This window comes from Opisthocomus hoazin, chromosome 13, assembly GCF_030867145.1.
Source record: "Opisthocomus hoazin isolate bOpiHoa1 chromosome 13, bOpiHoa1.hap1, whole genome shotgun sequence".
In the NCBI taxonomy this organism is placed as follows: Eukaryota; Metazoa; Chordata; class Aves; order Opisthocomiformes; family Opisthocomidae; genus Opisthocomus; species Opisthocomus hoazin.
This window is the reverse complement of record NC_134426.1, coordinates 9,170,423-9,311,815: the sequence shown is the minus strand read 5'-3', so window position 1 is coordinate 9,311,815 and position 141,393 is coordinate 9,170,423. Positions and strand designations below refer to the sequence as shown.

General features: G+C 51.1%; 1 protein-coding gene across 2 annotated transcripts; it reads left to right on the top strand.

Moving 5' to 3' along the window:
* Nucleotides 1-31,123: 31,123 nt before the first annotated feature.
* Nucleotides 31,124-75,086, top strand: LOC142363027 (medium-chain specific acyl-CoA dehydrogenase, mitochondrial). Of its 2 annotated transcripts, XM_075434834.1 has the most exons (11): nucleotides 64,851-64,963; nucleotides 65,686-65,783; nucleotides 65,894-65,963; nucleotides 68,166-68,266; nucleotides 68,358-68,438; nucleotides 69,230-69,360; nucleotides 70,866-70,974; nucleotides 71,342-71,482; nucleotides 71,559-71,654; nucleotides 72,861-73,109; nucleotides 74,999-75,086. In XM_075434834.1, exons 1-11 carry the CDS (start codon nucleotides 64,867-64,869, stop codon nucleotides 75,068-75,070), a joined length of 1,245 nt encoding a protein of 414 aa, XP_075290949.1. In that variant the 5' UTR covers nucleotides 64,851-64,866; the 3' UTR covers nucleotides 75,071-75,086. The 2 variants fall into 2 exon arrangements, with proteins under 2 accessions (XP_075290950.1, XP_075290949.1); XM_075434835.1 differs by lacking the exons at nucleotides 64,851-64,963; nucleotides 65,686-65,783 and adding an exon at nucleotides 31,124-31,129 and having other exon boundaries at nucleotides 65,892-65,963.
* The last annotated feature ends 66,307 nt before the right edge of the window (nucleotides 75,087-141,393 follow it).

Genomic DNA, 141,393 nt, shown 5'->3' with positions numbered 1-141,393 from the left:
GTTGATTTGTTAAATTCCTTGTTCTGTCAAGGACACCGTGTGCTAAGCTTAAAATGGATTTTCTACAACAAGCAATTCGGTCGAGCCTTGCCATCCCCCCACAGGCGCCGGCACGGAGAACCTAAGCTACGTTTGAAGTTTGAGGGGGTAAAACAAGCAAGCAGCCACAGTCTCTGTGCCTCTGTACGAGCAGTGCCATGGGCAGATGAGGCTGAGCAACAGCTTTAGAGGATAGATTTTCTGGCTGCGATCTATATGCAGACGTTCGCATTTTAAGCAGCGGTGAAGCAGACACATTGCCCGGACCACCAAAGCTAAATTTGAAATTGGAGGTGGCAAGACAAGCAAGCAGCACCAGTATCTGTGCCTCTGTGCGAGCAGTGCCATGGGCAGATGAGGCTGAGCAACAGCTTTCCAGGCTAGCCCCTTCTGCCTGCCAGCTATCTGCAGACGTTCGCACTTTCAGAGCAGGGTTGCCGGAGGTGCCCTGCACGGACCCTTAAAGCAACGTTTGAAGTTTGAGGTGGCAAGACAAGCAAGCAGCCCCAGTCTCTGTGCCTCTGTGCGAGGGGTGCCATGAGTAGATGAGGCTGAGCAACAGTTTTCCAGGCTAGCTCTTTCTGGCTGCGCGCTATCTGCAGACGTTCGCATTTTCGAAGCAGGGCTGCCGGAGGCTTCAGGCAAGGACCACCTAAGCTACGTTTGAAGTTTGAAGTGGCAAGACAAGCAAGCAGCCCCAGTCTCTGTGCCTCGGTGCGAGCAGTGCCATGGGCAGATGAGGCTGAGCAACAGCTTTCCAGGATAGATTTTCTGGCTGCGAGCTATCTGCAGACGTTCGCATTTTCAGAGCAGGCATGCCGCAGGCCCCCTGCACAAACGCCCAATGGTACTTTTGAAGTTTGAGATGGCAAGACAAGCAAGCAGCCCCAGTCTCTGTGTCTCTGTGCGAGCAGTGCCATGGGCAGATGAGGCTGAGCAACAGCTTTCCAGGCTAGCTCTTTCTGCCTGCGAGCTATCTGCAAACGTTCGCATTTTCGCAACAGTGCTGCCGCAGGCCCCATGGACAGACCCCAAAAATGCGTTTGAAGTTTGAGGGGGCAAGACAAGCAAGCAGCCCCAGTCTATCTGGCTCTGTGCAAACAGTTCCATGGGCAGATGAGGCTGAGCAACAGCTTTCCAGGCTAGCTCTTTCTGGCTGCGAGCTATCTGCAGACGTTCGCATTTTCAGAGTAGGCCTGCTGCAGGCGCCGGCACGGAGAACCTAAGCTACGTTTGAAGTTTGAGGGGGTAAAATAAGCAAGCAGACACAGTCTCTGTGCCTCTGTACGAGCAGTGCCATGGGCAGATGAGGCTGAGCAACAGCTTTCCAGGACAGATTTTCTGGCTGCGATCTATATGCAGACGTTCGCATGTTAAGCAGCGGTGAAGCAGACACATTGCCCGGACCACCAAAGATAAATTTGAAGTTGGAGGTGGCAAGACAAGCAAGCAGCCCCAGTGTCTGTGCCTCTGTGCGAGCAGTGCCATGGGCAGATGAGGCTGAGCAACAGCTTTCCAGGATAGCTCTTTCTGGCTGCGAGCTATCTGCAGACGTTCACATTTTCAGAGCAGGCCTGCCGGAGGCGCCCTGCACGGACCCCCAAAACTACTTTTGAAGTTTGAGATGGCAAGACAAGCAAGCAGCCCCAGTCTCTGTGTCTCTGTGCGAGCAGTGCCATGGGCAGATGAGGCTGAGCAATAGCATTCCGGAATAGCTCTTTCTGCCTGCGAGCTATCTGCAGACGTTCGCATTTTCAGAGCAGGGCTGCCGGAGATGCACGGCACGGACCACCTAAACTACGTTTGAAGTTTGAGGTGGCAAGACAAGCAAGCAGCCCCAGTCTCTGTGCTTCTGTGCGAGCAGTGCCATGGGCAGATGAGGCTGAGCAACAGCTTTCCAGGCTAGCTCTTTCTGGCTGTGAGCTATCTGCAGACATCCAAATTTTCGGAGCAGGCCTCCCCGAGTCCCCAATCACGGACCACCAAATTTATGTTTGAAGTTTGAGGGGGCAAGACAAGCAAGCAGCCCCAGTCTCTGTGCCTCTGTGAGAGCAGTGCCATGGGCAGATGAGGCTGAGCAACAGCTTTCCAGGCTAGCTCTTTCTGCCTGGGATCTATCTGCAAACGTTCGCATTTTCGCAACAGTGCTGCCGCAGGCCCCATGCACAGACCCCAAAAATACGTTTCAAGTTTGAGGTGGCAATACAAGCAAGCAGCCCCAGTCTATCTGGCTCTGTGCGAACAGTGCCATGGGCAGATGAGGCTGAGCAACAGCTTTCCAGGCTAGCTCTTTCTGCCTGCGAGCTATCTGCACACGATCGCATTTTGATAGCAGTGCTGCCGGAGTCCTTATGCACAGACTCCCAAAGCTACGTTTGAAGTTTGAGGGGGCAAGACAAGCAAGCAGCCCCAGTCTCTGTGCCTCTGTGAGAGCAGTGCCATGGGCAGATGAGGCTGAGCAACATCTTTCCAGGCTAGCTCTTTCTGCCTGCGAGCTATCTGCAGACGTTTGCATTTTCAGAGCAGGCCTGCTGGAGGCCCCCTGCACGGACCGCCAAATCTATGTTTGAAGTTTGAGAGGGCAAGACAAGCAAGCAGCCCCAGTCTCTGTGCCTCTGTGCGAGCAGTGCCATGGGCAGATGAGGCTGAGCAACAGCTTTCCAGGCTAGCTCTTTCTGGCTGCGAGCTATCTGCAGACATTCGCATTATCAGAGCAGGGCTGCTAGAAGAGACCGGCATGGACCACCTAAGCTACGTTTGAAGTTTGAGGTGGCAAGACAAGCAAGCAGCCCCAGTCTCTGTGCCTCTGTGCGAGCAGTGCCATGGGCAGATAAGGCTGAGCAACAGCTTTCCAGGCTAGCTCCTTCTGGCTGCGATCTATCTGCAGACGTTCGCATTTTCGGAGCCGCTCTGCCGGACGTCTCCCTGCACGGACCCCTAAAGATACGTTTGAAGTTTGAAGTGGCAAGACAAGCAAGCAGCCCCAGTCTCTGTGCCTCTGTGCGAGCAGTGCCATGGGCAGATGAGGCTGAGCAACAGCTTTCCAGGCTACCTCTTTATGGCTGTGAGCTATCTGCAGACGTTCGCAATTTCAGAGCAGGCCTCCCCGAGTCCCCAATCACGGACCACCAAATTTATGTTTGAAGTTTGAGATGGCGAGACAAGCAAGCAGCCCCAGTCTCTGTGCCTCTGTGCTAGCAGTGCCATGGGCAGATGAGGCTGAGCAACCGCTTTCTAGGCTAGCTCTTTCTGCCTGCGAGCTATCTGCAGACGTTCGCATTTTCAGAGCAGGGCTGCCGGAGGCGCCCGGCACGGACCCCCAAAACTACTTTTGAAGTTTGAGGGGGTAAGACAAGCAAGCAGCCCCAGTCTCTCTGCCTCTGTGCGAGCAGTGCCATGGGCAGATGAGGCTGAGCAACAGCTTTCCAGACTAGCTCTTTCTGGCTGCCAGCTCTCTGCAGACGTTCGCTTTTTAAGAGCAGGACTGGAGGAGCAGCCCGGCACCAAACACCTAAGCTACGTTTGAAGATTGAGGTGGCAAGACAAGCAAGCAGCCCAAGTCTCTGTGCCTCTGTGTGAGCAGTGCCATGGGCAGATGAGGCTGAGCAACAGCTTTCCAGGCTACCTCTTTCTGGCTGTGATCTATCTGCAGGCGTTCGCAATTTTGGAGCAGGCCTCCCCGAGTCCCCAATCACGGACCACGAAATTTATGTTTGAAGTTTGAGAGGGCAAGACAAGCAAGCAGCCCCAGTCTCTGTGCCTCTGTGCGAGCAGTGCCATGGGCAGATGAGGCTGAGCAACACCTTTCCAGGCTAGCTCTTTCTGCCTGGGAGCCATCTGCAAACGTTCGCATTTTCGCAACACTGCTGCCACAGGCCCCATGCACAGACCAGCTAAGGTACATTTGAAGTTTGAGGTGGCAAGACAAGCAAGCAGCCCCAGTATCTGTGCCTCTGTGCGAGCAGTGCCATGGGCAGATGAGGCTGAGCAACAGCTTTCCAGGCTAGCTCTTTCTGCCTGCGAGCTATCTGCAGACGTTCGCATTTTCAGAGTAGGCCTGCTGGAGGCGCTGGCACGGAGAACCTAAGCTACGTTTGAAGTTTGAGGGGGTAAAACAAGCAAGCCGCCCTAGTCTCTGTTCTTTTGTGCTAGCAGTGCCACGGGCAAATGTGGCTGAGCAACAGCTTTCCAGGCTAGCCCTGTCTGTCTGCAAGCTATCTGCAGACATTAGCATTTTCAGAGCAGGGCTACTGGAGGCCCCCTACACAGACTTCCAAAGCTACGTTTGAAGTTTGAGGGTGCAAGACAAGCAATCAGCCCCACTCTCTGTGCCTCTGTGCGAGCAGTGCCATGGGCAGATGAGGCTGAGCAACAGCTTTCCAGGCTAGCTCTTTCTGGCTGCGAGCTATCTGCAGACGTTCGCATTTTCAGAGTAGGCCTGCTGCAGGCGCCTGTCGGGGCGATCGGCTAAGTCCTGCCCCGAGGGTCGTGTACCTGGAGAAGCGGCGGAAGAATGCAGCCGACTCAATGTGAGTGATAAGCAAGCTTCGTTTATTACAGTTTGGTTACACAATTTATAGAGTGATTAATTAGCTACTACATATTGCAAAGTTAGAGCTCATTATTGGCTAGCCAGCTAAATGTCAACTCCGCCCATACTCCCTCATTCTTCTCCAGCTGCAACCTGTTTTTCACATTCTTGCTAACCGCAGAGTTGATTTGTTAAATTCCTTGTTCTGTCAAGGACACCGTGTGCTAAGCTTAAAATGGATTTTCTACAACAAGCAATTCGGTCGAGCCTTGCCATCCCCCCACACTTCCCCCTTTTTCTTTTTAAATTGCGATAGGGCTCCTAATAGATGAGAATTTGTTAAAAATACACAAAGGTCAATAGGGAGGTCGGGGTCACGACGGTGGACGAAACGTGAGGCAATCTGGTCAGCAATTTGAGAGAGGATACGCTGCTGTTCCGACGTAAGTTGCACCGGTGTGGTTGGGTCTGTCCCACGTAGTAACGGTCGAAGGCTGTCCAACTGTGCGTTGGATATTCCGACGACAGGACGGATCCATTGGATGTCTCCCATCAGCCTCTGGGCATCATGTAGCGTGTTGATTGACGTGTTGAGTTGTAGTTTTTGTGGTTGAATCTGAGAGTCAGCAATCTTCCAGCCTAGATATAGCCATGGCGCTTTCGTTTGAATTTTTTCAACAGCTATTATTAAGCCATTCTCTCTCAGTGTCGTATGTAATAGCTGAACTTGTTCGGCGCTGAACTCCGACTCCTGCGCGAGCAGGATATCATCCATATAATGATAAATTAACGTGTGTGGCCATAATTTCCTAAAGGGTTGTAGTGCATTGTCCACATACAACTGGCACAGCGTGGGACTATTCTTCATCCCTTGTGGTAATACTGTCCATTCAAAACGCTGTGCTGGCGCCTCTTTGTTAACAGAGGGCAAAGTAAACGCGAAGCGTTGCATATCTTGCTCGTGTAATGCAATAGTAAAAAAGCAATCTTTTAAGTCCACTATCAACAGTCTCCAATGCTCTGGTAACATAGCGGGGTTAGGTAGTCCTGGCTGCAGCGCTCCCATCGATTGCATTTGAGTGTTAACTGCCCTTAAGTCATGTACTAGCCTAAATTTTCCAGATTTTTTCTTGATCACAAAAATTGGGGTATTCCAAGGGCTTGTCGATAACCGCAGATGTTTTTGGTCTAGTTGTTCTTGCACTATTTGATGAGCGGCGGCGAGGCTTTCCTGCTTTAACGGCCACTGCTCGACCCACACTGGTTCGTTCGTTATCCACTGCAATGGGATCGGGAAAGCCCAGGTTGCAGTGACCGTTACTGAAAAACCTTCTCGGTGGTTAGCACCACCCCCAATTGGTCAAGAACATCTCTTCCAATTAGACCATTCACTCCAGTCGGGAGGGGCATGACAGTGACTGGCACGGTTGCATGTCTGTTGTCTATGATTATCAAAATACGGTCCACGCTCCGTTTTACCGGAGTGTATCCCCCCACTCCTTCAACTCCTCGCTCCATTGGTTTCGTAGGCCATGTTTTAGGCCAGACCCCTTCTTCTACAATAGTTAAGTCAGCACCTGTATCCAACAGCAGCGAGAGGTGGACCTGTTGACCCCGGGCCTCTAGCGTAGCCATCGTAGTCGGTCGACGGTTCATAGACATGGTCAGAAATACTCCTGCTCCCGTTGAGCCAAATCCTCGATCCTCCCGGGGGGTGGTGATTTTCGGGGAAATACCCGCAGTCAGGTGCGGCAGCGGTACCAATTGGGCAATTTTGCTGCCTGTTGGAATATGTATTGGCGGAAACGATGTCTGGACAATGATGCTAATAGTCCCGGTAAAATCGGCGTCAATGAGTCTTGGGATGACCGTCAAACCTTTTAGGCTTGTGTCCTGGGTTTGGCCAGAACAGGGTTAATTTTCACCGGACTCCAGGAAGGGGCACAGCCGGGGGGTGGGGGCTGACCCCACCTGGCCAAACAGAGCCCGGTATTCCATACCATGTGACGTCACGCTGGGTTCCGGTGGGGGGGGGAGCGGCGCGGCGGGAACGCACTCGCGGCTTGGGCGGGCGCAGCGCCGGTCCTGTTTCGGGAGAGCGGCTGTTGTACGGTTCGTGGTTGTGTTTTCACCTTATTTGTATCGTTGTTGTTCCTGTTTTCCCTCTGTTTGCTGTTCTGTTAAACTGCCCTTATCCCGACCCACCAGTTTCTGCCTCTTTCTTTCCATTCTCCTCCGCACGCCGGCGGGGGGAGGGGCGGCCGCGTGGCCCTTTTGTTGCCGGCGGCAGCCGAAACCAAAACAGCTTGTTGACGAGCGGCCGAGTAATAACGTTTCACATGCTTGTTTATTAATAATCACTGGTCCCTTTACATTGCTTGGTACTCGTTGGGGTCTTTGATCCAATAGGGTGACAGTTACTGCCGTTGCCAGATCCATCCCGAGGCTGCCGGCTGTTGCTGGTTGCAACTTGTCGCTGACGTCGTGGTGGGCGTTGGTAAGCTGGGAGCTTCTTGTTGCACTGCTGGAGCTGCTACTTGTGTCGGGGCGCGGCGACTCGACGCGCTCATCCGACCGTTTCCCGACTTGAGGCATATCTCGGTATTGTGATTATTCGTACGACAGTTCTCACACCACACCCTCGTGGCTTGACAATTTCGCCTCATATGTCCTTCTCGCCCACATCGGTAACATTTAAAGCTTCGTGGCGGCTTCGGTCGTGCCTCCGCAGCATTAACTCGAAGGGGTTGCAGAGCGGCGAACACTTGCTGTTGAAATTGCTGTTGGGCTGTGAAGGCCTGTTGTTGGTCTTGAAGGATATCGCTTCCTAACTGTTTCATAGCCTCGACCAACATAGCTTGTGGTCCTACCGGTACCCTACTCATTCTATCCAACATCAGTTCTACTGTGGCATCAGCGGGTAAAGAACTTATGATGTTTCTGGTTTGAGTATTCGAATTCTGAATAACACACTGCCTTAGCAAAGCTGCCCTCATCCACTCCGGTACATCTGACTGTTCTATGGCACTAGTGAGGCGATCAATAAAGCGAGCAAAAGTTTCCTCCCTTCCTTGCTTAATGCCCATATAGGACGGCGAGGGCTGTGCGGTTTTAACGTGTTCAAGAGCAGCTCTAGCCGTACGCATAGCCTCCAAGCATCGCTGCGGCCCCATCTGCAGTTGTGCCCTGATTGTGACAAAAGGACCTGCCCCCATCAGTTGTTCTACTGTTACGCCTCGCAGCGGATCGCCCTGCTCCCGCGGCGTTTGAGCGGACGCTTCACAATATCGCTGCCAATGGGCCTGCCACAACAATAACTGCGACTGAGTCATAATCATTCGCGTAATAACCTTAATATCCTCAGGACAAAGCACAGCACCCCCCCATATATAATTCAACATCTGCTTAGATGGCTCGCCGTGCAAACCTGATTCATTCACCGTGTTCCGTAACTGTGACAACAATTTCCAGCCTAACGGAGCATGATTACCATGATAATCCCCATGCGCATCTTCTTCAAACGCTACCGGAAAGGCCAAGGGGAGAAATTCCCCTGCCTCAGACGCTTCGTCTGCCACCTTCCTCCAATTAATACCCATCGGTCTCCTACAGGTCCCACTATCCTTTCCCGTTTCTTTATTCCCTTGCTCCCCCTTTCCTTGCTCCATCCCTTGCTGCTCCACCTTCCGCCCTATCCCTAACTCCTTTTCTTCCTCAGCCTCTTGATTGTTACTAGACCCTTCCATCGTCACCTTCACTTTTTCCCAGCACGGAGGCTCCGGGACCTTACTTGTACTAAATAATAAGGCATTGTCTCCAGGGGGTGCCGTGGTTCCACTAGAAAACAAGGAACATCCCGCCTCCGGCGGGGGGGCTGACGGCTCTACCTTTTCCAACTTCTGAGTAACAACGGCCGCAAGGTTTTTCTCAACTTTATACCTCTTAATGCAATTGATAACCTCCCGCCACGGCTTCATTAACTTTTTACCTATCTTGTCATCATCAATCACCATATCCCATAACACGTCTCCAAAATCCCTCCACTCCTTCTCCTCAAATAACGAATCTGGAGTCTTAAAAAACCCCTTGAGCTTACCGGTTGCCACTAGTCCCGCTAGCTGTTTAATACAACCAAGCTCTACTCCCCGCTTTTCTAAAAAGCGCTGTAATAACTCTAGGGCTACTTCCTTATCCATACCTTTAACAATAAGCTTTATCCTTTAACCACAATTAAAAACATATACCTGCCGAAGCGATATCCTTGCAGCCCTTAACCTGTAGCCCTTGCGGTGGCGAGCGTACGCAAAATCACGTAGTCAGGCTCCTAAGTCGACACACCACAGCGCAGTGTTCGGTCGCTTCTGCCCCCTGGTCGCTGCTCCCAGTGCCCCGCTCCTTGCCGCTGCTCCAGGTCGCTGTTCGGGCGCCAAATGTCGGGGCGATCGGCTAAGTCCTGCCCCGAGGGTCGCGAACCTGGAGAAGCGGCGGAAGAATGCAGCCGACTCAATGTGAGTGATAAGCAAGCTTCGTTTATTACAGTTTGGTTACACAATTTATAGAGTGATTAATTAGCTACTACATATTGCAAAGTTAGAGCTCATTATTGGCTAGCCAGCTAAATGTCAACTCCGCCCATACTCCCTCATTCTTCTCCAGCTGCAACCTGTTTTTCACATTCTTGCTAACCGCAGAGTTGATTTGTTAAATTCCTTGTTCTGTCAAGGACACCGTGTGCTAAGCTTAAAATGGATTTTCTACAACAAGCAATTCGGTCGAGCCTTGCCATCCCCCCACAGGCGCCGGCACGGAGAACCTAAGCTACGTTTGAAGTTTGAGGGGGTAAAACAAGCAAGCAGCCACAGTCTCTGTGCCTCTGTACGAGCAGTGCCATGGGCAGATGAGGCTGAGCAACAGCTTTAGAGGATAGATTTTCTGGCTGCGATCTATATGCAGACGTTCGCATTTTAAGCAGCGGTGAAGCAGACACATTGCCCGGACCACCAAAGCTAAATTTGAAATTGGAGGTGGCAAGACAAGCAAGCAGCACCAGTATCTGTGCCTCTGTGCGAGCAGTGCCATGGGCAGATGAGGCTGAGCAACAGCTTTCCAGGCTAGCCCCTTCTGCCTGCCAGCTATCTGCAGACGTTCGCACTTTCAGAGCAGGGTTGCCGGAGGTGCCCTGCACGGACCCTTAAAGCAACGTTTGAAGTTTGAGGTGGCAAGACAAGCAAGCAGCCCCAGTCTCTGTGCCTCTGTGCGAGGGGTGCCATGAGTAGATGAGGCTGAGCAACAGTTTTCCAGGCTAGCTCTTTCTGGCTGCGCGCTATCTGCAGACGTTCGCATTTTCGAAGCAGGGCTGCCGGAGGCTTCAGGCAAGGACCACCTAAGCTACGTTTGAAGTTTGAAGTGGCAAGACAAGCAAGCAGCCCCAGTCTCTGTGCCTCGGTGCGAGCAGTGCCATGGGCAGATGAGGCTGAGCAACAGCTTTCCAGGATAGATTTTCTGGCTGCGAGCTATCTGCAGACGTTCGCATTTTCAGAGCAGGCATGCCGCAGGCCCCCTGCACAAACGCCCAATGGTACTTTTGAAGTTTGAGATGGCAAGACAAGCAAGCAGCCCCAGTCTCTGTGTCTCTGTGCGAGCAGTGCCATGGGCAGATGAGGCTGAGCAACAGCTTTCCAGGCTAGCTCTTTCTGCCTGCGAGCTATCTGCAAACGTTCGCATTTTCGCAACAGTGCTGCCGCAGGCCCCATGGACAGACCCCAAAAATGCGTTTGAAGTTTGAGGGGGCAAGACAAGCAAGCAGCCCCAGTCTATCTGGCTCTGTGCAAACAGTTCCATGGGCAGATGAGGCTGAGCAACAGCTTTCCAGGCTAGCTCTTTCTGGCTGCGAGCTATCTGCAGACGTTCGCATTTTCAGAGTAGGCCTGCTGCAGGCGCCGGCACGGAGAACCTAAGCTACGTTTGAAGTTTGAGGGGGTAAAATAAGCAAGCAGACACAGTCTCTGTGCCTCTGTACGAGCAGTGCCATGGGCAGATGAGGCTGAGCAACAGCTTTCCAGGACAGATTTTCTGGCTGCGATCTATATGCAGACGTTCGCATTTTAAGCAGCGGTGAAGCAGACACATTGCCCGGACCACCAAAGATAAATTTGAAGTTGGAGGTGGCAAGACAAGCAAGCAGCCCCAGTGTCTGTGCCTCTGTGCGAGCAGTGCCATGGGCAGATGAGGCTGAGCAACAGCTTTCCAGGATAGCTCTTTCTGGCTGCGAGCTATCTGCAGACGTTCACATTTTCAGAGCAGGCCTGCCGGAGGCGCCCTGCACGGACCCCCAAAACTACTTTTGAAGTTTGAGATGGCAAGACAAGCAAGCAGCCCCAGTCTCTGTGTCTCTGTGCGAGCAGTGCCATGGGCAGATGAGGCTGAGCAATAGCATTCCGGAATAGCTCTTTCTGCCTGCGAGCTATCTGCAGACGTTCGCATTTTCAGAGCAGGGCTGCCGGAGATGCACGGCACGGACCACCTAAACTACGTTTGAAGTTTGAGGTGGCAAGACAAGCAAGCAGCCCCAGTCTCTGTGCTTCTGTGCGAGCAGTGCCATGGGCAGATGAGGCTGAGCAACAGCTTTCCAGGCTAGCTCTTTCTGGCTGTGAGCTATCTGCAGACATCCAAATTTTCGGAGCAGGCCTCCCCGAGTCCCCAATCACGGACCACCAAATTTATGTTTGAAGTTTGAGGGGGCAAGACAAGCAAGCAGCCCCAGTCTCTGTGCCTCTGTGAGAGCAGTGCCATGGGCAGATGAGGCTGAGCAACAGCTTTCCAGGCTAGCTCTTTCTGCCTGGGATCTATCTGCAAACGTTCGCATTTTCGCAACAGTGCTGCCGCAGGCCCCATGCACAGACCCCAAAAATACGTTTCAAGTTTGAGGTGGCAATACAAGCAAGCAGCCCCAGTCTATCTGGCTCTGTGCGAACAGTGCCATGGGCAGATGAGGCTGAGCAACAGCTTTCCAGGCTAGCTCTTTCTGCCTGCGAGCTATCTGCACACGATCGCATTTTGATAGCAGTGCTGCCGGAGTCCTTATGCACAGACTCCCAAAGCTACGTTTGAAGTTTGAGGGGGCAAGACAAGCAAGCAGCCCCAGTCTCTGTGCCTCTGTGAGAGCAGTGCCATGGGCAGATGAGGCTGAGCAACATCTTTCCAGGCTAGCTCTTTCTGCCTGCGAGCTATCTGCAGACGTTTGCATTTTCAGAGCAGGCCTGCTGGAGGCCCCCTGCACGGACCGCCAAATCTATGTTTGAAGTTTGAGAGGGCAAGACAAGCAAGCAGCCCCAGTCTCTGTGCCTCTGTGCGAGCAGTGCCATGGGCAGATGAGGCTGAGCAACAGCTTTCCAGGCTAGCTCTTTCTGGCTGCGAGCTATCTGCAGACATTCGCATTATCAGAGCAGGGCTGCTAGAAGAGACCGGCATGGACCACCTAAGCTACGTTTGAAGTTTGAGGTGGCAAGACAAGCAAGCAGCCCCAGTCTCTGTGCCTCTGTGCGAGCAGTGCCATGGGCAGATAAGGCTGAGCAACAGCTTTCCAGGCTAGCTCCTTCTGGCTGCGATCTATCTGCAGACGTTCGCATTTTCGGAGCCGCTCTGCCGGACGTCTCCCTGCACGGACCCCTAAAGATACGTTTGAAGTTTGAAGTGGCAAGACAAGCAAGCAGCCCCAGTCTCTGTGCCTCTGTGCGAGCAGTGCCATGGGCAGATGAGGCTGAGCAACAGCTTTCCAGGCTACCTCTTTATGGCTGTGAGCTATCTGCAGACGTTCGCAATTTCAGAGCAGGCCTCCCCGAGTCCCCAATCACGGACCACCAAATTTATGTTTGAAGTTTGAGATGGCGAGACAAGCAAGCAGCCCCAGTCTCTGTGCCTCTGTGCTAGCAGTGCCATGGGCAGATGAGGCTGAGCAACCGCTTTCTAGGCTAGCTCTTTCTGCCTGCGAGCTATCTGCAGACGTTCGCATTTTCAGAGCAGGGCTGCCGGAGGCGCCCGGCACGGACCCCCAAAACTACTTTTGAAGTTTGAGGGGGTAAGACAAGCAAGCAGCCCCAGTCTCTGTGCCTCTGTGCGAGCAGTGCCATGGGCAGATGAGGCTGAGCAACAGCTTTCCAGACTAGCTCTTTCTGGCTGCCAGCTCTCTGCAGACGTTCGCTTTTTAAGAGCAGGACTGGAGGAGCAGCCCGGCACCAAACACCTAAGCTACGTTTGAAGATTGAGGTGGCAAGACAAGCAAGCAGCCCAAGTCTCTGTGCCTCTGTGTGAGCAGTGCCATGGGCAGATGAGGCTGAGCAACAGCTTTCCAGGCTACCTCTTTCTGGCTGTGATCTATCTGCAGGCGTTCGCAATTTTGGAGCAGGCCTCCCCGAGTCCCCAATCACGGACCACGAAATTTATGTTTGAAGTTTGAGAGGGCAAGACAAGCAAGCAGCCCCAGTCTCTGTGCCTCTGTGCGAGCAGTGCCATGGGCAGATGAGGCTGAGCAACACCTTTCCAGGCTAGCTCTTTCTGCCTGGGAGCCATCTGCAAACGTTCACATTTTCGCAACACTGCTGCCACAGGCCCCATGCACAGACCAGCTAAGGTACATTTGAAGTTTGAGGTGGCAAGACAAGCAAGCAGCCCCAGTCTCTGTGCCTCTGTGTGAGCAGTGCCATGGGCAGATGAGGCTGAGCAACAACTTTCCAGGCTAGCTATTTCTGGCTGCGAGCTATATGCAGACGTTCGTATTTTCGGAGCAGGCCTTCTGGAGCCCCCCCCACTTACCCACAAATTTATGTTTCAAATTTGAGGTGGCAAGACAAGCAAGCAGCCCCAGTCTCTGTGCCTCTGTGTGAGCAGTGCCATGGGCAGATGAGGCTGAGCAACAGCTTTCCAGGCTAGCTCTTTCTGGCTATGAGCTCTCTGCAGACATTCGCAATTTCGGAGCAGGCCTCCCCGAGTCCCCAGTCACCGACCACCAAATTTATGTTTGAAGTTTGAGGGGGCAAGACAAGCAAGCAGCCCCAGTCTCTGTGCCTCTGTGCGAGCAGTGCCATGGGCAGATGAGGCTGAGCAACAGCATTCCAGGCTAGCTCTTTCTGCCTGGGAGCTATCTGCAAACGTTTGCATTTTCGCAACAGTGCTGCGGCAGGCCCCATGCACAGACCCCAAAAATACTTTTCAAGTTTGAGGTGGCAATACAAGCAAGCAGCCCCAGTCTATCTGGCTCTGTGCGAACAGTGCCATGGGCAGATGATGCTGAGCAACAGCTTTCCAGGCTAACACTTATTGGCTGCGAGCTATCTGCAGACGTTCGCATTTGCGGAGCAGGGCTGCCTCAGGCCCCGTGCACGGACCAGCTAAGGTACGTTTGAAGTTTGAGATGGCAAGACAAGCAAGCAGCCCCAGTCTCTGTGCCTCTGTGTGAGCAGTGCCATGGGCAGATGAGGCTGAGCAACAACTTTCCAGGCTAGCTCTTTCTGGTTGCCAGATATCTGCAGACGTTCGCATTTTCAGAGCATGACTGGCGAAGGAGTCCGGTACCAACCACCTATAGCTACGTTTGAAGTTTGAGAGGGCAAGACAAGCAAGCAGCCCCAGTCTCTGTGCCTCTGTGCGAGCAGTGCCATGGGCAGATGAGGCTGAGCAACAGCTTTCCAGGCTAGCTCTTTCTGCCTGCCAGCTATCTCCAAACGTTCGCATTTTGAGAGCAGTGCTGCCGGAGTCCTTATGCACAGACTCCCAAAGCTGCGTTTGAAGTTTGAGGTGGCAAGACAAGCAAGCAGCCACAGTCTCTGTGCCTCTGTACGAGCAGTGCCATGGGCAGATGAGGCTGAGCAACAGCTTTCCAGGCCAGCTCTTTCTGGCTGCCAGCAATCTGCAGACGTTCGCATTTTCAGAGCAGGGCTGCCGGAGGCGCCCTGCACGGACCCTTAAAGCAACGTTTGAAGTTTGAGAGGGCAAGACAAGCAAGCAGCCCCAGTCTCTGTGCCTCTGTGCGAGGGGTGCCATGAGTAGATGAGGCTGAGCAACAGTTTTCCAGGCTAGGTCTTTCTGGCTGCAAGCTATCTGCAGACGTTCGCATTTTGAGAGCAGGCATGCCGCAGGCCCCCTGCACAAACGCCCAATGGTACGTTTGAAGTTTGAGGTGGCAAGACAAGCAAGCAGCCCCAGTCTCTGTTCCTCTGTGCGAGCAGTGCCATGGGCAGATGAGGCTGAGCAACAGCTTTCCAGGCTAGCTATTTCTGGCACGAGCTATCTGCAGACGCTTGCATTTTAAAAGCAGGCCCACCGGAGGCGCCCTGCACGGACAAACTAAGCTACGTTTGAAGTTTGAAGTGGCAAGACAAGCAAGCACCCCAGTCTCTGTGCCTCTGTGCGAGCAGTGCCATGGACAGATGAGGCTGAGCAATAGCTTTCCAGGCTAGCTCTTTCTGGCTGCCAGCTATCTGCAGACGTTCGGATTTTCTAAGCAAGTCTGCCGGAGACCCCACGCAGAGACACTAAAATTACGTTTGAAGTTTGAGGGGGCAAGACGAGCAAGCAGCCCCAGTCTTTTTGCGTTTCTGCGAGCAGTGCCATGGACAGATGAGGCTGAGCAACAGCTTTCCAGGCTAGCTCTTTCTGGCTGCGATCTATCTGCAGACGTTCGCATTTTCGGAGCCGCTCTGCCGGACGTATCCCTGCACGGACCCCTAAAGCTACGTTTGAAGTTTGAGGTGGCAAGACAAGCAAGCAGCCCTAGTCTCTGTGCCTCTGTGCAAGCAGTGCCATGGGCAGATGAGGCTGAGCAACAGCTTTCCAGGCTACCTCTTTCTGGCTGTGAGCTATCTGCAGACGTTCGCAATTTCGGAGCAGGCCTCCCCGAGTCCCCAATCACGGACCACCAAATTTATGTTTGAAGTTTGAGGGGGCAAGACAAGCAAGCAGCCCCAGTCTCTGTGCCTGTGTGTGAGCAGTGCCATGGGCAGATGCGGCTGAGCAACAGCTTTCCAGACTAGCTCTTTCTGCCTGGGAGCTATCTGCAAACGTTCGCATTTTCGCAACAGTGCTGCCGCAGACCCCATGCACAGACCCCAAAAATACGTTTCAAGTTTGAGGTGGCAATACAAGCAAGCAGCCCCAGTCTATCTGGCTCTGTGCGAACAGTGCCATGGGCAGATGAGGCTGAGCAACAGCTTTCCAGGCTAGCTCTTTCTGGCTGCGAGCTATTTGCAGATATTCACATCTTCAGAGCAGGGCTGTCAGAGACGACCTGCGCGGACCTCCAAATTTACGTTTGAAGTTTGAGAGGGCAAGACAAGCAAGCAGCCCCAGTCTCTGTTCCTCTGTGCGAGCAGTGCCATGGGCAGATGCGGCTGAGCAACAGCTTTGCAGGCTAGCTCTTTCTGCCTGCAAGCTATCTGCAGACGTTCGCATTTTGAGAGCAGGCATGCCGCAGGCCCTCTGCACAAACGCCCTATGGTACGTTTGAAGTTTGAGGGGGCAAGACAAGCAAGCAGCCCCAGTCTCTGTTCCTCTGTGCGAGCAGTGCCATGGGCAGATGATGCTGAGCAACAGCTTTCCAGGCTAGCTATTTCTGGCACGAGCTATCTGCAGACGCTTGCATTTTAAAAGCAAGCCCACCGGAGGCGCCCTGCACGGACAAACTAAGCTACGTTTGAAGTTTGAAGTGGCAAGACAAGCAAGCACACCAGTCTCTGTGCCTCTGTGCGAGCAGTGCCATGGGCAGATGAGGCTGAGCAACAGCTTTCCAGGCTAGCTATTTCTGGCTGCCAGCTATCTGCAGACTTTCGCATTTTCAGAGCAGAACTGGCGAAGGAGCCGGGTACCAACCACCTATAGCTACGTTTGAAGTTTAAGGTGGCAAAACAAGCAAGCAGCCCCAGTCTCTGTGCCTCTATGCGAGCAGTGCCATGGGCAGATGAGGCTGAGCAACAGCTTTCCAGGCTAGCTCTTTCTGGCTGCCAGCTCTCTGCAGACGTTCGCTTTTTAAGAGCAGGACTGGAGGAGGAGCACGTCATCAAACACCTAAGCTACGTTTGAAGATTGAGGTGGCAAGACAAGCAAGCAGCCCCAGTCTCTGTGCCTCTGTGTGAGCAGTGCCATGGGCAGATGAGGCTGAGCAACAGCTTTCCAGGCTACCTCTTTCTGGCTGCGAGCTATCTGCAGACGTTCGCAATTTCGGAGCAGGCCTCCCCGAATCCCAATCACGGACCACCAAATTTATGTTTGAAGTTTGAGGTGGCAAGACAAGCAAGCAGCCCCAGTCTCTGTGCCTCTGTGCGAGCAGTGCCATGGGCAGATGAGGCTGAGCAACAGCTTTCCAGGCTAGCTCTTTCTGCCTGGGAGCTATATGCAAACGTTCGCATTTTCGCAACAGTGCTGACGCAGGCCCCATGCACAGACCCCAAAAATACGTTTCAAGTTTGAGGTGGCAATACAAGCAAGCAGCCCCACTCTATCTGGCTCTGTACGAGCAGTGCCATGGGCACATGAGGCTAAAAAACAGCTTTCCAGGCTAACTCTTAATGGCTGCGAGCTATCTGCAGACGTTCGCATTTGCGGAGCAGGGCTGCCTCAGGCCCCATGCACGTACCAGCTAAGGTACGTTTGAAGTTTCAGGGGGCAAGACAAGCAAGCAGCCCCAGTCTCTCTGCCTCTGTGCGAGCAGTACCATGGGCAGATGAGGCTGAGCAACAACTTTCCAGGCTAGCTCTTTCTGCCTGCGAGCTATCTGCAGACGTTCGCTTTTTCAGAGCAGGGCTGTCAGAGGTGCCCTGCGCGGACCCCCAAAGCTACGTTTGAAGTTTGAGGGGGCAAGACAAGCAAGCAGCCCCAGTCTCTGTGCCTCTGTACGAGCAGTGCCATGGGCAGATGAGGCTGAGCAACAGCTTTCCAGGCCAGCTCTTTCTGGCTGCCAGCAATCTGCAGACGTTCGCATTTTCAGATCAGTGCTGCCACAGGACCCATTCACGGACCACCTACGCTACGTTTGAAGTTTGAGGTGGCAAGACAAGCAAGCAGCCCCAGTCTCTATGCCTCTGTGCGAGCAGTACCATGGGCAGATGAGGCTGAGCAACAACTTTCCAGGCTAGCTCTTTCTGCCTGCGAGCTATCTGCAGACGTTCGCATTTTCAGAGCATGACTGGCGAAGGAGTCCGGTACCAACCACCTATAGCTACGTTTGAAGTTTCAGGGGACAAGACAAGCAAGCAGCCCCAGTCTCTGTGCCTCTGTGCGAGCAGTGCCATGGCCAGATGAGGCTGAGCAACAGCTTTCCAGGCTAGCTCTTTCTGCCTGCGAGCTATCTGCAAACGTTCGCATTTTGAGAGCAGTGCTGCCGGAGTCCTTATGCACAGACTCCCAAAGCTACGTTTGAAGTTTGAAGTGGCAAGACACGCAAGCACCCCAGTCTCTGTGCCTCTGTGCGAGCAGTGCCATGGGCAGATGAGGCTGAGCAACAGCTTTCCAGGCTAGCTATTTCTGGCTGCGAGCTATCTGCAGACGTTCTTATTTTCGGAGCAGGCCTTCTGGAGCCCCCCCCAATTACCCACAAATCTATGTTTCAAGTTTGAGGTGGCAAGACAAGCAAGCAGTCCCAGTCTCTGTGCCTCGGTGCGAGCAGTGCCATGGGCAGATGAGGCTGAGCAACAGCTTTCCAGGCTAGCTCTTTCTGCCTGCGAGCTATCTGCAGACGTTCGCATTTGCGGAGCAGGGCTGCCAGAGGCGCCTGGCACAGACCACCTAAGCTAGATTTGAAGTTTGAGGAGGCAAGACAAGCAAGCAGCCCCAGTCTCTGTGCCTCTGTGCGAGCAGTGCCATGGGCAGATGAGGCTGAGCAACAGCTTTCCAGGCTAGCTCTTTCTGCCTGCGATCTATCTGCAGACGTTCGCATTTTCGGCGCAGGGCTGCCGGAGGCGCCCGGCACGGACCACCTAAGCTACGTTTGAAGTTTGAGGGGGTAACACAAGCAAGCAGACCCAGTCTCTGTGCCTCTGTGCGAGCAGTGCCATGGGCAGATGAGGCTGAGCAACAGCTTTCCAGGCTAGCTCCTTCTGTCTGCGAGCTATCTGCAGACGTTCGCATTTTCGGAGTAGCGCTGCCACAAGCACACGGCATGTACCACCTAATATACTTTTGAAGTTTGAGGGGGCAAGACAAGCAAGGAGCCCCAGTCTCTGTGCCTCTGTGCGAGCAGTGCCATGGGCAGATGAGGCTGAGCAACAGCTTTCCAGGCTAGCTCTTTCTGCCTGCGAGCTATCTGCAGACGTTCGCTTTTTTGGAGCAGGGCTGCCGGAGGCGCCCGGCTCAAACAGCCAAAAGCTACGTTTGAAGTTTGAGGGGGCAAGACAAGCAAGCAGCCCCAGTCTCTGTGCCTCTGTGCGAGCAGTGCCATGGCCAGATGAGGCTGAGCAACAGCTTTCCAGGCTAGCTCTTTCTGCCTGCGAGCTATCTGCAGACGTTCGCATTTTCGGAGCAGGGCTGCCGGAGTCGCCCGGCACAGACCACCTAAGCTACGTTAGAAGTTTGAGGGGGCAAGACAAGCAAGCAGCCCCAGTCTCTGTGCCTCTGTGCGAGCAGTGCCATGGGCAGATGAGGCTGAGCAACAGCTTTCCAGGCTAGCTCTTTCTGCCTGCGAGCTATCTGCAGACGTTTGCATTTTCGGAGAAGGGCTGCCGGAGACGCCCGGCACGGACCACCTATGTTACATTTGAAGTTTGAGGGGACAAGACAAGCAAGCAGCCACAGTCTCTGTGCCTCTGTACGAGCAGTGCCATGGGCAGATGAGGCTGAGCAACAGCTTTCCAGGCCAGCTCTTTCTGGCTGCCAGCAATCTGCAGACGTTCGCATTTTCAGAGCAGGGCTGCCGGAGGCGCCCTGCACGGACCCTTAAAGCAACGTTTGAAGTTTGAGAGGGCAAGACAAGCAAGCAGCCCCAGTCTCTGTGCCTCTGTGCGAGGGGTGCCATGAGTAGATGAGGCTGAGCAACAGTTTTCCAGGCTAGGTCTTTCTGGCTGCAAGCTATCTGCAGACGTTCGCATTTTGAGAGCAGGCATGCCGCAGGCCCCCTGCACAAACGCCCAATGGTACGTTTGAAGTTTGAGGTGGCAAGGCAAGCAAGCAGCCCCAGTCTCTGTTCCTCTGTGCGAGCAGTGCCATGGGCAGATGAGGCTGAGCAACAGCTTTCCAGGCTAGCTATTTCTGGCACGAGCTATCTGCAGACGCTTGCATTTTAAAAGCAGGCCCACCGGAGGCGCCCTGCACGGACAAACTAAGCTACGTTTGAAGTTTGAAGTGGCAAGACAAGCAAGCACCCCAGTCTCTGTGCCTCTGTGCGAGCAGTGCCATGGGCAGATGAGGCTGAGCAATAGCTTTCCAGGCTAGCTATTTCTGGCTGCGAGCTATATGCAGACGTTCGTATTTTCGGAGCAGGCCTTCTGGAGCCCCCCCCACTTACCCACAACTTTATGTTTCAAGTTTGAGGTGGCAAGACAAGCAAGCAGCCCCAGTCTCTGTGCCTCTGTGCGAGCAGTGCCATGGGCAGAAGAGGCTGAGCAACAGCTTTCCATGCTAGCTCTTTCTGGCTGCCATCTATCTGCAGACGTTCGGATTTTCTAAGCAAGTCTGCTGGAGACCCCACGCACAGACACCAAAATTACGTTTGAAGTTTGAGGGGGCAAGACGAGCAAGCAGCCCCAGTCTTTTTGCGTTTCTGCGAGCAGTGCCATGGGCAGATGAGGCTGAGCAACAGCTTTCCAGGCTAGCTCTTTCTGGCTGCGATCTATCTGCAGACGTTCGCATTTTCGGAGCCGCTCTGCCGGACGTATCCCTGCACGGACCCCTAAAGCTACGTTTGAAGTTTGAGGTGGCAAGACAAGCAAGCAGCCCTAGTCTCTGTGCCTCTGTGCAAGCAGTGCCATGGGCAGATGAGGCTGAGCAACAGCTTTCCAGGCTACCTCTTTCTGGCTGTGAGCTATCTGCAGACGTTCGCAATTTCGGAGCAGGCCTCCCCGAGTCCCCAATCACGGACCACCAAATTTATGTTTGAAGTTTGAGGTGGCAAGACAAGCAAGCAGCCCCAGTCTCTGTGCCTCTGTGCGAGGGGTGCCATGGGCAGATGCGGCTGAGCAACAGCTTTCCAGACTAGCTCTTTCTGCCTGGGAGCTATCTGCAAACGTTCGCATTTTCGCAACAGTGCTGCCGCAGACCCCATGCACAGACCCCAAAAATACGTTTCAAGTTTGAGGTGGCAATACAAGCAAGCAGCCCCAGTCTATCTGGCTCTGTGCGAACAGTGCCATGGGCAGATGAGGCTGAGCAACAGCTTTCCAGGCTAGCTCTTTCTGGCTGCGAGCTATTTGCAGATATTCACATCTTCAGAGCAGGGCTGTCAGAGACGACCTGCGCGGACCTCCAAATTTACGTTTGAAGTTTGAGAGGGCAAGACAAGCAAGCAGCCCCAGTCTCTGTGCCTCTGTGCGAGGGGTGCCATGAGTAGATGAGGCTGAGCAACAGCTTTGCAGGCTAGCTCTTTCTGCCTGCAAGCTATCTGCAGACGTTCGCATTTTGAGAGCAGGCATGCCGCAGGCCCTCTGCACAAAAGCCCTATGGTACGTTTGAAGTTTGAGGGGGCAAGACAAGCAAGCAGCCCCAGTCTCTGTTCCTCTGTGCGAGCAGTGCCATGGGCAGATGATGCTGAGCAACAGCTTTCCAGGCTAGCTATTTCTGGCACGAGCTATCTGCAGACGCTTGCATTTTAAAAGCAAGCCCACCGGAGGCGCCCTGCACGGACAAACTAAGCTACGTTTGAAGTTTGAAGTGGCAAGACAAGCAAGCACCCCAGTCTCTGTGCCTCTGTGCGAGCAGTGCCATGGGCAGATGAGGCTGAGCAACAGCTTTCCAGGCTAGCTATTTCTGGCTGCCAGCTATCTGCAGACTTTCGCATTTTCAGAGCAGAACTGGCGAAGGAGCCGGGTACCAACCACCTATAGCTACGTTTGAAGTTTAAGGTGGCAAAACAAGCAAGCAGCCCCAGTCTCTATGCCTCTGTGCGAGCAGTACCATGGGCAGATGAGGCTGAGCAACAGCTTTCCAGGCTAGCTCTTTCTGGCTGCCAGCTCTCTGCAGACGTTCGCTTTTTAAGAGCAGGACTGGAGGAGGAGCACGTCATCAAACACCTAAGCTACGTTTGAAGATTGAGGTGGCAAGACAAGCAAGCAGCCCCAGTCTCTGTGCCTCTGTGCGAGCAGTGCCATGGGCAGATGAGGCTGAGCAACAGCTTTCCAGGCTAGCTCTTTCTGCCTGCGAGCTATCTGCAAACGTTCTCATTTTGAGAGCAGTGCTGCCGGAGTCCTTATGCACAGACTCCCAAAGCTACGTTTGAAGTTTGAAGTGGCAAGACACGCAAGCACCCCAGTCTCTGTGCCTCTGTGCGAGCAGTGCCATGGGCAGATGAGGCTGAGCAACAGCTTTCCAGGCTAGCTATTTCTGGCTGCGAGCTATCTGCAGACGTTCGTATTTTCGGAGCAGGCCTTCTGGAGCCCCCCCCAATTACCCACAAATCTATGTTTCAAGTTTGAGGTGGCAAGACAAGCAAGCAGCCCCAGTCTCTGTGCCTCGGTGCGAGCAGTGCCATGGGCAGATGAGGCTGAGCAACAGCTTTCCAGGCTAGCTCTTTCTGCCTGCGAGCTATCTGCAGACGTTCGCATTTGCGGAGCAGGGCTGCCACAGGACCCATTCACGGACCACCTACGCTACGTTTGAAGTTTAAGGTGGCAAAACAAGCAAGCAGCCCCAGTCTCTGTGCCTCTGTGTGAGCAGTACCATGGGCAGATGAGGCTGAGCAACAACTTTCCAGGCTAGCTCTTTCTGCCTGCGAGCTATCTGCAGACGTTCGCATTTTCAGAGCAGGGCTGCCGTAGGCGCCCGACACGAAACACTTGATTTACTTTTGAAGTTTGAGGGGGAGAGACAAGCAAGCAACCCCAGTCTCTGTGCCTCTGTGCGAGCAGTGGCATGGACAGATGAGGCTGAGCAACAGCTTTCCAGGCTAGCTCTTTCTGGCTGCAATCTATCTGCAGACGTTCGCATGTTCGGAGCAGGGGTGCCGGAGGCGCCCGGCACGGACCACCAAATCTACGTTTGAAGTTTGAGGTGGCAAGACAAGCAAGCAGCCCCAGTCTCTGTGCCTCTGTGCGAGCAGTGCCATGGGCAGATGAGGCTGAGCAACAGCTTTCCAGGCTAGCTCTTTCTGGCTGCGAGCTATCTGTAGTGGTTTGCATTTTCAGAGCAGGGCAACCTTAAGTTTGATCATCGAATCGTAGAACCATCGCATCATTTAGGTTGGAAAAGATCCTTCGTATCATCAAGTCCAACCGCAAACCCGACACTGCCAACTGCATCACCATTCCGTGTCCCAAAGCGCCACGTCCACACAACTTTCAAATAGCTGCAAGCATGCTGCCTCAATCACTTCCCTGGGCAGCCTGTTCCAATGCTTGGCAACCCTTTCGGGGAAGACATTTTTCCTAATAGCCCACCGAAAAATGTCTCCTTCTCTGGAGATATTCAAGACCCGCCTGTACAAGGTCCTCTACAGCCTGCTGTAGGTGACCCTGCTTCGGCAGGAGGGTTGGACTAGATGACCCACAAAGGTGCCTTCCAACCCCAACCATTCTGTGGTTCTGTGATTCTGTGTAAAACCTCCCCTTGCGGGAGTCGGCTGGGCCGAGGGTGGTCTTGATGGTCTTGATGGAATAGAGTAATATCTCTGAGCTAATTATTTTGCGCACCTGTGGTTGAAAAACAGGAGGAAAGGAGCGAAGAAACAGGATGGGAAAATCCACCTCTTTGATAAGCGTGAAGGTCATGTGAACGGACACATGATGACCAATCAGAAGAACAAAGGAGCGACATGCCAAAAGACCCTCACCAGTGAGGCTCTGGGGGTGGGGAAAAAGGGGATATAAAAATGTTATGATTAGCCATTACAGTGCTTCTGCTGCTGCTTCTGTTTGCTTTTGCTTGCCTTGTGACTGCCGTAACTTCTTGTGGCGTGTCGCCACAGCTAACGATGACACGAAGTTTGGGCTCAGCAAGTAACGATTTGCATTGTGCAATTAGGACTTGAATTACAGGACACAAGCTGCGTTTCAGGCCCCTTCCCGCGTCCACCCGTGGCTGGCAGGATGCTGCCTGGAACCAGGAATGAACGGGTTTTCCCTGCCGACAGCAAGCGGCCCCGTGGCACCAAGCCTGCCTGCGTACTCCGCAAGGCGATTTGGCTCCAAGGCAAGCCACAGAACTCCCGCGACACCTCCCCAGCCTCCGCGCATCTCACTACTGAATCACCTTTTAACTCACATACAATGTAGTTTGTAATGCTGCAGTATCACCTCCTGTTTCCAAAACAACATTTTCAATTTTCTTGTGTCCTGCACACTCCAGAAAGTCCACGTCACGACGAAACCCGACCTAAGGAGCAGGTTTTCTTGTGCTTATGAGCAGGCTGGAACTCACACTGCCTTCTCCTCAAGCCTGCAAGGAATTCATAGCCTAGCCTGCTATTCGCACCGACCTCTTTTCATAAAACTCGCGGGAAATGCACTACCTTGGTGAAGATTCTCTCTTCTCACCACTTCAGCTGATTTTGGCTGATGAGTTCAGCAGTTTTGGGGGCCAAGTTAAACACACAGTGACCAAACGCAGCCCTTCTCAGAAACCAGGTTAAAAAGGCAATCCCTAAGGAATTACCACTATTTACCTTCTCGATAGTCTTCTTTTTCTTGGCCTGATTTCAGCTTTGCCAACTGCCTACATGAAGAAAGAGGACAGAGGAAAGGAGAAAAGAATTCTTGTACAGAAGTATTCTGTCGCATCATGCTGTATTGCATTGCATAGTTCCCCCTTAAGGCTGGGAACTTCACCAAGTTTACAACCCGGTGCTCCAGGTCATCCCAAGAAAAGCCTGGAGACAACAAAGAGGGTTCAGATCCCAAGTCTGCTGCGTACCACACACACAAAGTTTTCTCAGGACAGACATTCCCCAACCTGCGTGTCTTCCAGTCTCAACAGGGCAAGTAATATCTCGGTACCCAAAGTGGTGGAGAGATCTCCAAGCACTTGGGAGAAGATGCATGTTTTTTATACAAGCACAAGATTTTGATGAAGAACAGTGATTCTCGTTCCGAGACACTGGCACTGATATTAACATGATCGTACTCCCCTGCAGAGTTTTAGCTGTAGATTTATCACCATGTGACTCCTTGGGCACGCTTTCGCTTTTCCTTTTCATTCTATAAATCCAACAGAGATTAAACACTTAGAAATACCTTGTAAAGTGTCTTTGCTGGACATTTTCACTTAATATTTCCATGCTTTTGTCAAAGCTAGAGTCTGTACAGGGTGGCATGCTTTTTCTCATTGATCTTAAACAGTGTCCATTGAAACATTCAGTTTTGACAACGAATGTTTGGACAAACACATGAGGCAGAAGCAAAGAAAACGGAAACACACCTCCAAAACCAAGCCCACACGGAGGGACTGCACAGTTTGGCATTCAGCGTCACCGCACCTTGCGTATGGGAGGTGGCCTAACGCAACAGCCATGGATCCTGCCACACAGTTTATGGCAACTGAAAGAAAATTTGATTCTCATAAAATTCAACTTTGCTTATGCTGTTATCAATTTTTTAAAAAAATAACTGTCAAATGAACTGAGAGACATTTTCTCTGCTCAAGAGGCATGCAGACATCTTCAAAACAGCGTACTGCTTTGCTTTGACTTAAATATAGTTACCACAATCCTCCAGCATCAAGAAGATTGTCACCGTTACAAGCAAGACTCAACTTTACCTCAGAAAGTTACAGCAGTCAGTCTCGCTTTGTTGCAAGTCCCGTTGTTTTGACAGGCAAAAATATGCCATCGCAAAAGCTCTTCTGTTTGTGGAAAAAGGGTTTCTCCGAGATCCCGTCTTGAGATGGTGGATTCTGTGAAAGCCACCTGAGGTGCTACCAGGTCATTAAAAGAAATCACCTCTGAACTGCATGAAGAGGTTTCTAAAGCATTGACTTTTCACACGCCTAAATGAGATTGCTTGAAAACTTTGATTTAATATGCAGTGGACTGTCCAGCACCACAGACCACTTCAGAAAACTCTGTCGCCACAAGCTGAAAACAATGATAAAAGTTCATCAAGTTTTCCATCGTCTTCTTCTAAAGAGAGGGACTGAAACCTCTGGGAGATGTTCAGGTCTGCAGCGTTCCAAAGGCAATCACAGCGAGATGTCTCATAAAAATATGTACCTAGCTGTCGGACGAAAATATCAAATAAATGCAGCCAAACGTCTTCAGCTTTCTTAATAAATTTTAATATATATTTGGTATCTGTATAAATAAATATGTACAAGTAATCTATTGAATTCTGCAGATAACAAACAGTGCGTCACGAAAAGAACACCTTCCAGAGCTGAAGTCAAGTCTGCTGAAATCCACTGTCACTGTTTGCTCATGAAGGCTGCAATTTCTTTCTTCATTTCCTAGTAAGAAAAACAGACAAGCCAGCAGTCAGCGTGAAGAAAAGCTCAAGCACCCTGTTTATTTCTTCATCAAAAGAATAGAAAGTCTGTACATACATACAACTGTTAGGAGCATTTAGCAAATACATGTACTCCCACCACCAGCACAGTGTCCTTCCAGCGTCTCTCTAGCTTCAAACGCGTCCTTATGCATCCAAACTAGAGAGCAGGCCAGAGGGAGTGGAGGGATCTGTATCAGCAGTGGCTTCAACAATTGGAAAGAGGAGCCAGTTCCTGAAAAGCCACAGCTAAAAGCTGGAAATTCTGTTTTTTGCATTCTGAATAATAATAAGAGAGACTTGTTCAAGTCTCTCTCTTTGTACGCTAGAGCTTGCCCCTGAGCGACTTGCGCAGTCAAGGATCTGAGGATCCTGAATCGGAAGGCCGAAGATCCAACCCATCTAAATCGACTCAGTACTGGGAATGCCCGACTGGGACCACAGGTGCCTCTGCAAGATTTCTGCCGCGTTCTGACAACTCAGAAATCCTCTCTTACAGGAAGAGATCCCAGCATTTGACTCATCAGCATTAAAGCGGCATGGTTTTGCAATAGGGACCAACTTCTTCCAGACTGCAATGAGAAAGTCTTGAAACACAGGCACCTGAGCAGTACAGAGGAACGCTACATAGGCGTGACGTGCGGAGCGCACGCGTACATACCCGTAACACACACATGCGTCACAGTGATGGAAAGGGCTAGAAGACAAAAAAAATTTACCTTCACCAATTCGGTTTTGTCATCATCTTTCCGATGGCGGTAAATGCACTGACTGAGAATAGTGTACAGTCTTTCCAACTGAACTAGAGTGAAGTTGTTTGTTGTCTCAGTGACAAAATGCAGCAGTTGCTGAAGAAAGAAAAATGGAAACTGCAAGTTTAGAATAGCACAGGATCCTTTGAACAAGCTCGTCATGTTTTCCAAAGCTAAACAATAACAGTACAACACAAGGGACATCCTGCTTTCTTATATTGCTAAATAAAATAGGAGTGACACTTCAGAGAACAGATGAAACCTCTCACAAGATGTAACGGGAGAAAATGCGTTCATTTTTCGTACTTCAGAGAAAAGGATGGCTTAAATTGCAGACAATATTTCATTACAAATCAATCAATCACATCAAGCATCGTCCCTGCAAATCAATGGCTGCCAGAAGAGCAGGCAATGACACAACCCACTTGGTCGTAGAGTCGCTGCCACAGCAAAGCCACTGTTGAATTTCGTTGGAGTCACTGCTGCTGCAACGCAGGGCACCGTCAAAGGGATCTTTGGGAGGGAGGCTACACATCCTCTAGCTACAGCTGTGCTGGCTGGAAACGGAAGCATCCGTAGGTGCTCCCCGCTCCCCGGGAGCGGAGCGCGTCCCGTGCCTGCAGCTCTGCTAGCGGAACGCACCACCCAAGGGGCTGAGGCAGGTCGGGAGGCACAGCTGGATCAGTCAGCTCCTACCTTTCACCTGCCGAGTGGATACAGCGGCAGAGCGGCTCTGCCTGTAGCAGATCACCAGCTGTCACACAGTCCTTTCTGGGCCCAAAGCTGTGAATGGTATCGCCTCTGGGAAAGCAACCCCAACAAGCCAGCGGCAGCACCTGCTTCCACTGCAACCGCTGTGCAGTGGCCACGTGTTGTGTGAGGCCATAAAGACGGAGCTCAAGAGAGCAGCCACTCCAAAGGAAAATATTACTGCCTCGCCGCTGCCTGTCATCAAACTCTGCCTCCCTCACATCAGCCAGCACAGAACCTGAGTGTTCCCCTCAGCTTCCTTCTACACAACATGCAGGTTAAGACGCACACAAAACACGCAGCGTGCTTTCAGCTGCTGCAAACAGAAAAGGCAGGCTGTGACAGAGGCGTATGGTCAACGTCCCACAGGAAACTAGTTCTAACTGCTGCCACACAGACGACCGCATGCTCTTCTCTATCTTCCTAAAGTTCTAGTCCTACTGCCAAGAAAAGAAACAAACAAACCCCCCCCCCAAAAAAAAAAACCAAGCAGCTCCATTTTGGGAGGTTCACCTCGCTTATTCACTGCAGGCAAGTTCCAAAGAGGCTGTCTGGTACGAGCAGCTAGTTCCAGCGGCACCCATGTTAATGAGCAAAGTTTTCTAAAAGCCGCGTTTCCTGACTGTAGCTCTGCTCAGAGCTGAAAGCTATAGAAGCTGAAACATATATAATACGGGCTCTACCGTAGCATTTCTCCAATGCAAAATTCTAACACTGGATTCTGAAAGAATTTCAGAAAAGGAGATAGCAGTATTTTCTCCTGCTGACTTCAGCGTTGAAGTCACCACTGCTAGAAATAAAGGCCCTTTTCAGGTTCTCAATACATGAAAACACGCAAAACCCAACCTAAACCCTCAAAGCCGTCATAAAAACTGTCACCACATTAATAACCAACACTACTAGTACTACTAGGCTGTCAGTGGGCTCTTTGAAAATTCAACAAGCCCTTCTAAATTAACAATCAGCAAGACAACCCAGTCTTCTCAAATGTAGTTCTCCAAAAGCAACAACAGCAGTCTGCACCAGGTGTGCAAACACAACACTCATAGGCCATTACAGGCTGACTTCTTTCACAAGCTCTATATCCTTCCCATACACTGTTTTAAATGGCATTGGTTAACAACTGACTTCATTTACAACTCTCCATGGAGCAAGAAAACATTCTTCAGTATTAACAAAATTGAAATGAGACTTACTTTCAGCTGGGTGAGAATTCCCTGTGCTTTCTCCACACCCATCACATGTTGCTCTTTCATGCAAGAACGTCTTGCCCGAGCCACACAGCGTACCCACGAGTCTGGAACGACACACAGCTCTTAGGCAGGGATTTTTGTTTCTCTGCCGTACAGCATCAGTGAAGTGTCCTGCACCTGGAATGCAGTCTCTCTCTGCAATGACAGACAGAGACCACTTTTTTCCACTGAGAAATCCCTGACTTGTACTTTCTTTCTGGTAAAAGTCCCTGTTCCATCAAAATTCCAAACTCGGACACAAAAGAAAACCCACCAGAGAAAAAGGCAGGGCAAAACCAGGAAAAAAAAAGACAGTCCTGTTGCCATTACAGCACTGCATGGTAAAACTCCAAGGTAATTTCGGTTAGGAGACACACCCTATCACAGAATCCCAGAATGCGAGGGGTTGGAAGGGACCTCTGTGGGTCACCTAGTCCAACCCCCCTGCCGAAGCAGGGTCACCCAGAGCAGGCTGCACAGGACCCCGTCTGCAACCGTGTGGACATAAGTCTCCTATTCCACAGGTGACTCTGGACCCACACTGCTGCTTGAAGGACGTTTCCATTTTCTTCCAGAGAGGAATCCTGGGTGGACCCACCTTCAGTGAAAGTGGTCTTAGGAACATGTTTTTCTGAAGGTTCGTCCTGACTCTCGGCTTCATTTTGGTCTTCCGGAACATTCTTCTCTTTCTTGAACTGAAAATTCCTCCTCTTTGCTGTAATACCTGAAGATCTTTTGTTCATTCTGCGCTTTCTTTTTGACCTATCTACAAAGAGATATCAGAAAAAGTAAGCCATCACATTACGAAAACAGTCCTTCCTTCAAAATCCACCATCCTCATCTATGGTAACTCATCAATTTAGAAGCCTTTAAAAGTCAGCTAGGCCGTCAAGGCCAGGGTCTCACACCGTAAAGCAACCACGGCACTTGAACTTCATAACCATCTGGAATGAATCGCCTCTGGGGCTTTACCTCACATTTTGAAACTTTTAGTCAACTTACGGTACTCGGATACAAGCATATGAAAAAGTATTGATTACCACCAAAGCATGTACTTTCTAGCTGTTAAGTCATCATTAGCAAAGTTTTATACGTGGAATACCCTCACCTGCGTTGCTTTTTGACGCAGGACTTTTAGCAGCTTGATTGATAATGATGTCCTCAAAAAACATTCTTCTTTCTTCCTTGGTAGGCAGCTGGATTTTGAAAACTTGTCCATAAGCATCCAAAAACAATTCTTTGATCTAAAGCATGAGGAGAAAATGTATTTCAGATAGAAGGCCACACAAATTCATATTCTATTCCAAAAAGATCAGTATCTCTCTACGTTAAGCTGAATAAACATCTGGATAAGACAAACTGGGAACAGTTATCTTCTTGGCCTCAAAAGGTGAATTAAAATATCTTCTCAAAGGAACACCTCAAGAGAACACGCTGCTCTGAGAAGGGACCTTATCATACACTGAGGAAGTGGTGACAGTCACCACCTCCAAGACTGCTTATTTTGTGTTTACCTGCCTCGCTGTCTTTTCGTTTCAATCGTTATGGCAGCTACAGAGGGAAGAGGCAGGCTTCAAACAAGTGCCAGGGCCTTTTGGTAAGGTGGCTTTTTGGTCTGGGCTTTGTTTTTTCTTTTTTTCAATGAATTACTTAAAATGATGTGTCTGAAGTTACATACTTCCAAGTTTTACTCCCATTTTTCAATCTCTACTACCATCAGGTCTGGAAGGAATTCCAGTACTTAGTTGAGAAGGCATTTATTAGCAGCATGAAAAACTTCTGCAGAAAGTTAAGCTAACGTATCTTTCACTTTTCAGAAACAATGTTTTCGGTCCAAATATACCGTATATTCCTAAGTACATACCGAACCACCTTGAGGTCACTGCAATTACTGTCTCAAGTCAATTTAGACATTTGTCTCCTAAGCATGATGGTGTGAGAAGGGGAGAAAGCTGGGTCAAAGCCAATCTCTTGACTCAGAAAACACTTCAGACACACGCTTTCAGCACTCTTTTGTCTACGGAAATTTGAAAAGACCTGGTGAGGGTGCTTGAGTAATACCAGCATGAATTTGCTGAAGAGTGCACTGTACTCCAATACTTAAAGTATTTCTCCACTAACAGGAAGTCGAAGAAAAAAGCAAGAAAAGTATCGACAGAAATACCTCTTCTGGGAGATCTGCGTGAGACACATCAGATGTTGCAAGCAGCAAAACTGGAGCAAAAGTCGGGATGTTCTGCAGTAGTGTCATAAAAGTAGGTCTGAGTGCAATTCCAACAGCCTCCCACCACAAATCGATATGGGGGATATAAATTATGCTTGGTGTCGTTCTTTGAGCGTCTCGCATCAACTGGGAAAATGAAAGCTTGGATCAGAACACTAAACCGTGTAGAACAGGACCTACGTATCGGTCAGACCTGAATCTCTGCCTGGTTTCAAAACTGCTTAGGAGGAAGATAACTCCTGGAGAGCCTCACAACTCAGCCGGTGTGGTGGTCTGCCTGAAAGGACAAGACTGACCCTTAAGCAAGACCTAGACGTGGTAGTTACATGACCGCAGATGCAAGCATCACAGAACAGAAAAGGGATTACTCCTTTGTGTGACAAAAAGAGTATCCAGCCATGTCATGTGTCTGTCCTTACTCGTACAGCTCTCAAATGCTGCTACAACAGGTCAAAATATTTGAATACAGTGATGCCATCCAGGGAAATGCATTTCCTGCCTAACAGGAAAAAAGAAGACAGCACTAATTCTGCTTCGATTTCCTTTTCCTAGTTAAGAAAAACACACTAGTGTACAAAAGGCCCATCAGTTTTAATGCATCTACTGCATATACTGCAGCAATACCAGCTGTACAGTGTTCAGATAAGAAACACTTCTTTTCCCCAGAACCTTCATTGCCTTAGAAATACAACAAAAAAGAAGGCTACCAGAAGTGCCTGACCCGCACCGCAGTCAGGCTGATGCACAGCCATCTACTGGGAGCACAGAGCCTTAAAAAGCAATGAAAACAACCTGCTGGGTCCCAACAGGATGGGCAGCATTTCTTGCCCATGAAGAGCGGTTTATCAGCAGCACCTCCCAGCTTCCTGAGCTGCTAGCAGCATCCTCACCGTTTCATTTGGAATGGAAAAAATGCGCATGTAAAGCATCCTTACTGGGTGTCATTCAGTCTAGAAGATAAGCGGATTCCCAGGACTAAACCTAACAGCACACTCAAACCAGGCCAACTCCATGAACAATGACTTTTCCTTACTCTACAGACAGTTCATTCATCCCATGGGATTAAAGAGAGAAAAAAAGATACCTGTGCACATGTTTCTTCCGGTGATGTGGTGCTATCAAACAAAATGGATAGGCCTAGCGTATAAACGGGGAACTTCTCCAGGGCATGTATTGCTGCAGGTGCCAGATGAGACGCTTGCCCATATTCTGCCTCTCCAACTAGTAAGAACCGTGGCTTCCAGGACGTTGGCTGGTAATTAGCGTTTCTAGAACAACAACAAGAAAATACGTCTAAAAATGAAGTGGAAGTGATCAATAGGCACACAGATCTTCAAATGTTTTTCCTATCTATCTATCTATCTATCTATTGAAATACTCTCCATATTCCAGCACCATATTAATATCCAGACGACTATCCGAGCCCATTTTGTTACAAACTTGTACCATACCTCCCCGAAGAAATCCTGCCTGGGTGAAGTAACAGCTCTCAAATCACACAGGGGGATTGTCCAGCTAAACACACACACGACAAGCGGTCAGGAGCCTGAGATGGGCAAGAATAACAACTCTCTCTCTCTCTCTCAACACACCCCAATCTGGATCTCTTCACCGCCCGTACACACCAATTTTCAGTAGGTCGTGAGCTGAAGTAACTGTGAGATCTCTACACCTGTCAAGTGTAGCTCAAATTTGGCCATGGAGCTAGTGGGACGCAAGGAGCAGAACAACATTTCTAGAGAAAAATCACCGTGGGCACTGAAACACGTTTGCTGTATCTGAAGAAGTACACAAATGGATTGGTTGAATTTGAGCAGTACTCTAAATAGGCAGAAGACTTATATCTATTCAGTCAGAAATTCTAACTGCTTAATCTTTGAAGCGTGTATTCATTTCCTACTCCTCTTGCTCGACTAGCATGAAACACATTTGTGAAGAGCACTTGTTTTTTCCACCACAATACTGTTGGACATTTGCTGGCTGAAATCCAAGATCCTACAGACCTATTGAAGCTCTGCACGTCAGAAGATTTTCTGGACAGCACAGCAATAGATACTGAGAAAAAGAACTGACCCAACAGTGATGACAACATTCTATTTCTTCAACCCTTGGCTTATATGACTTCCACAGTAAAATGTCAAAAGATTAACATCAGCTTAGGAGGCTAAAGGCACAAACCACAGACATGGTTTAGGTTTTTCTCACGCTGTTGTAACAAACCATTTCTCTATTTTGTTTCTGCTACAGAATTGATGAATGCTTCAACGATCTTGGGAGGCAGAAGGGCAAAAGATGGCTACACAAATCCATACAGCTTTTATCGTTAAAAGGACAGACAGCGCACTTCTTTGGTCTTGAGTCTTTCAAGGAATACCATGGATCAAATCAACACGTTAGAATGGTCTGTGGACCACTCTGACTTTGGAGGAGAGGGCTGGGCCGTTCACTTGGATGGTTTCTGGCCATGTACTCCATTAGAACGTTAGCACCCAGCTGGATCTCCACACTTACTTCTTACAAATAGTGATCAACGCACACGCACACATTTTACTCCTTCAGCTACCACCCATCACACCAAAACTGCTTTCAGACCCAGCCATCTTTCAAATGGAAACATATAGCTGACAAACCTTTACCTGCTAAAATGGAGGCATTTTTTCTGCTGTGTACCAGGCACTTGATGTGTTGCCTGACCTTCAAAGATTGATGGTGATTTCTCATCACTGTCAACTGCACCGTTTCTTAAAACATCATGGAAAGTGTCTGAAAGACAAGAGAGGTTGGTTAACTTTCCTGAATAGTCTGTATCTGGCTCCTGCATTAATACAGCTTCTCAGTCGGTGCTGGAGACCCCTTAGCTTGTAGTTCTTCATTTGAGGGCACATGTTGATTACTGAAGAGTTCATCCTACCACAGATCTAAGGAGATTGCACAAGTCTCCACAAAGCTGTCCTGCATCCCGTGATTTGCTTAAGGTGTATCTCGCTGGTGGTGAAAACTTGGAGGATTCTTCCTTAGAATAAAAATGACTGCGGACAAGGTCTGTAGTTCCTAGACACCTGAAAAACTCCACAAGGCCACTTCCTTCTGGAGCAGGCTCGCCCACTGGAAGTCGGGGAATTAAGTGAAGGTGGTGGCCGCAGACTTCCATTTGTCTGCGACTGGTGAGTCAGAACATACAGACCAACCCATCTTCTAAAGAAGGCTCCTCAAAGATCACCGGGCAGGGAGATAACGGAAGGCGGACAACGGAGAGGGGACACAGTTACCAATCCGCCGGCCTCTCTGCTTTTATTTTGCTGGTGGATTTCTGCCTCTCTTTTACCAACGCAAACCTGTCTCCCAGCTCTACTGCGGTTGACACTGGTAGGATATTCTCAAGGGATCAGCATCAGAACTCCTCAGGGATCTCCATTAATCAGCAGTGGAGTGAGCTAAACAACTTATTTGCTCTCACCAACAGACAGACTAAACCTGATCCCGGCTGATGCAGTTAGGAGCGTGAACTCACATGTGCTATGCAAGCCAAGCCCCAGAGTACGCACTACTAAAACATTTGGAGCTCACATGCAAGTGCACAGTGTGATCCACAAACATTTAAACGACGAGAATGTCGTTAAAAATCATGAGAGCTAAAACAGTATTTAGCTGAAGCCATTTAGATTTGTATTGTGGTCCTGACATTCTCCAGACAGGAATTAGAAGTATTCCTGGAAAGATGCCCTTCTCCCCCCCAATTTAGGTATTTGTTTTGAAGGAGGTGCCTCTCCTACATGAAGCCTTAAATCCCTCTCTACAAATGATACATCTCAGCTGCTGTCAGAAACAGGGTGCTCTAGCACAGAACGCATCCTTCTCTGCTGCTTTTTGCGAGGCATGTACAGCTCCCACCCAGCACTTCAGTGCAGAATCCAGCACAAAAACTAGGCACGGTGTTCCTGAAATAAAGGCGTGCACACACACGCGATAGAATTCTACTGTCATCGCGCCTGGGAGGTTTGTGTATGTCAGTTGCACCAGTCAGAAGTTTTTGCTCTGGCAGAATTTGAAAGAAGTGGACGTTACTGGTCTACCTTGCTGTTGGTTCTTCTCTAGCGCAAGCTCTGTGTGAGGAAATACTCTCTGCAAGGCTTCTAAAATTCTTGCTAGTGTGTTTTCCAGCAGTGGTTTTGACATAGGTGGTAGCGCTCGCCCAGCTGAAGCCACAGCCCTCTGTGAAGCTGGAACAGTCTTCTGCATCGCCATCACAAAATCCTTCGCTCTTATTTCAATAGAAGCGACATCTACCTGCAGTTTCTCACGACTTTGGTAGATCTGAGGACAGTGCCGGCGCAAAGCACACAGGGCAGCTTCAGCACACAAGGCTTTAATATCAGCGCCACAGTATCCTAATAAACAAAACAGGAATCAAAGGTTACGTTGGTCTCAGGCAACACAGAAGCCAAGGTTGCCCAAGTGAAACACTGAAAGATTCTGTATGCAGCCACAAATTGAGAGGTTCAGAGAGAACTGACAGAGTTACTGCACTGCAGAGAAGTTCTGTTACGGGGCTCGCAGCCTGAGACCCAGCACCTTGGAAGCAGCCTCCTAAGCAAAGCTCTGCTCCTGAGGAAGATGCCCAAAACCCATTCAATGTTCTGAGAGACAAAGAAAATGAAAAGAAAAGAAGCATCTGACTTTGTCTGCCCGCAGGGCGAGCCAGCTGCCTCACTGCCTCGCCCTGCGGCAAGGCACAAGAGCTCGGGGGCTGCCCGGTAGAAGCTCAGGTTCCCGAGGACTCAAGTCACGCGCAGCAACTCACTTGGTTTTCCAACTTACCAACGCATTTTTCAGCTAGCTCTTCCAGAAACGTGTCCAAAGGTTTAGGGGTCCAGTCTCGTGTGTGAATCTTGAAAATATCTTTTCTAGCCTGGAAACAAAATGGTTGCCTTTGAGCTTGTCCTAAGTTTTCCCTTCAAATCCAATCATTCTAAACTTGTTACAGTCAACTTTTTTCCTGGGGGCCTGCAGCCAAATAAAAGGCATTTATAGCTTCCATAAAATTTCGTTTCCACAGGTATCAAACTTAATGATCCTGAGGAAAAAAAACTGTAGTCAAAAGCTTCTCTGCAATCAGCGGTTTTTCCTCACAGAAAATTCTCTCACATTTCTCTGATCTTAACAAGACTTTCACTGAAGGATTTCTTGCTACACAGAATAATTATGGCAGATTTCTAGAATTCCTCCCCAGCAGGGAATCACACTACTACATCTGTTTCATGGCACCTCCTCTGCTGTCCCGGAAACCAGATAAAAGCCGGGGACAAAGGTTTGTGTTAAATACACTCCTTGGTGCACTTCTACTGGCCTTCAACCCAACAAGCGGTAGTAAAACAAGTAGCAGTGACAGCCAGAGAATAACCACAAAAACAGGGTTCCGGTTTCGCACAGTATCTTCTCCCCCACACGTATTTTTTGCTTGCTTGATACATATTTTTTCATTGCTTAGCTGTCGCCATTGAACTAGAAGCTTCCCAAACCCTGCACCTGGGCAGTGTACCGCATCCTTCTCCAACTCCCTGTTAGGAAGTGCCAGCGAGAAGGTCAGATCCGACAATACGTGATTGGGGAATGAAAAATTTGAATTTGCTCCAGCACCAGCCTCAAGAAGAGTTCTTTGTCAGCAAAAAGGAATACTTGTGCACACACCACGCCTTTCATTTTCAAGATGAGACTGCAGTAATTGATAGCTAATTCAGACATTCATCCTTACTTACACATTTCAGGGACTAGCAGCATCCCATTTTCCTGGCTGGTCCCAATCAAACCAAAACTAGTTCTAAAACCAACTCCCTGTTGAAATCAGCTGAATCCTACATACTCAGTACCAGATCTGCCCTCCACAGTACGACACCGTCTCTCCAGATAGCCCTCCTTTGCCCAAGTTGCGCAACACTGATAGTGACTTTAACTGCTCCATGATACTGCATTGTCAGGTAGCTCTAGCATAAAGGTGGACTTGGCCACGTCAGCATTAAGGCTGAGCTGAAGTTCTGACCTCTTTATTCGGAAATCTGAAGAGGAACTCTCGATCAAAGCGTCCGGGTCTTCGCAAAGCCGGATCTATAGAATCCAGTCTGTTGGTGGCTCCGATGACCACAATTTCTCCTCTGCTGTCTACACCATCCATAAGTGCCAGAAGTGTTGATACAATAGAACTAACAGAAAAATTACTAGTTTAGTAAATTTTGTTCTGTTCTACACACCACCTTCTCCAGTGATCTCTCAAAAATGACAAGCTTTTATTGATGAGACGCTGATTAGTGAAAGATTCATTTTAGCACTTGAAAAAACCAGACAAGGTAACACAGAGCGCATGCTGTTATCAAGCTTAGTGAATTGTGTTCAATTATTGCTTAAAAATCATCTGACATTTTGTAGCACTCAGTTACTAGTTTTCAGGAGAAACGAGTGGGTCACATTAAGCTAAATAGGTTGGGGGCTTCTTTTCACAAAGATCAAGCAGCTTCTGTGTAGATACATAAAATGTACTACTTGTGAATGTGGTCTTGTCTACTGGACCGCACCGGAGCAAGACCATCTATCTCATCAAAGAAAATAATGGAAGGTCGCATCTGGTAGGCCTAGAAGGAAAACACAGGAATATCGACTCCAGTAAAACAGCGCCATTTGAAAGAGAAAATGCATAGAATACATGATGGTTGGAAAGTCATTGGAGCTAGATTTTTCACACTAGCATCAGGGATCTCTACTCATTGAGCTAATGCAGTAAGTGGCATGAGTAACACAAGACAGCAGCCTCTGTCAGCCCGCTGAGATGGGGTGACAGGGAGCAAATCACACCAGCAGTTCTTACAGCCATTTGGCAACCGCCGAGAACAGAGCCGGGACTTCATTCAATTACAGCTTCTGGAAGCAACCAAACAACCCTGCTTTTAGCCTGCATCTCTTTCCCTCTGATCTAAGGCCACCATCTCCTGCCTCCTGCAGCCTTTTTTGTGGCTGGACTGTTGGTTTGGGGTTATTTTGTGGCTGGGGGAGGGGGTTGCTTTGCGAGGTTTTCTCATTGGTTTTATTAACCTTTCCCAATACATCTGGAGATTTCAAGCCCCTAAGAACTCACTGAAAAACAAAACCCTGACAATCCCCTTTCAGTGACAAGAACCGGAAAAACACAAAAAATGAGTGAGTTCTCCTTAAAAACACTGACCACAGAAAAGGACAGTTACGACTTGGACAGAACACACAGCGCATTTTGGCCTTACCTTATCAAATAATAAACGAAGCTGTCGTTCAGATTCTCCCACCACTTCATTCAGGCAGTCGGCACCTTTTCTCATAAAAAAGGCTATTCTCCTGGCACCTTGGCTACATTCATTAGCAAGGGCACGAGCAACCAGTGTCTTTCCAGTCCCTGGTGGGCCATGGAATAGACAGCCTCTGCAATTGAAAGAAAAAAGATTCACCTAGGAAAAAAGCCTTGTGGAAAAGTAGCTCTTACTACCTCCACCCCTAAAACACCCAACTCTTCTCTCCTAACCGAAGCACTTCATGCATTAGACAGTGGTAGCAGCTCAAGTGTGAGAAAAGTCAAAACAGATGGAGGTTTTGTGTTCCTACACAATTCAAGAAGGCAGCAAACAAAAAGAGCACAGAGGACAAGGCAGATGTAGAAAACCTCGAGAATAGATGGCAGTGTCCCAGAAGGACCCTTCCAGAGCTGCTGACAAACTAACAGGGGTGCTTACAGCACCGCGGAGCCAAACAGGAACAAACGGCAGCACAGAATCGGAGACTGGGCTAACTCGCGAATCAGCAGCTCACTCTTCAGCGAGACACTGCCCATTCATTCGTGTGTCACAAAAGGCAAGATCTGATAGCGAAGCATTGAATTCTCCCTTGAAAACCTTGAAGTTGCTGGATTTGGTTTCCGCGGAATTCTAAAACTGGGAAGGTATTCTGCATTTCCAGATAAATATAGCCATAAACTGGAAAAGCCAATGCACTGCTGTTTCAAAGAGCATTTCAACCAATAACAGAGCAAAACACAGATTTCACTGTTATTTGCAATACTTTGAATGTTACTGAAAGCAAAGAATTTAAAGTTGCATCTCCATATACCGTGATTGAGTTTCTCAATCCTACTCAACCCAAGCACAACAAACACTACAAGGTCCTATCCATTGGAAAACTGATACTTCCACACTTCAAAAACAGAGTTGGTGGGAGAGCCAAGTGGACTTCGAAGAAACCAATTACAGTTGACTACCAGGAGATAATTCCAATTAGAATTTTTAGTTTTAAACAATCTCTGTTACCTTGGAGGCTGAAGTTTGAATCTCTCAAAGACTTCCGGGTAAAGCAAGGGAAAAACGACCGTCTCTTTTAGAGATGAAATGTGGTCAGAAAGGCCACCCACGCCATCAAATCGTACCTAAAGATAAATTCAACAGAACACATTGGATAAGTTAAAGAAAGCTGCAACCTCGATAAGGTTGCATCAGAAATTATCTGTCAGCACAAAGGAAACGTCCTGGGCAATTTCCAAATTGCTCCAGAGAAAACTGTAAACCAAGGCATCTGTAGGCAGCACGCTACTGAAGGCTTTCACCAACACTGACACAATGAACTAGAAATACTTACCGAACGATCTATTTTCATTGGATCCACATCAGCCAGACTTGCTCCGATTTCCATTTGATCCTGGTGAATTCCCTTTAACTCCTCTTCCCCAAAGTTAAGTGGAAGACACCTGATTTCAATGAAGGACAAAGAGAAAGGCACTTTCTAACTTCAGATTTTTGCTTTCAGCATCATGGCAAGGGAATGCAGAAGACCTTATAAATGAGCATAAACTTCCCAAATAGTTCAAAATACCTTCAGACTCTCTTGCATTTAATGTCCATGAGTAAATACAAGAAAATAAAATTGCTCCAGACATTAAACTGAGTTAATGATTTTAACACGAATAGCCATGCTAGTCAGCACAGTACACGCATGAATGCAAGCTTAGAACAAGTTCTTCCGGATGCGGAGACCGTGAACTGACATTGCTTTGTGTGATGGAAGAACCCCCCCAAAACACACCGACATCTTTTAAAGATTTTTTGCTCCTCCATTCAAAAAGTTACAGCCCGAGTGGATACTTCTTTCATGCGAATTAATATCGTACAGGCTGCCAAGCACTGCTGGTGCGTCCTGAGAACTCTGGGGTGTGTGTGCCAGGGGACACACGTCAGAGACATCAGCCAGAAAGCTTCTTTGTTAAGTCTGTTATCAACATACTTTTTCTAGAGCATTTGTTAAGTAACAAAACCTCCATCATTTCCTCTATAACATTTTCTGTTATGGTGGTCTTCTTTCTGAACAAACTCAATCTAAAGCACAGGAGCAGTAGAATTTCACATTAAAAAACTACATAAACGTTTTCCTCCCCCTATTGCCACTTATCAATCAAACTGCTGATTATCAATCAATTCTAAAAATCCAGTTGTAAAGAGTCCAGTTACAGCTGTCAGTGCTGACAGGTATGATTAAATATTGCCACAATGTAGAAAGTGTACAAGAGGAAAGTGTACAAGAGGAAGAGAATAACACACAGGGTTAGGCAGATGCAAGCTCCTCCCAGGTAGACCCCTCCCTCCCCTGTTCTCCAGTTTCATGAACCTCCTCAAAACTCTGCTGCGGCTGCGCTTCCTGCGCCTCTCCAAATGCTCTTCATCATCACATGAGGAAGAGGATGTGGAGCCACTGTTGTGGACTCTGTGTCTCTGTCCGCAAACATTTAAACAAACAAAACTTAATTTTTCTTAGGAAGGTAGAACGTTTCACTGTTTCCCAAAAAAATTTCAAAAAAATACCTACTCATTTTGTCCCATCCCTTCCTCTCACACACACACACAAATACAGAACCACAGAATCACAGAATGGTCGGGGTTGGAAGGGACCTCTGTGGGTCATCTAGTCCAACCCTCCTGCCGAAGCACGGTCACCTACAGCAGGCTGCACAGGACCGCGTCCAGGGAGGGTCTTGAATGTCTCCAGAGAAGGAGACTCCACAACCTCCCTAGGCAGCCTGTGCCAGGGCTCCGTCACCCTCAGAGGGAAGAAGTTCTTCCTCATCTTCAGACGGAATTTCCTCTGCTTCAGTTTGTGCCCGTTGCCCATTGTCCTGTCACTGGGCACCACTGAAAAGAGCTTGGCCCCATCCTCCTCACACCCACCCTTTAGATATTGATAAGCATATATTACGTCCCCTCGCAGCCTTCTCTTCTTCGGGCTGAACAAGCCCACCTCCCTCAGCCTTTCCTCATAGGGAACATGTTCCAGTCCCCTCACCATCCTCATAGCCCTCCGCTGGACTCTCTCCAGTAGCTCCTCATCTTTCTTGAAGTGGGGAGCCCAGAACTGGACAGAGTACTCTAGATGGGGCCTCACTAGGGCAGTGTAGAGGGGAAGGAGAGCCTCCCTCGACCTGCTGGCCACACTCCACCTAATGCATCCCTCGCCCACCCCAGCCTCCCCCCGGACGCATACTCACTGCTGGCCAAGACTGTACTGGGGCAGTGCTGTTGGCTGGTACCCTTCTATATCCACCCCCATTGTGACGCGTCCCCTGTGATGTCACGGGTGTCTTAGCGCATCACAGTCTCGCCCGCCGGCCATTGGCCCCACCCCGGCTCAGCGACCCACAGCTGCCCTGGTGTACTGGTTGAGGCTGGCCTGCAGATCATGTTCTTCACAGGAGCTTGCACTATGCTTCATTCTGGAGATGTTATCACCTGCCTGCCACTTGGAATCTCCTAATCATAGAATATTCTGAGTTGGAAGGGACCCACGAGGATTCCGAGTCCAACCCCTGAGTCCACACAAGGCAACCTTAAGTTTGATCATCGAATCGCAGAACCATCGCATCATTTAGGTTGGAAAAGATCCTTCAGATCATCGAGTCCAACCGCAAACCCGACACTGCCAACTCCATCACCATACCGTGTCCCAAAGCGCCACGTCCACACAACTTTCAAATACCTGCAAGCATGCTGCCTCAAGCACTTCCCTGGGCAGCCTGTTCCAATGCTTGGCAACCCTTTTGGGGAAGACAGTTTTCCTAATAGCCAACCGAAAAAAGTCTCCTTCTCTGGAGATATTCAAGACCCGCCTGGACAAGGTCCTCTACAGCCTGCTGTAGGTGACCCTGCTTCGGCAGGAGGGTTGGACTAGATGACCCACAGAGGTGCCTTCCAACCCCTACTATTCTGTGGTTCTGTGATTCTGTGTGAAACCTCTCCTCGCGGGAGTCAGCTGGGCCGAGGGCGGCCTTGATGGTCTTGATGGAATAGAGTCATCTCTCTGAGCTAATTATTTTGCACATCTGTGGTTGAAAAACAGGAGGAAAGGAGCGAAGAAACAGGATGGGAAAATCCACCTCTTTGATAAGCGAGAAGGTCATGTGAACGGACACATGATGACCAATCAGAAGAACAAAGGAGCGACATGCCAAAAGACCCTCACCAGTGAGAATCTGGGCGTGGGGAACAAGGGGATATAAAAATGTTATGATTAGCCATTACAGTGCTTCTGCTGCTGCTTCTGTTTGCTTTTGCTTGCCTTGTGACTGCCGTAACTTCTTGTGGCGTGTCGCCACAACTAACGATGACACGAAGTTTGGGCTCAGCAAGTAACGATTTGCATTGTGCAATTAGGACTAGATTTACAGGGCACAAGCTGCATTTCAGGCCCCTTCCCGCGTCCAGCCTGTGGCTGGCAGGATGCTGCCTGGAACCAGGAATGAACGGGTTTTCCCGGCCGACAGCAAGCGGCCCCGTGGCACCAAGCCTGCCTGCGTACTCCGCAAGGCGATTTGGCTCCAAGGCAAGCCACAGAACTCCCGCGACACCTCCCCAGCCTCCGCGCATCTCACTACTGAATCACCTTTTAACTCACATACAATGTAGTTTGTAATGCTGCAGTATCACCTCCTGTTTCCAAAACAACATTTTCAATTTTCTTGTGTCCTGCACACTCCAGAAAGTCCACGTCACGACGAAACCCGACCTAAGGAGCAGGTTTTCTTGTGCTTATGAGCAGGCTGGAACTCACACTGCCTTCTCCTCAAGCCTGCAAGGAATTCATAGCCTAGCCTGCTATTCGCACCGACCTCTTTTCATAAAACTCGCGGGAAATGCACTACCTTGGTGAAGATTCTCTCTTCTCACCACTTCAGCTGATTTTGGCTGATGAGTTCAGCAGTTTTGGGGGCCAAGTTAAACACACAGTGACCAAACGCAGCCCTTCTCAGAAACCAGGTTGAAAAGGCAATCCCTAAGGAATTACCACTACTTACCTTCTCGATAGTCTTCTTTTTCTTGGCCTGATTTCAGCTTTGTCAACTGCCTACATGAAGAAAGAGGACAGAGGAAAGGAGAAAAGAATTCTTGTACAGAAGTATTCTATCGCATCATGCTGTATTGCATTGCATAGTTCCCCCTTAAGGCTGGGAACTTCACCAAGTTTACAACCCGGTGCTCCAGGTCATCCCAAGAAAAGCCTGGAGACAACAAAGAGGGTTCAGATCCCAAGTCTGCTGCGTACCACACACACAAAGTTTTCTCAGGACAGACATTCCCCAACCTGCGTGTCTTCCAGTCTCAACAGGGCAAGTAATATCTCGGTACCCAAAGTGGTGGAGAGATCTCCAAGCACTTGGGAGAAGATGCATGTTTTTTATACAAGCACAAGATTTTGATGAAGAACAGTGATTCTCGTTCCGAGACACTGGCACTGATATTAACATAATCGTACTCCCCTGCAGAGTTTTAGCTGTAGATTTATCACCATGTGAATCCTTGGGCACGCTTTCGCTTTTCCTTTTCATTCTATAAATCCAACAGAGATTAAACACTTAGAAATACCTTGTAAAGTGTCTTTGCTGGACATTTTCACTTAATATTTCCATGCTTTTGTCAAAGCTAGAGTCTGTACAGGGTGGCATGCTTTTTCTCATTGATCTTAAACAGTGTCCATTGAAACATTCAGTTTTGACAACGAATGTTTGGACAAACACATGAGGCAGAAGCAAAGAAAACGGAAACACACCTCCAAAACCAAGCCCACACGGAGGGATTGCACAGTTTGGCATTCAGCATCACCGCACCTTGCGTATGGGTGTGGATAGTTAGGGCCTGGCGGTCGGAAGATGTCGCGCTGTACGGAAAGGTAGGACCCCCCCTCCTCTCCTGATAGCCAGTAGCGTTTAGCCAATGAAGTAAGCAGACGGAAGTGACGCTGTAAACCTAAGCTATATAATGCTGTGCTACTTATCAATAAACACCATTTGCTGTCCACCACATTGGTGTCTGCGAGCTGATGGCCCAAGCGGCTGGGGGATAGGTTGCCATGCCGTTCCTGAACCAGGTCGCCACGCATATGAAGGCAACATATGGGAGGTGGCCCAACGGAACAGCCATGGATCCTGCCACACAGTTTATGGCAACTGAAAGAAAATTTGATTCTCATAAAATTCAACTTTGCTTATGCTGTTATCAATTTAAAAAAAAAATAACTGTCAAATGAACTGAGAGACATTTTCTCTGCTCAAGAGGCATGCAGACATCTTCAAAACAGCGTACTGCTTTGCTTTGACTTAAATATAGTTATCACGATCCTCCAGCATCAAGAAGATTGTCACCGTTACAAGCAAGACTCAACTTTACCTCAGAAAGTTACAGCAGTCAGTCTCGCTTTGTTTCAAGTCCGGTTGTTCTGACAGGCAAAAATATGCCATCGCAAAAGCTCTTCTGTTTGTGGAAAAAGGGTTTCTCCGAGATCCCGTCTTGAGATGGTGGATTCTGTGAAAGCCACCTGAGGTGCTACCAGGTCATTAAAAGAAATCACCTCTGAACTGCATGAAGAGGTTTCTAAAGCATTGACTTTTCACACGCCTAAACGAGATGGCTTGAAAACTTTGATTTAATATGCAGTGGACTGTCCAGCACCACAGACCACTTCAGAAAACTCTGTCGCCACAAGCTGGAAACAATGATAAAAGTTCATCAAGTTTTCCATCGTCTTCTTCTAAAGAGAGGGACTGAAACCTCTGGGAGATGTTTAGGTCTGCAGCGTTCCAAAGGCAATCACAGCGAGATGTCTCATAAAAATATGTACCTAGCTGTCGGACGAAAATATCAAATAAATGCAGCCAAACGTCTTCAGCTTTCTTAATAAATTTTAATATATATTTGGTATCTGTATAAATAAATATGTACAAGTAATCTATTGAATTCTGCAGATAACAAACAGTGCGTCACGAAAAGAACACCTTCCAGAGCTGAAGTCAAGTCTGCTGAAATCCAGTGTCACTGTGTGCGCGAGAAGGCTGCAAATTCTTTCTTCATATCCTAGTAAAAAAAACAGACAAGCCAGCAGTCAGCGTGAAGAAAAACTCATGCAGGCGTTCGCATTTTCAGACCAGCACTGCCAGAGGCCCCCTGCACAGACTCACAAAGCTATGTTTGAAGTTTGAGGGGGCAAGACAAGCAAGCAGCCCCAGTCGCTGTGCCTCTGTGTGAGCAGTGCCATGGGCAGATGAGGCTGAGCAACAGCTTTCCAGGCTAGCTCTTTCTGGCTGCGAGCTATCTGTAGACGTTCGCATTTTCGGAGCAGGGCTGCTGGAGGCGCCCGGCACGGACCCCCTAAGCTACGTTTGAAGTTTGAGGTGGCAAGACAAGTAAGCAGCCCCAGTCTCTGTGCCTCTGTGCGAGCAGTGCCATGGGCAGATGAGGCTGAGCAACAGCTTTCCAGGCTAGCTCTTTCTGCCTGCGAGCTATCTGCAGACGTTCGCATTTTCGGAGCCGGGCTGCCGGAGGCGCCATGCACGGACCCACTAAGCTACGTGTGACATATGAAGTGGCAAGACAAGCAAGCAACCCCAGTCTCTGTACCTCAGTTCCGAGTACTGCCATGGGCAGATGAGGCTGAGCAACAGCTTTCCAGGCTAGCCCCTTCTGCCTGCGAGCTATCTGCAGACGTTCGCATTTTAGGAGCAGGGCTGCCAGCGGCACCCTGCACGGAGCCTGAAAGCTACGTTTGAAGTTTGAGGTGGCAAGACAAGCAAGCAGCCCCAGTCTCTGTGCCTCTGTGCGAGCAGTGCCATGGGCAGATGAGGCTGAGCAACAGCTTTCCAGGCTAGCCCCTTCTGCCTGCCAGCTATCTGCAGACGTTCGCATTTTCTAAGCAAGTCTGCTGGAGACCCCACGCACAGACACCAAAATTACGTTTGAAGTTTGAGGTGGCAAGACAAGCAAGCAGCCCCAGTCTCTGTGCCTCTGTGCGAGCAGTGCCATGGGCAGATGAGGCTGAGCAACAGCTTTCCAGGCTAGCCCCTTCTGCCTGCCAGCTATCTGCAGACGTTCGCATTTTCTAAGCAAGTCTGCTGGAGACCCCACGCACAGACACCAAAATTACGTTTGAAGTTTGAGGTGGCAAGACAAACAAGCAGCCCCAGTCTCTGTGCCTCTGTGCGAGCAGTGCCATGGGCAGATGAGGCTGAGCTTTCCAGGCAATCTCTTTCTGGCTGCGAGCTATCTGCAGACGTTCGCATTTTCGGAGCCGCGCTGCTGGAGGCGTCATGCACGGACCCACTAAGCTACGTGTGACATATGAAGTGGCAAGACAAGCAAGCAGCCCCAGTCTCTGTGCCTCTGTGCCTCTGTGCGAGCAGTGCCATGGGCAGATGAGGCTGAGCAGCAGCTTTCCAGGCTAGCTCTTTCTGCCTGAGAGCTATCTGCAGATGTTCGCATTTTGGAAGCAGGGCTGCCGGTGGAACCCGACACGGGGACCCAAAATTACGTTTGAAGTTTGAGGTGGGAAGACAAGCAAGCAGCCCCAGTCTCTGTAACTCAGTTCCGAGCACTGCCATGGGAAGATGAGGCTGAGCAACAGCTTTCTAGGCTAGCTCTTTCTGGCTGTAAGCTATCTGCAGACGTTCGCATTTTGGGAGCAGTCCTGCGTGAAGGCCTCCTGCACAGATCGCCAAAGTTACGTTTGAAGTTTGCGGTGGCAAAACAAGTAAGCAGCCCCAGTCTCTGTGCCTCTGTGCGAGCAGTGCCATGGGCAGATGAGGCTGAGCAACAGCTTTCCAGGCTAGCCCTATCTGCCTGCCAGCTATCTGCACACGTTTGCATTTTCGAAGCACGGCTGCGAAGGAGCCTGACAGGGACCCTCCCCGTTCCCAGGCTACGTGTGAAGTTTGAGGTGGTAAGACAAGCAAGCAGCCCCAGTCTTTGTGCTTCTGTGTGAGCAGTGCCATGAGCACAGGAGGCTGAGCAACAGCTTTCCAGGCTAGCCCTTTCTGCCTGCCAGCTATCTGCAGACATTCGCATTTTCGGAGCAAGGCTGCCAGACGGAGCCTGGCAGGGACCCCTGCAATTCGCTGTCCATGTTTAACGTTTGAGGTGGCAAGACAAGCAAGCAGCCCCAGTCTCTGTGCCTCTGTGTGAGCAGTGCCATGGGTAGATGAGGCATGTGTCTTTGCCTTTCCATGTGCCCTAAGGACTGGCGTGGGCCTTTCGGGACAAACGAGCAGCTGCAAAAGGGTATTTTGGTCCCTCCCAAGGACCTCCATTTCTCCTTTTGTGCTTTCCAAGCCGCTCTGTTTGCCCTCTGGTGTGGCTTGCAGCTCTACGGGTGCCGTTTGGTGCAGCCCACAGCTCTCCGTCTGCCCTCGGTGACACCCAGAGCCCTCCCTCTGTCTTTCTCTGTGCCCCACGAATGCCTTTAGCCTCTTCTCCCCTCAGGATTGGCTCCAGTGGCCTCCCACCCTGTCCTCAACAAGAAGAAGCTGGGGGACGCACAGTGCACACACGGCGCTTTGGGTCTGGGGCGGCCCCCGGCGGGCGATTCCCAGCGCTGCCGGCTCCACCCCGCGCCCGTCCGCCGGGGAGCGAGGGCCCTGCTCCCGCCGCGCAGCCCCGGGCCCGGCTCCCCTCACGGGCGCTGCCCCCCCTCGCGGGGTCCTTCCGTGCCGCGGGGTGCCCATTCCCATCGCCTGCATGCGGCGCCGCCTCGGAGCGCCGGCGCGGGTCAGGCGAGCGGCGCGGGCAGCTCCGGCGGGGTCCTGGCGGGAGGGGTCCTGGCTGGCACGGCGAGGCGGGAGGTGGCGGGGCGGGAGGGCTCTCAGCGCGGAATGGCGCTGGGCCCGGGCTGCGGTACCGGTGGGGTAGGGTTTGTGCCGGCAGCAGCCGCGCCTCCCGCCCTGGGGGGGGTGGTGATGTGATGAACCGCGCAGTCCCTGGACGTGTCGGACTCGAACCCTCCCTTCTGCCCCGACCGCCGCGGTGCCTGGCGCTGGTTACCGACAGCCACAAATTAGCTCGTCAACGCGGTAAGAACATCCCGTCACAAAACGGGTTTCATTCCTTAAAGTCAGCAACGCTAACCTGGGCTGAAGTGTGGTTTTTTTTAGTAGCAGCTATAAATGTTCTGCTATTTATTCTTTTTTTAATATTACAAACAGTGTTCCAGCGTTTGCTGCTGAGCCGCAGAATCACAGAATGGTTGGGGTTGGAAGGGCCCTCTGTGGGTCACCCAGCCCAACCCCCTGCCCAAGCAGGGTCACCTGCACTAGGTTGTAGAGGACCTTGTCCACGCGGGTTTGGAAGGAGACTCCACAACCTCCCTGGGCAGCCTGGGCCGGGGCTCCGTCACCCTCAGAGGGAAGAAGTTCTTCCTCGTGTTCAGCTGGAGCTTCCTCTGCTTCAGTTTGTGCCCGTTGCCCCTTGTCCTGTCGCTGGGCACCACTGGAAAGAGTCTGTCCCCGTCCTCCTGACCCCCACCCTGCAGATATTTAGAGGCATTTCTAAGGTCCCCTCGCAGCCTTCTCTTCTCCAGGCTGAACAAGCCCAGCTCCCTCAGCCTCTCCTCGCAGGAGAGATGCTCAAGTCCCCTCACCATCCTCGTAGCCCTGCGCTGGACTCTCTCCAGTAGCTCCTCATCTTTCTTGACCTGGGGAGCCCAGCACTGGACACAGCACTGCAGATGGGGCCTCACAAGGGCAGAGCAGAGGGAGAGGAGAACCTCCCTGGACCTGCTGCCCACACTCCTCCTGATGCACCCCAGGATCCCATTGGCCTTCTTGGCACCCAGGGCACGCTGCTGGCTCATGGTCACCCTGTCGTCCCCCAGCACTCCCAGTCCCTCTCCACAGAGCTGCTCCGAGCAGGTCCGCCCCAGCCTGTACTGGTGCCTGGGGTTGTTCCTCCCCAGGTGCAGGACCCTGCCCTTGCCCTGGTTGAACCTCATCAGGTGCCTCTCTGCCCAGCTTTCCAGCCTATCCAGGTCACGCTGAATGGCAGCACAGCCTGCTGGTGTATCTACCACACCTCCCAGTTTGGTGTCATCATCAAACTTGCTGAGGGTACATTCTAACTCTTCATCCAGGTTGTTGATGAAGAAGTTAAACAAGACTGGGCCCAGTACTGACCCCTGGGGCACACCACTGGTTACCGGCCTCCAACCAGACTCCGCGCCGCTGATGCCGACCCTCTGAGTTCTGCCACTCAGCCAGTTCTCAACCCACCCCACCGACCACTTGAGCGATGTTCTGCTGTGATAACTGTAAGCCTTGAAATGCACGTTGACAGATCACCAAACCAAACCTCAGAGTATCGACATCCTGCTGAGCAAACGAGCACGAATCCTTCCTGCTTCGTGCTGGACCAGCATGACCAAATGAGAAAAGAAACTGATCCACAACGCGGAGGAAAACTACAACCTTCATTCTCACGACCCCCAGAGGGACCACGATGACCCCCTCGCAACAGTACGTGCAGCCGCAAAAACAATATACCAGGATGTGCCACATAGAGCCCGGAACCACTACACTATAAAAAGAGACTCTGCTGGGGGGTGGGGTGCGTACCGTTGGCGGAGCAGGAGGCTCCCCGGCCGCCCAGCGCTGTTTTGCCTGCTTCATTGCTTGCTTAAATAAATTCTATTGCTAATAAGTTCACAACTGATTAATTAACAATTGGCTGCTCAATTTGAATTCGTCACGGGAGGCGAGCTTCTATAACAGGTATAAATGTTTTACAATTTATTTTTTTGAATATTACAAACTGTGTTCTAGCATTTGCTGCTGAGCCGGTGTTTCAGCGAGGGCAAGGGCCGGAACGTCACGCAGGGGCTGATGCAGCGCAGGTCACTGAAGCTGCTGCCGCGAAAGAACATCGCAAAATTCCATAAAAATATTGCCAGGTATGTTTTCAGCTTGTTTCATTCCTGACTATCGCAATTGTTACTTCATTTCAAATTTTCAATCTGTTATTCTTTTAATTCTAAAGCCGTATCTGCTCAAAGGCTCAGGGCTTTTAATTTGGCTGCTGTATGTAAACACATCAAATACTTTGTGCAACTGGGTTACATCTCTACAGCTGCCGAACGGGAGCTGTGAAGAAACAGGCGGGGCAGACGCTGCACACGCTGTATCGTCTCATCGCATCTTTTTTAACCTGTCTCTTAAAACCTCGTCTGAGCTCTGCGTAACCTCCCGCTCGGGGCCGTGCGCGTGCCGCAGGGACGAGTGCCAGCTCTGGCGACACCTCCCTGCCCCTCGCTGGAATCCGGTGCCAGCAACGGGAGCCAGACCCAGGGCGTGGGTGCCCCGGGCTGGGGGGCAGTGGGAGTGGGGTCCCAGTGCTGCTGCTGGGGCCGGTGGGCTGCCCGTGCAGCTGTGGGAGCAACTGGGGGTCTTTAGCTTCCAGCCACTGCAGCAGGGACAGTCTGGGTCCCCAAAACCAGCTGCTGGGGGGGACTGGCGTGAGTGAGGGGCTCTGTGCCTGGGGCCGGGGGGCCAGGGTCCGCGTCCCCCCGAGGCAGCGGGGCGGGGGCTGCAGGGGTACTCACCGGGGAATCGGTACCCGGGCTGGGGTACCGGTCGGGCAGGGTCTGTGCCGGCAGCAGCCGCGTCCCCCGCCCTGGGCAGAGACCGCGGCTCCCGGGGGTCCCGGCCGGCTCTGCTGGAGGCGGTGGCAGCTCCCGACAGCCCGCGGCGTCCCGCTCTGCAGAGCTATAAATTATCTGTCTGCATTGCTGTCATGGCTGCCACAAAGACACGATTTCGTTGCCTGTGGCAGGATACAGGGCAGCAGCACCTTCTGTTCGCTGCCCTGCTGTGCGCTGAGCGGGCGTAACGGGGGAGCACACAGCTGAGATCAGGCCGTGCCAACATCTGCCTTTCTTTGCAGAGCATTCAGAAACCTCGAGGTACCCTAAAAGTTTGTATAAATAACAAAACAACTCTAAATATCCTATTATTTATGGAAAGTTTTTGATTTTTGCCTGACAGCTCCTTCCAACACCGACATGTCAACAAGAATCTGTATGGCTATGTTGCCCCCCACCCTCTGTTCCCTCTCTGAGAGCAGAAACGGGTGCAGGGACGGAGTGTTCGCACAACCCCCCAGCTCTGCCCGGGTCCCAGGACCCCAGCGCAGCTCCCGCCGGGCAGGGCCGTCTCCTCCGCAGCACCGGCCCCGCTCCCTCCCCGGCCGCCCTGCTGGATGAGACCCCTACGGGATCGTCCCTGGGCATCAGCGGGGAGCGGGATGGCGCGGGCAGAGCCGCAGCACACAGCCCTCGGCACCAGCTCCGTCCCGCTGGCAGGGCCAGGTGCCATCGAGGTGGCGGGGACGGCTGCGGGCCGTGACACCGGGGCTGAGAGCAGCCCCGGCTCGGGGATGGCCGCCATTCCTGCTCTCCAGACGCCCCGCGCCCTCACCTGACGTTCCAGGGCTGGGGCTGGAGCTGGACGTGAGCGTCAGTCTGGGCACAGCGGCGCGGCAGAGCCCCCAGGCAGCTCTCGGACCCCTCGGGAGTCCACCCGGAATCACGGAGGGTGAAGCAGAGCTGTGCTGCCGGCATTGCCACCCCGTGAATGCTCCCCGACCTCTGCAAATGGAGGCATTTCCCAGTTGTCACAGCCTGCCAGTGTTTCTGCCCAGAAACCTCTGTTACACGCTGCCTTTCCTGGGGGTCTCGGCGGAGATCTGCGCTCCCAAGTTCCCCCGTTCAGTGAGCAAGCAGCCGCTCGCTGGCGGCTTTCCGCACGGGGCCGTTCAGCAGGGATTTGCAACAGCTGCCGGGTGCTGCTTGCAGACACGAGTGGGAAAAGACAGGGAAAACCTTGGGTTAAAATTCTTCCCATTCTGCTCTTCGAGTGCCTCTACCCTGTCTTGGGCTGCCTTTAAGCCTGAGCCCTTCATTCCCCGTCGCAAGTCTCTCGCTGAAGGGAAGGAGAGCAAATTGTGACGTGCCTAAGAAGAACCCGTGCCTCAGTACGAGGGACACTGGCGATACTGGAGAGAGGGAGACCTTGTTGCGGCCGCCAGTACTTAAAGGGGGGCTGTAGGAAAGCTGGGGACAGGCTTTTCAGCAGGGCCTGTTGTGACAGGACAAGGGATAGCAGTTTTAAACTGAAAGAGGGTAGATGTAGATCAGATCTAAGGAAGGCATTTTTTTCGGAGGAGGGTGGTGGGACAGTGGAACAGGTTGCCCAGAGAAGCTGTGCAGGTCCCATCCCTGGCAACGTTCCAGGTCAGGTTGGACAGGGGCTTTGGGTAGCCTCGTCTCGTGGAAGATGTCTCTGCCCGTCTCAGCAGGATGTTCTGACTGGGTGATCCCCGAAGGTCCCTCCCAACCCAACCCATGATTCTGTGGCTCTCAGCCTGTGGATGGTGGTAAGTGCTTCTGAGGTCACTCGTGCCCCGGTACGTGGTGGGCCGGCAGCAGGCGCAGGGGGTGGGCAGGTCTTGTCTCCTTGCAGGAAAACCCTGAAGCAGCTCCAGACTGGAGCGTGAGGCCGTACGTCATAGTCTCGGCCCCGCTCTGTGCCTGGTGCGGGGCAGCCCGCAGCCACCTCCAAAGTGTCATCCCTGCGGGTCCCCGCTACCAAAACCCTGCTGATTGCGCCCAATACAGGCACTTTTACGTTCATCCTTGGAGTGCGGGGTCGAACTGGGGCAGGTGGTCCGTGAGTCGGTGGCTGCGATCTCCCCGTGCCGCAGTTGGCTTTCCCCGAGGTCCCTGTTCCTTTTGGCATTCCCCACAGCTTTTCACAGCTCGTTAGCTACGCTTACGATTCGTCGCTCTGGGGTTCTGCTTTGGACAGCTTCATCCTTCCATGAAACAGTAACACGTTCTTCACAATCCTGTTTCTTAGTTTCTGTGGTGAATTTTGAACTTACAAGATTACGAAACTGTAGCTATGCTAAGGGTAGGGCTTTACAAAACTACCTACAGCAGCAATAGCCCAGCTGTTTCGATGATCATGTCACATTTTGATTCCCCTTTTTATTCCTCAGTACAACGCCGGGGCTGGAGCTCAGGGTGGTGCTGGCTGAGCCCTGGGGCGAGGGGACAGGGCTGAGCTCTGCCCAGCTGGGTCCCTGCTGTGCTTGACCCGTCCGCCCCACGGCTGCGGCAGCGGCTCCGGGCAGCGCTGCGGTCTCAGGCCGGCGTTGCGGCGTGAATCCCGACCCCTTTTCCCGGGGCGTTTGCAGCATCGCCCCGTGGCGCGGGAGGCGAAGCCCCGGGATTCCTCGTGGAGGTGCTGAGGGATCTCGCTGTGGGTGAGAAGTTCAGGCGTCGAGGGTGGCGCGTGGACTTTGAAGGCGCGCAGCGTCTGCCCCGGGGGTTGGCTTGAGGAACCTGGTGCCGCAGTCCGCTTGCTGGGCGCGTGGGCTACCGCCGAGGTGCGGACGTTGCTGTGGGTGGGGGAGGCCTCTAAATATCTGCAGGGTGGGGGTCAGGAGGATGGGGCCAGACTCTTTGCAGTGGTGCCCAGCGACAGGACAAGGGGCAATGGGCACAAACTGGAGCAGAGGAAGCTCCAGCTGAACCCGAGGAAGAACTTCTTCCCTCTGAGGGTGACAGAGCCCTGGCCCAGGCTGCCCAGGGAGGCTGTGGAGTCTCCTTCTCTGGAGATATTCCAGCCCTGCCTGGCCGCGGTGCTGTGCAGCCTGCTCTGGGTGACCCTGCTTGGGCAGGGGGTTGGGTTGGGGGACCCACAGAGGGCCCTGCCAACCCTGAACATTCTGTGATTCTGTGGTGCATGGGTACCCCCAAACACCATGGCCACCCCGGTTCTGGTTCAGCCGTGGCTCTGAGCGTTCTCAGACCCGTCCAGATGCAGCCCCTCGAGGGCTGTATCCCGTAGGCAACCTCCCTGGGGCAGCTCCTTGCCCTCCTACCAGGGCGCTGGGCGCCTGCTCATGGCACCAGCCGTCTTCACGTGGCTGGGCTTGGTCCCTGGGGCTTTTCCCCGTGGGAGCTGTGTGCTCAGTGGGGAGCGCAGTCGCCCTTTTCCCAGCAGCAGTGGTTAATGCTCGGAAAGGGTCTGCAGCTGATGAAGGAAAGGGTTGGCAGTGCAAATGAGGGCTGCAGATGTGCTCCTGTTCCCGTCCCCTGCACAGGGACATGGGTCGTTCGCTCTTGTTGCGGGGCAGTTTCAGTTCTCGCAAGCGTCTCTGTTCCTGGAATTCCAGAGAAACCTTTGAATCTGTTTGGAGGCTGAGGTGGTCCTGGAGAGCCCCGTCCCGTGTCCAGGCAGCCCAGTGCTCCGCTCCTCGAGGGCTTGCTGGTCCGAGTGAAAGGCAGCAGCTTGCTTTCCCTGGGAACCCCTCCTCCAAAGCTGACCAAAGCAAGCACAGTCTTTGTGTGTGGATGGCAACAGTCTGTGCATGGGTAAGTGTCCCGGTTCGTGTCGATCTCTCAAATTTACAGGACAACGCACTTTGTAAATTCAGATTTATTTCGCAAGCTCCTCTGGTTAAAAAAAAAAAACAATCAAGCAAAGGCTTAGTCCCCTTTGTACAGATGAGTCTGCCGTGTGAATTCTCTAATTCATTAACTTGTGAATTTGCTGCACCTTCTCAAATACCTGGTGTGTGATGGAGCAGCTTATGCTGGAGGCCATCATGAAGCAAGTGGAAGAAAAGAAGGTTATCAGGAGTAGTCAGCATGGATTCACCAAGGGGAAATCATGCCTGACCAATCTGATAGCTTTCTACAATGACATGACTGGCTGGGTAGACGAAGGGAGAGCCATGGATGTTGTCTACCTCGACTTCAGCAATGCTTTCTACACTGTCTCCCATGATATCCTCCTAGGGAAGCTGAGGAAGTGTGGGCTGGATGAGTGGTCGGTGAAGTGGATAGAGAACTGGCTGAATGGCAGAACTCAGAGGGTTGTCATCAGCGGCGCTGAGTCAAATTGGAGGCTGGTAACAAGTGGTGTCCACCAGGGGTCAGTACTGGGCCCAGTCTTGTTTAACTTCTTCATCAACGACCTGGATGAAGAGTTAGAATGTACCCTCAGCAAGTTTGCTGATGACCCCAAACTGGGAGGTGTGGTAGATACACCAGAAGGCTGTGCTGCCATTCAGCGTGACCTGGATAGGCTGGAAAGCTGGGCAGAGAGGAACCTGATGAGGTTCAACCAGGGCAAGGGCAGGGTCCTGCACCTGGGGAGGAACAACCTCGTGCACCAGTACAGGCTTGGGGTGGACCTGCTGGAGAGCAGCTCTGCGGAGAGGGACCTGGGTGTCCTGGTGGATGACAGGTTAACAGTGAGCCAGCAGTGTGCCCTGGCTGCCAAGAAAGCCAATGGGATCCTGGGGTGCATCAAGAAGAGTGTGGCCAGCAGGGCGAGGGAGGTTCTCCTTCCCCTCTACACTGCCCTAGTGAGGCCTCATCTAGAGTACTGTGTCCAGTTCTGGGCTCCCCAGTTCAAGAAAGATGAAGAGCTACTGGAGAGAGTCCAGCGCAGGGCTACGAGGATGATGAGGGGACTGGAACATATCCCCTACGAGGAGAGGTTGAGGGAACTGGGCTTGTTCAGCCTGAAGAAGAGAAGGCTGCGAAGGGACCTTATAAATGCTTACAAATATCTGCAGGGTGGGTGTCAGGAGGATGGGGCCAAGCTCTTTCCAGTGGTGCCCAGTGACAGGACAAGGGGCAACGGGCACAAACTGGAGCAGAGGAAGCTCCAGCTGAACCCAAGGAAGAACTTCTTCCCTCTGAGGGTGACAGAGCACTGGCCCAGGCTGCCCAGGGAGGCTGTGGAGTCTCCTTCTCTGGAGATATTCCAGCCCCGCCTGGACAAGGTCCTCTACAGCCTGCTGTAGGTGACCCTTCTTCGGCAGGAGGGTTGGACTAGATGACCCACAGAGGTCCCTTCCAACCCCTACTACTCTGTGATTCTGTGTTCTCCAGAATCTTGCAGATTCTCTGGCTGCGTGTCCGAGAGGGCAAGAGTTACCCAACCAATGGTGGGAGTGCTGCTGCACCCCAGTGCGTGCCCAGCGTGCCCTGTGAGCGTGCTGCTCGCACTTGGACCTAGCGGTGCTGCTGCCGGTGGTGTCCCATACTCGGGGTTGGTTTGCCCGGTGTGCAGGACGCCAATGTGCACTCCGAGCAGAGGGGTTTGGCTGCGTGTCTGCGCAGATACGGGTGTCTGTCCCGAGGTAGCAGCCCTCGTTCACAAGCCGACAGCCATTGATGCTCTTCGCATTGCCATAGTCCTCTTCCTAACACACGTGCCCTGTGATCCTGTTAACCTAACTGGTTTGAGTCTCTTTGCGCAGCGTGTAAATTAGTAGGCGTGCTGAGTTTCTTCAGCCTTGGAGTGTGGGGTCGAACTGGAGCAGGTGGTCCGTGAGTCGGTGGCCGCGATCTCCCCGTGCCGCAGTTGGCTTTCCCCGAGGTCCCTGTTCCTTTTGGCATTCCCCGCAGCTTTTCACAGCTCGTTAGCTACGCTTACGATTCGTCGCGCTGGGGTTCTGCTTTGGACAGCTTCATCCTTCCATGAAACAGTAACACGTTCTTCAAAATCCTGTTTCTTAGTTTCTGTGGTGAATTTTAAACTTACAAGATTATGAAACTTAACTATGCTAAGGGTAGGGCTTTACAAAATTACCTACATATTCCTCAGTACAACACCAGCATGCGTCGGGCCTCGGTGAGAGCCACGTGTTGCGCCAGAAGCTGTGCAGAAGTCGGGTGAACGGTTGCTGCGCGCCGCGTTGGTGAGGACTCTCGATGCCTTGAACGTCTGAGCCAGCGCTGCGGGGCGTGAGCCACGTCTGGTTTTCAGATGACCTGCAGCAAAGTGGGAGTGCACACCATCCTGGGCGGGTGATGCTCCTTGACTTGCTGTCCTGATGTCTGTCAACTAGTGACGGATCCGGCGTGCCACCTCTCATGCAGAGCATCTCCTCGGTCCCTCTTCCAGGCAGCCAGCCCAGGCAGAGCAGTCACAGTCATCACCTCTGTCCCTGCTTCGTCAAGCTGTAGGGAATCCGAGGAGCAAGTTGAAGACACTCGGGTGAGAAAACTGTTCATAGAATCACAGAATCTTTAAGGTTGGAAAAGACCTCGAAGGTCATCAAGTCCAGCCGTCAACCCAACCCCACCATGCCTGCTCAACCATGTCCTGAAGTGCCACGTCCACACGGTTTTTGAACCCCTCCAGGGATGGTGACCCACCACTGCCCTGGGCAGCCGGTTCCGCTGCTCGACCACTCTTCAGTGAAGACGTTTTTCCTAATGTCCAATCTAAGCGTCCCCTGGTGCGACTTGAGGCCATTGCCTCTCCTCCTATTGCCTGTCACTGGGGAGAAGAGAACGACCCCCAGCTCACTACAGCCTGTGTTCAGGCAGCGGTAGAGAGCGATAAATTCCCCTCAGCCTCCTTTTCTGCAGACGGAACAACCCCAGCTCCCTCAGCCGCTCCTCATAAGACGTGTGTTCTAGACCCTTCTCCAGCCTCATGGCCTTGCTCTGGACACGCTCCAGCACCTCAACGTCCTTCCATTCTGCTCTGCTGAGAAGAGCCTTTTGTTGCCTTCTGGGGAGAAACGGGCCTGGAGGACGCCGAGGGATGGGCTTGGAGCAAGCTGTGGCTCCAGCACCGAGCTCGTGGCCAAGCACTGGATCCCATGAGTGTGGGCAGGGTTTCTGGCTGTGGCATGCTGGCATCGGCCCATTGAGAGCCTGCTGGGTGGTGACGTCTGTTCTGGTGACAGTGAGGGCCTTGAGTCGTGTTTTGATGGTCCCTTTGGTGTGTCTCCCCTGCAGGCTGCGATATTCCAGCTGACCAGCGCTGGCTGCGGGGACCTGGCCGCTGCGCTCAGCCCCAGTCTGCAGGAGCTGGACCTGGGTGATGGTGACGTTGGAGACCCCGGACTTCAGCTGCTGTGCGAGGGGCTGAAGCAACCCACCTGCCCGCTGGAGATCATGGGGTGAGGGACCCAGGGCTCCTCGGGGCAGCCCTTGGTGAGGTCTGGGCTGGGGCTGGGCAGCTGCTGCCGGCAGGGACGGGGAGAGGCTGCCGTGGGTCCCTGCACATCCCATGCTCCCTGCCTGCCCACCCGCAGAGCAAGAGGGGACCGTAAAAGTGTGTCCCTCCAGGCACCTTCTTCCCTTTCCCTGGGTCCTACACCCCTGGGGTGGCTTCCAGGTGAGCCTTGTGGGGCAGAGCGGGTGGATTCTCACTCAACGCCTGAAGAAGTTCGCTGGTAGCTCTAACTGTGCCATTGCTTTGGTCCAGCCACGTCCAGTCAACTCCTGGCCATGTTAGTATCTTGCCTGGAGGGTCGTATCCCGTTTCTAGAATTGCCGCTCCAAGATTTACCTCTTTCTTAAGGCTGTTGAGAGGTTGAACGACATTGCTGTTTCGTGGTGGAAGACCTGAGGTTGGACTTCAGTGGTTGTCCTGTCCCCAGCCAGAATGGAGCAGACTCCACCTCTCCGACACCGGGAGATCTTCGCGCTGCGCGCATGGGTGGGTCGTGCCTCCTCTCAGCGGAAGAAGGGTTCTGGTACCAAGGTCCTCCTTCTGAAGGAAGGGCGGGCTCTGTCAGACCAGAGTCGTATGTGGGGCTGCTGATGGACTTTTCCCAAGTCCGCGAGGTCTTGCGCTGTGCTGCTTTGGCTGAAGAATCAGCAAAGACGGGCGTCCTGCTGGTTTCCACTGCCTGAAGCCCGGCTGAGTCTCAGTGACCTGGGTGAAGGGTGAGCTGGCTGGGGCTTGCGTGCTTTGGACAGAGAGGAATGGCCTCAATGAAGGGTCCTCAGGGGAGCAGAAATCCTCAGACCAGCTCAGCCCATTAACCTCCCCGCTCCCCGCCCCGTGCCAGCTCCCGGGCAGGGAGAGCAGCAGCTGGGGAGTGGGGAGGACAGCGAGGGGGGCTCTGGCAGGCGCTCTGGCAGGCGCTCGGGAGTGGGAGGGGGTGAAGCAGAGGTGCTGCTGGTGCCCAGTCGTGCAGTGTGCTGGGGTGTCAGGCAGTGGTCAGTGCCAGGCGGATTTAAGAGTTCTTCTTCTCTGCTTCTCTCCAAAGGTTGATCAGATCTGGATTAATGAAGGGACGCAGCAGAAGCTGGCTCTCTGAAAGAGAAAAAGCCAAGGTAGAATAAATTGCACATTTCTGGAGCAGGGCGAGGTCCCTGGCCTCATGGTGCTCTCACAGAGACAGGCTGAACACCAAAAGTGAGGCAGGGCTGAGGGGATGTTTGTAGCATTTATGGATATTCCCTTTAATGCCAGAAAGGGGTTACCAGCGTCTCTGGTCGGGACGTGGCTGCAGTCTTGGCTGACTGTCGTGACGAGGGCGGGAGATGCTGCTGGGGACTGAGTTCTGCTCGGGCGCGACGGCAGCTCGAAGGGGTCCTGTCCGGATCCCCGTTAGGGCGCGAGGCAGGCAGAGGGACTTAGGGCAGGGATGTAGAAGAACGGCGCTGAGGGTGCAGACAGAGGAGTGTAGGCCCTCCTGCTTGAAGTTTCTGGGAGCTTTGTATGTCAGGGCGGGTGTTTTTCCTGTTCCCAGGGCCCATGGATGAAGATTTTGATAGTTCTGATTTGACAGCTTCAGAGGAGCTTGCTTCTGTCTCTTTTGTTTGTCTTGCTTTTATGCCGGAGAACTGCTTCTGGTTTTGCAAAGGGGGCCTGGCTCGGGGATCTCCTTAGGTTGTGAGGTTTTCCTCCCCTCCTGTAGCCGGTGCCAGCCTCTGGACTCTCCTAGTGCCAGACGATCCCTAGGGACGCCAGCCATGAAATCTTTCCGGGTCTGGTTTTCAGTCCACGAGCAACAACAACATCGCAGTGGCAAAGCAGGAGCTCCCTGAGCTGCAGAGACGCCCTCTGCTGTGAACTCCCTTGACCTCCCAGGAAATCCCTGAAAATACCCGTCCAGGTCCTTCCTCCTCCCACCTGGCTGTTCCTGTGCGTGTGTAGTGACGGGATCACGGATCGGTTCTGACGCGAGGGGACTTCGCCGTGAATGCACAGCAGTTTGTGCCTGTAACCACGCGGACGAGGCGGGCGTCCCTGACGGCGCTGGGGCGAGGATTCGTGGAAGCAGAGAACGGCAGAATAGCTGGGCTGGGCAGGACCCAACCGCCTGCTCGAGCTGGGTCGGCTGGAGCAGCTTGCCTCGGTCGTGTCCCTTCGGGTCTTGAGTACCCCCAGGGACTGAGAAGCTGCAGCCTCTCCGGGCAGCCAGGTCTGACGCTTGATCACGCGCACAGTAACAAGCTTTTTCTTACGTTTGCAGAGTCCCCAAGTGCGAGGTGCAGCAGCTGGGGGGGACAGGGGACGGGAAGGAGGGGCTCCTGGGCTCGGAGTGCCCGCCAACCCGACAGCCGAAGGCCGGGGGGCTCAGCCCCAGGCTGACTGGTTGTGCTGCTGGTGGTCTGGGTCTGTCCCAGCCCAGCCCCTGCCTGGCAGAGGGGCTGGGGAGCCGCAGCTGGGCCACGCTGAGCGGGATCTCCTGGGGTGCGACAGTGGGGGGTGCACGGGCTGCTCGTCTCTCCTGCTCTGCGCGTGTGGGTGCCAGTGCCGTCCCCGCCAGCAAGTCTCCTCGTTCTGCCTCCAGAACAGCTGAGGAGGAGTCTGTCGGAGCAGCTGCCGCCCTGCGTTCGTTGTCCCTGCGGAGAAGCGACCTCGAGCCCGTTCTCAGAGCCGGCGAGCCAGTGACCACGCTTGGGCGGACGTGCCCGTCCTCAGGCCCCTCCTCGCGCTTGCGCTCGGTGGCAGCAAAAGCCAAACTCCTCCAGCAGTGCCTCCCCGGGGGGACAGCTACGGGAGAGCCGGTCTGCGCGGGGCTGGGACCAGTCTGTGCGACTCAGAGCACTGACCTGGGTGTGATGTGCAGGCAGGGCGAAGGAAGGAGTGTGTGGAGAGCAGGAATGGCGGCCATCCCCGAGCCGGGGCTGCTCTCAGCCCCGGTGTCACGGCCTGCAGCCGTCCCCGCCACCTCGATGGCACCTGGCCCTGCCAGGGGGATGGAGCTGGTGCTGAGGGCTGTGTGCTGCGGCTCTGCCCGCGCCATCCCGCTCCCCGCTGATGCCCAGGGACGATCCCGTAGGGGTCTCATCCAGCAGGGCGGCCGGGGAGGGAGCGGGGCCGGTGCTGCGGAGGAGACGGCCCTGCCCGGCGGGAGCTGCGCTGGGGTCCTGGGACCCGGGCAGAGCTGGGGGGTTGTGCGAACACTCCGTCCCTGCACCCGTTTCTGCTCTCAGAGAGGGAACAGAGGGTGGGGGGCAACATAGCCATACAGATTCTTGTTGACATGTCGGTGTTGGAAGGAGCTGTCAGGCAAAAATCAAAAACTTTCCATAAATAATAGGATATTTAGAGTTGTTTTGTTATTTATACGAACTTTTAGGGTACCTCGAGGTTTCCGAATGCTCTGCAAAGAAAGGCAGATGTTGGCACGGCCTGATTTCAGCTGTGTGCTCCCCCGTTACGCCCGCTCAGCGCACAGCAGGGCAGCGAACAGAAGGTGCTGCTGCCCTGTATCCTGCCACAGGCAACGAAATCGTGTCTTTGTGGCAGCCATGACAGCAATGCAGACAGATAATTTATAGCTCTGCAGAGCAGGACGCTGCGGGCTGTCGGGAGCTGCCACCGCCTCCAGCAGAGCCGGCCCGGGACCCCCAGGAGCCGCGGTCTCTGCCCAGGGCGGGGGATGCGGCTGCTGCCGGCACAGACCCTGCCCGACCGGTACCCCAGCCCGGGTACCGATTCCCCGGTGAGTACCCCTGCAGCCCCCGCCCCGCTGCCTCGGGGGGACGCGGACCCTGGCCCCCCGGCCCCAGGCACAGAGCCCCTCACTCACGCCAGTCCCCCCCAGCAGCTGGTTTTGGGGACCCAGACTGTCCCTGCTGCAGTGGCTGGAAGCTAAAGACCCCCAGTTGCTCCCACAGCTGCACGGGGAGACCACCGGCCCCAGCAGCAGCACTGGGACCCCACTCCCACTGCCCCCCAGCCCGGGGCACCCACGCCCTGGGTCTGGCTCCCGTTGCTGGCACCGGATTCCAGTGAGGGGCAGGGAGGTGTCGCCAGAGCTGGCACTCGTCCCTGCGGCACGCGCATGGCCCCGAGCGGGAGGTTACGCAGAGCTCAGACGAGGTTTTAAGAGACAGGTTAAAGAAGATGCGATGAGACGATACAGCGTGTGCAGCGTCTGCCCCGCCTGTTTCTTCACAGCTCCCGTTCGGCAGCTGTAGAGATGTAACCCAGTTGCACAAAAAAAAGTATTTGATGTGTTTACATACAGCAGCCAAATTAAAAGCCCTGAGCCTTTGAGCAGATACGGCTTTAGAATTAAAAGAAAAAGAAAAAAAGACTGAAAATTTGAAATGAAGTAACGATTGCGATAGTCAGGAATGAAACAAGCTGAAAACATACCTGGCAATATTTTTATGGAATTTTGCGATGTTCTTTCGCGGCAGCAGCTTCAGTGACCTGCGCTGCATCAGCCCCTGCGTGACGTTCCGGCCCTTGCCCTCGCTGAAACACCGGCTCAGCAGCAAATGCTAGAACACAGTTTGTAATATTCAAAAAAATAAATTGTAAAACATTTATACCTGTTATAGAAGCTCGCCTCCCGTGACGAATTCAAATTGAGCAGCCAATTGTTAATTAATCAGTTGTGAACTTATTAGCAATAGAATTTATTTAAGCAAGCGATGAAGCAGGCAAAACAGCGCTGGGCGGCCGGGGAGCCTCCTGCTCCGCCAACGGTCCACACCCCACCCCCCAGCAGAGTCTCTTTTTATAGTTTAGTGGTTCCGGGCTCTATGTGGCACATCCTGGTATATTTTTTTTGCGGCTGCACGTACTGTTGCGAGGGGGTCATCCTGGTCCCTCTGGGGGTCGTGAGAATGAAGGTCGTAGTTTTCCTCCGCGTTGTGGATCAGTTTCTTTTCTCATTTGGTCTTGCTGGTCCAGCACGAAGCAGGAAGGATTCGTGCTCGTTTGCTCAGCAGGATGTCGATAATCTGAGGTTTGGTTTGGTGATTTGTCAACGTGCATTTCAAGGCTTACTGCTATCACAGCAGAACATCTCTCAAGTGGTCGGTGGGGTGGGTTGAGAACCGGCTGAGTGGCAGAGCTCAGAGGGTTGGCATCAGCGGTGCGGAGTCTGGTTGGAGGCCCGTAACCAGTGGTGTGCCCCAGGGGTCAGTACTGGGCCCAGTCTTGTTTAACTTCTTCATCAACGACCTGGATGAAGAGTTAGAATATACCCTCAGCAAGTTTGCTGATGACACCAAACTGGGAGGAGTGGTGGACACACCGGCGGGCTGTGCTGCCATTCAGCGTGACCTGGACAGGCTGGAAAGCTGGGCAGAGAGGCACCTGATGAGGTTCAACAAGGGCAAGGGCAGGGTCCAGCCCCTGGGGAGGAACAACCCCAGGCACCAGGACAGGCTTGGGGCGGACCTGCTGGAGAGCAGCTCTGCGGAGAGGGACTGGGAGTGCTGGGGGACGACAGGGTGACCATGAGCCAGCAGCGTGCCCTGGGTGCCAAGAAGGCCAATGGGATCCTGGGGTGCATCAAGAGGAGTGTGGGCATCAGGACGAGGGAGGTTCTCCTCTCCCTCTGCTCTGCCCTGATGAGGCCCCATCTGCAGTGCTGCATCCAGTGCTAGGCTCCCCAGTTCAAGAATGATGAGGAGCTACTGGAGAGAGTCCAGCGCAGGGCTACGAGGATGGTGAGGGGACTGGAGCATCTCTCCTGCGAGGAGAGGCTGAGGGAGCTGGGCTTGTTCAGCCTGGAGAAGAGAAGGCTGCAAGGGGACCTTAGAAATGCCTGTAAATATCTGCAGGGTGGGTGTCAGGAGGATGGGGCCAAGCTCTTTCCAGTGGTGCCCAGCGACAGGACAAGGGACAACGGGCACAAACTGAGGCACAGGAAGTTCCGTCTGAACGTGAGGAAGAACTTCTTCCCTCTGAGGGTGCCGGAGCCCCGGCCCAGGCTGCCCAGGGAGGCTGTGGAGTCTCCTTCTCTGGAGATATTCCAGCCCCGCCTGGACGCGGTGCTGTGCAGCCTGCTCTGGGTGACCCTGCTTGGGCAGGGGGTTGGGCTGGGTGACCCCCAGAGGTCCCTTCCAACTCCGACCATCCTGTGACGCACCGTGCCGCAGCGGCTGGCGGTGGTGAGTGGTCCAGGCGCAACGCAGTGCCTGCTGGCAAGCACGGTCCCGAACTACGATGCCCTCATCGGCGGTGCCGTGCCCAGCAGCGGCCGGCCTGCGCTTCATCACCCTTTACCTTCGCAGACGTTTTCCGTTTTCTCTGGAAACGCCTCGTCTCCCCCTGGTCCTGCCTTGTGCTCTCCCCGCTGCGGCACGCGGGAGCGGCGGAGATCTCACACCCGTCTGCTTGCTTCCTCAGCAGATGCTGCGAGCCGTGGTGGGGCGCGGGTGGAGGCCGCGCTCCAGCAAACCCGCTCCCAGCGCGCACGCCAGCAGGCCCGGGGCTGGCTTCAGCTTTGGTAAGTATGACAGGTTTGGGGAGGAATACGGCGTTACGGACAAATCAGAGTTAGGAGGAAAGCCAGCCGCGCTGCGGTTTGGTGGGAATTTACAAGGGGTTTCTTCTGAGTAGATTTCTGTCCTCTTTTAAAAAATCATTTGAAAACCAAAATCACTTTCCTCTCCAGCTGAGGAAAGCCGGGCATGTTTGTGATGTTTATGGGGTTTTATTCTTTTTCAAACTGATGTCTGTCTTCAGCTTTTTCATTGCCAGAGTTCCCTCAGCTTTGAAGAATGATCTCAAGTTGGCTTTTACAATGTTAAAATAACTGTCTGTAGTCTTAGTGGAACGCGGTTGTAAAGAAATTCACCCCCGATTAGGCCTGGTACGTAGGTAAGAGCAGATTTAGCAGCCAGATGTTTGGAGCGAGTAGCCAGAACCACCAGATGAGGAACGCCGCTCTGCCTCCGTCTCCTCCTCCGTTACGCAGCGCTCCCCGCTGCGTCGCCACTGGCGTGCGGATGAGTCGGTCAGAGATCAGCGCGGGTTTTCTCTGGAGCGAAGGAGGTGGTCGAGCTGCTTGGTTGCTGGAGAGGCGCGGGGAGGCGGGTCCGCGCGGTCTGGGTTGTCCTGGGAGGAACTCACGCTTGGTTCTTCTTTTCTCGTCACCTGACAACTGGCAGAATGAAAAAGAGTACGGAATTTGCGAGGTGGGTTTTTTTTACGTTCTTTTTTTGCTAGAACTGACTGATGAACAGAAAGAGTTTCAAGCCACTGCTCGGAAATTTGCTGTGGAAGAAGTTTTTCCTGTTGCTGCACAGTACGACAAAACTGGAGAGGTAAATTACCATAGAGTAGGGGGGAAAAAGTCGATTTTTATCTTAATCTGTGTCAAATTTAAAATGTTAATGGTGACGAATCCGGAAGTGATTCTGCCTGTCTGTTCCAGTATCCTCTGCCGCTCATAAAACGAGCTTGGGAGCTTGGTCTTATGAATTCGCACATACCGGAGAGCTGCGGTAAGTAACCGTTCTTTTTCATCTGTAAAATAAAACAAAGAAAAGGCCTTTGAGGAGATTTATATGTTCCGTATAAAACGAACAGTCGCCCACTCGACGCTCTAAACTTCCTCAGCAGGCAGGCTGGCGCCTGCAGCTGGTGCCGGGGGCGGACGTCGTCTGGCCACAAACTGGGCAGATCACGATTTCCTAATTTGTGACCAGGTTTTCTACTGTGGCGACAGCTGCCCGACGGTCCCCTGGCGCGGCGCGGCCGCTGGTGGGGCGGAGGGGTCAGAAGATCGCGTTTTGATCTCGTTTCTGACGCAGGCTGGAGCAATTTCCGAGTTTAGTCCGGAAGGACGGTGTTCCAGTTTAGGTGCCGTGCGGTACAGCAGCGCTTCGGTGTGTGACTGACCTTGGAAAGAAAGAGATTTTCCTTTTGCGTTTATATTACCTGAAAACGAAGCTGGGGAATTGTCCCTAGCAGAGCCTGTATTTTTGAAGTCAGCGGAGGGTGGACCTTTTATCAATAATTTAATTAATAAGGAAGAAAGAGACAAAAGGAGTAATTGTGAGGAGCAGCCACAAATTCTAGGGAAACTCGAGGCTGAAAGACCATTAAATTAAAACTTAGAAGGGACAAACTGGACGCCATTCCTTTACAAGGTCTGCAAGGGAGAGCGGGGAAAATGCACCCCAGTCAGCCTGATGCACCGTGTAAATTAAGAACACGATGAAGTACAGTGGAGCAGACACGCCTCTGGCACGCCGTGGGGTTTTCCTAAAAGGAAGTCAGGGCACAAAAAATAAATGGAGTTTGCTGCAGGAGCTGATAAGCCTGTGAACACCTGGGTGGTATAAAATGCTCAAACTTTGGAAATTAATGTGAACAATCAGCTGGTTTCATAGCGGAAAAATCAGCAGCACAGACTGGCTGGCGCTTGGGCTGAAGAACCGGGGAGAGGGTGTCCCCAGGGAGGTCACAGAGTTAGCTGGGAATACCGAGTTACTCCGTGTCGAAAAGGTGTGAAGAGCTGCAGGGGAAGGCTGTGAAACTGGGCGACTGTTAAAATGGCAGACGAAAATCAGAACAGGAAAAATGATGCACCCAGGAAAGGAAAGAAGCAATCCAAGCTTCCCAGAGCAAATGGTGTCGTCTGAGCAAGTTAGTGCCTCTGGAAAAAAAAAACAAGATTTGGGGGGTTAGAATATAAAGTGTTGTGAAGATGTCAGCAAAATGCCCACAAGTGGTCAAAGCCATAAACTTCAGGTCAGAAATTAAGAAGAGAATGATGAAAAAAGCAGAAGGTATAATTCTGCTGCTGCCTGAATCCAAACTGCGCTTGCCTCTGCAGTTCTTTAAGCAGCCTGATCCTGCCACCTGGAAAGGGCGTCGTGGGAAGGGAGGAGATTCCTAAAAAGGTGACAAAGATGGTAAAAGGTACAGAACAGCTGCTGAGTGAGAAACACCGCAGCCGTCAGTGTGGTGGGGCGTCTGAGAAGGGACCGCTAGCTCACCGTCCCTTCGGTGCGACCCGAAGGCAGCAGGGCCAGAGCAAGTGAAAGGAGGTGGCTCCACACTAAGTGCAGAGTTAATTTGTGCGGCTCGTTACCCCTGGATGATACCGGTGCTCAAATTGTATGTGGGGGCAAAAAGAGAGCGGGCAAATCCCCAGAAGAAATGTCTTGTCAGGGGCTGGCTGACAGAGAGACCAAGGAAACTTCTGGCTGAGGAAGTCACCTGAAGGCTGAGGAAAATATTCTGAGGACGTATAGCTGTATCGTTACTGCGTTTTTATCCACTTGCCAAAGTGCTGGCTGCTGTCGGGAGCAGATTACCGGGTTGGTTTTCTGACCGATGCTTGGTTTTTGTATTCCTGAGTGCTGTGGTAGCTCAGGAGCCTGTGTCGCCCTTCCTCTGCTTCCTAAGAACTCTTCAGAAGATTCTCAGATGTGAGGTAGTTGAAAGGCTTTGGCAGTGCATTCTCGCAGTTGTCCCACATCAAGCCCGTCACCCTGGAACGGAGAAATGTGATTTTTAAGTCATCTGTTACTAATTGCGAAAACTTTTCTTTAGAAGTCTTGCGTGGGAATGTCTGATCGAACACAGGGCACAATCAGATGCATGAGGGGGAATGTGTTTCCGTTAATTAATTTTTGTCGCTCACTGATGTGTTCCACTTCAGCCTCGTTTTAGTCAGTGAAATATTTGAACTGTAGGTGGTCTGGGCCTCGGCACTTTTGAGTCCTGCCTTATAACGGAAGAGTTAGCGTACGGATGCACGGGGGTTCAGACTGCCATTGAGGGGAACTCCCTAGGGGTAAGCGCTGTCCCTTCCTGCCTCCTTTCAGCTGGAGTCCGTGCCCTTTAGAAAGGTGGCTTAATGCTCTAAATATTTAATTTTCTTTCAGGAAATGCCAGTAATCATTGCGGGAAATGAGCAGCAGCAGAAGAAATACTTGGGAAGAATGATAGAGGAACCACTTATGTGTGTAAGTAGGACCTGGGAACACTGTAGAATGTTCCGAAATTACATTCATTGGGTTTTTGGGGCTGTTTAAAACACTGATATCTACTCACAACTTAGCCTGTGTTGGTTTTTAAACAAACCGTGGCGTTTACTGAAAGCCAGGGAGTACTGAATTAGATGTAAGCAGGAAGCAAACAGAAGATACTGCCTGGAAAAGCATCCGAAGTCGCTTCCAGGAAATTAACGCCTTTGAATTCACTCTCAAGGGAAGCTGCAGGGGTGTAAGGAAAATGCAAGGTTTGTAGGAGCACAAACGCAATCAGATGGGCATTAAACTGCACTTAGGGATGTCAGGTGATATTTAAGCAGAACTTGTCACATAGAAAGATGTAAAGATTTATGTGCAGTGCGTTAAAATGGGAGAAACTAAGCCTCATGAAATGAAGAGCATGGTTCCCATAAAATTTTACTCTGTGCTCTTACTTTCAGATTTCAAAGATCGTCAGCTTTCGTATCAGAGTTTGTGAAGCATAAGGGAGGGGGGTGACTTATTAAAAGTTACAGAATGGTTCTGGTTATCATTAGAAGATAATTCCAATTATTATTATGGACTTATAAGGAGAACTAACCCTATGTGCTTGGACTCTTGCTCAGACAGCTATTGGGGTTTTTCGATGTAGTATTTTGGGGTTTTCCACACAGCCCTCTTAAGACTTTTACAGATCAGTTTGGTGCACGTGATTCTGCAATAATTTCTGATTACTTAAAACCAGAGTTTTATTCCTCAATATTTGGCATTTTCTTTTCTTCTAGGCTTACTGTGTAACCGAGCCTGGCGCAGGCTCTGACGTGGCCGGTATAAAAACCAAGGCTGAGAAGAAAGGAGACGAATATGTCATCAATGGTCAGAAGATGTGGATCACAAACGGTGGGAAAGCAAACTGGTGTGTTGGCTTTTGACTGGCGTCCCATTCTGTTACTCTGTTCCGACCTGAGGTGCCTCCCACACCCCCCAGTTAGACACCAGCGGTTCTCTGAAGGTCTGGTACAAAGCTGAGCCTTCGTCATGGTGCATCTCGCTGCCCTTGGACCTGTGACCAGTTCGTCAGGGCAAGGTGTGAGGCAGGGCCGTGCAGCGTCTCACATGGACACTGAGCGATGACGGGACGACTCCGCTCAAGAAGGCCTCTCAATTTTTGCTGCTGTCAAACAAAACCAGTTCCGCTGTCTCTTCCGGGAAGGGCAGCACCAGTCAGAGTTAACTGGCCCAGTGCTCAAGAGGCTCCTGTTACAAGGGACCTTGCTCTGTGGCTGTGGTGGCCGAGATCAGGTGCTTCTGATTCTGCTGGAAACGTCTCTCACTTCCAGTGAAGACAGAAAAATGCCAGCATTGTGGTGTGACCTTTTATTTTGCTAAGGGAAGACATTTGCCCAGTGCCAACGGATCCAGGTTTTGCTGTGGCGTCTGTGGAGGTGCTTTACAACACAGACCTCCTTCATCACGTCTCACACAAGAGCATGCTCATCCCCACCACACAGATTCTTTTGAATTCAAGAGGAAAAACTTGACACATTTATGTCTAAAGCTGCATTTTCTTGTTATTTATTTCTTTGTTCAAGGCAGACCCCTCAAGGAGAATCTACCACAGAATCACAGAATCACAGAATGGTAGGGGTTGGAAGGGACCTCTGTGGGTCATCTAGTCCAACCCTCCTGCCGAAGCAGGGTCACCAACAGCAGGTTGTAGAGGACCTTGTCCAGGCGGGTCTGGAATATCTCCAGAGAAGGAGACTCCACAGCCTCCCTGGGCAGCCTGGTCCAGGGCTCCGGCACCCTCAGAGGGAAGAAGTTCTTCCTCGTGTTCAGACGGAACTTCCTGTGCCTCAGTTTGTGCCCGTTGCCCCTTGTCCTGTCGCGGGGCACCACTGGAAAGAGCTTGCCAACCAACCAGCTCTCATTGATGTTACTGAGCACCATCAGTGTGATTTAGCACTGTTTGATTTCTAATGGAAAAAAACTCCTTTATAGCTTATACTTAGCAGAACAAAACTGAGATCTTCGAAATCAGCTGATAACTTGAAGGCTCTGCACGCAGTACTGTAATTCCTGATTTTTACGTACGTGCTGTGAATCGGTTTCTGTTGTACTGTGCGTGAAGCCGATGGGAATGTTAAGACTTAAAATACATGGAAAAGGTGAAGGACCTTTGCGTGCTGACCTGAGGTGACTGTAGTAAATCTGGACTTTGGCGGTAAGAGACGCACTGACACTTCCTCTCTCTCGCTGCCTCTCCGTTTATTCTTGACAGGGCCAAAGGGTTGTTAACTGAGTGGCAGATCTATTATATGGTAGAAAGACACATAAAAGCATCCCATGTGTTAGCTAAAAAAGTACCTGATCGTTAATTGCGAGGAGAAACGGACTGCCCTCGTCTCTGTTTTACACCAGGTATTTTCTGCTAGCGCGTACCGATCCAGACCCAAAAGCTCCCGCAGGCAAAGCCTTTACTGGATTCATTGTGGAAGCGAATAGCCCTGGAATCCAAGTCGGAAGAAAGGTGAGGAGCGTACCTCTGCTTTGACAAGCCAGGAATTCTCATTTGCTTCTAAAGCGGTAACGCAACAATCTGCCGTTCACACTGGAGACCCTGGGCTAGTTCTCTTTGGGGAAAGAAAGACAAACGAATGATTACGGCTGCAGAATCGATTTCACAGAGACAGGAAACCGCTTGGACAAATTACGGGCATGGCGGTCTGTAAATGCAAAGCTAGTGTTTGTTGTGTACGTGATGATTTTTAGACAAAGCCAAAGTGTTTGGGGGAAAAAAAAAATTACCTGATGCTTTGAGTAAACTGAAGAATGAAAATGTGTTGCACTTTGGCAGAATCCCATTGAGTTGCACCTCTGTCAACTTCCCTGTACAGGAAATGAACATGGGCCAGCGCTGCTCCGACACAAGAGGTATTGTCTTTGAAGATGTCAGAGTTCCAAAAGAAAATGTATTACTAGGTGAAGGAGCTGGCTTTAAAATCGCAATGGGAGCTTTTGATAAGACCAGACCACCCGTAAGTATCAGAAAGAAGTTACTTAGAAATTCCCTTTATATTTTCCGATTTTCATGCTGTGCTGTGTTTAATTCAGGTAGCAGCTGGTGCTGTTGGGTTAGCAAAAAGAGCGCTTGATGAAGCTACCAAATATGCCTTGGAAAGAAAAACCTTTGGGAAACCAATTGTTGAAGTAAGTTAAATATATAAAAATAAGTATATCCAAAAGCTACGTTTTCATACCTGATGTACTACGAGTGAATTTTCAGCGTTGTTCCTTTACATTCAGGACGTGTGATTTATGGTATCTCTGCCACTGCTTGGCTTTTCAAGTATATAGGTCAGCGCTATCTGAGTAAATCTAGTTATGCCGTAACTCCTGGGATTCTTCAGTAATTTATTGATGATAATAGCAAAATCACAAAGAAAACTCCACCCAAAACCCTGAAACTGTCAGGACACACTGAAGCTCTTCAATGCTCATGAGCAGGGATTTTCAGGGAAGGAGGAAATCTCCCTGAGGCAGGGACACAAGACTCACAGTATTAATACTAACGGAACACATTGCCAATCACACTGTTTTCCTGACTTAAAGAAATATCCATAAACATCCGACTAAATACAGATCTCATAAAAAGGAAAGCACATCTTCATCAATCAATACTTAATCCCTGTGACTAAGTGGATTTTAGAATTAAAAACTTAAAAGTCTGGGCGGCCCAAACGGTTCAGGAACGGGGCTTGAGGTGAACCGGTGTGCTACACCGAGGGATGGAAAGGGGAATCAAAATGTGAAGTGATAACTGGAGGGCTGGAGTACCTCTCCTCCGAGGACAGGCTGAGGGAGCTGGGGCTGCTCAGCCTGGAGAAGAGAAGACTCCGGGGTGACCTTAGAGCAGCTGCCAGTGCCTGGAGGGGCCAACAGGAAGGATGGAGAGGGGCTTTTCACAAGGGGGTGCAGTGATAGGACAAGGGGGAACGGCTCTAAACTAAAAGAGGGCAGATTTAGAGTAGATACAGGAAAGAAATTCTTCCCTCTGAGGGTGGTGAAGCACTGGCCCAGGCTGCCCAGAGAAGCTGTGGCTGCCCCCTCCCTGGCAGGGCTCAGGGCCAGGTTGGATGGAGCTCTGAGCACCCTGGGCTGGTGGGAGGGGTCCCTGCTGATGGCAGGGGGTTGGACCCAGATGATCTTTAAGGTCCCTTCCAACCCTTACTATTCCATGATTCTATTCCATGATTCCATGATTTTGAGAGCCTGATCCAAATTCTGGAGAACTCAAGTATGATTTCCTGAGCACGTTGAGCTTGCAAATTAAGATATTAAGAAGACTTTATTCTGCTTGGAAGTCAGAGGGTTTTAGGCAGGCAACGTTAACGTGGTTTGTTTCCTCAACCGCAGCACCAAGCAGTGTCTTTCATGCTTGCTGAAATGGCCATGAAAGTGGAGCTGGCCAGGATGGCTTACCAGAGGGCTGCGTGGGAAGTCGACGCTGGCCGCAGGAACACCTACTACGCTTCCATCGCAAAGGCCTTCGCCGGTGATATTGCGAACCAAGTAGCTACAGACGCAGTGCAGATTTTTGGAGGAAATGGATTTAATACTGAATATCCTGTGGAAAAACTCATGAGAGATGCTAAAATCTACCAGGTGAGTAAAAGAGAGGATGCAATCTGTATAGTCATGCATACATTTTATATAAAATACACTAATGGCTACTTATTTGAAATGGTGACGTGCACACACATAGAAGTTTTGAGGCTGAGAGCAATAATCCTTCCATTTAAAAAAAGGGCATGCAAATCAGGCAAATTCTTGCCTACAAAACTCTGTGTGCATGAGATCAACAGCTTAACCTGCCCAAGAGGAACAGCTGAGTCTTCCCCTCAGCCCCATACCTGGTGCAGAGAGCGGTCGCTGGAAATCGCATCCTGTGCCTTGTCATACCCAAAGCGGGCGCACAAAACAAGCGACACGCGGTGGCTGCACCGAGTGTGCCGCTTGCCTCCCTCCTCGTTGAGTCTAGAGGAGAACACTCCAGCAGCTTCTGCCTCATTCCTCATCAGTCACGGTGGGGGTTGGTTTAGGGGTTGTTTTTTTTTCCTTTCTGCTTCCCAGGCTCTGCATCACTTCTTGCTGTGCTCTGAACCTTCCGCCTGAAACTCTGGTGTCGTAAGCTGGGCTTTACTTCACCTGAGATACCACCAGCACTGAGTGTCACGTGTTAGTTATCTTGTGTGTGTTCATTAACAGAAGTGTGGCGCAGCCTGCAGTGATTAACCTTAAAAAAAAAAAAAAAAAAGCCCAGAACAAAACCCCCAACAAAATGTTCTCATATTTACTCATATTTAGCCCATAGTCGCTCATAATCCCCAGATCTTTTTCTTCAGCGTTATTACCAAGAAATTATTCCCCATCATAATTCTTCTTGTAGCATATACTATGCTACAGTTCTTTATTCGGAAAGAATGATTGAATTATGTTCAGGAAAACCAGGAATCTTTTATCTTTTCACATCTTCCTGACATTAATAATGACTAGAAAAAAACACACCGAAATAGAGGACAACAAGAAATGCATGTGGGCCGTGACCCGCAGCGCTGTAACAGGTGTCATTCTGAAGATTCTAGGTAGTTGAAATTTCGTTTATTGCTGACTTCAAAACTATTCTCACTAGCTGAGAATTTTTCTCTGTCTAAGGACAGAAAACTGCTGGTTTGGAATCTAAAGGTTCTTCGTATTAATCACACTCCTGCAACTGGGGAAATGAATGAGTAACTGAATTTGTCATGATTGGGCTTTTTTGCTGTCAGGCTCCACCCTAATGTGACCACAGGTTACAGCGTCTTTATTTCTGCGAAGCTGCCTAAGGTTCTGGGGAGGATTATCCCCGTTTTATGACTACAGACAAAGTGAAATTCCATACCTCTGAGCAATCTGCCAAAGATTCGCTTTGGCAGAGCTGGGAGCTGAAAGACTTCAGCCCCTGAGCTCTGTTTCTGGAGGAAAATGTAAAAATACATGCTCAAGAAAAAAAGGAGGTAATAGTGTGTTGAAGACAGTTCAGAAAGAGTAGTGGGAATAAATGGATGAAAGGGACCTTTTGCTATGGCCTTGAAAGGCTAGTCAAAGGAAATGCAGCACTTCCAGCACAGGTCACCTCCTCCCCTCCACCCACCGTTTCCAAACCCGCTTTGTGAAGCCTAAGTTACGTATTTTCTTCCCCAGAGAAGACATTTCCCCCATCCTTCTTTACTCACTACCTCTGTTAATTCCATGAGAACCTTACTGAGTTTTGCTGAGCGCATCGGAGAGAACAAGACAGTCACTTGGGATCTCGTGTGGGATTTATTGCATTCAGCCCGCTATAGTTACTCCAGACACACTGGAATTTTATTCAGTTTTCTTTGTCTTTTGGCACGCCCTAACCCACACAGGGGTAGTGCTATGAAGGTTTACACGTGTAGAAAGATCTGTTAAAATATTAAAAACAACACAAAACAAAAATCAGCTAACATTATTGTAATTCTTCTTTTCAGATTTATGAAGGAACTGCTCAGATTCAAAGGATGATCATAGCCCGGGAACATATCGGCAAATACAAGGCTTAAAGAAACGTTTCAGGCATGCCTGGTGTGGATGAAGTGTTCTGTGTTCTAATGGAAGAGGATCTGGGAGCGTTTCTCAAGACAGAAGGGCGTGGAAAGACACCTTTTCCTTCAAAATCTTTGCTGTGCACATGATTAAGTAGTCCTGCTGCACACCCAGTCCATTCCCTAACTTCGCTCCTTCTGGCGAAAGGAGCCTGGCAGGGACCCTCCCCGTTCCTAGGCTACGTGTGAACTTTGAGGTGGCAAGATAAGCAAGCAGCACCAGTCTCTGTGCCTCTGTGCGAGCAGTGCCATGGGCAGATGAGGCTGAGCAACAGCTTTCCAGGCTAGCTCCTTCGGGCTGCCAGCTATCTGCACAGGTTCGCATTTTCGAAGCAGGGCTGCGAAGGAGCGTGGCAGGGACCACCCCCATTCCCAGGCTAGATTTGACGTTTGAGGTGGCAAGACAAGCAAGCAGCCCCAGTCTCTGTGCCTCTGTGCGAGCAGTGCCATGGGCAGATGAGGCTGAGCAACAGCTTTCCAGGCTAACCGCTTCTGCCTGCGAGCTATCTGCAGAAGTTCGCATTTTCGGAGCAAGACTGCAGAAGGCGCCCGGCACGGACCCTCAAAGGAACATTGAAAGTTTGAGGTGGCAAGACAAGCAAGCAGCCCCAGTCTCTGTGCCTCTGTGTGAACAGTGCCACGAGCAGAGGAGGCTGAGTAAAAGCTTTCAAGGCTAGCCCCTTCTGCCTGCGAGCTATCTACACAGTTTCGCATATTTGAAATAGGGCTGCCGAGGCTCTCGGCACAGACCCTTATGGTACGTTTGAAGTTTGAGGTGGCAAGACAAGCAAGCAGCCCCAGTCTTTGTGCCTCTGTGCGAGCAGTGCCATGGGCAGATGAGGCTGAGCAACAGCTTTCCAGGCTAGCTCCTTCTGGCTGCCAGCTATCTACACAGGTTCGCATTTTCGAAGCAGGGCTGCGAAGGAGCCTGGCAGGGACCACCCCCATTCCCAGGCTAGATATGACGTTTGAGGTGGCAAGACAAGCAAGCAGCCCCAGTCTCTGTGCCTCTGTGCGAGCAGTGCCATGGGCAGATGAGGCTGAGCAACAGCTTTCCAGGCTAACCCCTTCTGCCTGCGAGCTATCTGCAGAAGTTCACATTTTCGGAGCAAGACTGCAGAAGGCGCCCGGCACGGACCCTCAAAGGAACATTGGAAGTTTGAGGTGGCAAGACAAGCAAGCAGCCCCAGTGTCTGTGCCTCTGTGCGAACAGTGCCATGGGCAGATGAGGCTGAGCAACAGGTTTCCAGGCTAGCCCCTTCTGCCTGCCAGCTATCTGCAGAAGTTTCCATTCTCAATGAACGGCTGCGAAGGAGCCTGACAGGGACCCTCCCCTATTTCCAGTCTACGTTTGAAGTTTGAGGTGCCAAGACAAGCAAGCAGCCCCAGTCTCTGTGCCTCTGTGTGAACAGTGCCACGAGCAGAGGAGGCTGAGCAACAGCTTTCCAGGCTAGCCCCTTCTGCTTGCGAGCTATCTGCACAGTCTCGCATATTTGAAATAGGGCTGCCGAGGCTCTCGTCACAGACCCTTAAGCTACGTTTGAAGTTTGAGGTGGCAAGACAAGCAAGCAGCCCCAGTCTTTGTGCCTCTGTGTGAGCAGTGCCATGGGCAGATGAGGCTGAGCAACAGGTTTCCAGGCTAGCCCTTTCTGCCTGCCACCTATCTGCAGACGTTCGCATTTTCAGACCAGGACTGCCGGAGGCGCTCGGCAAGGACCCCTAAGCTACGTTTGAAGTTTGAGGGGACAAGACAAGCAAGCAGCCCCAGTCTCTGTGCCTCTGTGCGAGCAGTGCCATGGGCAGATGAGGCTGAGCAACAGGTTTCCAGGCTAGCGCCTTCTGCCTGCGAGCTATCTGCAGACGTTCGCATTTTCAGACCAGGGCTGCCGGAGGCTCCCAGCAAGTACCCCCAAATATACTTTTGAAGTTTGAGGGTGCAACACAAGCAAACAGCCCCAGTCTCTGTGACTCTGTGCAAGCAGTGCCATGGGCAGATGAGGCTGAGCAACAGCTTTCCAGGCTATCTCATTCTGGCTGCCAGCTATCTGCAGACGTTTGCATTTTCGGAGCAGGGCTGCCGGAGGCGACCGGCACGTACGTCCTAGCTACGTTTGAAGTTTGAGGTGGCAAGACAAGCAAGCAGCCCCAGTCTCTGTGCCTCTGTGCGAGCAGTGCCATGAGCACATGAGGCTGAGCAACAGCTTTCCACGCTAGCCACTTCTGCCTGCCAGCTATCTGCAGACGTTCGCGTTTTCGAAGCAGGGCTACCCGAGGCGTCTGGCATGGACCCACTAACCTACGATTGAAGTTTGAGGTGGCAAGACAAGCAAGCAGCCTCAGTCTCTGTGCCTCTGTGCGAGCAGTGCCATGGGCGGGCAGATGAGGCTGAGCAAGAGCTTTCCAGGCTAGCCCCTTCTGCCTGCCAGCTATCTGCAGACGTTTGCATTCTCGATGAACGGCTGCGAAGGAGCCTGGCAGGGACCCTCCCCGTTCCCAGGCTACGTGTGAAGTTTGAGGTGGCAAGACAAGCAAGCAGCCCCAGTCTCTGTGCCTCTGTGTGAACAGTGCCACGAGCAGAGGAGGCTGAGCAACAGCTTTCCAGGCTAGCGCCTTCTGCCTGCGAGCTATCTGCACGGTTTCGCATATTTGAAATAGGGCTGCCGAGGCTCTCGTCACAGACCCTTATGCTACATTTGAAGTTTGAGGTGGCAAAACAAGCAAGCAGCCCCACTGTCTGTGCCTCTGTGCGAGCAGTGCCATGGGCAGATGAGGCTGAGCAACAGCTTTCCAGGCTAGCTCCTTCTGGCTGCCAGCTATCTACACAGTTTCGCATTTTCGAAGCAGGGCTGCGAAGGAGCCTGGCAGGGACCACCCCCATTCCGAGGCTAGATTTTACGTTTGAGGTGGCAAGACAAGCAAGCAGCCCCAGTCTCTGTGCCTCTGTGCGAGCAGTGCCATGGGCAGATGAGGCTGAGCAACAGCTTTCCAGGCTAGCCCCTTCTGCCTGCCAGCTATCTGCAGACGTTCGCATTTTTGGAGTAAGACTGCAGGAGGCGCCCGGCACGGACCCCCAAAGGAACACTGGAAGTTTGAGGTGGCAAGACAAGCAAGCAGCCCCAGTGTCTGTGCCTCTGTGCGAGCAGTGCCATGGGCAGATGAGGATGAGAAAGAGCTTTCCAGGCTAGCTCCTTCTGCCTGCGAGCTATCTGCAGACGTTCGCATTTTCGGAGCAAGGCTGCCGTAGGCGCCCGGCACGGACCCCCAAAGTAACATTGTAAGTTTGAGGTGGCAAGACAAGCAAGCAGCCCCAGTCTTTGTGCCTCTGTGTGAGCAGTGCCATGGGCAGATGAGGCTGAGCAACAGGTTTCCAGGCTAGCCTTTCTGCCTGCCACCTATCTGCAGACGTTCGCATTTTCAGACCAGGGCTGCCGGAGGCGCTCGGCAAGGACCCCTAAGCTACGTTTGAAGTTTGAGGTGGCAAGACAAGCAAGCAGCCCCAGTCTCTGTGCCTCTGTGCGAGCAGTGCCATGGGCAGATGAGGCTGAGCAACAGCTTTCCAGGCTAGCCCCTTCTGCCTGCGAGCTATCTGCAGACGTTCGTATTTTCGGAGCATAGCTGCCGGAGGTGCCCGGCACGGACCCCCCAAAATACGTTTGAAGTTTGAGGTGGCAAGACAAGCAAGCAGCCCCAGTCTCTGTGCCTCTGTGCGAGCAGTGCCATGGGCAGATGAGGCTGAGCAACAGCTTTCCAGGCTATCTCATTCTGGCTGCCAGCTATCTGCAGACGTTCGCATTTTCGGAGCAGGGCTGCCAGAGGCGACCGGCATGTACGTCCTAGCTACATTTGAAGTTTGAGGTGGCAAGACAAGCAAGCAGCCCCAGTCTCTGTGCCTCTGTGCGAGCAGTGCCATGAGCACATGAGGCTGAGCAACAGCGTTCCAGGCTAGCCACTTCTGCCTGCCAGCTATCTGCAGACGTTCGCTTTTTCGAAGTAGGGCTACCCGAGGCGTCTGGCATGGACCCACTAACTTACGATTTAAGTTTGAGGTGGCAAGACAAGCAAGCAGCCCCAGTCTCTGTGCCTCTGTGTGAACAGTGCCACGAGCAGAGGAGGCTGAGCAACAGCTTTCCAGGCTAGCGCCTTCTGCCTGCGAGCTATCTGCACAGTTTCGCATATTTGAAATAGGGCTGCCGAGGCTCTCGTCACAGACCCTTATGCTACATTTGAAGTTTGAGGTGGCAAGACAAGCAAGCAGCCCCAGTCTCTGTGCCTCTGTGCGAGCAGTGCCATGGGCAGATGAGGCTGAGCAACAGCTTTCCAGGCTAGCCCCTTCTGCCTGCCAGCTATCTGCAGACGTTCGCATTTTTGGAGCAAGGCTGCCGTAGGCGCCCGGCACGGACCCCCAAAGTAACATTGGAAGTTTGAGGTGGCAAGACAAGCAAGCAGCCCCACTCTCTGTGTCTCTGTGCGAGCAGTGCTATGGGCAGATGAGGCTGACCAACAGCTTTCCAGGCTAGCGCATTCTGCCTGCGAGCTATCTGCAGACGTTCTCATTTTCGAAGCAGGGCTGCCCGAGGCGCCCGGCACGGACCCCCTAAGCTACGTTTGAAGTTTGAGGTGGCAAGACAAGCAAGCAGCCCCAGTCTCTGTGCCTCTGTGCGAGTAGTGCCATGGGCAGATGAGGCTGAGCAACAGCTTTCCAGGCTAGCTCTTTCTGCCTGCCAGCTATCTGCACAGGTTCGCATTTTTGAAGCAGGGCTGCGAAGGAGCCCTGCAGGGAACACCCCCATTCCCTGGCTACATTTGATGGTTGTGATGGCAAGACAAGCAAGCAGCTCCAGTCTCTGTGCCTCTGTGCGAGCAGTGTCATGGGCAGATGAGGCTGAGCAACAGCTTTCCAGGCTAGCACCTTCTGCCTGACAGCTATCTGCAGACGTTCGCATTTTCACACGAGGGCTGCCGGAGGCGCCCGGCACGTACGTCCTAAGCTACGTTTGAAGTTTGAGTTGGCAAGACAAGCAAGCAGCCCCATTCTCTGTGCCTCTGTGTGAGCAGTGCCATGGGCGGGCAGATGAGGCTGAGCAACAGCTTTCCAGGCTAGCTCTTTCTGCCTGCGAACTATCTGCAGACGTTCGCATTTTCGGAGCTGCGCCGCCGTAGCCCCCTGCACGGACCACCTTAGATACATTTGAATTTTGAGGTGGCAAGACAAGGAAGCAGAACTAGTCTCTGTGCCTCTCTGCGAGCAGTGCCATGGGCAGATGAGGCTGAGCAACAGCTTTCCAGGCTAGCTCCTTCTGCCTGCGAGCTATCTGCACACGTTCGCATTTTCACAGCAGGGCTGACGGAGGCGCCCAGCACGGACCACCTAATATACATGTGAAGTTTGGGGGGGCAAGACAAGCAAGCAGCCCCAGTCTCTGTGCCTCTGTGCGAGCAGTGCCATGGGCAGATGAGGCTTAGCAACAGCTTTCCAGGCTAGCTCTTTCTGCCTGCGAGCTATCTGCAGACGTTCGCATTTTCAGAGCAGGGCTGCCTGTGGGGTCCGGCTCGGACCACCTAAGTTACATTTGAAGTTTGAGGTGGCAAGACAAGCAAGCAGCCCCAGTCTCTGTGCCTCTGTGCGAGTAGTGCCACGGGCAGATGAGGCTGAGCAACAGCTTTCCAGGCTAGCCCTTTCTGGCTGCCAGCTATCTGCAGACGTTCGCATTTTCGGAGCAAGGCTCCAGCGGCCCCATGCAGCGACCCCAAAAGCTACGTTTGAAGTTTGAGGTGGCAAGACAAGCAAGCAGCCCCAGTCTCTGTGCCTCTGTGCGAGTAGTGCCATGGGCAGATGAGGCTGAGCAACAGCTTTACAGGCCAGCTTTTTCTGGATGCGAGCTATCTGCAGACATTCGCATTTTCAATGCAGGGCTGCCGGAGGCTCCCGGCACGGACCCCCTAACCTACGTTTGAAGTTTGAGGTGGCAAGACAAGCAAGCAGCCCCAGTCTCTGTGCCTCTGTGGGAGCAGTGCAATGGGCAGATGAGGCTCAGCAACAGCTTTACAGGCCAGCTTTTAATGGCTGCGAGCTATCTGCAGACGTTCACATTTTCGAAGCAGGGCTGTGAAAGGAGCCTGCCAGGGACCTCCCTCATTCCCAAATGACTTTCCAAGTTTGGTGTAGCAAGACAAGCAAGAAGCCCCAGTCTCTGTCTCTCTGCGCGAGCAGTGCCATGGACTGATGAGGCTGAGCAACAGCTTTCCAGGCTAGCTCTTTCTGCCTGCAATCTCTCTGCAGACGTTCGCATATTCAGAGCAGGGCTGCCGGCAGCGCCCGGCACAGACCACCTCAGCTACGTCTGAATTTTGAGTGTGCAAGACAAGCAAGCAGCCAAAGTCTCTGTGCCTCTGTGCGAGCAGTGCCATGGGCAGATGAGGCTGAGCAACTGCTTTCCAGGCTAGCTCTTTCTGTCTGCGATCTATCTGCAGACGTTCGCATATTCGGAGCAGGGCTGCTGGAGACCTCAGGCACGGACCCCAAAGATACTTTTGAAGTTTGAGGGTGCAACACAAGCAAGCAGCCCCAGTCTCTGTGCCTCTGTGCGAGCAGTGCCATGGGCAGATGAGGCTGAGCAACAGCTTTCCAGGCTAGCTCTTTCTGTCTGCGATCTATCTGCAGACCTTCACATATTCGTAGCAGGCCTGCAGGAGCCCGCTGCACGGACCCCCAAAGATACTTTTGAAGTTTGACGGGGCAAGACAAGCAAGCAGCTCCAGTCTCTGTGCCTCTGTGCGAGCAGTGCCATGGGCAGATGAGGCTGAGCAACAGCTTTCCAGGATAGCTCTTTCTGGCTGCCAGCTATCTGCAGACGTTCGCATTTTCAGAGCAGGGCTGCTAGAGGCCCTTTGCACGGACACCCAAATATACATTTGATGTTGAAGGTGGCAAGACAAGCAAGCAGCCCCAGTCTCTGTGCCTCTGTGCGAGCAGTGCCATGGGCAGATGAGGCTGAGCAACAGCTTTCCAGGCTAGCTCTTTCTGCCTGCGAGCTATCTGCAGACGTTCGCATTTTCAAAGTAGGGCTGCCGGAGGCTCCCGGCACGGACTCCCTAACCTACGTTTGAAATTTGAGGTGGCAAGACAAGCTAGCAGCCCCAGTCTCTGTGCCTCTGTGCGAGCAGTGCCATGGGCAGATGAGGCTTAGCAACAGCTTTCCAGGCTAGCTCTTTCTGGCTGCGAGCTTTCTGCAGACGTTCGCATTTTCACAGCAGGGCTGCCGGAGGCGCCCAGCACGGACAACCTAATATACATTTGAAGTTTAAGGGGCAAGACAAGCAAGCAGCCCCAGTCTCTGTGCCTCTGTGCAAGCAGTGCCATGGGCAGATGAGGCTAAGCAACAGCTTTCCAGGCTAGCTCTTTCTGGCTGCGAGCTATCTGCAGACGTTCACATTTTCAGAGCAGGCTTGCCGGAGGCCCCCTGTACAAACGCCCAAAGGTATATTTGAAGTTTGAGGTGGCAAGACAAGCAAGCAGCCTCAGTCTCTGTGCCTCTGTGCGAGCAGTGCCATGGGCAGATGAGGCTGAGGAACAGCTTTCCAGGCTAGCTCTTTCTGGCTGTGAGCTATCTGCAGACATTTGCATATTCGTAGCAGGCCTGCAGGAGCCCGCTGCATGGACCCCAGAAGATATGTTTGAAGTTTGAGGGTGCAACACAAGCAAGCAGCCCCAGTCTCTGTGCCTCTGTGCGAGCAGTGCCATGGGCAGATGAAGGTGATCAACTGCTTTCCAGGCTAGCTCTTTCTGGCTGCCAGCTATCTGCAGACGTTCGCATTTTCGGAGCAAGGCTCCAGCGGCCCCATGCAGCGACCCCAAAAGCTACGTTTGAAGTTTGAGGTGGCAAGACAAGCAAGCAGCCCCAGTCTCTGTGCCTCTGTGCGAGCAGTGTCATGGGCAGATGAGGCTGAGCAACAGCTTTACAGGCCAGCTTTTTCTGGCTGCGAGCTATCTGCAGACATTCGCATTTTCAAAGCAGGGCTGCCGGAGGCTCCCGGCACGGACCCCCTAACCTACGTTTGAAGTTTGAGGTAGCAAGACAAGCAAGCAGCCCCAGTCTCTGTGCCTCTGTGGGAGCAGTGCAATGGGCAGATGAGGCTGAGCAACAGCTTTACAGGCCAGCTTTTTCTGGCTGCGAGCTATCTGCAGACGTTCACATTTTCGAAGCAGGGCTGTGAAAGGAGCCTGCCAGGGACCTCCCTCATTCCCAAATGACTTTCCAAGTTTGGTGTAGCAAGACAAGCAAGAAGCCCCAGTCTCTGTCTTTCTGCGCGAGCAGTGCCATGGACTGATGAGGCTGAGCAACAGCTTTCCAGGCTAGCTCTTTCTGCCTGCAATCTGTCTGCAGACGTTCGCATATTCAGAGCAGGGCTGCCGGCAGCGCCCGGCACAGACCACCTCAGCTACATCTGAATTTTGAGTGTGCAAGACAAGCAAGCAGCCAAAGTCTCTGTGCCTCTGTGCGAGCAGTGCCATGGGCAGATGAGGCTAAGCAACAGCTTTCCAGGCTAGCTCTTTCTGGCTGCGAGCTATCTGCAGACGTTCACATTTTCAGAGCAGGCTTGCCGGAGGCCCCCTGTACAAACGCCCAAAGGTATATTGGAAGTTTGAGGTGGCAAGAAAAGCAAGCAGCCTCAGTCTCTGTGCCTCTGTGCGAGCAGTGCCATGGGCAGATGAGGCTGAGGAACAGCTTTCCAGGCTAGCTCTTTCTGGCTGTGAGCTATCTGCAGACATTTGCATATTCGTAGCAGGCCTGCAGGAGCCCGCTGCATGGACCCCAGAAGATATGTTTGAAGTTTGAGGGTGCAACACAAGCAAGCAGCCCCAGTCTCTGTGCCTCTGTGCGAGCAGTGCCATGGGCAGATGAAGGTGATCAACTGCTTTCCAGGCTAGCTCTTTCTGGCTGCCAGCTATCTGCAGACGTTCGCATTTTCGGAGCAAGGCTCCAGCGGCCCCATGCAGCGACCCCAAAAGCTACGTTTGAAGTTTGAGGTGGCAAGACAAGCAAGCAGCCCCAGTCTCTGTGCCTCTGTGCGAGCAGTGTCATGGGCAGATGAGGCTGAGCAACAGCTTTACAGGCCAGCTTTTTCTGGCTGCGAGCTATCTGCAGACATTCGCATTTTCAAAGCAGGGCTGCCGGAGGCTCCCGGCACGGACCCCCTAACCTACGTTTGAAGTTTGAGGTGGCAAGACAAGCAAGCAGCCCCAGTCTCTGTGCCTCTGTGGGAGCAGTGCAATGGGCAGATGAGGCTGAGCAACAGCTTTCCAGGCCAGCTTTTTCTGGCTGCGAGCTATCTGCAGACGTTCACATTTTCGAAGCAGGGCTGTGAAAGGAGCCTGCCAGGGACCTCCCTCATTCCCAAATGACTTTCCAAGTTTGGTGTAGCAAGACAAGCAAGAAGCCCCAGTCTCTGTCTCTCTGCGCGAGCAGTGCCATGGACTGATGAGGCTGAGCAACAGCTTTCCAGGCTAGCTCTTTCTGCCTGCAATCTGTCTGCAGACGTTCGCATATTCAGAGCAGGGCTGCCGGCAGCGCCCGGCACAGACCACCTCAGCTACGTCTGAATTTTGAGTGTGCAAGACAAGCAAGCAGCCAAAGTCTCTGTGCCTCTGTGCGAGCAGTGCCATGGGCAGATGAGGCTGAGCAACTGCTTTCCAGGCTAGCTCTTTCTGTCTGCGATCTATCTGCAGACGTTCGCATATTCGGAGCAGGGCTGCTGGAGACCTCAGACACGGACCCCAAAATACTTTTGAAGTTTGAGGGTGCAACACAAGCAAGCAGCCCCAGTCTCTGTGCCTCTGTGCGAGCAATGCCATGGGCAGATGAGGCTGAGCAACAGCTTTCCAGGCTAGCTCTTTCTGGCTGCGAGCTATCTGCAGACGTTCGCATTTTCGGAGAAGGCCTGCCGGAGGCCCCCTGCAAGGACCACCTAAGCTACGCTTGAATTTGGAGGGGACAAGACCAGCAAGCAGCCCCAGTCTCTGTGCCTCTGTGTGAGCAGTGCCATGGGCAGATGAGGCTGAGCAACAGCTTTCCAGGCTACCTATGTCTGGCTGCGAGCTATCTGCAGACGTTCGCATTTTCGGAGCAGCGTCGCAATAGCCCTCTGCACGGACCACCTTATCTACATTTCAATTTTGAGGTGGCAATACAAGGAAGCAGCCGCAGTCTCTGTGCCTCTGTGCGAGCAGTGCCATGGGCAGATGAGGCTGAGCAACAGCTTTCGAGGCTAGCACTTTCTGCCTGCGAACTATCTGCAGACGTTCGCATTTTCGGAGCTGCGCCGCCGTAGCCCCCTGCACGGACCACCTTAGATACATTTGAATTTTGAGGTGGCAAGACAAGAAAGCAGAACTAGTCTCTGTGCCTCTCTGCGAGCACTGCCATGGGCAGATGAGGCTGAGCAACAGCGTTCCAGGTTTGGTCTTTCTGGCTGCCAGCTATCTGCAGATGTTCGCATTTTCGGAGCAAGGCTCTAGCGGCCCCATGCAGCGACCCCAAAAGCTACGTTTGAAGTTTGAGGAGGCAAGACAAGCAAGCAGCCCCAGTCTCTGTGCCTCTGTGCGAGCAGTGTCATGGGCAGATGAGGCTGAGCAACAGCTTTCCAGGCTAGCTCTTTCTGCCTGCAATCTCTCTGCAGACGTTCGCATATTCAGAGCAGGGCTGCCGTCAGCGCCCGGCACAGACCACCTCAGCTACGTCTGAATTTTGAGTGTGCAAGACAAGCAAGCAGCCCCAGTCTCTGTGCCTCTCTGCGAGCAGTGCCATGGGCAGATGAGGCTGAGCAAAATCTTTCCAGGTTAGTGCTTTCTGTCTGCGAGCTATCTGCCGATGTTCGCATTTTCAGAGCAGGGCTGCTAGAGGCCCTTTGCACGGACCCCCAAATATACATTTGATGTTGAAGGTGGCAAGACAAGCAAGCAGCCCCAGTCTCTGTGCCTCTGTGTGAGCAGTACCATGGGCAGATGAGACTGAGCAACAGCTTTCGAGGCTAGCTCTTTCTGCCTGCGAGCTATCTGCAGATGTTCGCATTTTCAAAGCAGGGCTGCCGGAGGCTCCCAGCACGGACCCCCTAACCTACGTTTTAATTTTGAGGTGGCAAGACAAGCAAGCAGCCCCAGTCTCTGTGCCTCTGTGGGAGCAGTGCAATGGGCAGATGAGGCTGAGCAACAGCTTTACAGGCCAGCTTTTTCTGGCTGCGAGCTATCTGCAGACGTTCACATTTTCGAAGCAGGGCTGTGAAAGGAGCCTGCCAGGGACCTCCCTCATTCCCAAATGACTTTCCAAGTTTGGTGTAGCAAGACAAGCAAGAAGCCCCAGTCTCTGTCTCTCTGCGCGAGCAGTGCCATGGACTGATGAGGCTGAGCAACAGCTTTCCAGGCTAGCTCTTTCTGCCTGCAATCTGTCTGCAGACGTTCGCATATTCAGAGCAGGGCTGCCGGCAGCGCCCGGCACAGACCACCTCATCTACGTCTGAATTTTGAGTGTGCAAGACAAGCAAGCAGCCAAAGTCTCTGTGCCTCTGTGCGAGTAGTGCCATGGGCAGATGAGGCTGAGCAACAGCTTTCCAGGCTAGCTCTTTCTGCCTACGAGCTATCTGCAGACGTTCGCATTTTCACACCAGGTCTGCTGCAGGCCCCCTGCAAGGACAACCTAATTTACGTTTGAAGTTTGAGGGGGAAAGAGAAGCAAGCAGCCCCAGTCTCTGTGCCTCTCTGCGAGCAGTGCCATGGGCAGATGAGGCTGAGCAACAGCTTTCCAGGCTACCTATGTCTGGCTGCGAGCTATCTGCAGACGTTCGCATTTTCGGAGCAGCGTCGCAATAGCCCTCTGCACGGACCACCTTATCTACATTTCAATTTTGAGGTGGCAAGACAAGGAAGCAGCCGCAGTCTCTGTGCCTCTGTGCGAGCAGTGCCATGGGCAGATGAGGCTGAGCAACAGCTTTCGAGGCTAGCACTTTCTGCCTGCGAACTATCTGCAGACGTTCGCATTTTCGGAGCTGCGCCGCCGTAGCCCCCTGCACGGACCACCTTAGATACATTTGAATTTTGAGGTGGCAAGACAAGAAAGCAGAACTAGTCTCTGTGCCTCTCTGCGAGCACTGCCATGGGCAGATGAGGCTGAGCAACAGCGTTCCAGGTTTGGTCTTTCTGGCTGCCAGCTATCTGCAGATGTTCGCATTTTCGGAGCAAGGCTCTAGCGGCCCCATGCAGCGACCCCAAAAGCTACGTTTGAAGTTTGAGGAGGCAAGACAAGCAAGCAGCCCCAGTCTCTGTGCCTCTGTGCGAGCAGTGCCATGGACTGATGAGGCTGAGCAACAGCTTTCCAGGCTAGCTCTTTCTGCCTGCAATCTCTCTGCAGACGTTCGCATATTCAGAGCAGGGCTGCCGGCAGCGCCCGGCACAGACCACCTCAGCTACGTCTGAATTTTGAGTGTGCAAGACAAGCAAGCAGCCAAAGTCTCTGTGCCTCTGTGCGAGCAGTGCCATGGGCAGATGAGGCTGAGCAACTGCTTTCCAGGCTAGCTCTTTCTGTCTGCGATCTATCTGCAGACGTTCGCATATTCGGAGCAGGGCTGCTGGAGACCTCAGGCACGGACCCCAAAGATACTTTTGAAGTTTGAGGGTGCAACACAAGCAAGCAGCCCCAGTCTCTGTGCCTCTGTGCGAGCAGTGCCATGGGCAGATGAAGGTGATCAACTGCTTTCCAGGCTAGCTCTTTCTGGCTGCCAGCTATCTGCAGACGTTCGCATTTTCGGAGCAAGGCTCCAGCGGCCCCATGCAGCGACCCCAAAAGCTACGTTTGAAGTTTGAGGTGGCAAGACAAGCAAGCAGCCCCAGTCTCTGTGCCTCTGTGCGAGCAGTGTCATGGGCAGATGAGGCTGAGCAACAGCTTTACAGGCCAGCTTTTTCTGGCTGCGAGCTATCTGCAGACATTCGCATTTTCAAAGCAGGGCTGCCGGAGGCTCCCGGCACGGACCCCCTAACCTACGTTTGAAGTTTGAGGTGGCAAGACAAGCAAGCAGCCCCAGTCTCTGTGCCTCTGTGGGAGCAGTGCAATGGGCAGATGAGGCTGAGCAACAGCTTTCCAGGCCAGCTTTTTCTGGCTGCGAGCTATCTGCAGACGTTCACATTTTCGAAGCAGGGCTGTGAAAGGAGCCTGCCAGGGACCTCCCTCATTCCCAAATGACTTTCCAAGTTTGGTGTAGCAAGACAAGCAAGAAGCCCCAGTCTCTGTCTCTCTGCGCGAGCAGTGCCATGGACTGATGAGGCTGAGCAACAGCTTTCCAGGCTAGCTCTTTCTGCCTGCAATCTGTCTGCAGACGTTCGCATATTCAGAGCAGGGCTGCCGGCAGCGCCCGGCACAGACCACCTCAGCTACGTCTGAATTTTGAGTGTGCAAGACAAGCAAGCAGCCAAAGTCTCTGTGCCTCTGTGCGAGCAGTGCCATGGGCAGATGAGGCTGAGCAACTGCTTTCCAGGCTAGCTCTTTCTGTCTGCGATCTATCTGCAGACGTTCGCATATTCGGAGCAGGGCTGCTGGAGACCTCAGACACGGACCCCAAAATACTTTTGAAGTTTGAGGGTGCAACACAAGCAAGCAGCCCCAGTCTCTGTGCCTCTGTGCGAGCAATGCCATGGGCAGATGAGGCTGAGCAACAGCTTTCCAGGCTAGCTCTTTCTGGCTGCGAGCTATCTGCAGACGTTCGCATTTTCGGAGAAGGCCTGCCGGAGGCCCCCTGCAAGGACCACCTAAGCTACGCTTGAATTTGGAGGGGACAAGACCAGCAAGCAGCCCCAGTCTCTGTGCCTCTGTGTGAGCAGTGCCATGGGCAGATGAGGCTGAGCAACAGCTTTCCAGGCTACCTATGTCTGGCTGCGAGCTATCTGCAGACGTTCGCATTTTCGGAGCAGCGTCGCAATAGCCCTCTGCACGGACCACCTTATCTACATTTCAATTTTGAGGTGGCAATACAAGGAAGCAGCCGCAGTCTCTGTGCCTCTGTGCGAGCAGTGCCATGGGCAGATGAGGCTGAGCAACAGCTTTCGAGGCTAGCACTTTCTGCCTGCGAACTATCTGCAGACGTTCGCATTTTCGGAGCTGCGCCGCCGTAGCCCCCTGCACGGACCACCTTAGATACATTTGAATTTTGAGGTGGCAAGACAAGAAAGCAGAACTAGTCTCTGTGCCTCTCTGCGAGCACTGCCATGGGCAGATGAGGCTGAGCAACAGCGTTCCAGGTTTGGTCTTTCTGGCTGCCAGCTATCTGCAGATGTTCGCATTTTCGGAGCAAGGCTCTAGCGGCCCCATGCAGCGACCCCAAAAGCTACGTTTGAAGTTTGAGGAGGCAAGACAAGCAAGCAGCCCCAGTCTCTGTGCCTCTGTGCGAGCAGTGTCATGGGCAGATGAGGCTGAGCAACAGCTTTCCAGGCTAGCTCTTTCTGCCTGCAATCTCTCTGCAGACGTTCGCATATTCAGAGCAGGGCTGCCGTCAGCGCCCGGCACAGACCACCTCAGCTACGTCTGAATTTTGAGTGTGCAAGACAAGCAAGCAGCCCCAGTCTCTGTGCCTCTCTGCGAGCAGTGCCATGGGCAGATGAGGCTGAGCAAAATCTTTCCAGGTTAGTGCTTTCTGTCTGCGAGCTATCTGCCGATGTTCGCATTTTCAGAGCAGGGCTGCTAGAGGCCCTTTGCACGGACCCCCAAATATACATTTGATGTTGAAGGTGGCAAGACAAGCAAGCAGCCCCAGTCTCTGTGCCTCTGTGTGAGCAGTACCATGGGCAGATGAGACTGAGCAACAGCTTTCGAGGCTAGCTCTTTCTGCCTGCGAGCTATCTGCAGATGTTCGCATTTTCAAAGCAGGGCTGCCGGAGGCTCCCAGCACGGACCCCCTAACCTACGTTTTAATTTTGAGGTGGCAAGACAAGCAAGCAGCCCCAGTCTCTGTGCCTCTGTGGGAGCAGTGCAATGGGCAGATGAGGCTGAGCAACAGCTTTACAGGCCAGCTTTTTCTGGCTGCGAGCTATCTGCAGACGTTCACATTTTCGAAGCAGGGCTGTGAAAGGAGCCTGCCAGGGACCTCCCTCATTCCCAAATGACTTTCCAAGTTTGGTGTAGCAAGACAAGCAAGAAGCCCCAGTCTCTGTCTCTCTGCGCGAGCAGTGCCATGGACTGATGAGGCTGAGCAACAGCTTTCCAGGCTAGCTCTTTCTGCCTGCAATCTGTCTGCAGACGTTCGCATATTCAGAGCAGGGCTGCCGGCAGCGCCCGGCACAGACCACCTCATCTACGTCTGAATTTTGAGTGTGCAAGACAAGCAAGCAGCCAAAGTCTCTGTGCCTCTGTGCGAGTAGTGCCATGGGCAGATGAGGCTGAGCAACAGCTTTCCAGGCTAGCTCTTTCTGCCTACGAGCTATCTGCAGACGTTCGCATTTTCACACCAGGTCTGCTGCAGGCCCCCTGCAAGGACAACCTAATTTACGTTTGAAGTTTGAGGGGGAAAGAGAAGCAAGCAGCCCCAGTCTCTGTGCCTCTCTGCGAGCAGTGCCATGGGCAGATGAGGCTGAGCAACAGCTTTCCAGGCTACCTATGTCTGGCTGCGAGCTATCTGCAGACGTTCGCATTTTCGGAGCAGCGTCGCAATAGCCCTCTGCACGGACCACCTTATCTACATTTCAATTTTGAGGTGGCAAGACAAGGAAGCAGCCGCAGTCTCTGTGCCTCTGTGCGAGCAGTGCCATGGGCAGATGAGGCTGAGCAACAGCTTTCGAGGCTAGCACTTTCTGCCTGCGAACTATCTGCAGACGTTCGCATTTTCGGAGCTGCGCCGCCGTAGCCCCCTGCACGGACCACCTTAGATACATTTGAATTTTGAGGTGGCAAGACAAGAAAGCAGAACTAGTCTCTGTGCCTCTCTGCGAGCACTGCCATGGGCAGATGAGGCTGAGCAACAGCGTTCCAGGTTTGGTCTTTCTGGCTGCCAGCTATCTGCAGATGTTCGCATTTTCGGAGCAAGGCTCTAGCGGCCCCATGCAGCGACCCCAAAAGCTACGTTTGAAGTTTGAGGTGGCAAGACAAGCAAGCAGCCCCAGTCTCTGTGCCTCTGTGCGAGCAGTGCCATGGACTGATGAGGCTGAGCAACAGCTTTCCAGGCTAGCTCTTTCTGCCTGCAATCTCTCTGCAGACGTTCGCATATTCAGAGCAGGGCTGCCGGCAGCGCCCGGCACAGACCACCTCAGCTACGTCTGAATTTTGAGTGTGCAAGACAAGCAAGCAGCCAAAGTCTCTGTGCCTCTGTGCGAGCAGTGCCATGGGCAGATGAGGCTGAGCAACTGCTTTCCAGGCTAGCTCTTTCTGTCTGCGATCTATCTGCAGACGTTCGCATATTCGGAGCAGGGCTGCTGGAGACCTCAGGCACGGACCCCAAAGATACTTTTGAAGTTTGAGGGTGCAACACAAGCAAGCAGCCCCAGTCTCTGTGCCTCTGTGCGAGCAGTGCCATGGGCAGATGAGGCTGAGCAACAGCTTTCCAGGATAGCTCTTTCTGGCTGCCAGCTATCTGCAGACGTTCGCATTTTCAGAGCAGGGCTGCTAGAGGCCCTTTGCACGGACACCCAAATATACATTTGATGTTGAAGGTGGCAAGACAAGCAAGCAGCCCCAGTCTCTGTGCCTCTGTGCGAGCAGTGCCATGGGCAGATGAGGCTGACCAACAGCTTTCCAGGCTAGCTCTTTCTGGCTGTGAGCTATCTGCAGACATTTGCATATTCGTAGCAGGCCTGCAGGAGCCCGCTGCATGGACCCCAGAAGATATGTTTGAAGTTTGAGGGTGCAACACAAGCAAGCAGCCCCAGTCTCTGTGCCTCTGTGCGAGCAGTGCCATGGGCAGATGAAGGTGATCAACTGCTTTCCAGGCTAGCTCTTTCTGGCTGCCAGCTATCTGCAGACGTTCGCATTTTCGGAGCAAGGCTCCAGCGGCCCCATGCAGCGACCCCAAAAGCTACGTTTGAAGTTTGAGGTGGCAAGACAAGCAAGCAGCCCCAGTCTCTGTGCCTCTGTGCGAGCAGTGTCATGGGCAGATGAGGCTGAGCAACAGCTTTACAGGCCAGCATTTTCTGGCTGCGAGCTATCTGCAGACATTCGCATTTTCAAAGCAGGGCTGCCGGAGGCTCCCGGCACGGACCCCCTAACCTACGTTTGAAGTTTGAGGTGGCAAGACAAGCAAGCAGCCCCAGTCTCTGTGCCTCTGTGGGAGCAGTGCAATGGGCAGATGAGGCTGAGCAACAGCTTTACAGGCCAGCTTTTTCTGGCTGCGAGCTATCTGCAGACGTTCACATTTTCGAAGCAGGGTTGTGAAAGGAGCCTGCCAGGGACCTCCCTCATTCCCAAATGACTTTCCAAGTTTGGTGTAGCAAGACAAGCAAGAAGCCCCAGTCTCTGTCTCTCTGCGCGAGCAGTGCCATGGACTGATGAGGCTGAGCAACAGCTTTCCAGGCTAGCTCTTTCTGCCTGCAATCTGTCTGCAGACGTTCGCATATTCAGAGCAGGGCTGCCGGCAGCGCCCGGCACAGACCACCTCAGCTACGTCTGAATTTTGAGTGTGCAAGACAAGCAAGCAGCCAAAGTCTCTGTGCCTCTGTGCGAGCAGTGCCATGGGCAGATGAGGCTGAGCAACAGCTTTCCAGGCTACCTATGTCTGGCTGCGAGCTATCTGCAGACGTTCGCATTTTCGGAGCAGCGTCGCAATAGCCCTCTGCACGGACCACCTTATCTACATTTCAATTTTGAGGTGGCAAGACAAGGAAGCAGCCGCAGTCTCTGTGCCTCTGTGCGAGCAGTGCCATGGGCAGATGAGGCTGAGCAACAGCTTTCGAGGCTAGCACTTTCTGCCTGCGAACTATCTGCAGACGTTCGCATTTTCGGAGCTGCGCCGCCGTAGCCCCCTGCACGGACCACCTTAGATACATTTGAATTTTGAGGTGGCAAGACAAGAAAGCAGAACTAGTCTCTGTGCCTCTCTGCGAGCACTGCCATGGGCAGATGAGGCTGAGCAACAGCGTTCCAGGTTTGGTCTTTCTGGCTGCCAGCTATCTGCAGATGTTCGCATTTTCGGAGCAAGGCTCTAGCGGCCCCATGCAGCGACCCCAAAAGCTACGTTTGAAGTTTGAGGAGGCAAGACAAGCAAGCAGCCCCAGTCTCTGTGCCTCTGTGTGAGCAGTGTCATGGGCAGATGAGGCTGAGCAACAGCTTTCCAGGCTAGCTCTTTCTGCCTGCAATCTCTCTGCAGACGTTCGCATATTCAGAGCAGGGCTGCCGTCAGCGCCCGGCACAGACCACCTCAGCTACGTCTGAATTTTGAGTGTGCAAGACAAGCAAGCAGCCCCAGTCTCTGTGCCTCTCTGCGAGCAGTGCCATGGGCAGATGAGGCTGAGCAAAATCTTTCCAGGTTAGCGCTTTCTGTCTGCGAGCTATCTGCCGATGTTCGCATTTTCAGAGCAGGGCTGCTAGAGGCCCTTTGCACGGACCCCCAAATATACATTTGATGTTGAAGGTGGCAAGACAAGCAAGCAGCCCCAGTCTCTGTGCCTCTGTGTGAGCAGTACCATGGGCAGATGAGACTGAGCAACAGCTTTCGAGGCTAGCTCTTTCTGCCTGCGAGCTATCTGCAGATGTTCGCATTTTCAAAGCAGGGCTGCCGGAGGCTCCCAGCACGGACCCCCTAACCTACGTTTTAATTTTGAGGTGGCAAGACAAGCAAGCAGCCCCAGTCTCTGTGCCTCTGTGGGAGCAGTGCAATGGGCAGATGAGGCTGAGCAACAGCTTTACAGGCCAGCTTTTTCTGGCTGCGAGCTATCTGCAGACGTTCACATTTTCGAAGCAGGGCTGTGAAAGGAGCCTGCCAGGGACCTCCCTCATTCCCAAATGACTTTCCAAGTTTGGTGTAGCAAGACAAGCAAGAAGCCCCAGTCTCTGTCTCTCTGCGCGAGCAGTGCCATGGACTGATGAGGCTGAGCAACAGCTTTCCAGGCTAGCTCTTTCTGCCTGCAATCTGTCTGCAGACGTTCGCATATTCAGAGCAGGGCTGCCGGCAGCGCCCGGCACAGACCACCTCATCTACGTCTGAATTTTGAGTGTGCAAGACAAGCAAGCAGCCAAAGTCTCTGTGCCTCTGTGCGAGTAGTGCCATGGGCAGATGAGGCTGAGCAACAGCTTTCCAGGCTAGCTCTTTCTGCCTACGAGCTATCTGCAGACGTTCACATTTTCACACCAGGTCTGCTGCAGGCCCCCTGCAAGGACAACCTAATTTACGTTTGAAGTTTGAGCGGGAAAGAGAAGCAAGCAGCCCCAGTCTCTGTGCCTCTGTGCGAGCAGTGCCATGGGCAGATGAGGCTTAGCAACAGCTTTCCAGGCTAGCTCTTTCTGGCTGCGAGCTATCTGCAGACGTTCGCATTTTCGGAGCAGCGCCGCAGTAGCCCTCTGCACGGACCACCTTAGCTACATTTGAATTTTGAGGTGGCAAGACAAGCAAGCAGCCCCAGTCTCTGTGCCTCTGTGCGAGCAGTGCCATGGGCAGATGAGGCTGAGCAACAGCTTTCCAGGCTAGCTCTTTCTGGCTGCGAGCTATCTGCACACTTTCGCATTTTCAGAGCAGGGCTGCCGGAGGCGCCCAGCACGAACAACCTAATATACATTTGAAGTTTAAGGGGCAAGACAAGCAAGCAGCCCCAGTCTCTGTGCCTCTGTGCGAGCAGTGCCATGGGCAGATGAGGCTAAGCAACAGCTTTCCAGGCTAGCTCTTTCTGGCTGCGAGCTATCTGCAGACGTTCACATTTTCAGAGCAGGCTTGCCGGAGGCCCCCTGTACAAACGCCCAAAGGTATATTTGAAGTTTGAGGTGGCAAGAAAAGCAAGCAGCCTCAGTCTCTGTGCCTCTGTGCGAGCAGTGCCATGGGCAGATGAGGCTGAGCAACAGCTTTCCAGGCTAGCTTTTTCTGGCTGTGAGCTATCTGCAGACATTCGCATATTCGTAGCAGGCCTGCAGGAGCCCGCTGCATGGACCCCAGAAGATATGTTTGAAGTTTGAGGGTGCAACACAAGCAAGCAGCCCCAGTCTCTGTGCCTCTGTGCGAGCAGTGCCATGGGCAGATGAAGGTGATCAACTGCTTTCCAGGCTAGCTCTTTCTGGCTGCCAGCTGTGTGCAGACGTTCGCATTTTCGGAGCAAGGCTCCAGCAGGCCCCCTGCAGGGATCCCCAAAGTTACGTTTGAAGTTTGAGGAGGCAAGACAAGCAAGTAGCCCCAGTGTCTGTGCCTCTGTGCGAGCAGTACCATGGGCAGATAAGGCTGAGCAACAGCTTTCCAGGCTAGCTCTTTCTGGCTGCGAGCTATCTGCAGACGTTCGCATTTTTGGAGCAGGGCTGCCAGAGGCCCCCTTCACGGACCCCCAAAGCTACATTTGAAGTTTGAGGGGGCAAGACAAGCAAGCAGCCCCAGTCTCTGTGCCTCTGTGGGAGCAGTGCAATGGGCAGATGAGGCTGAGCAACAGCTTTACAGGCCAGCTTTTTCTGGCTGCGAGCTATCTGCAGACGTTCACATTTTCGAAGCAGGGCTGTGAAAGGAGCCTGCCAGGGACCTCCCTCATTCCCAAATGACTTTCCAAGTTTGGTGTAGCAAGACAAGCAAGAAGCCCCAGTCTCTGTCTCTCTGCGCGAGCAGTGCCATGGACTGATGAGGCTGAGCAACAGCTTTCCAGGCTAGCTCTTTCTGCCTGCAATCTGTCTGCAGACGTTCGCATATTCAGAGCAGGGCTGCCGGCAGCGCCCGGCACAGACCACCTCATCTACGTCTGAATTTTGAGTGTGCAAGACAAGCAAGCAGCCAAAGTCTCTGTGCCTCTGTGCGAGTAGTGCCATGGGCAGATGAGGCTGAGCAACAGCTTTCCAGGCTAGCTCTTTCTGCCTACGAGCTATCTGCAGACGTTCACATTTTCACACCAGGTCTGCTGCAGGCCCCCTGCAAGGACAACCTAATTTACGTTTGAAGTTTGAGCGGGAAAGAGAAGCAAGCAGCCCCAGTCTCTGTGCCTCTGTGCGAGCAGTGCCATGGGCAGATGAGGCTTAGCAACAGCTTTCCAGGCTAGCTCTTTCTGGCTGCGAGCTATCTGCAGACGTTCGCATTTTCGGAGCAGCGCCGCAGTAGCCCTCTGCACGGACCACCTTAGCTACATTTGAATTTTGAGGTGGCAAGACAAGCAAGCAGCCCCAGTCTCTGTGCCTCTGTGCGAGCAGTGCCATGGGCAGATGAGGCTGAGCAACAGCTTTCCAGGCTAGCTCTTTCTGGCTGCGAGCTATCTGCACACTTTCGCATTTTCAGTGCAGGGCTGCCGGAGGCGCCCAGCACGAACAACCTAATATACATTTGAAGTTTAAGGGGCAAGACAAGCAAGCAGCCCCAGTCTCTGTCTCTCTGCGCGAGCAGTGCCATGGGCAGATGAGGCTAAGCAACAGCTTTCCAGGCTAGCTCTTTCTGGCTGCCAGCTATCTGCAGACGTTCGCATTTTCGGAGCAAGGCTCCAGCAGGCCCCCTGCAGGGATCCCCAAAGTTACGTTTGAAGTTTGAGGAGGCAAGACAAGCAAGCAGCCCCAGTCTCTGTGCCTCTGTGCGAGCAGTACCATGGGCAGATGAGGCTGAGCAACAGCTTTCCAGGCTAGCTCTTTCTGGCTGCGAGCTATCTGCAGACGTTCGCATTTTCAGAGCAGGTCTGCTGCAGGCCCCCTGCAAGGACAACCTAATTTACGTTTGAAGTTTGAGGGGGAAAGAGAAGCAAGCAGCCCCAGTCTCTGTGCCTCTCTGCGAGCAGTGCCATGGGCAGATGAGGCTGAGCAAGAGCTTTCCAGGCTAGCTCTTTCTGGCTGCGAGCTATCTGCAGACGTTCGCATTTTCGGAGCAGCGCCGCAGTAGCCCTCTGCACGGACCACCTTAGCTACATTTGAATTTTGAGGTGGAAAGACAAGGAACCAGCCCCAGTCTCTGTGCCTCTCTGCGAGCAGTGCCATGGGCAGATGAGGCTGAGCAACAGCTTTCCAGGCTAGCTCTTTCTGGCTGCGAGCTATCTGCACACTTTCGCATTTTCACAGCAGGGCTGACGGAGGCGCCCAGCACGGACCACCTTATCTACATTTGAAGTTTAAGGGGCAAGACAAGCAAGCAGCCTCAGTCTCTCTGCCTCTCTGCGAGCAGTGCCATGGGCAGATGAAGGTGATCAACTGCTTTCCAGGCTAGCTCTTTCTGTCTGCCAGCTATCTGCAGACATTCGCATTTTCGGAGCAAGGCTCCAGCAGGCCCCCTGCAGGGACCCCCAAAGTTAAGTTTCAAGTTTGAGGAGGCAAGACAAGCAAGTAGCCCCAGTCTCTGTGCCTCTGTGCGAGCAGTGCCATGGGCAGATGAGGCTGAGCAACAGCTTTCCAGACTAGCTCTTTCTGGCTGCGAGCTATCTGCAGACGTTCGCATTTTCAGAGCAGGGCTGCTAGAGGCCCTTTGCACGTGTGGGGGGATGGCAAGGCTCGACCGAATTGCTTGTTGTAGAAAATCCATTTTAAGCTTAGCACACGGTGTCCTTGACAGAACAAGGAATTTAACAAATCAACTCTGCGGTTAGCAAGAATGTGAAAAACAAGTTGCAGCTGGAGAAGAATGAGGGAGTATGGGCGGAGTTGACATTTAGCTGGCTAGCCAATAATGAGCTCTAACTTTGCAATATGTGGTAGCTAATTAATCACTCTATAAATTGTGTAACCAAACTGTAATAAACGAAGCTTGCTTATCACTCACATTGAGTCGGCTGCATTCTTCCGCCGCTTCTCCAGGTTCACGACCCTCGGGGCAGGACTTAGCCGATCGCCCCGACATTTGGCGCCCGAACAGGGACCTGGAGCAGCGGCAAGGAGCGGGGCACTGGGAGCAGCGAGCAGGGGGCAGAAGCGACCGAACACTGCGCTGTGGTGTGTCGACTTAGGAGCCTGACTACGTGATTTTGCGTACGCTCGCCACCGCAAGGGCTACAGGTTAAGGGCTGCAATGATATCGCTTCGGCAGGTATATGTTTTTAATTGTTGTTAAAGGATAAAGGCTTATTGTTAAAGGTATGGATAAGGAAGTAGCCCTAGAGTTATTACAGCGCTTTTTAGAAAAGCGGGGAGTAGAGCTTGGTTGTATTAAACAGCTAGCGGGACTAGTGGCAACCGGTAAGCTCAAGGGGTTTTTTAAGACTCCAGATTCGTTATTTGAGGAGAAGGAGTGGAGGGATTTTGGAGACGTGTTATGGGATATGGTGATTGATGATGACAAGATAGGTAAAAAGTTAATGAAGCCGTGGCGGGAGGTTATCAATTGCATTAAGAGGTATAAAGTTGAGAAAAACCTTGCGGCCGTTGTTACTCAGAAGTTGGAAAAGGTAGAGCCGTCAGCCCCCCCCGCCGGAGGCGGGATGTTCCTCGTTTTCTAGTGGAACCACGGCACCCCCTGGAGACAATGCCTGGTTATTTAGCACGAGTAAGGTCCCGGAGCCTCCGTGCTGGGAAAAAGTGAAGGTGACGATGGAGGGGTCTAGTAACAATCAAGAGGCTGAGGAAGAAAAGGAGTTAGGGATAGGGCGGAAGGTGGAGCAGCAAGGGATGGAGCAAGGAAAGGGGGAGCAAGGGAATAAAGAAACGGGAAAGGATAGTGGGACCTGTAGGAGACCGATGGGTATTAATTGGAGGAAGGTGGCAGACGAAGCGTCTGAGGCAGGGGAATTTCTCCCCTTGGCCTTTCCGGTAGCGTTTGAAGAAGATGCGCATGGGGATTATCATGGTAATCATGCTCCGTTAGGCTGGAAATTGTTGTCACAGTTACGGAACACGGTGAATGAATCAGGTTTGCACGGCGAGCCATCTAAGCAGATGTTGAATTATATATGGGGGGGTGCTGTGCTTTGTCCTGAGGATATTAAGGTTATTACGCGAATGATTATGACTCAGTCGCAGTTATTGTTGTGGCAGGCCCATTGGCAGCGATATTGTGAAGCGTCCGCTCAAACGCCGCGGGAGCAGGGCGATCCGCTGCGAGGCGTAACAGTAGAACAACTGATGGGGGCAGGTCCTTTTGTCACAATCAGGGCACAACTGCAGATGGGGCCGCAGCGATGCTTGGAGGCTATGCGTACGGCTAGAGCTGCTCTTGAACACGTTAAAACCGCACAGCCCTCGCCTTCCTATATGGGCATTAAGCAAGGAAGGGAGGAAACTTTTGCTCGCTTTATTGATCGCCTCACTAGTGCCATAGAACAGTCAGATGTACCGGAATGGATGAGGGCAGCTTTGCTGAGGCAGTGTGTTATTCAGAATTCGAATACTCAAACTAGAAACATCATAAGTTCTTTACCCGCTGATGCCACAGTAGAGCTAATGTTGGATAGAATGAGTAGGGTACCGGTAGGACCACAAGCTATGTTGGTCGAGGCTATGAAACAGTTAGGAAGCGATATCCTTCAAGCCCAACAACAGGCCTTCACAGCCCGACAGCAAATCCAACAGCAAGTGTTCGCCGCTCTGCAACCCCTTCGAGTTAATGCTGCGGAGGCACGACTGAAGCCGCCACGAAACTTTAAGTGTTACCGATGTGGGCGAGAAGGACATATGAGACGTAATTGTCAAGCCACCAGGGTGTGGTGTGAGAACTGCCGTACGAACAATCACAATACTGAGATATGTCTCAAGTCGGGAAACGGACGGATGAGCGCGTCGAGCCGTCGCGCCCCGACACAAGTAGCCGCTCCAGCAGTGCAGCAATCGGCCACCAACTTACAAATGCCCGCAACGACATCGGCAGCCAGTTACAGCCAGCAACCGCCGGCAGCCTCGGATTGGATGTGGCAACGACAGTAGCTGTCACCCTCTTGGATCAAAAGCCCCAACGAATACCCAGCAATGCGAAGGGACCCGTGACTATCAACAAGCAAGCGTGTGGAGCGTTGCTGCTTGGTCGCTCGTCAACAAGCCTAAAGGGTTTAACGGTCATCCCAGGACGCATTGATGCCGACTATACTGGAACTATTGACATCATTGTCCAGACATCGTTTCCGCCGATACATATTCCAGCAGGCAGCAGAATTGCTCAGTTGGTACCGCTGCCGCACCTGACCGCGGACATTCCTCCGAAGAACGTCACCCCCCGGGAAGACCGAGGATTTGGCTCAACGGGAGCAGGAGTATTCCTGACCATGTCAATGAACCGCCGACCGGCCACGGTGGCTACATTAGAAGCCCGGGGTCAACAAATTCAACTATCACTGTTATTGGACACAGGTGCTGATTTAACTATTGTAGAGGAGAGGCTTTGGCCTAAAACATGGCCTACCAAACCAATGGAGCGAGGTGTGGAAGGGGTAGGAGGATACACTCCGGTACAACGGAGCGTAGACCGTATTGTGATAACCATAGACAACAGACACGCAACCGTACCAGTCACCATCATGCCTCTCCCGAACGGAGTGAATGGCCTAATTGGAAGAGACGTTCTTGATCAGCTGGGAGTAGTGTTAACCACCGAAAGGGTTTTTCAGTAACGGTCACTGCAGCCTGGGCTTTCCCGATCCCTTTGCAATGGATGACAAATGATCCAGTGTGGGTCGAGCAGTGGCCGTTAAGGCAGGAAAGCCTCGCCGCCGCTCATCAAATAGTGCAAGAACAATTAGACCAAAAACATCTGCGATTATCAACAAGCCCTTGGAATACCCCAATTTTTGTGATCAAGAAGAAATCTGGGAAATTTAGGCTAGTGCATGACTTAAGGGCAGTTAACACTCAAATGCAATCGATGGGAGCGCTGCAGCCAGGACTACCTAACCCCGCTATGTTACCAGAGCATTGGAGACTGTTGATAGTGGACTTAAAAGATTGCTTTTTTACTATTGCATTACACGAGCAAGATATGCAACGCTTCGCGTTTACTTTGCCCTCTGTTAACAAAGAGACGCCAGCACAGCGTTTTGAATGGACAGTATTACCACAAGGAATGAAAAATAGTCCCACGCTGTGCCAGTTGTACGTGGACAATGCACTACAACCCTTAAGGAAATTATGGCCACACACGTTAATTTATCATTATATGGATGATATCCTGCTCGCGCAGGAGTCGGAGTTCAGCGCCGAACAAGTTCAGCTATTACATACGACACTGAGAGAGAATGGCTTAATAATAGCTGTTGAAAAAATTCAAACGAAAGCGCCATGGCTATATCTAGGCTGGAAGATTTCTGACTCTCAGATCCACCCACAAAAACTGCAACTCAACACGTCAATCAAGACACTGCATGACGCCCAAAGGCTGATGGGAGACATCCAGTGGATCCGTCCTGTCGTCGGAATATCCAACGCACAGCTGGACAGCCTTCGACCGTTACTACGTGGGACAGACCCAACTACACCGGTGTAACTTACGTCGGAACAGCAGCGTATCCTCTCTCAAATTGCTGACCAGATTGCCTCACGTTTCGTTCACCGTCGTGACCCCGACCTCCCTATTGACCTTTGTGTATTTTTAACAAATTCTCATCTATTAGGAGCCCTATCGCAATTTAAAAGGAAAAAGGGGGAGGTGGAGGGTGAAGGCAAGGGCGTGAAAGAGGAAATACGGGTGTTAGAATGGGTTTTTCCTAGACTTCAGCCAAGAAAATCGATACAGACTAGGGTAGAATCAGTAGCGGAGTTGATTAAGAAAGGGCGAAAACGCATATGGCAGGTTACAGGGCAAGAGGTTAAAACAATATATCTTCCCCTGCACAAGGAAGCCATTGACTGGTATTTGGCAAATAGCTCAGAATTTTGTGAGGCATTATTGACCACAGGCCTGGAAATTGCAATAGCACCCCTAAAATCACCGTTGGTACAATGGATCGGTCATAACGAATGGGTTCAACAGCCACTGTACAGCGAAATCCCCTTGAAAGAGGCTCAAACAGTATTCACCGATGCGGGAAAAAGGTCAAAAAGGGCGGCAGTCACATGGTTTGTCAACAATGAGTGGCACCACCACTTGTTGGAGGCAGCCAGTGGCGATTCGCTACAAACCTTAGAACTCGCTGCGGTGGTGTGGGCCCTGGGGAAGTGGCTAGAAAACCGACTTAATATAGTGACTGACTCCCTGTATGTGGCCGGGGTGCTGCAAAGAATTGAGGATGCACAGATTAAAGAAGTTAGAAATACCAGACTTGGGCAGCTCTTTCGCCAGCTACATACACTAATACGAGGGGGAAGGGTCCCTTATGCAGTCATACACATACGGAGCCATATGTGGGACATTGGCCTTGGGGAAGGGAATCAAAGAGCAGATAAGTTAGTTATGATTACCGCTCCAGTTAACGAGTTTGTGAAAGCTAGGGAATCACACAATGCTTTCCACCAAAATGCTAGAGGCCTTCAAAAGCAATTTCGTATCACAACAGAAGAAGCAAGAGGTATCGTGAGAACATGCCCACAGTGTAGTCATCATGGTCCTGGCTTAGGGATAGGGGTCAACCCACGAGGTCTCGGCCCGAATGAAATATGGCAAATGGACGTGACGCATGTCCCGTCGTTTGGTCAACAGAAATATTTACATGTCACCATTGATACCTTCAGTCACTTTGTCTGGGCCACTGCACAAAGGGGGGAGAAAGCTATCCATGTAGCCAGGCACCTCACTAGTTGTTTTGCCGTTATGGGTCTACCAAAACAGATAAAGACAGATAACGGCCCGGCATATAAAAGTGAAAAGATTAGAAAGTTTGTTCAGCAATGGGGCATTCAGCACGTCACAGGAATTCCGCATTCACCTACCGGTCAGGCCATCGTAGAGCGGATGAATCAAACCTTAAAGGATTACGTAAACAAATTTGGAGATGTATCAGATATTAGTGAGAGGGTTAACAAAACGCTGTTTGTGCTTAATTATTTGTGTATATTTGAGGGACACCAGGAACCCCCTGTGAGAATACATGCCGGAACGGCTCCCAAAGAATTACCCAAAATGCGGGTGATGTATAAAGACCCAGAATCCGGACAATGGTTAGGCCCTGCTGCCGTACAGTATATAGGTAGAGGTTATATGTGTGTCATTACTCCTGTAGGCCCGAAGTGGGTACCTGCCAGATGGACTCGGCCGGTGTGTCAATTGGATGAGGAGAAGAACTGAAGATTGAGAACTGGATCAACAGCGAATTACCAACAGGAACATGGGTTCATGGATGACTGGTTAGAAAGGTTATTTGGGAATATTCCTATATGGCTGAAGGGGTTAATCAAGGAAGGTTTGCGCTCGCTATTATATATCTTAGTTTTAATTTTAGGGGTAGAGATAGCCATTAAGTGTGTGAAGAAAACGGTGCATGCAGTGGTTGGTCAAGTCTGGCTTGCCCAAAAAGAAAAAGGGGGAAGTGTGGGGGAATGGCAAGGCTCGACCGAATTGCTTGTTGTAGAAAATCCATTTTAAGCTTAGCACACGGTGTCCTTGACAGAACAAGGAATTTAACAAATCAACTCTGCGGTTAGCAAGAAAGTGAAAAACAAGATGCAGCTGGAGAAGAATGAGGGAGTATGGGCGGAGTTGACATTTAGCTGGCTAGCCAATAATGAGCTCTAACTTTGCAATATGTGGTAGCTAATTAATCACTCTATAAATTGTGTAACCAAACTGTAATAAACGAAGCTTGCTTATCACTCACATTGAGTCGGCTGCATTCTTCCGCCGCTTCTCCAGGTTCGCGACCCTCGGGGCAGGACTTAGCTGATCGCCCCGACAGCACGGACCCCCAAATATACATTTGATGTTGAAGGTGGCAAGACAAGCAAGCAGCCCCAGTCTCTGTGCCTCTGTGGGAGCAGTGCCATGGGCAGATGAGGCTGAGCAAGAGCTTTCGAGGCTAGCTCTTTCTGGCTGCGAGCTATCTGTCGTTTGTAATGGAGAGATCCTTCAGTTAATTGATGGAATAACCTTGTACCTCCAGCTTGAGGCTATTGCTAAGGACGGTTTGCTTGCTTGGATGCGCTGTTTGCCGTAGCCCCTGGCTGGAGTTGATACAGCATTTGAATTCGGGCTGGTAAGGTTTTGTTTCTACTGGTAGTGGAATTGAGACTGAAATAAAGCAGGTGAAATTACGACCTTACTGAAGTCATTAGCAAAGCTGCCATTGACTGAAGTAAGGCTAGGATCTCAGCCAAGCGTTTTGGTTGTTTAATTTATGGTAACATATTAATTGAGTTATATTAAAACAAGGTTTTGAAAAAGTTTATCTTTAGCTTCGTGATACAATCTCCATTCCATAAATATTGTACATAGTGTTACTAAAAGTTTACCTTTTTTTGGCAGGTTGATAGAGGTAGATTTTAATTTATTTTTATAATCTGTGTGTTTGCACTCCTAGGAAAGAACTAAAGTACGCAGATGTCATTATTTCTGTAAATGAAAAGGACTTAATCCTAAATCTTCTAATTGTTTTATAGTATATGGCAGCAGAGCTATCTAACACTCTGTCCTGCAGGAAATATTTGGCATACTTGTAAGCTCCAGGGAGAGGAGAACTAGGATGATAATATCCATTAACGTTGTTTTTGAATGAGAACTTGCATAAAGACTTTCTCGAGGAAAAAAAAGAAAATCACTATTAGATTTAAAGGCTTTTTAGCAAAAGGAATGTATTGCAAGCTTTCGACCTTCCTGTGCTGTATGAAGCTTTACTGGTACGTATGCCAGAAAATCCTGTTGATTACTGGACTCTTCCAATGTGTGCTGCCCTTCTAGAAAGTCGACATCTGGACTGTATTTATTCTACTATTTTCTCGTCACTGGATGAGTCAGAGTAGATTTTCCTCCTTTAAATTTTGATAAACTTTGTTTCTATGATTTGGCAGAAAAGATTTTGTGCAATTTTAAAGGCACAACTAATAACGCGTTCCCAAGCTCTGATGACAGTTAGAACAAACGGTATTGTTTTAAAACATAAATGTATATTTTGCTGTACTACTCTTCTTGCTTCTCTTATCTGCTAGAATAGTTTTAGCATTGAGCATATTTTAATACACATCTAGAAACAGGCAAGACTGCTTTTATTATATTATTATATTGCTTGAAGTCATGAATTATGTTAATGTAAACACTGTAGTAAAAGGGAGACTGTATTGGCACCTGAGGTCTTTTATTCCTGCTTGTCAGTCTTCACGTTTGTCTTGTATGTGGAGACTCTGGCCTGGGTAGAAATGGGATTGTTCATTAAGAGTCAAAGTGTGTTCTTCCACTTGTAGCAGTCCCAAAGTACACCCAGTTTGTGTTGCACATCGATGGTATCTTGGCAAAAAGGAAACCGAGTTATCCATTAGCTAATTCTCAGAGTAATCTTCTTTGTAACCAGCTCTTCAAGTAATACCTTCCAAGTTTTCCCATGCAATGAGTAAAGCTAGCATAGTCAACAAGTTTCAAGGAACTACTCTCTCAATCACTGGAAAGTTTTGACTAATTGAGCACAGTGATTTTTAATCTCTGGTATTCTGTATTATTTTTCAGTGATGTTTGTCTTATGAGGAACAATGGAACAAAATGGTTTTGGACAGGTTGATGTAGTTGCTTCTGAGAATTCGGGAGCGTGCGGCGCCGGTGCGGTCCGAGAGAGCGGGTCTGTTTTATTGATGTATGCCATCAATAAAATCAGGTGCCTTGATTAACCCTCTAGTATTGCAGGTCACAACTTGGTAACTGAGGCTGTGATAAATATCCCATAGCTTGTCTGCAGAATCAACTTTTTTTTGTAGTGTTTTCAGTTAAAAGTTTTCTCCTGCAAAACCTAGGGACTGATACTGTTCTGTCAGGTCAAACAGATAAGCTGTTTCACCTGAAGTTTGTACCTAGCTCTTGTAGGCTACTTTTCCGTGATGGGTTTGCTAAGCTGCTGTGAGTGCACTTCCTCAGTCTCCATTGCTGCTTGCTCATGGGTGGAGGAGTGCACATATGGCCACCTCATAGCGAGAGGTCACCTCTGCTAGCGCAGCTATCCTGTGGGCTTTCCGTCATTTGAGAGGGTTGGAAGGTAAGAAGAAATGAGATTGTTTTAGAGTCCATTCTCTTTGAACATCTGGGGTGATATCCTTTCTGGGGTGATATCCTTTCTGGGGTGATATCCTTTCTGTATATGCAAAGTTAAAATTTCAAGTGCTATATTGTCTCATTTTTGCAGAGGTTAAGTGTGATGTGAGGATAGGGATGCTTCTAAGCTGCCTATCTGATCAAGAAGTGCAGGTCTGAAGGTACTAAATACCCAAGTGAATGCAGACTAGCTGCAACACTGACGTATGCAGCATGGTGGAGGAAGGTGAAGACTGTAAGAATGTGCTTAAACTCCCCCTGCTAAATTAACATTGCCGTTCTGAGTATCTTAGCTGAGAAATATGCAAGCATGCAAAATGTACACTTGTCATTCTTAAAGTAGTTGGTTTCCAACCTTTAATTTCTGAAGGACTGTTGAATGACGGAACTACTTTGACTTTTTCCACACAAATCCCTCTAATGAAATGCGTTTCTGCTTCACACCCATCAGAGTTGCCAGTGGCAGTCACTCTCTCGCTTGAAATGGGATCTTTCTCCAGTAATTTACTGCCAGTTAATCATGGCTAAGTGAGACCTGGTAATCCCATTGATGTGCCTGGACTTATCTGAAGACAAGACCTAATTTTTATTTTTTTAAAAAGAGCTGTAGTAACATCATTTGTAATTATAGTGATATGAACTTGGTCACGCTTCCTGCCTACAATATCATGTATGTAAACACTACAATAAATTCTGTCTAAACACGTTCTGCTTTAACTCTACCTCTGTCTTAAGAAGTAAATGTGCATTTGCTGTCTTTATTTATCTCTGTACTGTACCACTCTGCACTAATAAATTCATTTCTTAATGAATTCATGTAGCCGTATGGCCAGAAATATATTTTTTAACTAGCTAAGAGTCTGTGATAAGCAGTGCAAAGAATCTGTTTCTTTAAAATATGTTTTACTGTACTTTGAAACTGGCTTCTAAAGATACTGAAGGTTTCCATCAACTTGGTAATACTCATAACCAGCTCCTGGTATATACAATATATTAAAATGATGCTAAATATAAAAGTGTGTGTGTATAATGATTTTAAGAAAACTAATATATATGTCTCTGCACTCTGAATAAATCTGTCTCTGGACTTGTGATCAAGGAAGAGGACAGAGCTGTTTCTTGTTACTTAAGGTAACACAGGAATTCAGGCACATAGCAAAAAGCTTTTAATCACACTAATGTGATGCATTGTATCAACATCTTAATGCTAAGATGATCTTTAGGATGAAGAAAGTATTTTAAACAAACACCATGTAGTTCCCTGCAACATCAGTGCTTTTTGTTCTAGACAGTGAAGGTCTGTTGTGTAGTCAAAGCCGTAAATGGAATGAAATGAGGTTGCTTTAAACAAAGGTTTCATAAGTTGTTGAAAATCAGTTTTGAGGAAAATGTCTGAAATGTTTTGCAGAGGTGAATCTGGTGCTGGGAAGACTGAAAACATGAAGAAGGTTTTTCCATACCTTGCTCATGTTGCTTCCTCCCATAAAGGAAGAAAGGACCATAATATTCCTGTAAGTTGGGATATTTTATCATTTGTTTATTGTTCTTTTTGAAAACTACCATCTTTGCATTTAAAAAAACAACTAACTGCAGTGGACAGGACTTTCCCCTACTTGGAATCCTGTTAGCTCATAATTTTTGTGTTACTCTAGCTAGCAATAACACCTAGTTTTGTATTTTTGACTTGTTGCCTTTCTTTCCTTTTCATGATGTACCAAGGAACATTATTTTCTTTTATTTAATTTCAGTTGGCTGATGCTAAGAAAAAGGTAGATGATGACTTGGGAACCACTGAAGGCTTGGAGGAAAACAAAAAGATATTACTGAAGGACGCGGAGTCCTTAAGCCAACGCCTAGAGGAGAAGGCAATGGCTTATGACAAACTGGAAAAGGCAAATAATCGCCTGCAGCAAGAGCTGGATGACTTGATGGTAGACCTAGATCATCAGTGCCAGATTGTTTATAGCCTGGAGAAAAAGCAGAAGAAGTTTGATCAGGTAGTCTAGTTTCCTGTCATCTTGCTGATTTCTATGATTTTTGAATGGCATCTTGTTTGTGTTGATTGATAAATCTTTTGGGAGCAGCTTGGCCTTTGTTAGGAGTAACTTGTTGCTTCTAATTTCAGTGAGCTAAATGCCATCTTGGAGTCTTGTTAGATCAAGTAATAAGCTCTTTCTATACAAAAAAGAAATTCTATTGGAACAAAAACTTCAGACTATTATTGTAATCCCTCAGGATAGACTAAGAAAGGGTGTGAAGACTGAACGATGGAAATAATAGGAAAATTATTTCATCTTTATTAGTAGCTTGCTTTCCTCACCTCATTCCAGAGTAGCTGTAGCTGTTTTCTTACTAGCCTTTGGATCAAGACTGAGAGACTAGACAGCTTCTGAATGCCAGTTAAACTTAGAGCATTAACCACTTCAGTGACTAAAACACCTCTGAGGCAGGAAGGACCTGATTATAGAACTGATGAGATGGATTAATTATTTCTTATATTCAGATGCTGGCAGAAGAAAAGAACATTTCTGCCAGATATGCAGAGGAAAGAGATCGTGCTGAAGCAGAGGCAAGGGAGAAGGAAACCAAAGCACTGTCTCTGGCTCGGGCTTTGGAAGAAGCCCTGGAAGCTAAGGAAGAGTTTGAAAGACAGAACAAACAGTTGCGGGCAGATATGGAAGACTTAATGAGCTCGAAAGATGATGTGGGCAAAAATGTAAGTAACTTTCCAGACCCTATTTTGTTATGAACTGCACAGGGAACAACACAGGAAAATTCCCTGGTTGGAGAAGTGTTTTTGACACAAATATGGAACGTTTTGAGGCTGATTTGTAACCCAAAATTCTGGAGGAATTAATGCTCAGAACAAGAGGGTGGTCTCTATTAAGATGAGGCCTGTTCAAAAGATGTGAAGACTTGGAGAGGAGCAGTTGCTGGCCAAATGCCTAATGGCACTTGTGCTGGATTTAAGAGCTTGTCTTACTACTACTACTTTTTCTCTGTGAATATTGCACAGCTCATCTCTCCATTCATCTGCACGGATGTTTGTTTGGTTCTCTAATCTGTATCTTAGAGATGCTGCTCTCCCTGTTCTGATTGTCCAGTTTGGAGCATCACAAAGTGTAGTGTACTGAGTTCATATAATGTCTACTTTTGCTGTTAACTGCTGATTTTGAGAGGGTCTGATTAACGTTTGTGGCTTAGGTCCATGAACTGGAGAAATCAAAAAGAACTTTAGAGCAACAGGTTGAAGAGATGACGACTGAGCTTGAGGAACTGGAAGATGAACTGCAGGCCACAGAAGATGCTAAACTTCGTTTGGAGGTGAACATGCAAGCTATGAAAGCCCAGTTTGAGAGAGATCTGCAAGCCAGAGATGAACAGAATGGAGAGAAAAAGAGGATGCTGGTTAAACAAGTGTGTATCTTACTGTGCTTCATAGTGGGAAGGGCGTGATGATCTTTTGACAAAGCTCTATGGCTTTGAGAACTTGCTACCAGGAAAATAAAACTCTGTGCTTAAAGATCCCATCCTATAGAAGTCCCAAGCACGGATCTTTACCAACAATACAATAGGTCTTGTTGTGGATTAGCCACTCTTCATGTTAGTCTGCCAGTGATGGTCCTCCAATTCAACTGTATCTTGCCTCAAAAGCACTCAACATGCAAGTAGATTTGGCTGTTGCTGCATGGGTGTCCTTCAAGCCCGTCCTGTTTGGTGTACAGCAACAAAACCATGGATGCCGACATAGACTGAAAGACTGTAATTAAGTGAACAGTTTCTTAAATGAAAAACGTAGCAAAGATTCCAGATTTGCCAGACTTGAGTCTCTTCAGATCTGCTTTATGATACTAGAATTCTAAAGAAATGCCTTTAAAATTTCATGCTTGTAGGAGAAAATAGATCTAAATTAACGTTTCTAAAGCTTTAAGGAAAAAGCACCTAATATTTCAAGATTTATCACAAGAAAACAAAAACTTACTGAGAATCACCTGTATAGAGATCTCCTAGAAATAAATAAAAGCATTGACCTGGAAGGCTTTTGAAGTTCCCTGCAATGCTGAATTGCTATTGTCTTGCACTGGACAAGAGCTCCTGACCTGGCATGAGGAGGGAGGCTTGATTCAAAAGAAACATATTCCTTCATGTTGGTAACCTGTGGCACTTCTGGCTCACTTTTATTGTTGTATGAGTTCATCTTAGGCCTTGTTAGTTGCTTTCTTAGATACTTTGCTTCTCTGTTTTCTTTTGAAAAAAAGAAAAGTTGTTGGTGTATACATTCTAGTAGCACATCTGTTTCAAAGAGAATTATTTCTTTTTTTTTTTCTTGAGAATGTGTGGTGATTCTATGTCGTATTTTCCTCTTAGTGGTTCGATCAGAATTAGCAACATCTGCCCCCAAGTCATACCTAAATGTAGACAGATGTACTGGGCCAGAAGCTGATCATGAAGTAGCTGAACAGATGAAATGGAAATGCTTCAGATGCTGAGCTCTTTTCCTTATTTTCCTTTTGTCAGTTCAGAGATCTCTGCTTCCAGTTTGTGGATTTTTTTGCCGTCTGCAGTGTCTTCCCATGTAGCTTGAGTTCTGTAGGCTCTTCGAATCGAGTAATGCTAATTCTGATCTGCAAAGGCCTTTTGGATTCATCAGCCATTTTGTTGGATTTTGTGTTTGCTCTGTTCCTGGAGCTTGAGCCTGTTAAATCCCTTGATTTCACAGGTGCGAGAGCTGGAGGCAGAACTGGAAGATGAGCGCAAACAGAGGGCTCTTGTTGTGGCAGCCAAGAAGAAAATGGAGATGGATATGAAAGACCTGGAAGGTCTGATAGAAGCTGCAAACAAGGCTCGAGATGAAGCAATCAAACAGCTACTTAAGCTCCAGGTAGGCACAGCAAATCAGCTGAGCTGCTTTCCCTCCTGCTGACAGTCTGTCAAGGGTGCTGCTTTTCGTTACATGCATTTGTAGTGTGAAGGCAAGAAGGAGTATCAGACTCAGCTATGCTGGCACACGTCACAGTATCTGACCTGAACTTATCAGCCGCTCAAAACTCCTCTCATCCTTTTTTTGCTAAGGAGTTAAGATTGTCCCCCCACGTACTTCTATTCAATAGTCATCATTTTCAACGCTTTGCGTAAGGATTTACTGAGGATTGCTTTTGAGGCTGAATCTTTAAAATTTATGGTTGTTTGTATCTTTGAATTGACTGATTTCAGCTCAGCTCTTGCTGATTGCTACTTCCTCTAGTGGAGGAAGCCAAAAATGCTCCAGAGAAATAGGAGGAGTAAATTTTAGTTGCTTTGAAAAAGCTCCAAGATGCCTATTCTTTTTAGATTGGCAAGAAGAATCCAGTACTTGTGTCGAGGATTTATTTCCCATTCCCAGAGAAATACTCCGTCTTTAGTAGAGGTCAGTTTTCCCAAGGCTTTCAGTGCCATGGCCCAAAGCTGCAGGAGTATGAGGCCGTGGCAAGACCATGTAAAGCATAGAGCAAACTGCATTGCCTTTCTGCCCTGTCCACTCTACTCCTTGGCAATCCTACTTCAACTGAACTGAATGAGGGCAATTCTGGAACTTGGTCCAGGCGCTGGATGAGAAGGGAATGGAGATTAAAGCAAGAAATGCTGGTACCTAGCAGTAGCGGCTTCTCTATTCCCAGAGGCTGAGTCAGTTACAGAGTTCATACCTGATCTCTGTACACTTTCATGCAAGCACCTGAAATAAGTGGTCTCATGACTAGTGGTATTGCGAAGATGCAGGTACAACTTCAATGCAGTTTCTCTAGCTTTATTCTTTTAGCATCTGAAGTCAAACTTGTGTGAATTAAGATATCAGTCTGTGTTAAGTGTCTTACGGGAAGGATAAGTATGTGCTTCTACGTTATATGTGCAAAATGGTGAATTGTGGTACTTCTACACTGAGAAGTTTCTTACCTTGAGTACTTGTAATAGGTTTTATCAGTCAATTTAAGTAAATAGGTTTGTTTTTTTCCAAGACAATTGCAAGAGCATTACCTATCTACTACAAAGGTATCTCTACTACCTCTACTAGAGGTTTTTTCCTACAAGAAATATACTAATAAATGAAGTGAAGTCTTCTAATGGGATATTTCTGATGAGGAGTGAGTGATGGAAAGATGAGAAAATGAAGGGTTTAGACTGAAAGAGGGTAGAATTAAATTGGATATAAGAAAGAAATTCTTCACTCTGAGGGTGATGAGGCACTGGCCCAGGTTGCCCAGAGAAGCTGTGGCTGCCCCCTCCCTGGCAGTGTTCAAGGCCAGGTTGGATGGGGCTTTGAGCAGCCTGGAAGGTGTCTCTGCCCGTGGCAGAGGGATAGAACTCTGATCTTTAAAGGTCCTGTCCAACCCAAACCATTCTATAATTCTATGAAAATAAGAACTGAAAATAAATATATTTAAGTGGAATGAAGCCACTTTAGGAGGAAGGTCTTGCCTCCTAAGGGCAAAAAAGCTTCAGAGCTACTAATAAATCTTGTGGTTGTCCTGCTGTATCATGGCTTATTCTTTCCTCTGCTCTCCAATTGCAGGCTGAAATGAAAGACTACCAGCGGGAGCTAGAAGAAGCCCGTGCATCCAGAGATGAGATCTTTGCACAGTCCAAAGAAAGTGAAAAGAAGCTCAAAGGTCTTGAAGCAGAAATACTCCAGCTCCAAGAGGTGAGATTGAAATCCAAGAAATCTGTTTTTCTTTCTAGAGAAAAGGGGAAGGCCAGAGTGTGTTTGTTTTTTTTTAAAAAAAAAAAAAAGAGTAAAAAGCCATCCAGTGAGTTGAACAGAAAAGTGGGAGCCTGGAGATGTTTCTCTTCCTCACTGCCCCAGGTCATTAGTGAGCTTCTTATAGCTTTGTAGGAATCTTTCTAGTAGTCTGGACTTCCTTTCCCTGCCTGGGTAGCAGGGAAGCCTTACTACTGCTTAAACAGATTTCAAGCCTCACTAAAATTTGCAAGGTGGTTTGAGAGTCTCTGGAAGCTGTGGTGCACAGTTGTCAGTACTAAAACTGGTCACTGGAAGTATATAAAAACCTAACAATCTCTCCAGTACCTCAGTGGACCATTTAAGTCTGTGGAGGTTTATCTCTCTGCTGTCTGAGGTCCTCATCCCTTTCTTTTACGGGCATCTGTTCCCTCATTGTTGGCAATTCATGTAAGAGCTCCAAGTCGTGCTACATATCGCTGTCACTTATCTCCGATTATCTCCGTTGTCTGCCACAAGGTTAAACGTTTGAGGTTTGAAGGCAACAGAATTGCCTTGTGTGAGAGACGGCCTCTTTTTGCCCTGTTAGCTGCAAAGGTTGAAGCAATCACTCAGCTTACACTGCACTTAATGTTTGAGACTTTTACCTACAACTTACTAGAGCTTCTCCATGTCATTCTTTCACAGACTTCAAACTAGTCAGTCTTGCACTTGCAGTGCATTAGATTGTGTCCTTCTTGGTGAATGTCTGGGTGTTTCTACCACTCAATACCATTTCACAATACAAGATTCAGCGCTGTTATAGTTTTGTGCTAAAAATTCATTTTCTATACTTTGCTTTCAGTCATGCTACGTACTCTGTAGGAACCTAAAAAATTTGCTTAATTTAGTGCCCACGTTATACTTAATGAATTAGAGCATGTGACAGAACGGTTTTCTCCTCCTGCTTAGGGCTTGAATGTTACTGGCCTTTTCAGGGGACGGGGAGAAGTAAATTCATAGTAGTCATGTGGCAGTTACGGGAGGGAAAGATCAAGGTGATGCGTCCTGCTAGCTTTTATAGCTGTTGGTTCTGTTTATCCATTAAAAGACCTCGGCGATATCACACTTCACAGCATCTCCCAGAAGTTATTAGAAGGCATAATTGTTTGCAGAAGTTTTGAGATTCCTAATGCTGTAATGAATATTTCTTAAACCTTCACAGGAGTTTGCTGCGTCTGAAAGAGCTCGTCGTCATGCTGAGCAAGAAAGGGATGAGTTGGCTGATGAGATTGCAAACCGTGCTTCGGGAAAGTGAGTCATCAAATGTATTAATTGTGCATCTGAAGAACTTCAGGCACCAGCAGCTGCAGTTCTTGGTAGCCTGCTTGCAATTTCTGTATTGACCTGTTGTCCCGATAAAAATTCCTTCTTGTTACGAAGAGAATTGCTTACACAGTAGCTTCTCGTTACAGTTTGGAATGTCTAAAGTATCAAAAGCAAAATAGCCAGTTGCTTCGTATGAGATCTGAGCGTGTCTTGACCCAAATACTTCTTTTCTAGGTCAGCGCTGCTGGATGAGAAGCGCCGGCTGGAAGCTCGGATTGCACAATTGGAGGAAGAGCTCGAGGAAGAGCAGAGCAACATGGAGCTTCTCAATGAGCGGTTCCGAAAGACCACGTTGCAGGTGAGTCCGTTGGTGGCAATGCTGTAGGGGCAATCTATGTTTCAGTGTGCAGATAAGTGGAGGATCTCAATAGCACCAAATGATCTTCTATCGTTCTCCTCTGAAAGGTTGACACGCTGAATTCTGAGCTAGCTGGGGAGCGGAGTGCTGCCCAGAAGAGTGAAAATGCGCAGCAGCAGCTAGAAAGGCAGAACAAAGAGCTGAAAGCCAAGTTGCGGGAACTGGAGGGATCCGTGAAGTCGAAGTTCAAGGCAACAATTTCTACTCTAGAAGCCAAGATTGTGCAGCTAGAAGAACAGCTTGAGCAGGAAGCCAAGTAAGGAGAAAAAGAAAAAAAAATCTGTTTGCTTGTGTTTGCCATGTCTGAAACCTCTGTGCCTTAGGTTTTTGTGGGGCTGAGATATGAGCTTCCGGCAAAGGCATTGGGGTTTCTGATCAGGAAACCTACTGTTTGGGGGACACATTTTGACAAGAGATCTGCAAAGTAACTGGGGTTGAAATTTTCAGAATCTATTTGCTCCGTAACTAAAGCTGCTGAATTAACTCTGGACATTAACCAGGTGAATATGTTGACTGGTAGTCCCAGGATGCACAAGGTGATGCAGAAGTTTCTTGAGACAAGATGAAACATCGCCTTGAGACACCTGGTCTCTTTGGTTAGAGGAAGCCAGTTGAAGAGCTTAGGTGTGACAGCTTTAGTTGGTTGAGATGAATCCTGTACTCTGCAGAAGTCTTTCTGCAGTGAGCTCTTCCTGTTTATCTTTGTCATCTTGGTCCTCCAAATATATGTATTTGTTTTAAGCTAGTTCCTCCCAGAATCTGAAGGTCTTATAACAATCTTTGTTCTTTTTGTGCTTTTGGCTCTATGGGAGGAACATGTTACTGGTTAGCAATAACTCTGTAAGAAGCACCTTGATATCCCTCTTTTGAGCCTGCATACCATACTGGTATTGCTCCAGTGCTAAGGCTTCTAGTTTTCAAATCTGCATCCCAGCCAACCACCAGCACGCTAAAACTGTTGCTGCTGTTGATGGTGGCAGGCGTGTTAGGAGAACTCAAGTATCAGTTACACCATGAGGCGAGAGCCTTTCAGAAGGAACAGATTTTGTCTTCCTGGCCTTCAAGTACTGGGACAAATGACGGCTTTTGATTATTCTAGGGAAAGAGCAGCTGCTAACAAACTGGTCCGTCGTACGGAGAAGAAATTGAAGGAAGTCTTCATGCAGGTGGAGGATGAGCGTCGACACGCAGACCAGTACAAGGAGCAGGTAGGTGGAAGGGCTTAGCTTTTGAGGCCTATTTCTCAGAAAAGGTAAATAAAACCATACTTTAAGTAGAAAGGGCTTGCTAAGAAGCATGTTAATGAAAAGATTTTGGGGAATCTATCTTGATGACTAAACCACTAGAGTAGTTCCCAGTGGTCAAAACCTCCCCGTGATAGCTCTGATGTGATGGTCCGTTACGCATCCTGGTCTCCCAGACCCAGGAGCTCTGCAGTGTTTCCAGGAGCCCGGGCTGGAATCTGCAGTGAGGCTGTGCTGGTTCATCTCCAGCTGGAGTGGTTGGGTGGACAGGACGTTGGCTAACTCCTGGTCGTGGCGTTGCAGCTGTCTAGTTTGATCCTGAGTCCCTGGGTTTATATTTCAGATGGAAAAGGCAAATGCCAGAATGAAGCAGCTCAAACGCCAGCTGGAGGAGGCCGAAGAGGAAGCCACACGTGCAAATGCTTCCCGACGTAAACTTCAGCGTGAGCTGGACGATGCCACAGAGGCTAACGAGGGCCTGAGCCGGGAGGTCAGCACCCTGAAGAACAGGCTAAGGTAGGTGGTGCCAGTGGTGGTGGGCAGGGTTTGTCTGAGCCCTCGTGTGCCCACAGACTCTCCGCAGTGCATCCTTGGGGAGTATCCAGCTGTGGCACTGCTGGTGTTAGGGATGTTCAGCTCAGGAAGTGTGGGCTGGATGAGTGCTCGGTGCGGTGGATTGAGAACTGGCTGAATGGCAGAGCTCAGAGGGCTGTCATCAGCGGCGCCGAGTCTGGTTGGAGGCCGGTAACTAGTGGTGTGCCTCAGGGGTCAGTACTGGGCCCAGTCTTGTTTAACTTCATCAGTGACCTGGATGAAGAGACGGAGTGTACCCTCAGCAAGTTTGCTGATGACACCAACCTGGGAAGAGTGGTAGATACACCAGCAGGTTGTGCTGCCATTCAGCGAGACCTGGACAGGCTGGAGAGTTGGGGAGAGAGGAACCTGATGAGGTTCAACAAGGGCAAGTGCAGGGTCCTGCACCTGGGGAGGAACAACCCCACGCACCAGTACAGGCTTGGGGCGGACCTGCTGGAGAGCAGCTCTGCGGAGAGGGACCTGAGTGATCTGGTGGACAACAGGTTGACCATGAGCCAGCAGCGTGCCCTGGCTGCCAAGAAGGCCAATGGTCTCCTGGGGTGCATTAGGAGGAGTGTGGGCAGCAGGTCGAGGGAGGTTCTCCTTCCCCTCTACACTGCCCTGGTGAGGCCCCATCTGGAGTGCTGTGTCCAATGCTGGGTTCCCCAGTTCAAGAAAGATGAGGAGCTACTGGAGAGAGTTCAGCGGAGGGCTATGAGGATGGTGAGGGGACTGGAGCATCTCTCCTACAAGGAGAGGCTGAGGGAGCTGGGCTTGTTCAGCCTGAAGAAGAGAAGGCTGCGAGGGGACCTTAGAAATGCTGATAAATATCTGCAGGGTGGGTGTCAGGAGGACGGGGCCAGACTCTCTCCAGTGGTGCCCAACGACAGGACAAGGGGCAATGGGCACAAACTGAAGCTGAGGAAGTTCCAGCTGAACATGAGGAAGAACTTCTTCCCTCTGAGGGTGACGGAGGCCTGGCCCAGGCTGCCCAGGGAGGCTGTGGAGTCTCCTTCTCTGGAGATATTCCAGCCCCGCCTGGACGCGGTGCTGTGCAGCCTGCTCTGGGTGACCCTGCTTGGGCAGGGGGTTGGGCTGGGTGACCCACAGAGGTCCCTTCCAACCCCCACCATTCTGTGATTCTGTGATTTTTCCAGTGGCTGGTACCAATCCCTTTTTTTCCCATACCCACTCCAGTGGGAATGTCTCAGCATTTTCCTTGAGAGCAGCTCTTGGAGATCAAGGTCTCTACCGAGTACAGATGGGAGACAGCAGTGGTGAGGTTGCTGCAGAACAAAACCATCTCGGGGGTAGAGAGAGGCTTATAGGAGGCAGGAGGGGTGCAACGCAGCGCTGCACTAACGAGTAGTTGGTATTATTTTAGAGACCCTGCTCTGTTTAGGACTTGGTCTGTGCTCGGTGCTTGTACAGAGGCAATATTTTAGGTTGCTTGGGACTTGCAAAATTAAGATGATGGTAAGCGCTAAGCAGGAATACCAGAATACCGGAATGTTTGCGCACAGCCTGTCTTCTCCTTGGTCAGAGAAGGGGTTTCAAGACCCTGTGTGTGAAATTTGCCCCGTGGCTGGGGGCAAACTGTTCCCCCATGGTTCAGTGCGGAGGTCTTCCCAGAGCAGCCACCAGCATGGGGCCGTGGGCTGTGGGCGAGCCACGACCCTTCATGGATTGTCTGGTTGCTGTTCGCAGGAGAGGGGGCCCCATCACCTTCTCCTCGAGCCGATCCGGGAGACGCCGGCTGCACATCGAGGGGGCCTCGCTGGAGCTCTCGGACGACGACACGGAGAGCAAAGGCAGCGATGTGAACGAAGCGCAGCCGGCGCCCGCCGAGTAGAGCCCCGTCTGTACCCTGCTTCAGATATACTTACAACTGCTTTTTTCCTGTAGTAAATAAAATGGAATTGTCTCTGTTCAGTGCATCTATTTTCCAGATACTCATTGTATAGCCATTTTATAAAGCATCATGTGAATAATGGAACTTTTTGTTTTATTAACACGGAAACTTCATTCGCAGAGGGTAGGTGATTGGGGCAGACCCGTCGTCATGACTATGCATGCTTTGTTGTACAGACAGCATCCTTCCGTTTCTCCTGTGCTCAGGTGGCCCGTGGCTGTATCGAGTCTGGTGGATCATTGAAGACCAAACTGCACCTGTATTTTTTTTTTTCTTTTCTCCTAATTGTTGTGATCAGCACACAGTCAGCGAGTGAACTGTGAAAAGGCCTTGCGAAGTGTTAGAGGGAGATGTAGGGATGAACGAGTAGCGTCCATTTTTAACCTGCAATACCCTTTTGAAGTGTTCTCAGCACCTGCTTCATCAGTTAGCGTTCCTGCAGTACGGGCAAACTGAAACAGCGTCGCCGTTCCTCATCTGTACAGTACTTCTGCGTTTGTAGAGACCCGCTATCACCACGCCCGACAGATCTGTGTATATATTAAGGCTACTATAATGTGAACACCAGTGGAAAATAAACAGACAACGCAGGCAGAATTAATTTATTAATTTAGGGCCGAGTGAGTTAGCCTTCAAGTCGCAGAGCCGAGCGGCTGCACGGTGCGTGGAGGCCGAGGCGGTGCGGCGGCTCCGGCGGGAGCGGCTCCGGGGCCGCGCGGGGTGGGTGCGGAGCCGGCGGTGACAGGGGTTCAGGGACGGATGTTGCCTGCCTAGGAGGTGACATGCCAGGGGATGTGAATCCTTTTTGTTGTTGTTGTGTTTTGTTTTTTTTTTTTTATTTTGAACAGTATTACAGCGAGTAGTTAGCATTCTTTTTGTTTAAATAGCTGAAAAACTGACATTACAGAAAGTGCCTTAGACACTACAGTACTAAGACAACGTTACATATATAATTTGCCTATATAACAATGATTTAATGTATTAATTTTGACTGTGCTTCATATCACGTACCTCTCTAGTCCAAGTGGTATTATTGATATTAGTGACAATGAATCAGTGTTAACTAGGAAGCTTCCTCTGCCACATACTCAAAAACCGTGGATTTCCTTTTTTGGTTAAAAGCTTTAACATCTGTCACAAAGATTTTGTTGTGTGTGTTTGGATACTTTTAATCAAACTGGCTGTTGACCACCAGGCATCTGACTGCAAATATCTTGTTTTCTTGTATACCCATATTTCTAGACAATGATTTTTGTAAGACAATAAATTTATTCATTATAGATGTGGCCGCCTGCTCTGTTTACTTACAGGAAGAGCTATCTCCTGAGGCTGGCGTAGACCTTAATAAACAAGAATATGACTGGAAGCTGCATTTACCCTTCTTCCTCTTTTGTTTGCTCAGGGTTTTTTTTCTCTTTTGACCTAAACACAGTGTAAATGGCCTGGTCAGGGCTGAGCCTTTGTGTTGCCATTAGAGTCCAAAGTCGCCTCCTGCTGACCTGCAGGGCTGGGACCCAGGCAGAGGCCCCATGGCTGCCTTCAGCGGGGTCTGGGCTTTCTGCTGGGCGGTGGAATCTCCTGTTTCGGAGGTCCCAGTGTGCAATACCTGCTCCCCTGGCCCAAGGTAGTGATGGCGTTGGGTAAGGCCAAGGCTGTCACTGGTGCCCTGGGGCTGGTCCCTGCACAGAGAAGGTGGACCAGCGTGGGGAGCTGATAGGAGCAGGGAGATGGTGGGCTTAAAACTGGAGTGAGAGGAGAGGGGTGGGGGAGAGCAGGAAGCCCCTGCCTGGGCTCTACAGTCCAGGGCTGCTGTCAGTGGTCCCTCTGGTCCCAGCAAGCCTGGGCTGAGGGAGCCTCCAGCACCGAAGGGCTGCTGGGGACCAGAGCTGATCCCAGGCACCCGCTCCTGGAACCCAGTTCAGTCAGGGGTACCGTTACCTCAGGTGTCTCCTTCAAGGCAGTGGCTGCTGCTCCTCCTGCTGTGAGGACCATACTGGGGAGGGGGCAGGGGCTGCTGAAGGGCTTTTCCCTGCCTCTCTCATGGCTTCCATACCTCAGGGCAGGGTTTGGGCCACTACCAGGCACAAACACAGGCTGGGCAGAGAATGGGAGCGAGAGCGGCCCTGAGGAGAAAGGCTTGGGGTGCTGCTGGGTGAGAAGCTGGACACGACCCAGCCGTGTGTGCTCACAGGGCAAGGGGGGGATTCTGCCTCTCTGCCCCACGCTGGTGAGACCCCTCGGGGTACGGGGCTTGGGAATGTGAGGGCCCGGCTGATGAGGATGCGGGTGAAGCTCCAACCAGGAGGTTGCCCAGTGTGAGTCGGTCAGCCCCATGCATTACGGCTGCCTCAGCTAAGAAAAAAAAGGAGGGTAACTGTCACAGGTGATTCCCTGCGGAGGGGAACAGAGGGCCCGATCTGCTGACAGGACCCATCCCAAGGGAAGTCTGCTGCCTCCCTGGGGCCCGGGTCAGGGATGTTGCTTGGAAACTCCCTGGTCTGGTGTGGTCCTCTGACTGTTACCCCCTCTTGGTAATGCAGGTTGGCGGGGACAAGATCGCGGAGAGAAGTCCCAAGGCCATCAAAGGGGACTTCAGGGCACTGGTCGAGGGATCGGGGGCACAGGTGGTGTTTTCCTCCATCCCATCAGTGGCAGGGAACAGCACTGAAAGGGGAGGAAAGCTCACCTGGTTAACAGGTGGCTCAGGGACTGGTGCCTTCGGTTGAATTTTTTTCTTCTTTGATCATGGGGAGGTGCACACAGCACCGGGCCTGCTGGGGACAGACGGAGTACAGCTGTCTCAAAGGGGAAAAAGGATTCACTGAGAGGGCTTTAAACAAGGTTCCAAGGGGGATCACATCACTAGGGATGAGCCCAGGTGTGTCATGGCAGGGTCAGGGGGAGATCGACAGCCCAGCTCAAGTGCATCTACATTAGTGCACGTAGCATGGGCAATAAACAGGAGGAGCTGGAAGCCATTGTACAGCAGGAGAGCTAGGTTGTCATCACAGAAATGTGGTGGGACAGCTCGCATGACTGGCATGCTGTCATGGATGGCTTCAGACCCTGCTTCGGTGGGGGGGGGGGGGGGGGGGGTTGGACCAGATGACCCACAGAGGTCCCTTCCAACCCCCACCACTCTGTGATTCCGTGGGAGCCCTGCATCCAGCTCTGGAGCCCTCGGCACAGGACAGACCTGGAGCTGGTGGAGCGGGGCCAGAGGAGGCCCCAGCAATGATCTGAGGGCTGGAACCCCTCTGCTGGGAGGAAAGGCTGGGAGAGCTGGGGCTGTTTAGCCTGGGGAAGGGAAGGCTCCGGGGACACCTTAGAGCAGCCTGAAGGGACCTGCGAGAGAGCTGGAGAGGGTCTTGTGACAAGGGCATGGAGTGATAGGCCAAGGAGTGATGGCTTCAAGCTGCAAGAAGGGAGGGTTTGATTGAATGTGAGAAAGAAATTCTCCACTCTGTGGGTTGTGAGGCCCTGGCCCAGGCTGCCCAGAGAAGCTGTGGCTGCCTCCTCCCTGGCAGGGTTCAAGGCCAGGTTGGAGGGGGCTTGGAGCACCCCAGGCTGGTGGAAGGGATCCCTGCCCATGACATGGGGGGCTGGACCTGGATGACCTGTAAGGCCCCTTCCAACCCAGACCATCCTATGGTTCCATGAACATGCAGAAGGCCCAGGCTCTGTGCAAGAACAGCATCCTCTTACTGGGGATTTTTTAAGGGGAGGGTGTTCCTGCTCCCCCGAGGAGGGAGCTGGTCCCAGGGTGGGGGGAGCTGTGTGGCCTCCCCCTGCATGGCACTGGGGCTCTGGCGGGAGCTGGAGGCCTCCGTCGCTTTGCAGGCTCTTCCCAAAAATCAGATCTTGAGGTCCAAGACAGTCGGTGCCATAGAGGGAAGGCGCTTGCTCAGCCGCCGCTCCCCTCTCTGCGCAGAGGGAAGGGGGAGGTAACACTGCAAGGGAAAGGCAGCAAGCGCTTCGCAGCGGCGCACAGCAGCATCGCTACGTGACAAAACCACGGCCACTGCCACCGGTTCTGCAAAATCCACTGATTTCACATTAAAAGACCTTTATTTTTGGAAGATGGCGGTAATTTGGGTTTGGGTTATTTTTTTGAAAACCCCGTCACGATCTGTGTCACCACGGTGGTATGGTACACTGTCCTACTGCAACATGCCATACAGATTTCGAATAAATAAAGCTACAAAGTCCAAGTTATGTACAAAGATCTTCGGCAAAGATAATTATGTTTACAAACCTATGTACAATAAAACAAATGTAAACAGTCAAATGCAGCAGAGGATGCACAGGAAAGGACGACCATACAAACCCTGACGGTGAGGGGGGGGCTTCCCGCCTCCCCTCTGCTGGGGCCGATGGTATTTTTCTCAGCACTTGTAAATAAACCAGCTTGGAGCTGCAGAGCCAAGTGAACGCGACGGGCCCGAGCGGGAATGAAGATTTCTAAACCCACAGATCAAACCCCGGCTGGGTTTGCTGGTTCTTTGTATAAAATCCACCGACTCCGAGGCACACGGACAGAGAACTCGCACAAACACGTTGCTCGAAAGACCCACGAGGTGCACGCAGTCGCCCAACACTGTCGCAGAAGCACGCAGGTGACGCTGTGAGATCCAGTCCTATATTACACGGATCGGAACAGGGGTGGGGTGATGGCGAAGTTCCCGGTGTGGCGGTGTGTGGATGTTTGCCTGACGAAGGCACCGGGAGCATGCTCCAGCCGCTCGCTGCGTTGCTGCACGGGTGGGGGAGCACCGAGGGGCCGCTTCAGCACGGCTCAGCCACGCCAGCACCCAGCAAGGCAGGCGATGTTCTGACTGACGAGTGCTGGGCACGGGACCGTCACCCCCGCGCCCCCAGCCCCTCCATCCCTCCCCCCCCGTAGGGCTTCGCAGCTCAGCCTCCCATGCCCACTCCAACCCACGGCCACGCGCTGGCCCCGCAGTGATTTATTAAGCTGCGGTAACTGAGTCATGGACCTGATTCCTGTCCAAAGAGCCGCGGCGCAGCCTCAGCCAGGGGTCTGAGGTCTGAGCCTTACCGGGAGGGCAGCAGCTGCCCGTCCTGAGCAGCAGGATGCTGGAGGAGGCAGGGAGAAATGCTGCCAAACCTAAGTTAGAGAAGACATACGGTGAGGGGCTGAGGACCGCCAGGCCGAGCAAGACTCCTGCAGCCCGTGAAACAGAGCACTGCGGGTGGCAGCTTGAGCAGCGCGGGGTATGGGGCCAAGGCAGAGAACATCCGCTACAGCGACAGGAGAAAACAAACTGTATTAATGTGACATGGAGGGCCATGAGCTCAGGGTCTCCTCGGGCAGCAGGGCGCAGGTCGTGTTCCAGCGGGGCAGGAATGGGCAGCAATCGGGAGCAGTTCCTCTCGTGGTGGGCTGAGAAAAGCATCCGCAAGTCCGAACACGACCTCCTGCGGGCTCATACGCTCAGGGGGAGCATGCCAGGCGCCGAGGACGGTCGAGAGGCTCCCAGTCTGGGGGGACCTTGATCAAAGCCGTTTACTGCCCTGAGGAGCAAGAAGAGACAGGCCGGTAAGTGATGAGCCCCAGGAGATGGCACCGCTCACCCCTCCCGGCCCCAGCAGCTGGAGAACAGACCCCTCTCCTCCCCTCTCACCTCACCCTGGCTGTACGATGGCTGCAAGGCCACTGTGACCACAACAGGGCTCCCACGGCTGCGCCCACCCGCAGCCAGGGACAGGAGCAGGTGGGTGCTCACCCCGCTGCCTGGAGGTGGTGGGTGCTGCCTGATGACCACCCCAGGAGGACAAGCAGCTCCTGCGCAGACCCCAGGCCCCCACGCTGGGCTCTGGGCAGCTGAGGGGCCGGGCACAGCAGCGCTGCATGCTCGCTCCCCACAGCCAGCTCCCCTCCCCTCTTCACGGGTGCTGGTGGGCTGCGAGAGGAAAACATGGGTCTGACAGCTTTTCCATCTCTACTCCGTTCTGGCTTTGGCAGATCTTCTGTGATCAGGCTCAACACACAGCGTCTGCCCAGGCTCACCATCTGCTGATCATCACCACCACCACAGCCTTGACAACCAGAAGCGATGGCATCCCCATATCAGGACAGCACGTCCACCCCCACTGTTGTCCCAGAACCAGCACCCTGCCCTCACAGTCGGGTTTGTAATAACAAAGGCGAGGGAGAACTCCCCCAGCCCTGCAAGGTCCCTACCTCTACTTCTGCTGGCTCCCAAGTGCTGCTTCTGCAGTCCTTCACCAGCTTCGCCCGAACCACCTGCACCCCAGAAGATGCCATTGAGATCCCTCCTGGCAGAGCTACTTTTGGGAGAGGGGACACCTGAGGAGACAGCCTCAGCTGCCCAGAGCTGTGAGCTGCAGTGAGTAGAAGCAAGAAGGAAGAGAAGCCGAGGGCTCTCCTGACGAGCTCAAAGCCAAGCCAGGAGCCGGCAGCTCCGGGGTCCCAGGCTGCGCCCACTCCGCAGAGCACATCCCGCTCGCTGCCGTCACTGCCCACGGGACCGAGATGCCACCAGCCCACGCGCGGTGGCTCACGACTGCATCCCCGGGCAGAGCAGCGCGGTTTCCGCACTCCTGTTCCTGTGCTGCGCACATTCACCGGTGACCTTGCAGCTCCTGCGTCAGGGATGAAAAAACCCCACCAGCAACCCCAGAGGCTGCTGCCGTTGCACTGGGCAGTCACAAGCTCCTTCCATGAAGAGCTAAAATCCCGACAGTCGCTAGCAAGAACAGATTCCCATGGTAACGCAGCTCGCTGCCGCAGGGAGTCAGGCTGTTTCCTTTCCCCATAGAATCTCAGAATGGTGGGGGTTGTAACAGAGGAACTGTGAAAAATAACAAATAAAGTATGCTGGATGACTCCTGGCTAACCTCCCAGAGGAGAGCGGGGAAGAGAAGTCCTTGCGCCCGGTCTCCAAGGTCTCCGACAGTGCCGGGAGGAGCACACGCATCGCTCCAGCCTTCAGCCGCTCTGCCCAGGCCTGGCACAGGCGCGGGGCTCCTGCATGCAGCTGACGCTGCCCGACAGCCTGGAGACCTGCCCACAGCCATTAATCCCAGCCAGATCACTTGCCTGCTGCTTCTGCCTCATTTCGCCATCCCTCAGACCCGACCCACTCTGTGGGGCCCGCGCTGCGCCCTTGCTCTGGGCTTCCTAAGAAACTGGGCTCAGGGGTGCTTCACAGGGAGCCGAAGCCCCAGTCCCTGCTGGGAACAGCCCCAGCAGTGGTTTCTGATGGATGTTCCTGACTGCCTGCCCGTGCAGTGGCGTGGACCTTGTGCCCGTTTCCAACTGCTCTCTCTGCCCTGTGATTGCTAAAGACAGATTTTTACATATTAATCTTTATTCCAAGCTGTATTTTGTGCTTGGCACCTTATCTCCAAGACTCTCTCAACTCTAAGTATCCAATAAAGCCTCAGCAGAAAATTCTTCTGTTGCTGAACAGCCCAGGCTGAGGAGTAAATGGATGGGCTCAAAGCATGCTTGGAGACCAGCCCCCCAATAAAACAAGAGGAAAAGGGAGTTTTCAGGCAGGGCAGTGCTTTGAAACACACCCAAGCAGCAGTAACAGCACAAGGAGGCAGAGGAACGCCCAGCACGGAGATGCAAGGAGGAAGATGGGGACAAGGCTGTGGCAGATGAAGCTGGCAGGGACCTGCACCTTTCGACAGCACAGGGAACCCTCCGCGCTCCCTCGAGAGGCAGATGAGGGAGACGAGCCAGACCCTTGGATGCTGGAGGTGGTGCCTGCACCGAGCCCCTGTGCCCAGGATCCCCCCACAGAGCCCTGGACCCCGGGGTCTGAGCAGGCTGCTTCCAGCTGGCACGGCTGTGGCGGGCAGGGACGGTGGCACCGAGCCGGAGCACTGCTGTCTCGACGCGCACGCTGCTGATCACACCGTCCTCCGCCCCTGCTCTGCAACCCTGGCCGGCTCCCAGCACATCTGTGCCTTTGTTGGCTTTCCCATCGGCCAGAACCACAGCAACCGAGCATCGACAAGACGACAGCAACGAAACGTCGAAGGAAAAACACGACCAAAGGGCAAACTAACTTTCAAAATTCACTAAATTAACAGCAGGGATACTTCATCCTGTATCTCTGATGTGACTGATTCAATCAGAACCATGCATGTATTTGAAGAACTATTGATTAGATCAAGAAAGCAAGCAGCACTCAATCTTATGTTTGCAACAGGTCACAGCAGCAGAGGAGTTTATCTAAAGTAAGGAGAAAGAGAGGGATTGTGGCCTCAGGCTTTGATCATGGACCATTAGTTTGTAACGCTGAGAGAACTACCCCATGCAGTTAGCACAACCACCGACTCTGCACCTCCAAGCACCGAGTTAAAAGACATGCAGCTTATCATTGCAAATGAATTCATTTACCCATGACCAAGGTGGGGAATATGACCTTTTCACGCCTAGTGGAGAAAAATTGAAACAGTTTATGCACACGATAAAGACATTCTTGGCCATAACCCTGGACGCAAGGAATGGGGCAAAGCAAAGGTGTTCAGCTGAACCTCACCAGATCTCTCCCCTTCCACCTCTGCCCGGGCAGACGAGGGGTCCTATTTCAGCGACAACCAGCACTCCCACCATACTCCACGGCCGCAAGCGCGTGACCCAGATAAAACCCTGGAGCATTGCAAAGCACGTTACAGGACATGGGATTACTCACCTGCATCCGAGGTACCCACACGTCCCTCTTTTCCAGGAAAACTTTTTCATAAGGCGGACTAGGGAACGGGAAGACCGCCCTGCTTTCGCTGCCTGATGTGTTACGATCAGGGTTGGGGTAACTGTGTGCACTGTGTAAATATCCCTACGTGCTTCACGGGACTGCTACAAGTGTGCAAGCAGAGGTGCTTCTCACATTCAAACCTGAGCTTGTTTGAATAAAACAAAGCCCAGCAGATTGACCAAAATAACCTAAGCATAAACACCATCTACAAGGACTTTGATAAGAGTGCGGGCAGGGGAGTGGGGGAGCAGTGAACACGGAGTTCATGCCTCAAGCAACAAACACTACATGCTGGCTCACATGCTGCCTCAGCTCTGCTGTTCAAGTGCCAAGGCTCTGCAGAGCCCATCAAAGTCAGAGCCATTTTGTTCCCCAATTGGATCGAAGTTAATAACCAATTAAGAAATATTACAACACCAAAAAAAACAAGTATCTATTCGAGAACATCCTCAGGTGCTGTTCTGCCATGCCCGGGCATCCGAACAGTAACAGCACATTCCTGAAGGAACAAGTCTGCAGGAATCTAATCTCACAGCAGACATTGAGTTTTGAAAATGTAGGCAAGTCCTGACTCTTCCAATTCCCCAGCAAAGCCTCGCTGCGGGCCCAGCTGTCCTCCAGGCCTCTGCTAAAGTGATACTCCCCTATGTCAGCTCCTGCCCATCGCTGTCTTCGGCTGCCTGCTCAGCTCCGCTCAGCAGGCAAAGAGCAGATGTTTGACAGGAGATGGAGACTGGCCAAACACTTTAACCAACAAAATGGCAGAGGAAGGAAAGTAAGGGGAAATGTAATGCTGCAGCTGAGTTACCTCTGTCCCATTCCCACCACCCAACAACGGGCTGCTCTTTAGGCAGTGGCTGCAGATGGGATGGCATCTACAATCACATGTGGCTGTTTCAGGCTCCAGCAACAATGAGGGGCAGGGAGGAGAGTACAGGGGCTGGGGAGAGAGGAGGAGAGGGGATAAGCAAGGCATGCCTTGCCTCAGCCCCTCGTGCCCAGCCACCGCCGCATGCTCCAGGTCCAAATCCTGCCAGCGCAGCTGGAGCTGGGCGGCTGCTGCAGCGTGCGGGCGTGATGGGGCTGACCACATTGCGGTTCAGAGCTCGGTTCAGCTTACACGTGCAAAGTTGTACAGGTTTTACACGGCAGCCACGGAGACGCGTGCCCAGCACAGACACTGCGATCAGCCCCAGCACTCAGAGACCTCCACAGGGGCAGCAAGATTGAGCAGGAGCCGATGCGGGGAAGAGGCACGGGCCATCCGCTGTCAACAGCATGTGGGCGCTCAGAGGAGGAGGACAGGACAGCAGGGATCTCTAACAACCTTCTGATAAGGACGTCAGTCATTTCCACCCCCTTTTCTAGCCCACTAACATCCTCCAGCTCTGCTGTAGAAGTTAGTTTTCAGGAGGGTGGGTTTCTAAACCTTTTTCAGCTACAACCTGCTGGTAACTCCAGGCAGCCAGCCCAGATAGCAAGTGTGATGACAATCCAGATCATTAAAAGTGACCCCACCCCACACAGCAATCAGCTTATTTGTCACACCACAACTCGATATAGCCATGCTGCCTCCTAAGAACAGCTATAATCTCTCCCTAGCAACTACCCTGACAGCTTGTACCTGAAATATCGCCCGTGCCCTGCAAGTGTGAGCTGCCGTGGTGATGCACAGACCCCAGCCAGCCTTGCAGTGCACAGACGACCCAAAAGTCTGTCCCATTTGCACAGGACACTGACTTTGTTATGTCTCTAAACTCTTCTTTTCCAAAACCAGCAAACAACAGTGACTCTAAAAAAACTCCGAATACCAGTTTCTAAGATGCAACTTGCCCCGCTACCCACGTAGCAACACAATTCAGCTCAAACGAGGATGATTGTAGGAAGCTCAGCTTGTCTGCTCTGTATACGGCACTCTTCAGGTCAGCAACTGCTCATTTACTTCTCCAAAATGAATTCTGTATTGAGGATGTGCAGAAAGCCCTGACCACGGGCGAGTCACGGGAGACACACGGGGTCGTTTCTCCTGTGAAAGCAGTTTCTGGCTTCACGGCTGACGCACAGCACAGACAGCATGGAAGCAGTTGCTCCCTCGATCAGCCAGAACTACGCCCTTCATGACGTTTTCTTTTTCCCCTCATAGAGGGGGAAGTAGAGCAAACAGGGCACCACCCTCCAAGCGAGCATTTGCTGCCTGCACTCAGCTGTTCTCACCAAGGGAACCTCCAGATTTGCCATCACGTACTTCCCCCGTGTGAGCACACCAGTAGCTATGGCAACTCCACCGCTACTTACTTGAGATCCTTTCGAAGGGCACGTTCACTTCACCAGCAGGTTTGCTGCCTGGGTTGATTTTTTTATTACCTGAGATGCAGCTGCCAAGAGATTCGGCAGCAGAGGGACAGGACAGGCACTGACACCCTGCCAGCTACGAGACAATCACGCTTGCTTTGCTCTTTGCTTTACAGAAATCAGCACTGTCACCCTCCCCATCCCCTTGAGACTGGCTCCACAATTTATTTGTCCTATAGGATGAAAGCTGTGGTGGGCTAAAGACAAACCAAGAATAACTTCTGCTCCAAGTAGCATCCTGAAACACACTCCCTTTCAGGATAAAAGCATATCCTTACTTACCCTTTGTCAAAGAAAGAAGTATGTCCCGGATGAGGGTACTTTGTGCCATTGCTGTTCATCACGCCGCTGTTAACATTCCCTGAAATGTAGGATTTCCGTGATGCCTGGTCCTTTGCAAAATTTCTGCAAGCAGCTAATTTGGATTCTAAGGCCTGTGAAAGGGGGAAAAAAAAAATGACGTCAAAAAAGTAATACCTTTAAGAGGAAGTATTTTGCTGCTCAAGTTCAGGCTTTGTCATGACCCCAAGATCACCACGATCAGGAACCCAGTGTGATCACCTTTGGCGAAAGCTGAACTGAATGGGAACAAAGCTGTCATTTTCTCTGTCATCCAACCACAAAGGAAACCCACACAACGAGACGCTGACGCAGACTGCCACGCGTGACTCAGTTCCATCCGGGCTCAGATTTTACAACATATCAACACTCAATTAATTACCTAAAATAAGGAAGCCAATTCCTAGCAGAAGTTACCAAAACTTCCTGCTTCAGCAGCTGCAGTAAGGCTGGCATAAGCTAATCAGAAGTCTAAGACAGAGCCTAAAGCAGAATCCTCAAGTTTTGCGAGGGACTTTGTATTTGGGACTTTGTATTTGGAAATTCAAATTTTTTTCTCCAGGGCAATGCCTTCTAGCATTACTTTCTTAATTTTAGCCTGCAAAACAAAGCCAGTTTCTTAAGTGCCATTGGTATGCTTCAGAACAAGAAGTGCTACAGCATCAGGTGAGGAACCCAAGGCAGCAACTAAGCCTGTCTCTGTGGTCTGTACCTCACCTGTACTACTTCGCAGCAAGCCTGGTGAGATCTTGTTCCCCTGTACAAGGTGACAGTCTCTGCCTCATCTGCTGACTCCTGCCAGAAGGGAGGCCAAAATCCTGATTCTCTCCTTCACTGCAGCACACCCCCTGCCCTTTCTGCTGTCTGTCACAAACTGAGGCTTTGCTTCAATAGCAGTCCGGTCTAGCAGAAAGTCCTTGCAACAATTTCTTACATCCACCCTGCGCATGGGAGCATTCATACACTTGCAAATGCATACAGCGGAGACAAAACCTCATCTCCCCAAACACGGGGCTTGGTCCCATTCCACGTAGAAAAATATTCCACTGATAAGACACTGGCATGCTATCACAAGTAAGTGAACACTACACAGTGTTCTAGAAATCCATGCAAGCTTACTCAGTGGCTATATAGGCAGATATATTGTGGTCAGCAGGTCGAGGGAGGTTCTCCTTCCCCTCTACTTGGTCCTAGTGAGGCCCCATCTGCAGTACTCTGTCCAGTTCTGGGCTCCCCAGTTCAAGAAAGATGAGGAGCTACTGGAGAGAGTCCAGCGGAGGGCTATGAGGATGGTGAGGGGACTGGAGCATCTCTCCTACGAGGAAAGGCTAAGGGAGCTGGGCTTGTTCAGCCTGGAGAAGAGAAGGCAGAGAGGGGACCTTATAACTGCCTAGAAACATCTTCAGGGTCGGTGTCAAGAGGATGTGGTCAGATTCTTTTCAGTGGTGCCCAGCGACAAGGGGCAACAGGCTCAAATTGAAGAATAGGAAGTTCCAGCTGAACATGAAGAACAACTTCTTCACTCTGAGGGTGACAGAGCACTAGAACAGGCTACCCAGAGAGGCTGTGGAGTCTCCTTCTCTAGAGATACTCAAACCCTCCTGGACAAGGTCCTGTGCAGCCTGCTCTGGGTGACCCTGCTTCGGCAGGGGGCTGGACCGGGTGACCCACAGAGGTCCCTTCCAACCCCCACCATTCTGTGACCCTGTGAGATATAGATAACTACCTACCTCTTGGTCTCAAAGCACCTATCAGCTGGAAATAGCCTGTGTGATCTGTGCCAAGTGACTCTATCTCAGCTGCATGCAAGAAAGCTGAGGGGAAACTTCTTGCAGAGAAATGGAGTCTGAGGCTCAGGATGAGGCATCTTATGAGTAGCCAAAGCCACAGAAATGCTAAACATCCTCTAATCATTACTGAACAAATGCATGAGCTGGAATTTTGTACCACTGGCAGAGCGTGTGTCTCGGAGCAGGCTGGGAACAACCATGCTTATTTGACATTTCCTGTTCTTGCAGAGTAATCACACGGGATTGTGCTTAAGCTCTCTAAATCCCCTGCAGACTCTTACTCACAATGATCCCATTTTAAACATGTCACTCCATAACCCCGAGTTATCCTGCTGCCCTTTCAAACCAGCTACGAGCTCACCGACTCCAAACATGAACAATGAGTTAATTTTTAATTTCAAACTTTGCTAAAACAACTGTCTGTACTGCAGCTATTGCTGTTCTCAGTGCTAACCACAAGAGACAGAGGAAAGCCAGCACCGGCGGCGAGACACGGAGGCTACACATGCTTCCACTCAGAACACCAGCCACTGAGGCACGTCAACAAGCTTCTCATAACTCAAGAGTCGCCTTCATTCAACTGGAAAGCCTGGCATCCTAAACAACACTGTAACAGATGTTTAAACCACTTCTTCCTTGCTTATTGTGGTAATCCCTTTAAAGGCTCACGCATTTCACTTCCCCATCAACTACAGATGGGAACATTTGGCTTTCTCCTGATTTATTTTCTCACTTTCTTAGCACAGGCTTCTACTTTTTTTTCTGTTTTCAGCACCTGTTGCATATCTCCCCAGGCATGATCTCAGCTCCCCTCCCATGACACACAGTTACTGTGCAGCAGGCACCCAGAGTCTGAGTGCCAGTTCTGCATCTGGGTCTCACTAGAGAGGAAGCCACAGGCCACACCTGAGGTAAGAACAAGTGGCTGACAGTGTCTAACCCCATACACCAAAGTGCTTGAGAAACTTCTTACTCCAAATATGAATTTCATCACCCAAAGTTGGAATCGGAACCTTAGTAATATGCTTTACAAATCAAGATCATTAAAAAAAATACATTATCACATACTAAACACTGAATATGGATGCTTTGGAAACTACAGCACAGGCCAAGACCTTGTGATTGTGCACAAGGATGAAAGCTCAGTGACAACCCCACCGAGACAGGAATACTTCAGTTCAGAGCACTCACCCCCACTTTCCGCAACAGATCTCCCACAATGTTGAGCGCAGATATTCTAGCCAAAGGAGTAAGGGGGCTGGTACCAAATCCATTTGGTATAGCTGCAAACACAGACACATTTTATTACCTGCTCCACTTCTCCACAGGTTTTTTTATTTTTTTTTTTGTTTGTTTGTTTCAATTTCAATAAATCAACTCCAACATAAAAAAGTAAATCTAAAATCCTACTGCAGGCTATTCACACAATTACCCCACAATAACACGCAGACTACATGATCACTAGCCATGGAAAAACGAAAAAGCTTAATTCCTGTCCACTGCCCTCTTTCCCATTAGAACTACACACAGAGTTCTCGCACTCTCCATCTGCAAGGCTATTACCCGCAATCCATCTAATCCAGCCAGAGCTTCCCATGGAATCTATTCTTTCTAATTTGAAAAATAACTTATTAATCCTTGCAGTTGTCCAGAGCCTTCCAGACAGGGAAGCAGACTGGACTAACACCCTGCTGCCTCATAGAGAAAACAAGACCCCCAAAAAGTATGTGTTGTAACAGGGGCAGTCTAGACTGTTTGAATTATTGCCCACCATTTACTCACCACTGCTGCTCCACATTTAAGCAGAAATATCAGCCACTGCACTTCCCTGCGATCTCAAAGGTCTTCAGAGCTCTGCTGCAGGCATCCACTGCAGAGCACAAACCCTTGCCCCGGTAAAAGCAGTATCTAAGCTTCACCGTCCTGCTTCTCCATGCTGCTTACTGATTATACTCCTTAAATGCACCTGATACTGCCCCAGGATTTAAACACACCTGATCCAATGCAGGTGGGATCCACACCTACCTACACTTACTTCAAGTTCACCAACAAGCACCTGGCCTGAAATTGTTTGTTAACAAGCTGCAGGTACTGCCTAACAACTAGACACAGTTTCTACAAATTATACATTTTGGGGAAGGAAAACTATTTTCTGATCCTTTTCCAACAGGTGTAGCTGGCAAGGAGAGAGATGCCTGGACAGCCGAATCCATCTTTTCACAGTCTAGAGTCGGAGAACTGGGCGCTGACTTTCGGGTGACTTCTTGTTGCCTCTCCCGTACTGCTAGCTCTTGCCGTAAGTCTGAGGGTTGAAAGAATAAAAAACCCACACATCTTGGTGACCGAGTTCCCTAATAAACACTGTCTCTATTCATTTGGGAGGGATGAGGAGGAAACACTTTGCAACAACTCTGTATTAACTGCCTGCTGCTGGCTTTCTGCAGCAGCGAGAACCCCCACCTCAGGGCAGTCACAGCCCCAGACCATCACTACCTGTCACGTGTAAGCACAGCAGGTGACTTTTCCGCAGTATCTTCCCCATCTGTGGTGCGAGACCCATGGAAAGTGCGTTACACGAACTGCAGCTGGTCACAAATGCCTGCGGAACTACACTTCGCTCTTGCTCAAACAGCGGTAGCGAAAAGGGAGGAATGACCCATTCTTACGATTCAAACTCCCCACATCATTCTTCCTGTTAAGCTGTGAGCTACATGCAGACGTTCGCATTTTCAGAGCAGGGCTGCCGGAGGCCACCTGCACGGACCACGTAAGCAACGTTTGAATTTTGAGGGGGCAAGACAAGCAAGCAGCCCCAGTCTCTGTGCCTCTGTGCGAGCAGTGCCATGGGCAGATGAGGCTGAGCAACAGCTTTCCAGATTAGCTCTTTCTGCCTGCGAGCTATCTGCAGACGTTCGCAATTTCAGAGCAGGGCTGCGGAGGCCCCCTGCATGTACCACTAAAGATATGCTTGAAGTTTTAGGTGGCAGTACAAGGAAACAGCCCCAGTCTCTGTGCCTCTGCGTGAGCAGTGCCATGGGCAGATGAGGCTGAGCAACAGCTTTCCAGGCTAGCTCTTTCTGCCTGCGAGCTATCTGCAGACTTTCGCATTTTCAGAGCAGGGCTGCTGGAGGAGCCCGTCACGAACCATCTGTGGTACGTTTGAAGTTTGAGGGGGCAAGACAAGCAAGCAGCTCCAGTCTCTGTGCCTCTGTGTGAGCAGTGCCATGGGCAGATGAGGCTGAGCAACAGCTTTCCAGGCTAGCTCTGTCTGACTGCGAGCTATCTGCAGACGTTCGCATTTAGGGAGCAGGGCTGCCGGAGGCCCAAATCACGAACACCCAAAGCTACTTTTGAAGTTTAAGGAGGCAAGACAAGCAAGCAGCCCCAGTCTCTGTGCCTCTGTGCGAGCAGTGCCATGGGCAGATGAGGCTGAGGAACAGCTTTCCAGCCTAGCTCATTCTGGCGGCCACTTATCTGCAGACGTTTGCATTTTCAGAGCAGGGCTGCGGAGGCCCCCTTCATGTACCCCTACAGATATGTTTGAAGTTTTAGGTGGCAGTACAAGCAAGCAGCCCCAGTCTCTGTGCCTCTGTGCGAGCAGTGCCATGGGCAGATGAGGCTGAGCAACAGCTTTCCAGGCTAGCTATTTTTGGCTGCGAGGTATCTGCAGACGTTCACATTTTCAGAGCAGGGCTACCGGAGACGCCCGGTACGGACCACCTAAGCTACGTTTGAAGTCTGAGGTGGCAAGACAAGCAAGCAGCCCCAGTCTCTGTGCCTCTGTGCGAGCAGTACAATGGGCAGATGAAGCCGAGCTACAGCTTTCCAGGCTAGCTCTTTCTGGGTGCGAGCTATCTGCAGACGTTCGCATTTTCAAAGCAGGGCTGCTGGAGGCCCCCTGCACGGACCCCCAAAGATACGTCTGACATTTGATGTGGCAAGACAAGCAAGCAGCCCCAGACTCTGTGCCTCTGTGCGAGCAGTGCCATGGCCAGATGAGGCTGAGCAACAGCTTTCCAGGCTAGCTCTTTCTGCCTGCGAGCTATCTGCAGACGTTCGCATTTTCGAAGCAGGGCTGACGGAGGAATCCGGCACAGACCATCTAAGTTACATTTCAAATTCGCGGGAGCAAGACAAGAAATCATCGAAAGTCTCTGTGCCTCTGTGCGAGCAGTGCCATGGGCAGATGAGGCTGACCAACAGCTTTCCAGGCTAGCTTTTTCTGGCTGCGAGCTATCTGCAGACGTTCACCTTTTCAGAGCAGCGATGCAGCAGGCCCCCTGCAAGGACTCTCAAAGATACCTTTGAATTTGAAGGGGGTAAGAAAAGCAAGCACCCCCAGTCTCTGTGCCTCTGTGCGAGCAGTGCCATGGACAGATGAGGCTGAGTAACAGCTTTCCAGGCTAGCTCTTTCTGCCTGCGAGCTATCTGCCACTTTCGCATTTTCGGAGCAGCGCTGATGTAGGTCCCCTGCACGGACCCCCTAAATTTACGTTTGAAGTTTGAGGGGGCAAGACAAGCAAGCAGCCCCAGTCTCTATGCCTCTGTGCAAGCAGCGCCATGGGCAGATGAGGCTGAGCAACAGCTTTCCAGGCTAGCTCTTTCTGCCTGCGAGCTATTTGCAGACGTTCGCATTTTGGGAGCAATGCTGCTGGAGGTCCCCTGTACGGAGCACCTAAGCTACGTTTGAAATTTGAGGTGGCAAGACAAGCCATCAGCCCCAGTCTCTGTGCCTCTGTGCGTGTAGTGCTATGGGCAGATGAGGCTGAGTAACAGCTTTCCAGGCTAGCTTTTTCTGCCTGCGAGCTCTCTGCAGACGTTCGCATTTTGGGAGCAGGTCTGCTAGAGGCTACTTGCACGGACCACCTAAGCTACGTTTGAAGTTTGATGTGGCAAGACAAGCAAGCAGCCCCTGTCTCTGTGCCTCTGTGCGAGTAGTGCCATGGGCATATGAGGCTCAGCAACAGCTTTCCAGGCTAGCTCTTTCTGCCTGCGAGCTATCTGCAGACGTTCGCATTTTGCGAGCAGGGCTGCCGGAGGTCCCCTGCACGAACCCCCAAATCTACGTTTGAAGTTTGAGGTGGCAGTACAAGCAAGCAGCCCCAGTCTCTGTGCCTCTGTGCGAGCTGTGCCATGAGCAGATGAGGCTGAGCAACAGCTTTCCAGGCTAGCCTCTTCTGGCTGCGAGCTACATGCTCTAATACTAGAAGCATATGTGGTTAGCACAGTATACAGTTTGTTTAGGGATAACTACTGAAGAAGGAAACATCAGATATACAATTTCTGTAATGACATGTAACACTATTTGAATTAATTATTTGTTTGGACATAGGAAAAGTTTACATAGCTAAGAACCTATCCCTCAGGGAATATGTATATATTTTTTTTGCAACCTGTCCAAGCAATTAATTCTGTTTGCTTTCTTTCTTCTGTTCTGTTGTGTTCACATTTAGTATTCTCTTGCGTTCTGTAATATTGTGTTGTGTTCTCCTGTGTTCTGATGTGTACTCATTTTTAGTGTTCTGTTGTTTTTTGTTGTGTTCTGTTGTGTTCTGTTGTGTTCTGCTGTGTTCTGATGTGTTCTTTTGTGTTCTGATGTATTGTATTCTTTTTGGTTCTGTTCTGTTTTTTTCTGATTTGTTCTGATGTGTTCTATTGTGTTCTGATGTGTTCTATTGTGTTCTGATGTGTAGTGTTCTATTGTGTTCTGATATGTTTTCTTGTGTTCTCATTTATAGTATTCTCCTGTGTTCTGATGTGTTCTGCTGTGTTATGTTGTGTTCTGTTGTGTTCTCTGATGTTCTGATGTATTCTCATGTGTACTGTTCTGTTGTGTTCGTGTTCTGTTGTGTTCTGTTGTGTTCTCATGTGTAGTGTTCTGTTCTGTTCTCTTCTGTTTTGTTCTGTTGTGTTCTATTGTGTTCAATTCTGTTCACATGTGTAGTGTTCTCATGTTCTGTTGTGTTCTTGTGTGTTCTGTTGTGTTCTGATGTGTTCTCATGTGTAGTATTGTGTTGTGTTCTATTGTGTTCTTTTGTGTTCTGTTGTGTCTTCATGTGTTGTGTTGTGTTCTGTTTTGTTCTGATGTGTTCTCGTGTAGTGTTCTTTTGTGTTCTGTTGTGTTCTGTTGTGTTATGTTTTGTTCTGATGTGTTCTCAGGTGCAGTGTTCTTTTGTGTTCTGTTGTGTTCTGTTGTGTTCTATTGTGTTCTCGTGTAGTGTTCTCTTGTGTTCTGTTGTGTTCTGATGTGTACTCATGTATAGTGTTCTGTTGTGTTCTGTTGTGTTCTGATTACTTCACATGTAGCATTTTGTAGTGCTGTGTAGTGTTCTGTTGTGTTCTGCTGTGTTATGATGTGTTCTGATGTGTTCTGTTGTGTTCTGATGTGTTGTATTCTCTTGTGTTCTCTTGTGTTCTGATGTGTTCTCGTGTGCAGTGTTCTTTTGTGTTCTGTTGTGTTCTGTTGTGTTCTGTTGTGTTCAGTGGTGTTCTGTTGTGTTCTGATGTGTTCTCATGTGTAGTGTTCTACTGTGTTCCGTAGTCTTCTGTTGTGTTCTGTTGTATTCTCTTGGGTTCTGTGATGTTCTGATGTGTAGTGTTCTGTTTCGTTCTATTGTGTTCTGATGTGTTCACATGTGAAGTGTTCTGTTGTGTTCTGTTCTCTTCAAGTGTGTAGTGTTCTGTTTTGTTCTGTTGTGTTCTCTTGTCTTCACATGTGTAGTGTTCTGCTGTGTTCTGTTTGGTTCTGATGTGTTCTGATGTGTTCTCATTTTCACCGGACTCCAGGAAGGGGCGCAGCCGGGGGGAGGGGCTGACCCCACCTGGCCAAACAGAGCCCAGTGTTCCATACCCTGTGACGTCACGCTGGGTTCCGGTGGGGAGGGCGGGGCGGCGGGAAGGCACTCGCGGCTTGGGGGGACGCAGCACCGGTCCTGTTTCGGCAGAGCAGCTGTCTGGGTTGTACGGTTCGTTGTTGTGTTTTCTCCTTATTTGTATTGTTGTTGTTCCTGTTTTCCCTCTGTTTGCTGTTCTGTTAAACTGCCCTTATCCCGACCCACCTGTTTCTGCCTCTTTCTTTTCATTCTCCTCCTCCGCACGCCGGCAGGGGGAGGGGCGGCTGCGTGGCGCTTTTGTTGCCGGCGGCAGCCGAAACCGAAACAGTTTTTCAGCAATTTAAGTCACAGATATGATCTGTAATGGGACAGATGACACTAACTGCATCTGACCATCCTAATATACTCCAGATGTTTATCTTTGCAAATATTGTTAGCTTGCAGTAGACTTTGTGCAAAGGTAGCAAGAGGAAGAGAAGCCTGTCTTTGAATTTTAAAGCTTTCTTTGCATGTGTCATTTTGTGTCCTTCTGTCTACGTGACTCACAGCACTACACTGCACGTTCTGCGGAGCCCCTGATCTGCTAGTGACTGCTCTGTGCGAGCAGTGCCATGAGCAGACGAGGCTGAGCAACAGCTTTCCAGGCTAGCTCTTTCTGGCTGCGAGCTATGTGCAGACGTTCGCATTTTCATAGCAGCGCTGCCGGAGGCCCCCTGCACGAACTCTCAAAGTTACGTTTAAAGTCTGAGGGGGCAAGACAAGCAAGCAGTCCCAGTCTCTGTGCCTCTGTGCGAGCAGTGCCATGGGCAGATGAGGCTGAGCAACAGCTTTCCAGGCTAGATCTTTCTGCCTGCGAGCTATCTGCAGACGTTCGCATTTTCGGAGCAGGGCTCCAGCAGGCCCCATGCATTGACCACCTAATCTACGTTTGAAGTTTGAGGTGGCAAGACAAGAAAGCAGACCCTGTCTCTGTGCCTCTGTGCGAGCAGTGCCATGGGCAGATTAGGCTGAGCAACAGCTTTCCAGGCTAGCTCTTTGTGGCTGCGAGCTATCTGCAGATGTTCGCATTTTTGGAGCAGGGCTCCAGCAGGCCACCTGCACGGACCCCCAAAGTTACGTTTGAAGTTTGAGGTGGCAAGACAAGCAAGCAGCCCCAGTCTCTGTGCCTCTGTGCGAGCAGTGCCATGGGCAGATGAGGCTGAGCAACAGCTTTCCAGGCTAGCTCTTTGTGGCTGCGAGCTATCTTCAGACGTTCGCATTTTGCGAGCAGGGCTGCCGGAGGTCCCCTGCACGAACCCCCAAATCTACGTTTGAAGTTTGAGGTGGGAAGACAAGCAAGCAGCCCCCGTCTCTGTGTTTCTATGCGAGCTGTGCCATGAGCAGATGAGGCTGAGCAACAGCTTTCCAGGCTAGCCTCTTCTGGCTGCGAGCTACATGCTCTAATACTAGAAGCATATGTGGTTAGCACAGTATACAGTTTGTTTAGGGATAACTACTGAAGAAGGAAACATCAGATATACAATTTCTGTAATGACATGTAACACTATTTGAATTAATTATTTGTTTGGACATAGGAAAAGTTTACATAGCTAAGAACCTATCCCTCAGGGAATATGTATATATTTTTTTTGCAACCTGTCCAAGCAATTAATTCTGTTTGCTTTCTTTCTTCTGTTCTGTTGTGTTCACATTTAGTATTCTCTTGCGTTCTGTAATATTGTGTTGTGTTCTCCTGTGTTCTGATGTGTACTCATTTTTAGTGTTCTGTTGTTTTTTGTTGTGTTCTGTTGTGTTCTGTTGTGTTCTGCTGTGTTCTGACGTGTTCTTTTGTGTTCTGATGTATTGTATTCTTTTTGGTTCTGTTCTGTTTTTTTCTGTTTTGTTCTGATGTGTTCTATTGTGTTCTGATATGTTTTCTTGCGTTCTCATTTATAGTATTCTCCTGTGTTCTGATGTGTTCTGCTGTGTTATGTTGTGTTCTGTTGTGTTCTCTGATGATCTGATGTATTCTCATGTGTACTGTTCTGTTGTGTTCTTTTGTGTTCTGTTGTGTTCTGTTGTGTTCTCATGTGTAGTGTTCTGTTCTGTTCTCTTCTGTTTTGTTCTGTTGTGTTCTATTGTGTTCAATTCTGTTCACATGTGTAGTGTTCTCGTGTTCTGTTGTGTTCTTGTGTGTTCTGTTGTGTTCTGATGTGTTCTCATGTGTAGTATTGTGTTGTGTTCTATTGTGTTCTTTTGTGTTCTGTTGTGTCTTCATGTGTTGTGTTGTGTTCTGTTTTGTTCTGATGTGTTCTCAGGTGCAGTGTTCTTTTGTGTTCTGTTGTGTTCTGTTGTGTTCTATTGTGTTCTCATGTGTAGTGTTCTGTGGTGTTCTGTTGTGTTCTCTTGTGTTCTGTTGTGTTCTGATGTGTACTCATGTATAGTGTTCTGTTGTGTTCTGTTGTGTTCTGATTACTTCACATGTAGCATTTTGTAGTGCTGTGTAGTGTTCTGTTGTGTTCTGCTGTGTTATGATGTGTTCTGATGTGTTCTGTTGTGTTCTGATGCGTTGTATTCTCTTGTGTTCTCTTGTGTTCTGATGTGTTCTCGTGTGCAGTGTTCTTTTGTGTTCTGTTGTGTTCTGTTGTGTTCAGTGGTGTTCTGTTGTGTTCTGTGTGTTCTGTTGTGTTCTGATGTGTTCTCATGTGTAGTGTTCTGTTGTTTTCTGTTGTCTTTTCTGTTGTGTTCTGCTGTGTTCTGATGTGTTCTGTTGTGGTCTGTTGTGTTCTCATGTGTAGTGTTCTGTTGTGTTGTGTTGTGATCTCTTGTGCTCTGTTGTGTTTACGTGTAGTGTTCTGTGATGTGTAATAT

What these genes read in the sequence shown, in the direction of transcription:
- LOC142363027 (XM_075434834.1), top strand. Translation starts at nt 64,867, where the DNA reads ATGCTGCGAGCCGTGGTGGGGCGCGGGTGGAGGCCGCGCTCCAGCAAA. An exon ending in AGTACGACAAAACTGGAGAG is followed by an intron (nt 65,784 to 65,893) that starts GTAAATTACCAT and finishes TGTCTGTTCCAG; the next exon opens with TATCCTCTGCCGCTCATAAA. An exon ending in GAGATGCTAAAATCTACCAG is followed by an intron (nt 73,110 to 74,998) that starts GTGAGTAAAAGA and finishes TCTTCTTTTCAG; the next exon opens with ATTTATGAAGGAACTGCTCA.